Here is a 143,827-nt window from a genome sequence, read left to right as displayed (position 1 = left end):
AGTATTTTCTCTTCTGGCTGGTGAGTTGGTTTATTTTAATCTTGTGCACTATCAATTATTTCCAAAAGCTTCAAGTGGAAAATGCAGATGTAAACAGAATTTTGGTACTCCACAGAGCACAGCTTGAAGAGGATTTTCAGGAAAAAAAAAGTAGTTTCAGGAATTAAACTCAGGTGACTTTCTTTTTAATTGCACTTAAAAGTTGTGGGGAGAAGGGGGGTGCACAGGCAGATGAGGCAGCTTCAAAGTATTTGTGGGGAGGTCACTGTGCAGCAGCATCATTTTCCATAAGTTCACCAGCACAAGGCCTGGCTGGTCCAGGAGTCCTCTTGGAGCAAGAGCACCTTGTCTGGGTCTCTCTTGCCCATGTCAATGAGGAGCATCACACGTGTCATGGTCTGATACAGCTCAAATCTATTAATTCATTTTGCAGAGGGGAGAACGAGAGTTTGTCATGATGCTTAGTCACTACTGACTTGTAACATAATTAAAATAATACAAAAACTTCTATATACTGTGCCCTGAGGGTTGCCATGAGGCTCCCATGCAATGCAGGCAGCTGACAGCTTTGTTTAGCTTTTCAAAAATCTGGTGACTTTCTGAATGCCTTCAGAGCCTCTTCTCCCAGCACTTTCAGTTTGCGTTCCAGTTCCAACAACAGCTGCTCTTTTTCGGCTGTATGACTTGTGTGGCCCAGTTGCAGAAGCAGATGTGCCCTCCACACTCATGGAGAGAAGGCTGGACAGGATTGCTCTGCTAGGGTTGAGAAGTTGGTTCAGGGATAGGAATTGTATTTTTAAGCTGACATTTGCCAGAGTTGGTGCTAGAAGATATACTGTTGCCTCCCTCGCCTGCTCATTCCTACCCTCTCCCTTGAGTTTGCACAAGCCTGGTCTGAACAACAGAGGAATTAATCCAGCTGAAGTCTCAGGCAATGGGAACAAAAACACAAGCTGTAATCTGGCTCGGGTTTGTGACGTGGTTTTCCATCCAGCCACGTGGACATGTGTGCCCACAGGAGGCAGAGCTGGAGGAGAGGGAGAGAACTGTCTTTCAGGGGACATGGGAAGAGGATGCAGGGTGGTCTTTGGGAGCTTGTGCTTCCTTGCAAGGTGAGGTCACATGGGATGGCTGAGCCTGGGGGTAGCTGCTAACCTGGGGACAATGACACCTATCTCCAGCAGAGCTCTGTGAGCCTTCATGAAATTTCTGTGATCCTTACTTCCCTGTGCTAGGATGGTGCACACATGAGCACCAAGCCCCACACCACAGCATGCCACAAGCAGGATGGCAGTGCTGGAGCAACAAGCATGAGCAGGAGCCCTCAGACAGCATTCCCCAGGCAGCCACAAAAACTGTGGAGATGGGCATGCTGCAACCTAGGATGAGTATGTGAAATGGTGTGTAGGAGATGCTGGGAAGTCCCCAAGCCCAGCTGTCCTAGAATTTCATTCACAAGGTAGGTCATGAGCATTTATTGTACAACTTGTGTTCAGGGTGGCTTTTCACAATGAAGCTGCATAAAATTGACTTTTTGTGTGTTGAGAAACCAAGTCAGAGTTGTGGGGCACCTTTGCATCTACACACAAGCCCGTAGTAGGGATTTTGCAGGCTAGCTCCAGGGTTGGAGAAACAGAGGCATGTGGAAACTCGGGCTGTCCTCAAAAGAGGGCATTGCAAGGAAAGGTTTCAAGGTCCTTTACTAGTTAATGGTTGTTTTCTCTGTTTTGCAATACAGAACAACTAAATATTCTCATCTTGTTGGAACCAATATATCTTGTGTGACTTCTCTTTCATCTTCTTTCTTTCATCACCTTCTTTATCTCTGACTAGAAAAGTATACATTAATTCCTAGAAAAGCTTACAAAAACCAAAAAGGTGAGTGAACTAATTTCACTGTGGTAGAACAGGGCAACTTGTTGGTACTTGCTGTTAGTGTGCATTGATTTTATCTGGTGGGAAGATGGTGGTGACACCAGCATCGAGGTGCCTTGCTCTAACAACTCACGCATGTACAGGGGCTGTTGAGAGCTCAAAAAAGTGGTAGGAAGTGTAGCATCTTCCTTTGTGAAAATATGCACAAATATATTTTTGTTTTCTTACTCTTCCTATTGGGAAGATTTTTTTGATTTTTCAGCCTAGCATTCAGATGAAGGAAGACTCAGTGATCACAGTGTCCATCCATCTGTCCTACTCTAAAAACTTTTAAACAAACCACCACTCTTTAACATCATGAAGTGACACAGAGCTCAAAAGAATTAGAGTAGGATTCATTTCACCTAAGTTTACACTTCTGTAGTACCAATGGTTCCATCTGAGATGATCTCTTTGGTTGTCCTTACAGTTAGTGGAGACCAGCTGGCATGTTTAACCATGATTCCAGTGACCTGATTTAGATGTCTATTGTGAGACGGGATGAATCATGGACTGAAAGTGCCTTCTCTCTTTTCTGCTTAGTTAGGATGACCACCTGAGATGAAGAATAGTGGGATTTTCAACATGACTCCTGAAGACCATCTCTACATAAGAAAGGAAGTTTAATGAGGCAAAGGTGAAGTGTGTGCTCAGCAGCAACAGTTGGGCCACTCACCCTGGATATCAGGCTGCTGGACAGAACATGCCCCTTGTTAGGGAGCCCTTCACCTAGGTGGTATTTAGAGGTCATGAGAAGAAACATGCTGAAGAAGTACAGCGGAAGTGAGGAGAAAGTCATAAAGAGCTTTAGGGTCAGGAGAAGTTATTGTGTTGGGCGAGTAAGAAAATAAAACATGAGTTCAAAATAAACAAGGCTTCACCAGGCTTACTGCTCATGGAATTAAATGATTGTTCCCAGAGACTCACTACAACTTTGTGTGCTGTGACTGCTCAGATAAAACAACTTCTAAAATAACCCTTTCAGTATTTAGAGGTCAAGCCCTACCTCTGATCAGCTTATGCTGCAACTTAGTAATTTTCCATTTCCCTTTCCATTTTCAAGCATGCGCTTTTGATGCTTTTTCCAAGAAGCACTCTCTCTTCTCTGAGAAAGTCATTATAAACACCTCATAGCCACCTAATTATTTTCTCTGAAAGTCCTCAGGCCTGCTAAACTCTTGATGATGGTTGAGTGGTTGGTGTACTAAAACTGCTGCCTCAGATTGATTGTTTCTGTTTCCTGTTACTTTCTACCTCATGGCTCCCATTCCAAGAGCTTCTGTTCAGAGCATTTCTTTGTTGAGCACAATAGATGTCTTTAGTCAACACACCTGTGTCTATAAAATTTATGGTAATGCAAGTAAATAAATGTGAATACATTACTGTACTAGTTCTGTCCTGAATGTGTGAATGTTAGTGGTGTTCCTTCTAAACTGAAGGGTCTGGAAGTTGTTATGACAATGTCTCTAAAACACGCTCACCACTGCAAAGTTTCCTGGTTAAGCTCGGCACCCAGTTGTTTGTGGAAGGAGATTGAAAAACAGGATTGAGCTGCACCTGGAAGGTGGCAACAATTTGTGCTTTGTCACGGTGACTCTCAACCTTTTTTAAGTCAGGGTGTTATTCAAGACTGGCCTCAGTGAAAATGCAGTTGCTCCCACAAGCATATTCTTGTCTTAGGATCACTTCTTAATGCATATTTATTTAGTAATCTACCTCCTGGGAACAATTCCATTCATGTTCACTTTTTCATTATCAGCAAAGTGTAACTCATTACCCTGTTTTTCAGAAGGCACAAATGAGATAGTGAGCTAGTTGCTAGCTTAAAGCCATTGAGTGGGTCAGTGAGTCATCAGCAGAGTAGTTTGAATGGCAGGCAGGTTTTGTTTTGTGTTTCATTCCAGCAAAAACAAAAGAATGCAGGCTGGGAGAAAAACTTCAAAGCAAGTGAACTGGAACAATCACTCCCAAGCTGATCTTGACCAGAATTTGGTCCAGAGTCTGACGCTGAATGATGATGTGAATGCCAGATCCTCATTTCATCCTCAAAAGCTTCCTTCTCCATAAAACTCGGGCAAGGTTGCTGTCTGTTGTCCATGATACCTCTTTTGGGGTATCCTCATCTTCCTCATGGGACAGCAGAAGGAAGCATGGCCCATGTGGCATCCTTGTTGCCATCCTCTTGCAGAGGGAGCAGAGGCCTTCTGGTCATGGTATAAATTAACAACTCATCCCTCAGCATTTTCCAGTCTGACTGCTTCCATTCATGTCCTTGGTTATTAATACTGACCATTCCTTTGCCTTCATTTTACTGTTTTTTTCTGATGTTCTTAAACACGTTCATTCCTGTGTCACCCATAACTACCCATAACTACAATTTTTGTGCCTGTATGCTGAGGGAGGGCCATAGGGCTGCCTTCCAGTGATTTTCTTGCAAAACACAAGTGAGCCACAGTTAGGAAAGTTTGAATGCAGTCTCTAAACACTGAGCTACCTGTGTGCACATGTATTTGTTCTGCAATAGCCTGTTACGGCTTAAGAATGTGAGCTGTTGGACATATTTCAGGTGAGTGAAACAAAGCATGAGAGCTTCTAAAATTGAAGACACAACAGGCTCAAAATGAAACTTCAAGCCAACAAAATTTTCAAGGGCAGAGAAAAACAGGTAATATCTGGAGTGGAATTAGTTCAAGATGGAGGCTCTTAAATTAACATGCCTACATGTAGGTAAAGTTAAAAATATGCTTGCTGCTTATGTTTGGCTATGGAGATCAATGGATCAGTGGAGACCAGTGGTTTGATTCAGTTGCCTAAATGTTAGTGCCTTTGGAAGAATTTCAGAAGTCTGAGATGTACCTGGCACTTAAAACATAAGGGAAACCTATGTCCTTTTGGGATGGCGGGATTCCAGACAGGACACCCTCCCAGCACACAAGCAGTGCTGGACATTTATGTGTGAGTCTTGTCTCTAGCCAGTACAGTCAGTAAAGCCTGAGGAGCAACTCAGGTTACCCTACAGTAGGACTTGGGGGTGACCGAATAAATAATTTGTGTGCCTGCATTGGCTGATAGTGTACCTTTGACTGCACTGCCTGTAACTGAAGGTTTAATATCTAGTGCATATATAGATGCCTAAATTTATGCTTCCTGACCTCGGGTTGTCCTCAGTGTTTCAAAGGAGCAGTGGCAGATATGAAAGCATTTAGCTTACACAGCAGCTAACGCCTGCAACTCCTCCAGATGCATGACTGATCTGGCCTTTTTAAAGCACTCTGCCCTTCCAAAGAGATATGATCATATGGGAATTCTTTGAACACTTGCTTCTCATATGAACAGATCCCACTTCTGGTAGTGACCCAAACTGACATCCTCCTGCTCTGCTTCTACTGCATGAACAAGCCTCTTTGCTGTGATTTCCTGCAACCATTTCAGTCCAGGAGACAGGTGTATCTATTGTTTCAAAGGATGCTGTGTGATAGAGAAGAATTCAAGCTGCTGCTAACAGCTTAGGGTGTTATGACTCACATAACACCCTAAGAGAGCTGTGCATTGAGTTTTAATACATGATTTATTATTACCACAGGCCTGGGCCCTAGGGTATATCACTGTGTCCCACAGCCATAGGGAGGAGGAGGAGAGAAAAACCAGCAGGCAGGAATTGTGCAGCAAGATTGATCTATTTAATTATTTTACAAACTCTTTTATAGACTTTTTTCTTCATAGTCTAATTGGACAAAGGATCAGCCACCCCTTGGGGTGATTGGCTAAAATCCTAAAACATCCATTGTCAAAATATTTTTCTACTGTACTATAAACAAGACTTTTCAAGGCCGCAGGTGTTTGGTTGTTTACATAACTCTGCTACCTCTTCTGTGAGAGAGAAAAGTCTCTCACGGGCTTAGAAAATAGCAAGAAAATCCTTGCTAGCAGCATTTTTGTATCCACAATTTACGATCTTCACTTTCTTTTTTTCAGCTTTGTTAAGATTCCTTTGCAGTCTAAGTGCTTTGCAGTTCACTGTGCTGGTCTGCCACATCTGTTCCTCCTTCAGAAGAGTTGATCTGTTACTTCTGACAATGTGGCCAAGGTGTCCTTTTGCCAGAACTTGTTTGACACCAGCAATGAAGCAAAGGGACTCTGAAATGTCACTGACAGCCATTTTGGCTGCTTCAGTGCATTTGCTGTTGTTCCACTGAGTGTGATCTAGTGGAAAGCAAAATATTCTTATTATAGCAAACCATAATTCACTGGCTGAACTCTCAAGTGTATGCAGTGACCAGCATTACAGCTTTAGAGCAGCAGCTGGGCCAGGAATCTGTTGGCTGCACCGTTCTCCCAGCAACATAGGAAATAACTGTTTTTCCCATCTGCTAAATGTCAGTAATTTAAAAAATGTGTTCATACTGCACTGAGAAGAGAGCAAAATATGTTCTTGCAAGAACTGGTCCTGAGCTGAGCTACCAGCATTTAGCAGACTGGCTTGGGAAGCTGAAACGAAATGTATTCCCTACCCTGCAAGGGTGGTAAATATTAAGTTATATATTCAAACTGGAACAGCTCTGACAGAGGAGACTGAAAAACTTTCAGATAGGTTGGTGGTGAGATCACGTAGCTGCAACATAAAAACCAAGTCCCTGGTGTGAGCAAAAACATTACAGATGTATGTCCTCCCCAGTCAAGACTATGTCCTTTTCCCTGTGAAAGCAGGGATGGTACTCTCTTGTGGTGACCAGAAATTCATCCTGGATCCAAGAAACGTTTCCCTGATACTAATGCTGTCAAACCTCATGCACCATTGCGCCCTTTGATTTTAGCAAATGGGAATTTTTTCAGTTCATCCTTGTTGAATTGCACTCTGCTGTTTTAGGATCACGGCACCAGCCTGTTGTGATCATCCAGAGGTACGAATCTTTTCTCCCAGGATGTTTATGGGCAATAGATGGACATGAGGGAAGAGAAAGTGGGCAGACCACTGCTGAAATACACATTTGCACATGATGTAACTCTTGCCTTGTATGTTTTTCCCCTCTTTCTCCCTCTTCCCCGGAGCCGCCAGCACTGCTGCCGGAAACAAGCACTTGATGGCTTTCCCTCTGCCTTTCCCCCGGTACTGCCGTCAGCTTCCCACTGGGACACCCGTGTCCCCGCGGCCGCAGTACGGCCGCATGCCCAGAGGCAGGGACGCGTCAGCTCCGGCTCTGCCGCAGGGCCCGTCCCCGGCTGTCCCTGCTTGTCGCCCGCGGGGAGTCTGACGCCATCTCCGGCCTCTGGTGCCCTCCAGTGTCTTCTTCCCGGAACAATTCAGGAGAGCAAAACTCTTCAGAGATCCCGCGTAGAGTGATGCTCCTTCGGGATGCGTGAGCATCAGGTGCCGAATTGAAGATTGAAACTAAATTAACTGGGCAAGCCTTGTGTCCTTGACTAAAGGCAGGAAATAGAAGCGCCCAGCTGACATTAAGTCAGGCTAAGAAAGACAAGCGTTGCTGCGTTCAGTAAAGCAACACAGCATTCCTGGTTATCTGAGTAACAATTCAGAGAGCAGCCTTATCAAAGATATTCCCTGCATAACCATTTGCACCGTAGTTAAAAGGCGGCATTACCCAACATAGAATGAGAAGCTGTGATTTGTTCTGCAGCTGCTTTCACTGAAAAGAACACAAGTTGCAGACTGAAAGACCTTTAATCTGAATTTATTCTCTTCCTTTAGGGAAATAACTTCAACAAATTTACTGTTTGGCTCAGGATAATCTCATACACAAATTTAACACAAAACAAAAGCAGTCTGTTCGATTTGGCTGTTTCTAATTAAATTCAGTAGAATTCTGACCCTACTCAGTTATTCTCACATCACTACAGAATCACAGAGTCACAGGATGGGTCCGGTTGGAAGGGACCACAGAGGGTCACCTTGTCCAGCCTCCTGCCTAAGCAGGATCATCCTAGAGTACGTGGTACAGTATTGTGTCCAGATGATTCTTGAGTATCTTGAGTGAGGGATACTCTACAGCTTCTCTGGGTAACCTGTTCTAGTGCACAGTCACCTGCACGGTAAAGTTCTTCCTCATATTCAGGTGGAATTTCCTGTGCTACACAGGCATTTTACTTATAGAATACATGGTGTCCTTCAAATGAAAAAAGAGTACATAATCTTGGGTAACATTTATCCTATAAGCATTCCATGAAAAGAAGCAGGGTACCAATTTATAGGCCTCTACATACTGGGTTTAAGTTGCTATACTGAACACCATAAATCTATGCAAGACCTAGAGTTAAACTATGGATAATTTACAGAAAACCAGCTGTCTCTAACTAAATATTTCACTCGTATTATTTAGCTGTTTTTGGAGGAAAATGATGACATAATAAGCTCTGAAATATAGCTGCAATACAGAAAAATAAGTTTTCCCAAACCCTTAATAAACAAGGCAAATATTATAAGAAAGAAAGGATCCAGATAGTTTCTACTTTAATCCATGTTTACCTTAGTAGTGCTGGCAAATAATGCATTTTTCAAGACTTGCTTACAATATTTTCACATAGTTTAATTGTAATTGCTGTCTTTCTAGCAGTTTTTACAATACAGTCTGGCTTGGCTCCCCAAAACCATCCCTGAATTTTGAAGCAAAATCGTCCCTTTTGTTGTCACATAATCATCATCACTACCCAAGGCAGCCAGGACTAGTGGACATACCAGCACACACACAGGTCAGCCATTCACTTCTGGACTGCAGTGTGGAGACTAGAGGGGCAAATAGATCCCCTTCTCCAGGCTTGACTTAGTGGCCATAGCTGGACACCCAGTGCCATTTGAAATGCTCTTCAGCACCAGGGCCATCTGCACAAGGGACATTTAGGCAACTGAGTCCTGATCCCCAGACTTGATGTGCAGGTAAGCACACCCACAGGCATGCAGTGGCTTTTCAGGTGCCCTAAGGAGTCCAGCTGCTGCTCCAGATGAGCATGGGTCCTGGTTCAGAGCCAGCAGGCTCACCTGGCTGCCTTGGCTTACCCAGCTGTGAGCAACCTGGTTAGAAGAGGGAAATTGCTGTACAGAAGAAATTATTGGTTGAAAATCATGAGAGACAGAGGTCTGCCAGCCTGGGACTGCGAGGCTGAAGACTAGGCCTGGGAGCCACAAGCATTCTTGAAAAGTGCAGCCGGGGACCTAGAAACCAGAGACATCCCAAGGAACCAGAATAAGCGCAAACCCAAGAGACTGTAATGACAGTTTACTGTCTGAGAAAATGGAAAACAACATGGGGATATAAAATTGCTGTAAAAAATCAGAAAACAGAATAATCTATTGCCTGTTAGAGGTGAAAAATAGAAATTAACATCATCTATTAACTGCTCAAAGTAGAATCTCCTACACACACATCTCTCTGTTATAAAATGGACTAAAATTGTCTCCCTCTGAGGACTTCCCAGCTGAATCCCACGTGAACTGTCCACTCTCTTGGACTCAGTGGGAATGCTGGTTGACTCAAGACTCTGTGTCAGGGATCTGTTTTGAAGGGAAACTGTCTGTTTTCTTACTGCTTAGGTCTTTCTTTCTTCCCTTCTTTTGGGGATGGTTGGGTGTCCCCTCCAGGATCAGTTTGTTCCTCCCTTTTGGGATGGTTTGTCTTCTTTAAAAATCTGGCTAATTTGCTGACTGTAAATATTACATATATTAAGCATATTTGCTGTAATATTATTGTTGGTCAGTTTGTTTCACTGGTAAGCTGCAGTAATTTTAATAGTCCATGCCTACTTGGTGGTTGCTGTCATCGGGTGTACTACCATACTGTTTGATGCTAGTATTGATTGACACCATACTATTGACTGATACTGTATTATTGATTGCTGATAATAATTGTAATAGATTGACATATATTAATTCATACTCACTTTATTAATCTTCATATTAGCTGTAATAACTATCGGTATACTTGCTAGCAGCAATTTTTGTGGTAATCTGTAATAAAGTAGAACATTTTAGAGAATAAAGCCTCTGTGTCCTTGTGTATTATGGAATCTTAGGAACCCAGTCATGATCTCTGCACAGCTACAGGCCAGGTAACCCTTCAGGTTGTGACCTATAGAATCACACTTTGAACCAAGTCCTTGGTGTCAAAACACAGGGAGCAATTTTTGGTATCTCAAACCCTCTCATCTGTGGCACAAATTAATTTCTCTTCAGAATATGGAATAAATTTTTTCTTGAAATTTAGATGTTTTTATTTTTGGTACTGTTACCCATACAGTCCAAATGAAAACATGTTCAGTTGCTAATCAGACATCTGATTTATCATCACTTCTTGTTACGAATTTTGATCACAACAAAAGACTGAAATTCATGGTTAAAAAGCAAGTTGTTGCCCTTCTAATAAAATGGAAAAGAGAAAAGTGGCTCCAGTGTCACATTGTGCAGCTTCTTGTGAAAGTGGTTTGACAGCCTGGGTGTAACAAACATTCCAGTTGGCTGATATGAAAGCAAGGATCAGCCTGGGGCTCAGAAAACAAAGCATATTTCAACTGCAACAAGGTGTTCATCAGAAAGACAGTCTCGCAGTTTCCAACTCATTTTAAAACAAGAATAATTTGTCTGTGCCATGTGTCAACAGTTTTATTTAAAGCACACAATGAAAAATACCAACATGCTGTTTTCCTCTTAATGACAACTTGCTGCACTACAAATTTCAATTTTTAAGTAGTAACATTCTCACATTACACTTACAGATTTTTTTCTGTTGTAATATGTTCCCTTGTGTTATCACAGTCCATCTTTAAAGTGTACACTTAGAAAACCCTTCTGTATGACCAATCTAACACCTATAAGCCAGGAAAATGCTTTATACAAATAATTTATATTTTTAACTTTTCTTGTCAATAAAGAAACTGCTAAGACTGCAACTAGAGTAACATCATCTTCCTTTCACAGTTCATCTAAATGTGTGTGTTCCCATTCTTACTAACAGAAATTGGCTATTCCTCATAAGTTTGTTAATTGCTTATATTGTTATTGAAAATTTTCATTAAGACAAGTATGTCTTTTGCATGGCAAAACTTATCTGATATTAACCAAATCTCACACGAGCTGTATAGAATTGCATGTGTTTTCCTTTATTCTTTAGGGAACTTCTGGGAAGAGAGCTCTGAGCAGGGTCACACTTGCAAATGAGCACCAGCAACTCATTTATTAACAAGGTTGTGGGTTTGATCCCCATACAGGCCATTCACTTAAAAGCTGGACTCTGTGATCCTTGAGGATCCCTTCCAATTCAGAATATTCTGTGATTCTGTGATGTTTCACTCTTTTTTATCCAGCAGGCATTTCAGAATGTGTCCTTTTATTTATTGTGGCCACCAGCAATGAGATTTTTACAGATTCACAGTTGAGCTTTTATGTACTGTTCACATCTGTGCACCTTCTTTGGTGCTCTGATAGTCACTTAGTTATGGATAAGAAAAGAGGAACTAAAAGAGACAAGAGACCTTCCTCTCAAGGAGAAGTCAAAGTATAAATCTGTGCATTACAATGTTTTTGATTAATTATACAAAGCAGATCTTTGACAAAAAAGATGAGAAGATTCACTGTAAAAAGGTCAAGAACCTATAGTAGGACTATTTGCTTCAATTGCATTCTCTGAGCAGCTGAATTTGGACTTTGTTTACCCAGCTTGGGTGAACAGGTTAAAGTGGACTGAAAATTCAGTTCAACTGAGAATTGAAGTTACAGACAGTTGAAAATTGAGTTTTGCTTTTCATCAGAAAGGTGATGAAAATCTCAGTTATGGAACATAAGGAAAGCTGCTTATGGAAAGGTATGTGTTGAAGTAGGTGCTTCTTTCCAGGACATTTTTCTCAAACACTCTTGAGGACTGGGAACAAAATCTTAAGTTTGCTGATGGTTCTAGGTGTCTCCATTTTGGCCTTTCCATAGCCTGGAGCACCTCCCATCCTTTGGAGTATATATAGGATTTCATTGAGCAGCCATTCCAAGGAAATACTGTCCTTACGGAGTAATTGAGTCTCAAAAAATTGCCCTGTGCTGGTACGGTAAGCGAATGATGATGCTGAGGATCAGTCTAATACCTTCATGTTGGCTATAATTAGACATTGATGTTTTCTACTCATGGATTTTGTTCTTATATTTTATTTTTCCAAACATAACTCCTTGTAAATAACTTCTGCAGCAGAAGTCCCACTGAGTTCAAGAAGGTATGCAAGCTTGTACAAGCATGCATGTGACTGCTGGGTTTGCAACTAGAATTACCAAGCCCAGCTGCTACTAAGGAAAAACTGCTCCTAAACCCAGTATGGTTTGGTAAGAGCTAAAGCTGTAAGATAAATTAATCTAGGTTTCAGGATAATACAAATGTTCTTACTCAGTCATTTCATTCATTGCATCCTTTTTCCTGCAAGAACTGCCATTTAAAAATTTCAACACAAAGCACTTTTCAACACCTCATTGGGCTTGGTTGGTGCTAATTTTGCTTGCTTCCCTCTTTGAGGGATTCAAGTTTACTGGAGTCTTGACTGATCCACAGATGATCTTGCAGGTTAACTTCAAGAAGAGATTAAATGATCATGATCTCATCTTGATTAAGGACTAAACACCACATCTTCCTTTCAGCACAACTTTCCAAGAGTAAGTTCCTGCCTCACAATCTCTAACACACTCTTCCATGCGCCTAAACAGTCAGGAATAAACAAGAAAACAAACCCTAGCAAATTGCTTCACTCACAGACTGAAGAAAGCTTATTTTTCAGATCTGAATTTGAAGCACAGGTATTGACTATAAAATGCATAGGCATTTTATACAAAATTTGTTTTGGTTGGTTGGTTTTTTTCCTACTACTAGTATAGCATTAAAGAAGATCCCTGTAGTGCTTTAACAATCTGCATCTCATACAGATGGAAGCCCTCTGCTCTACTTAATATTACTGTATACAGTACTTCCTTGTACTTTAAAACTTCTTTTTGGTATATACAATAGTTCAAGTTCAACTGAGATGTCGTTATTAAACATCTAGAGATTGATAATACGGTACCAGACAATGAAAGGACACCACCCCATAAAACAGAACATACAAATAATTTTCACAGTTCTAACAAAAGAAGGTCATACAGAAAAATGTCACAAATAGGTCAGTACATAGTATGATTCAACATAATATTAAGTCCAGCTAATAGTGTCACATATTAAGGGCCAAATCCTGGCTCAATGTGCAGTTGGAGCCTAAACAGATGCTTAGAGAAAAAAATGTAAAGCCAGCCTGAAATGTTACATTGTTAACAATACCATTTGTTAATCTACCTAAAATTTTTGGCCTGAAGTATGTACCTAACTTGTGCTACAGAAGGAACGCATGGCCAGCAGTATTTGGCTCCTGTCCTAGGACATGTCCTCATGGATTTGCCGTGGCCAAGGGCACTGGAGGCAGAGGAGCAGTCTTCCTTCTGGGTACGACAGTTTTATCTACTGTTCTGCCAGAATTTGGCCAAGAGTTCAAAATCCTGTACATCTTATTCAGTAGTCCCACTGAAGTCAATGGAACCTTTTTTTTTGTGAGTAAGATGAAAAGGATTTGGCCCCCAAAGTTTTTAACCCTTTAAGTAGTAAGAAGTTTCATTGCACTTAGCCCATCATTCATAAATAATTTCCTACCCAAAACCAAGATAGTTGTTGATGTATATGAAGTGCTGGCTCAAAACCAGGAAAGCATGCAGCAATGTCTGAGTATTCATAGCATTTTGGAACTGAATTCCTAAAGGGAAAAAGAGACACTTGCATAAGACAATTCCATCCAGTGTCTGTTTGAGGCCATAATAGTTGTTTTTTCAATTCGTAAATACAACATTATGGATACCTTATAAAAACTAAATAACTACACCATGTATACTGCTGTAATTGCATGTGTACAGGTGTCTTAATTGGACTGGATGGATTAAAAAAAATTTACAAAAAAATATTGGAACAGATGGTTATTTCTAAAGAGCTTCCGAAATGCATTCATGTGGAACACATGGTCATGACTTGGGGAAAGAGAAATTTTTCTCTCCTTCAGGAAAAGCTTTTGGTGACTGGAATGGGCAAGAACAGAATTTTCATACTTAAAGTAATCTTACTCTGTTACTCTGTTCCACATTTGTTATTAATTTGAATTACATGGGGTAGAGGACAACTATATGCCAATTAAATGAATCAAAATATATATGACAGTGCTACTCTGACCACAAGTCATTGCAAGACAGTATATTCTAATAACACACAGCACTCAAAAACACAATTTGAAATTTAAAATTGTGCAGACAGGATACAAACATGAGCCCTAAGTTAGAACTGGAAAACAGGACTGAGTACCATGGAGTTTAATCCCAACCAACAGAGTGAATTACTTCATCTCTAATACCATGTCACGCTCATCCTGATCCTCAATATACAGCTTTAACAAAGCTACAGACAGCTTGGGTCTTGAAAATGCTTGCCTCAACAACATCTGCACTGACAGACAATTTTATAGTGTTCCCTTTCTGCAAATGAGATAAAAATTTGTCTGCCTCATAAACATTGCTAAGAGCATGGCTTCTCATTGGCACTGAAGCCTGGAGGTGCCAATGATAGTCAATGATAGTCTGAGGAAATTGAATGTGAAGCCTCTATGAATTGGTTGAGTGAGCTTCTGCCCTTTTGGTTATATTAAATCATTTAAATTCCTTGTATTCCCTCCTTTCTTCCCAAAAGAAGGATGTAGACGTTTTGTGTTGAAAGCAGTCCTTTGGTATCAAATCCTCAGGGGACATGATGGGCTGCATATCCCTTTGGCTATGGGAATAGGATTAGGTTTCATGCTTAATTCCCCCACTTCATGCTGAAATCAGGAAGAAAAGTTCTTGGAAGGTAAACTAAGTTGGGTGAAGACTCCACTCTATTCACTGGGAAAACTTCGACAAAAAGAGCATTAGTCTAGCCTTTGGAATAATGTGAATGAAATCTCCATAAAAAGGGCTGTAATGAAGGCTTCAGAAGATGCATAATGGTATGCCCAGGAGAAGGTTACTTTGGGTGGTGTTGTGCCTACACCTGGGAAGAAAGGTGTTATCTCTTTGTTTCTACTAAGGGAGTTTTCCCATGATTCCTTGTTTTCCACACAAATTCTAAAGGGCAGATCCTGAAGTCTTTATTCCATCTGTGTTCCTCACTCCACTGGTTACTTGCTGGAGTAAGGCAAGGGAGTTTGCTCTGTGCATCTTCCCCAGGTTCAGATGCCATTAGTCCTTGGTGTCTCCTGGCATGAACTCAGCTTCCAGGATTTTCCACCTGGCGTGAGAGGGGTGTCTCCCTGGCATGAGGAGGAGGATGAGGTGATGCTCCTTGGTGTACATGGAGGTCAGGAGAGCCATCCAGCACCCAAGGTAGCCCTTGGGGCTGGCCCATAGTGCTTACAGGAGCTAAAGTATTTTGTGGATTCAGATCTTGAAAGCCATGTCGCAGCATTTGATATAGGAATTAACAGGTTTCATTGTGGAGGGCTGTGAGCCCTCGGCACTCCCTTGGAGGAGAGAGGCCAGAGCCCAAAAAGACTGTCCCCAGAGATAAGCAACCTTCCTCTGGGTCATGGTGACAAAGTGAACCACCCCCAGCATGCCTTGTTTCTATACGGTAATAGCCTGTACCCACTTTGCTAATTGGTTTCTACCCCACCCCCTGCCTTTCCCATAAAAAGACCCCTGTTTCTGCCCTGAGCAGGGTGTTGCTGGCCTTCCTTGTACAGGGGCTGCTGGACAATAAAGGCTTCCTCTATGGAACTCCCAAACAGGGCTCCTGTCTCTCTGTCCCCGAGTTTGTCTTGGGTGATTTTCCCAAGAGCTGGAATCACTTGCAGCAGAGAAGTTGCTACACTTGCTGAAATCCCCTGCTGCCCAGGGAGGCCTGCCACCGCCCCTGGAAGAGTTGTTCCTTGCAGGATTCTCTCTCTAGGAAGGTCGTGGCATACTGGTGCTGACCAGCATCAGACCCCCTGTGATATTTCAGGCAGAAGATGAAGATCTTTTTCTACCTTCTGAAGGAGAAAATGCTTTGAGATTTTTTGTGAATACCCCTGCCCCAAAAGGAAAGTATGCACATGCTATATGCAATATTTTTGGTCTGCCTTTTTTTTTCCCCCTTCTGTTTGTGAAAATAGAAAATGCTTAGAAAAGAACAAAACTGATCAATTTTATGATGACATGGAACATTTCTGATCTATATTGAGATTTATTACTAGTCATATTTGACTTTCATGTGGGGTTCTGAAAGTGTTTAAAACTTAGTATTAAAAAGCCTCATAACAATCTTCTGAAGCAAGTTTATCTCAATTTTACAGGTAAGGAAACCAAGGCATAAAGAAATGAAATGATTTGCCACAGATGGTCAGGAAAAAGCGGCAAAGTCAGGAAGAGAATGAAATTCTGTGATTATGGGTTAACTCTCTGTTCCTGCTAAGAAAACTGATCTTATCCCTAATGTGCTCTTTCATGCCACCTGTACTAAAGTTCATGAAAACTGGCCAGTTTGCACTGTTAAAACATTTGCAAAGCCAATGATTTTTTTTTCCACATAAGCACAAAAATTCTACTTAAAGGGTTAATTATGCTGCTGTGCTGGTAAACAGTTTTACTTATTGCTGGTTAGACCTGTCTAGATACTGACTGGGACAGAAGAGACTGAGCTGGCCCTGGACTCCCTTGTCTTAGTGTTGGGCATAGATATAGTACAGCAGGATACGCCCACAGTGGCCTCAGGCAGCTCATCTTCCTCTGTCCATTCATTGAGATCTGGGTTATAGCACTGAATGCATTTCTTGTACTTTTTCTCTATTTCATTCCAGCCACCCACTAAGTAAATTTTCCCATTAAGGGTGGAGGCGCCAGCCGTGCTAACTCCGGTTTGAAGTGGCGCCACGTAATTCCATTGCCCCATGTATGGGCTGTAACACTCCACAGGGAGAACATCGACCCTTTCAGCTCGTCCCCCCAGCTGAGACCCACCCATGACGTAGACCCTCTCCAGGAGGGACACTGCGCAGTGCCAGCCCCTTGGGGTGCTGAGGCTGGCCTTATCCTGCCAGCTATCTTTGCTGGGGTCGTACATGCACACCGAGCGAGAGTAAGCGTTATTGATGTAACCTCCTGTGACCAGGATCTGGCCATCCACCACTGCGCTGGCGTGGCAGCACCGGGGCACCTCCAGCGGGGCCTTCATCTGCCACTGGTTAGTTGCAGGCACGTAGCACTCGACAGAGGAGAGGCAGCCCTCGGAGTTGCGGCCACCCACTGCGAAGAGGAGGCCATTGAACACATTCAGGCTGAAGTGGGTACGTCGCTGATTCATGTTTGCCAAGTGAATCCAGCTGTTGAAACGAGGGTCATATCTGAAAGGTTAAAAAAAGAAGGTCTTATATACTGTTCTGCTAAATTATACAGGACTCCTCTGCCATGGCTGCAAGAGCAAAGTTGCTAAAACTTTAGTTAGTTATTCAGCCTATCAAAAGTCAGCATAATGAAACTGGTATTCCTGATTAAATATCCAGTAAATTTAGGTTTTGATTGGAGAAAAAACATGTTTGTATCATTCAAACCCGGTATTATTTTAATGAAGTAAATCTGATTCTTCTGTAATTTGATTTTGTACAATAATCTCCTTAGAGTACTAGGAAGAGATACTTTCAAGATACAGTAGAAATTTTAGAAGTTTCTTTGCAATTTACACCCACAGCAAAGATGTCTAAATTTACTCATAGAGTTTTTAAAAACTTTTGGTGGTGATTTATACTTGCATCCTCTTAGTGCTTTCTAAATGGTGAATATGCTTTCCCTGCCACTCACATGGAGTAAGTTTTATGTAGAAAGAGCATCTGTGCTTTCTAACACCATTCCTATCTGAAATAACATTCATTGTCCTTGACATTTAAATGAGCAACTCTGAAATAGGAAATGTCAAATTATGACTCCTGAAGATGCTGAGTGAGGTACATTAGTAGATGCACACACTTCTGTTGGATGCTAAGGGGACCAGAGAATCACATGAGAAAAAGACTATGGGAATGTAAATACTAATTGTTATATGTCATTCAGCATTGTCATCTGCAAGTCCACAGACATACTGATGTGACTTGACATGCTCACAGTTAAGGGCACAACGAGGATTCGCCCACCTCCTCCCTGCTACCAAGGTGTGCAATGAGCACACAGCTCCTTGTGACAATGTGAGGCATAGCTTAAAGGCAGAAGGTCAAGAGAGCATAACCTCTTTTATGTGTTATATTTTTCTGACGAAGTAGTTTACACAATAAAATTGATCTAGAGAATGTTCTTCATTCATGAACTTCATGTACTGGTTGAGGTCCTCAGGAGAAGCTGACTGTTCCTTCTGGGAGCAGAAAAGGAAGCACTGGTAGAACTGTGGCTGTGTAATGCCATTGCACGTCCATAGTCTTAGTAGATAAAAGTTTTCTCACCCCCAGCCCTTGCTTCAAGCTACTGTGCACTGCCAGCTTTCAGGCTGAACTATTTAAAAACTAGTACCACCCATGTGGCATTGCATGTTAGTGTATGCATTCTTCTGGCCATGTTATCACCAGTGCAGTCTCGGATGACCATAGATAGGAACTGCAGTATTTCAGAAGTGAGGTATTATTCGGGGTACACTGTAAAAGACAGTCTTCAAGCAATGGTACCATTGTTTCTAAACTCTAGATAATAATAATTAAAAAATAAAGGATATGAAATGCAATATAAAAGCTGTTGAAAATATGATGAATAGTGCATAGAAAGTGAAGCCTATAATACCTAAAAGGTGTTTTTCTGAACTTTCTGTGAGGTATCAAAAGCTTTCAAAAATTTGAGAAGTCTCCTTAGAACATCCCATGACTTCCTATTTATGTTCCTATCTATTTCCTCCACTTGGAATAAGTTTTCTCAGTTTTTCCTCACTTCTCAGTGTGCATATGTAACCATGGTGAAGTTTTTTGGAGAACTCCAGTTGCATATTTCTGCTCATTCAAAGTGTAATATAGAATACCATCTGTACCTCCCCCACATTGTCCCCTTTCTCTTTATCCAAGTGGTCCATGTTGCATCACAAACCAGCTTAGTCTATCTACCTGCCTTCTGTGGAATACATACCTCTAACTTTTTTAAAGAAAGAGCCAGTTACCTGCAGAAATTGCTGACTGCATGCTTGGCTTGGTTCCTGGCATCATTCTGGTCTTCCCCACCAGCCACATAGAGAAATCCATCCATCACTGTGACACACTGATTAAAACTTTTAGCAGGCATTTCACTTAGCTTCTTCCATCCGTTTTCAGGATCTCTGTATAAGATGTCTCTGCTAAGAGACTTTTCTGTTAAAGCAGGGCGTCCCCCAACAGTAACTAAGACTCTGAAACCTCCACGGATCCTTGTTCTTCTGGACTGAAGTGTATTCTGGTGATAGGGAAGCAAGTGATAGTTCATGGCATCCACTAGGAGCTTATGGCAGTCTGCATCTTGCATCATTCGTGGCACAGTCTGAACGTAATTGACGAGGTCTTGAGCTGAGATGGTACCAAAACGGATGTTACTTAAGAGATTGGCAGCAAACTTTACTCTTTTTTGGTCAAATTCCAGCCATTTTATTGCAATCTGGAATGCAACAATTTCAGAAGGCAACTGCAAGTCATCATCTGCAAGAAGTTCATTAATCTGATCAAAAGTAAGTTTTAGGAACTGATCAGTTTCTGAAAATTCAATGAAGTTGTCTTTAATAAATTTGTGTGCTGCTTCCTTGGTTGTTTTTAGTCCATATGTTTCTGCAATATTGGCAATGTACATACAGTTCTCAACACTGATTTCTTGGACTAGAAAATCACAGCACATCTTTGTAAGGGTGTGAATCTGTAGATAAATTGCTGTGGAAATGATACTACCTATTGTATAAAGTGAGAGAGTAAGTTTTCCAGTGTAAGCATAGGTGATAACAGTAGCTAGACCCAATGGGGACACATCATTGAGGTCCACCCTTTGAGTAGATGGATCTTTCTTTAAGATGTTGTGAAAGTATTCACTGCTTGAAGCCATCACTACCTTATGAACACTGAAGGATTTGGTTTTGGTACTGATAGTCAAGTCACAAAGGAAATTTTCTTGTCTCATTTTGCTTAGACCTTCCAAGAGGTTTGGGCAGTATGATGGGTCAGAAACCTCAGATGAGATGCAGCTGAAACCATTTCCTCCTTCCAAGAGTCCATTCAAGCCATTTAGTTTACTGAGGGGGCCATCTTCCACAATGATAGTTGTTTCATTGATATCTGCTTTGTTCTTTTTCACATTCTTCTTCTTAGGGGCCATGACTGCAATGAAATATTACAGCCAAGCACTTGCTAAAAATAAAATTAAACACCACAGTTGTGAAATTTAATAGCTATGTGATGATGCAACAAATCTAACCTTTGTCAATACATATAATGCCACAAAATCAAACACACAGGATAATCTGTCTTCCTAAATTCTAGGTTGTAGCATGGCTGCTTATTAATAACAATCAATACTCCAGTTGTGAAGAATACACCCACAAGTAATTCAGTAATTCCTTTTTGTTTTAAATAACAAGGTCATAAGTTAACATTCACCTATTATCACCACATTCAGAAAGTTAAATTCTCTAAATGGGTTTGCCAGAGTGTAAAATTTTGTATATATTTGTTTAAAACAGACAGGTTCTAGACCTGAATTCATTAGCCTGAAATATAGGAAAAATATGGGCCCTCAACTTTCCAATATAGGAAAAAATATGGGCCCTAACCTGTCTGTAAGGGTACAGACTTACAGGTGAGTTCAGAACTTGACCAGGAAATACTAAGACTGGGAAAAATTCTTAAAGAAACAAAAGTGAGATGAGACATAAAGAGAAAGAGGATTTTAATACGATGTCATATTGATTTTAGATTTAGGTTCTACTCCAAACTGCTTCCAGGTTTTTGTAACTTTTGATTTTATAGACTGATAGTGTTCTATTTCCCATGTCAGATGTGCAAATATTTTCTGCTCATAGCATACTTTGATTGCTTTTCAGTATCAGTAATTTGAAATCTATAATCTACTTTTAGGATTTTGTGGAGATTTAGGGAGAAGAGGTCTAACTTCTATTTGACAAAATGTCATGCAAACTATCAGGATGTGTTATTTTAAACAAGTTCTGCATATGTGAAGGTAAGAATCAGTCCCATACAGTTATGTTAGAACACATATTTAAATTATATGTAACAGCTCTAGGCAAGCTCTCAATGAAATGAAGAGCCAAATTTTGTCAAATGCAATGTGAGTAACAACTCCTAGTAACAAGGGAGTTACTTAAAACAAAAATATGTATGTGCAAATATACTTGAAGGAAAGCACTGATCTTCAATAACACAATTTAAACAGAATTGTGAAGATCAGCATTCAGTATATATTTTAAAACAATTTACACATGCTAATTTTCTTTGTGATCCTTGCAGTCATAAAAACCTGAACATGAAAAAATGCTAATTAATGATAAATCAAATGACTGGTTTATTGTAGATAACTTAATAAAAAGACTTCAGTAATATTTCAATCTAGAATCTCAGCACATCATTTATTCCTTAAGCACACAGCATGTAATAAATGGTAATATAATTATAGAAAGGAATGGTTGGTGCCTGTGAGCACCAGCAGTATTTGCTGCTGCTGCTGGGTGATGACCATGTGCAGAGCAGGCGAGGGAGAGGCCATGTGTGCCCCAAGTGTCAGTGTCAGCCTGTGCTGACGTGAGCTGTGATCCCTGATATGCCAGTGTGCCAGCGCAGGGGTCAGCTGCTGCCCGGCTCCCCAGCTCCGGCTGCATTCCAGGAGCTGCATCTGTTGAGACCTATCAGAGTCACCTCCCAGAATAGCAACCTCCCAGCAGCTTGCCATTTTAAGACAGGTTCACTGAAGGCAGAGCTGGTGTTTTAGTATACTTGGCTGTTTAATGCAACTTTTGTTGCAAAAAACCTATGATGTTGCAAGTGTTGCATATATTTGTTGGCATGGGAAAAAAGTGAAACAAAACTTTTGGATATCTCTGTCTGTTATACACATATAGCTTTGCATATGAATAGTCACAATTTTAAAGTTGGCGAGTGCATATTCTTTGGCAGCCGTATCTGTTGTTCTAAGTATTTTTAGAGATTGTAACTTAAAATTTCTAATATATGTAGCACTTAATGTTTATTGCCTCATTGCAGAGCTCATTTAAATGTGACACTTTAAGCTCACTGTTCAAAAATTCTCACTATCCAAAGCTTTTTCCTGAGAAACACCTTTTCATCAGCAGAAATTTCACAAGCTAGCTTAATGTACAAGCACTGTAAGTGACGGGACATGTAAACCCAGTGAAACAAATCAAACAATCCTATAATAAAACCAAGTTACTGAACTTTGAAAATCCTGGGTGATTTGGTCTTCTATAATTGTTTGCTTTCACCTAATTTATTTTAGCTTAAGTACCAGTCATGCCAAAGGACATTTGGGGTCCCCAAACAATGCATTCAACCAACCAGCCTCCCCCCCACTTTAAAATGCCACCTTCTAAAAACTATCAAAGTGAGGAGTTAAAAACCTCTTACCCTCCTCAGAAAGATACAGTCCCAGAGCTGTCCGTGAAAATGCCTCTTCCTTGGAAAATGCGAACACAAAAAAAAGAGGAAGTGTGGGGAAAAAGAGTGAGAAAGATCAGAGGCCACTTGGTAAGTGTCAGCTCACTGGTTTTCAGTGAGGCACTTTGCCGTCACAGTGAGCAAGAGACCGGAGCCTGTGCTCTGGTGCTCTTTAAAATGACCCCTCCTCTCCATGCCTTGCTCCCTGCCTCTGCCCAGCCACGGGAGCTCAGCTTCCCTGGGCTGCCTGGCCACTGGAAATCAGGAGGACAAGGCTGGATCCTGCAAATGCACAGGTACAGGGGAGGAAAGAGAGGGTAAGGTGAAGATAATTACAGCAGGTAATAATTGTCCCAGGTGTAGGGTGTATGGTGAACCAAGGGGTTCCCCAGCGCCCAGCTGGGAGCCTGGGAGAAAGCCATGAGGCTAGGGAGGGGCACAGGTTTAGACTGGACATAAGGAAGACAGTTTTTATGATGAGGGTGTGAAGCACTGGAACAGGATGCATAGAGAAGCTCTGGATGCCCCATCCCTGGAAGTGTTCAAGGCCAGGAACTTCAACAACAGTTCACGGATGTTTAACAGTGTTCAAGGATGGAACTTTAAACAACTTTGTCTAGCAGAAGATGTCCCATGGCAGGGGGGTTGGAACTAGATAGTTTTTGAAGGTCCCATCAAAACCCATTTTAGGATTATATTGTTCTGTGACCTAAAATAACCCACAGAAAACACCACGCAAAAGCTGGCACTTTACACTTTCTTAGATTTTCCATGCCTAAATGCAGGCAGAGGAAAGGAGACCAGCTGACAGGGATTCAGTCATGTCCTGTTTTGTGGAGTTAGGTCACTGCTTTCATAAAGACTTGCCTCAGCTTTCAAGGATAATGGCTCACATCCTGATACAGAGATGTGAACTTTGATCTTCTGTCTCTCAAGTGTGTATCCTAACTTGGTGGTCATAGTGTACACTGGAATAGCTTACCTCCACATCCTTGCTAGGCAACCTCAGGAATCATATAAAGTCAAACCTCTACATCCCAGGAGAATTTCATCCCCTGGGAGAAAGAAAAAAGTGCAAGTGTCTGCAGGGGAAGGGAAGGGTATTGGGAGAAGTGGAAGAATAAGAACAGGAAGATTTTCTCTTGGCTGTGCTTTGTAGAATGCTTAATCAGACAGATTTGTTGGGTTGCGTTCAGGCTTGGATGGGCTTTTACACCAACCACTGCAAAGTAACACTTGTCCTTTTGAACAAAAGGGCATCGCTGTGCCGGTGGAGCTACAGAACATCACAAGGTAAGAATGAAAAAACAGAATTGGAATGTCAAATGTGTGAAATGAGAGCAAAGGAGAGGGACATAGGGCTCAGCCCTCCCAAAAGCAACAAGGTGACCAGGTTTCCTTTTGAAAAATAGGGCCACAGCTATGAAAAATCAAGGATAAAGCCTTATTTTCATAGCATCATGGAATACCAGGTTGGAAGGAATATCAAGGATCATCTGGTCCCACCTTTCTTGGCAAAAGCATTGCCTTGACAAGAAGGCCCAGCACTCCCTTCAGGTAAATCTTTAAAAGTGTCCAGCTTTGGGGAATCCACCACTTACTTCCCTGGGGAAATTATTTAAATGGTTGATTGTTCTCATTTTTTCCTCTTGTGTCAAGACATAATCTCCCCAGGAGTAACTTGTACCCATCCCATCTCATCTTTTCCTTGTGATTCCCTGTAAAAAGGGAGTCTCCATCTAATACTTTCTTTTTTTCCCCTCACATGTAGATTCCTACTGCCTGAAAAATACAACTAACTATAGCATTAATTTAATATGCTGGATGACATATATCATCATCTTTAAACATCTCAATATATTTTAATTTGGCAGTTCAATCTAATTATAAAATTACTTATATCAACACCTATCTTTAAGACTTTGAAGCTTTGCACTAATAGGATCAGTTATAATGATTTTTATACAAAGAATTTATTTTGCACTATGCCCATGAGTTTTAAGAACTTGGAAAATATTAGGTCTTGTAGGTAGTACAAGCACATTTTTAAAACAGTACTACCAAACACATCATATCAGTGAATCACAGTTACTGAGTGTTCCCTTCTCTAACAGCTCATGCTCAGACTTCTATCAATTTTCATAATTTTAAGATGCCCTAAAAGGGCAACATTTTTCAGAGAAAGATTATTTTTTTCTTTTGTTATATTTCAGCTAGTTGGGTTTTCTTTATAAAGGGAACACTTGCCCTATGAACAAACACACATCATGATATGTAGAAAATAAAATATTATTCTAATTTTCCTATCTTTAAAATTTACTAGTACATTGTAAAATAAATTTAATTCTTATTCAGTCTCTACGAATGTGTTCCCAACATCCTTATATGATTCACTGTTGAAAATCAACAGAAACAACAATGGAGAAGCATCCTCTGAAAAGACAAAAGTAATTTCTAATTTCCAGAAAAATACTGAACATGCTTTGAGCTAGGCAGTGTAGAGATAACCATCTTGTGGGGATTGAGTCAACATCTCAATGTACTAAAACTGACAAAGTCAAACATCTCACATAGTTCTGAAACTTTGGTTCTGTGTTAGGACAAAACCTTTAGTTACTTGGTCTTCGAGATTAGAGGATGACTGATAGCATACTTGGATATTGTGTGGCACACAAGCTGGCCTTGGAAGCAGTCATTCTCATTTTCCATTAATTAGCACACAATAAAGTCTTTTAAAAATAACTGATTCAGGATCAAAAATAATATATTTGCATAATGCAGATCATATAGCTATATAATTTACATAATACAAATCATACAGTTTTAAAAATCAAACTTTGATCTAATATGCTTTTTAATTTTCAGGTATTCTTAACATTGTTTCCCTTATATCTTGAAAATAGCATGTTCTTTCTGCTTATTTACTTTCTAATGACATAGAAATTAATTGCTATAAAACATTTTTATATTGACTGAAGTCCTTGCAAAGATCATTGTCTTCTCACTTAAAAGAGAGAGTAGTACATTTTTTAAAAATATCTTGAGCCTCTCAAGATGTATCCTTTTAGGTATGAGTGAATCTTGGGAAAAAAAAAAAATTAATTTTCTTCATAATCAATTGGTCTGTATGAGTGACTAAGGACAATACTACCAGTCCATGCAGCAGTAGCAGGTCATGAAGTAATGTTTTAACATTTTTGGAGTAAAACGTGGAAATACTTCAAGAGAGTTGTTCTCAGCCTAATGAACAAAACCAATTGTTATTATTTGCTCCATGTGCATGATTCAGAATCAACAATAGGGAAAGTTCTTTTGTCAGCAAAGACAGTCCTTTAGGCAATTATAACCATCTTTTCTAATCCATGCACAACCATTACTGCACTCTTTCTGAAAATATAAAGCCTTTTGTTTGAAGTCAACATGCTCTGATTTGTTGGTGGAACTCAAGTGTCACAGCCATGGCCATGTGGAGATATAAACTATGATCAACTAAAGATGTTAACAAAACTCAGGCTCAGCTCTAGATCATGACTGTTTTGTTTGCTCAGATCACTTTGTGTATGCTCAGCCAAGTACCACACACCCTCAAGCCCAAATTTAGTTCTCTATGATAAATAGTTATGAAAAATATCTTTAAATGCACTAATCTGAATGTATTGAGTAATCACACCAGCAATGCCTCTAGGAAGGGTGAAACTCCTTATGCAGACTGCAAATAACTGTGAAAGCATACTGAACTTCAGTGGGAACGGCAGTGTTTTCAAAAAAGAGATGGAAAAGCAATGTGGTTTTTTTAACCTGCTGAATAAATGTAAAACCAAAACCATTGTTAGGAACAAATGCACAGGGCTTGATTTCACTTAGATAGCTCTGAAGAAGTGTTCAGCAAGACACCCAGCCCCAGTGGGTCACTCAGACCTGCCCTGGTACTCCATCATTTGGTCCCACTTCCTTGCCTAGTTGTGCCCAGCCAAGCCTCTCACATCGACCCATCCCCTGAAGTTCTCACTAGGCTCGTCTCCTGAGCTCAAAGCAAGCCTGTTCCTCTACACAGTTTCAATCTTTTCTTGGAAACTCACTAAGCACTGCCAGTAGGGTATATAGAGGTCCTTAAGGGTGAGAGAGTTTGCAAGCCTTGGAGCAGAGCTGATGACACATCTCTTGAGCATGTAGTGCCAGCGCAATTTTTGGAGCTATATTTGTGTGTATGTCAAGCCCACTTCTTCCTAAGAGGAGTCACACATCAATGCCAAACAAACAAATCCTTGTAATAATCAGCATTGGCTGCAGTTTTAAAGGACTGAGTAAATTGGAATTCTTTCCTCTTGACAGTTATGACAAGCAATACAAAAAGTGTTTCAGTTAGATCTGGGCTAAAAATATTTTTCTTGTTCTAGGAAAACTTTTGAAATTTTAAGTGTTTTCTTCACTGTCATGAAATCATGATCTTTCAGTATAATTGGGCAGCAAGAACATCTTCCTCATCCCAGGAAATCCAGAAGCTTGATGATTAGGCTTTCAAACAACATATTGGAATTCTAGCTTCAATCACATAATCTGTATGACAATCTGACCCTCATCTTCTCTACTCAATAATGACTTTTAATCATAATGCTGATGTGAGCTGAATTTCTCTGAAGATTTCTTCTCCATAAATGCCACTTTGTATAAACAATGTTACACTATTTGGCCCAGAAAACTAAAGAGTAACTAGTTGTGGACCTAGTCTAAGGAAGGGTTGATGAAGTCTCTATAGACTGTGAAGATGAGTTAATTATTTCTGTAAAATAAAAATTTGAGTACAGGAACTGGAGAACCAGTCTGCATCAGGGACCTGGATTTATTTTTTCCATTTCCAACCTGAGTGTTCTACCTACTGTATTGGCCTATCAGCTATTTTGGTTTCTCTACTGATGAATTTGCTATACAGTGTGCCAAGCTGTAATAAGACCTATTTTGCAAGAGCAGCAACCCTAACGTGCAAATACCAGACTTGTGCCTACTTAAAATTCCGCTGTAGTTCATACTAGATGCACTTTTTTTTTAACACTTCCCCGAAACACCACTTTAAAGAGTGAAAGGTGTTCCGTGTACCTATTTTCATTATATCTACAGTAACTTTCCAGGAAATTCTGCAAACACACAGATTTTTCTAGGAAGGACTCGTTCATCTTGGGAGTCTTTCAAGCCCACGCTCAGCCCCGGCAAGCTCTGTGGCAGAGATCCCGTTTCAGACGTGCAGTTCACACAGCAGCAAAGACTGATTCCCTGCCATAAGCTTTTTAGGTAACCCGTGGGAGAGTCCTGCTGGAAGTCGCAGGGCCCAAGAAAAAAAACAAAACAAAACAAAACAAAAAGCATTAGGCATGAGGCTGTAAGTAAGGCAGGACCTAAAGAAAAGGTGTCCTCTTCAGCCCGAGCAGGACTGCAGTGGGCTGCCTGCGGGCGCCAGTCCCGGCTTCACGGCTCGGCCTCGCCACCCCAGCACAAGGCACACTTCCACAGGGCAGCCTCGCAGAGACACCAGGGATGCCACGGCCCTCGAGGTGACTGCAGCTAAGAGATCAGGCGTGCACCAGCAAGTGACACTCTCCGTGTCCCACCTGGCGCCCGCGGCACAGGGACCGCTCGGGGCTGCTCCCGGGGCTGGCACGGCCGCCCTGACGGGCCCGCCCTGGCAGGGGCACAGTGGGCGCCACGGCTTTCCCTGGGCAGGCCGCTCCCTGACTCATCTCCACGGGCCCACCCCGACTACGCCGTGCTTGCTCAGCACCGCACTGTGCGTTCAAACGGAGTCCCGCGGGGCAGAGAAAAGCACACAGTCCGCGCTGTTATTGCTGGTAGCTGGGCAGCGAACAACCAGCCCGCCTGCTGCTCTCAGCAATCAGCCCGGCCGGGAGGCACGGCCAATGGCGGAGCCGGCGCGGCTACAAGAAGGGCGGGCGGTGGCGGACTGACCCCCGTGGCGGCGCCAGGGTGGAGGCGGAGAAGGGGCGGAGCGGCCCCGGCGGCGGGGCCACGGCGGAGAAGGGGCGGAGCGGCCCCGGCGGCGGGGCCGTGGCGGAGAAGGGGCGGAGCGGCCCCGGCGGCGGGGCCGTGGCGGAGAAGGGGCGGAGCGCTGCGCGGAGCGTGCTGGGGCTGCAGGAGCGGCTGCGCTGTGCGCAGGAGCCCGCCGAGGTACGCGGCCAGGAGCGCAAAGGCGGCAGCTGCTGCGCTGTAATTTCTGTGTTCATAAGCGCTCTTCTACGTGAAATAGGTGCTTCTGCTTGGTTTTAACGGCGCACATCAGGATGAGCGGGGGTTGTCACGCCCTGCCTTGCTGTTCTTCCTGGTCCAAGAAGGACTAAGATGTTAATTCTGAAACGACCCCTGCAGGGTGGCCAGGTTGCTCAGTGCGCCCGAGGAGTGGCTAAGGAACACCTGAAGCAGGCAGAGATGGGTGGGGAGCGCGGTCAGAGCAGGTGCTGAAGCTGCGCCGGGCGCTGGAGGGGCCGAGGGGACCAGGGCACCCCCCGCTCTCTGAGCAGCAGCCGGCGCTCCCAAGGAAATGGAAGCAAAGTAGCACGTGCCAAATCTGCCTCAGTGTTTCAGTGAAGTAATAAATCACATTTGACTGAAGAAGGTGTATCCAAAAGAGTGATGTCATTTTTGCTTTGAGGGGCTTTTTAAAAAAATTTTTTTCGGAGGGTCAGATCTGCTTTGAAAACACAGAACGCTTTTACCTTGATGGGTTTCAAAGGCATTAAAAATTGATACAAGTTTGTGGTCAGAGGCAGAGGGCAGCAGTAAAAACGGCATTGTATTTGGTAGTTGATGAAAAGCTTAGCTATTAATCATGTTTAGAGCCTGTTTTTAAAGTGTGTGTGTATGCATATAGAGGAAATACTGATTTTCCTAGCCAGTAATGGTTTATCTTATTGAATGCCTGTGATGTAGACAATATCTGTCTAAAAGGCAAATATCTGTGCAGGTGGTTCTTCAGAAGTTTTAATTTGCAGTTCAATAAACCTAAGATCTCTTCCTGTGCTACAGAAATGATCAGATATTATAGTGTCTGAATTTGTACTTGGGATTAGTGTTGCTATGCTATTTTGAAGGGGTACCAAAGGAAAAGAAAGAAACAATTCTAGAGGTAATTAATTTTTAAGTGATCCCAAACCAGTAAGTTTCAAAGCATCCAACTAAAGTGAAAAATGAGAACAACTCTGTTTATGATTCATTAAGGGAGGAGATACACTGTTATGCAGCATAGCTGCAAGTAGGTGCTGCATAAAATGGAGCACCTAATGGTGGTGCTGCAGCACTTCTGTCCCTGCTAAAACTGTCTACTGAAATAGAAGTGTTTATGGGTAACAGGGCCTAAGGAGTGGCAGGGAAAGTGAGAAACTGATAGCTGTAAATTGGCAGTCATGAAAGGTACTCCTAACAGAAGTTGAATCTAGTAAGAGAAATTATGTGGTTAGCATCTTTAAAGGCAAAGAGGATGTGTGGAAAGAATTACAAATCAATATTACAGATGTGTATGTAGGTAAGCATTGTTGTCAAATACTTGTGTTCCATACTGAGAACGATATTTGTCTTTGGACTTTTTAATAAGTGCTAAAAGTTTTTGATAACCATGCAGAACATCAGTTGTCCATTTCAAAAGCTTCTTAATGTGTGAAGTTTGATAGCTACCCACTGAGTTTTCAGAGAATTGACCAAAGAAAGAACAGGTATTGAATGATGCTTATGGTTCTAGGGAAGGTACAGGAAAAAAGTAACTGTACTATTGGTGATAAAGGTCAGTGAAATGGTCTTCATTGACATTGATCATAAAGGAACATGTTGAGCAGCTGCATGATGTTAAGATGTAACTGATGCAGAATTAAAGAGTGGTGCCATGATCCATACCACTCAGTGAGATGTTATGTAGATACTTTCTGCCAAATTTATCTCAAATTGTATTTGGCTGACACTAATTATAATAAATATATGCAAGCTTCAAGGCATTTGACTTGCTTCTGTCCGATCCTGATTTGAGTAGTGGTGTCACGGGCCTGATATAATACATAAAACTGACTTCAGTTCCACTCGCCAAAAATAAGTGCCAGATCGCATCAGGAAACAATATTGGTTTGTGGGTTTGTGGTGTTTTTTTGGGGGGGTAGGAGGGTGATTATGCATCTCTTTGTGATTTGATGCTACTGAAATCTTTCTTAGTTTAAAAGACAGCAAGCATTGTAGGGAAATGCTACACATACTGAAGTAATTTGTGTCAAATGAAGAGAGTCTCTTCTAGAAACCAAATGTGATCATGTGGTAGGCTACATTCATTTGAGCAACACATGTTTTACCATGGCTCAGTGGAAAGTCACAGCTAGGAGCTATGAATGTAGGTCACTCAGGATAGGAGACTGTATTTTGGAAAGCATTGACTCAGAAAATGATTTGGAGCTCTGATGTATTACCAGTTGAGCATGAAATTGCAATAGAGTGCAGTGGCTTATGGGGTAAATGCTATCTTTGGGTAGCTTAGCAGGGTTATGTTATTATTGCTATATAGACGGACAATTACAGGAATATTATGTCCTGTTCTGAGGACTGTTTTTAAAAACAACACTGGCCAAGCTGGAAAGATAATAAGACAGCCAGAGAATGGCTGTAGCTCTGGCTGGCATAACTTAATGAAACTAAAGAACCAAGGTAAAGTGTGTGATTAGTAATTACATTTATTTCTATGTTGTGTAAGATGATTGGAGGAAAGCTCCTTTTGTATAATTAACAGATTTAGTAGCTGGAAACAATACTAGGCAATTGTTTTAGGCAAACTGTTGGTTTTGTTTGGTTTGGTTTTTTGTTTGCTTTTATTTTGTTTTGTTTGTGTGTGTGGGGGGGTGTTTTGTTTTGGTTTGGGGTTTTTTGTTTGGGTGGGGGTTTTTTTGTTTTGGGTTTTTGTTAGCTGAGGGCATAGGGATTATTTGCTTGGGAGAGTTGGGTTTTTCTAAGGTGTTTTCCTCAAAGTCCTGGTGCTCTTTCAAATGAGTTATCTAGCTCAGCCAGAAGTTATTGACTTGATGGAATTTCACAGGCTTTTTTATAGAAGAGAATGAGCTAAAGAATCATAGGGATCTCTTTTCGAAAGAGATGCGGCTATTGAGTGAGGAAGGAGAGAAAACAGGAGTTACTGTAGAGAAATGTTGTCAGTCCCCTAAGGACAGATGGTCTGGGAACCTGTTAATGGGTCCCGGCTCAGATAGGGAAATAAGAGGAGACCGTACAACACTTGTAGAAAGGATGATGGAGCAACACTGGTGTCGTGGGAAGAGACCAAACCCAGTGCACCTGGCAGCTGTTGTTACTACTTTGCTTTCAGTTTTGACTCTGGAAAATTTTGTTTGCTCACATGCTTCTTTCCCATTGCTGATTACCATTGATCTCTGCTTTCCAAATTCCAGCCTGCGTTCCCTTCTTCCCTGCATCCTTGCTGGCTTTTGTTCCTACTGTCCTCTTTGCTTTTGTCTCATACCACTATGTGTATGCCAGCTCTCAGTTTGTCCATAAGGCTTTGCCTGTTTATATTGCATGAAGATCTAGGTCTTGGGTTTTCTTGGAATGTCTTTTATGGAAAAAAACCCCCAGTCCTAAAGGGTTTTGATAATTCTTTTTAAATCAGCATTTAGGAATTATGTAGACTAGTCTAGGAATTGTATATGAAGATAACTTTTCTTCAAAATTTTTCTGTGAAGTTTACAGTCTCTTTTAAAGTTGATAGATTTTTCCACGAGGATATAGCTGATAGTGGTTTGTGAGGTAAAACAGTCTGAAAGCCAGTGGAGGGTTACATATGTATTGTTTGTATATGGAAAGTCTTCCATAAAGAAATTACCAGATCCAGTCCAGTGAGATAAGAGCCAGATAGGCCACAAATGCTATGGTAGAAGAAATGGTTAGAGAAACATGCCTCAATAGTCAGTCTTCAATTTGCTTTTGAAGGCCTACTCAGAACAGACTTTACAATTTTGCCTTATTTTATGCAATAATTATAATGGTATACTATATATAGGTATCATGACAACAAAGCTTGTGTTTCTAGCAAGCTCTGGTTTTGGTGAAAGACTTTACTGTGTCCTGTGCTTCACCATAGACCTTTCTCTGGCCTTCACCAAAGCCTGATAGATACTGGAGCTTGGTATTTGTGCTTTGTCTTTGGCAGAGAAATCAGACGTCTCTAGCAAATAGGATAAATACAAAGTTTCTCTGCTGCTACAGATGCTTGCCACAAATTACATTTTACTTCTGATTGTGTCTGTAAGTTTGGTTCTAAATCCCAAGAACTTGGAGATGTGTGATTCCTACTGGCTGGATGCTACCATTTGCTTTGTCCAGTTACAGAACGGAATCTTACACTTGTCCTGTACATGCAGAGCTGCTGATTCCCCTGCAGCCTGAGCTGTTCTCTGCTTTCAGGTGGTTGGTATAACTTCTAAAAACCTTGTCAGTGTGTCTCATCAATTTTTTCTGCCTTTTTTTTTTTTTTTTTAATGAAACAGTGTTATTTGTCTTAATTTTCCAAATGTGATATATATTTCAAGTAACCAAAATGAGCAGTGTGGTCTTTAGTTTAGAAAACTTGGAAAGTTTTGTTTTTCCTTAAAATGTGTTGACTGCTTTTGAACATGCTTGTTGTGTAGGTGCTTTTGTAATTTAGCCTGTTGGTTTGAAGTTGTATGAATCGTGATTGCCTGCTTCCTGAATTTTTTCTTCAGAAATAAACTTGGCTTTATGAGTTAACTTAGTCCAAAGTCCATCAAGAGGAACTATTCAAAACCCCTATTCACTGTATCTTGATGAAAACATCCCTTACTGTTCTTCCACAAATAGGTTTGTCTCTGGTCTATGGGATTTATTCCCAGTGGTTTGCACTGCTTGATTATCTAGTCATGTTTTATATCCAATATAATGTGTCAGCAGTGGGTTACTTCCTTTTTTCATTGCAAAATAAATTAAATCAATGAGGATATATATTCTTTTCATTAAATAAAAGTGAACTAACTTGACACTGATCATCTCAAGCATTAGAAACTATGTTACCATCGTGAGCAATTACTATTTTTCTCAGGGAGTGCCTTATCTTAAAAATAAGCAGAACTTCATATGGTTTTTGTGCTGGTTCTGAAATCTTGGTCAGGAAGGTTGGTTTTTGGTTTTTTTTGTTTTTTTTTTTGGTAGGTATCCTGTCATTTTATAGGTAGCTGAACTTCTGGGAGAGATTTGATTTGTTAGCTCTGGTCCAGGGTGTATGTCTTACCTTTGCAACTTGCCTCACATTTTCCCAGACTGTGAAGTATTTCTCCTGTGCTTGTCTAGACTCAGAAGCACTGTTGTGGGGTGGATGTTTTACAGAACTGCATGCCAGGCGTGTAGATAGAGCCCACTGAACACGATGAAAATTAGTGTCAAGTGTGGGATTCCACTACTCTAATGCATTGGAACAATGAAACTTGGAGCAACGGTAGAGCAATATATCCCTGGAGTGCAATTTGTAAATTGTTTCTTCGAGCTTGCTACTCATTTTTTAGTACCACTTCCACCTCCTGCAATGCCGTTTAAGAAGCAGTATCTAATATAACAAATGACAGTTCATCAGTTATTTAAATTAATATAGCTGTTTTTATTGTCAGAAGATTTCTGGGGTTGTGTGTTTTGTGTTCCTGCTGTTACATTGAGAAGTGTTAATGATCTGAAACACTTGACTAGTATTTCAGGCTTTGTGAAAGCCCTATGAAATGCTGCTATTTCAGTTGTACATTAATTCTGTCATCTCCATAACATAGTTCCATGTGTGTGGTTGTGAATGTTTCAGTGGGAACACTAAACTGGGGGATGCCATTCTTAAACCACAACAGGAAAATAAGACATATGCTTAGCTGCAAGACTCTGGGATGCTATATACCCATTGCCAAAGAAATTGTATCATATTGCTGTTGAAATTTATACTCTGCTTATAAATGAGACTTCTTTGTTATTACAACATTTCTCATAGGAAGATCTGCATTTTGTATGTGAAAAAATCTTTCTTGCTTTTATGGAAGTCTTGAGTTTTCTAACAGGTGTAAGCTTTGACAGTGCAAAAGAAAACAGTTGTTCTAGCTTGCGCTTGTTTTGTTAAAATACAAATTGCAGTTATGTTTTCAAAACCTTATTTTGTGCAATCTGGGCTTGGACCAGCTCTGTTGTCCTTTCTTGGCCTGGACTGACGCAGTACTGCTGCTGACTGTGAGACTTGCTGGTTTTTGCATGGTGGCTTTGCATAATGCGGCTTTCTATTGGCTCTGTGGCAAGTTAGGGCCACTACTACATGACAAGGAGGCATATATATGTAGCCTGTACTACTGTGATATTTATTTTTACTGTAATCTTTGTAGCAGTTAATTCAAACTATCTACTGGATTTTCTGATGCTACTGAAATTGAGGGGTTGGCAGGACCATACTGGTTCACAGCACAGACTGCAAACATGGCCCTGATGTGCTGTAAAGGAGTGCTTACATTTTCCAGGAGTTACTGGATGTTCCTTTTGACACTATTGTGTGTTTTTGGATTAAATATGTGAATGAGGATGAGAAGAACAGAATAGGATTTCCAAGTATTTGTTTAAAACAATAAATCTAATGTTTCCTTCCAGATTATTAAAACACTTGAGGTACTACAAGGTTTGGATTTATCGCTGGATATTCTAGTGGTAAGTGATCAGTAGTAATACATTAAACTCTTTAGTGAATTACTATGTAAATGTCAGGAGTGTGCATTTGTAGAAGTAGTGAACATATTGCATTTTATAATTTTGACTTTATATCCTATTTGGTTAGAGTCATTTTCCAAAAGCTGGTCATCCAACCTGATAAATCCAGTATTACATCAACAGTGATAGTACTGAGGAGGGAACGGAGCACACAGAGGACACTTTGCTTCACTGTAAAACTGCCTTCAATCAATGCTTAAAACAAAGCAAATATGGGTGAACCATTCTTTAGGTCAGTTGTCTAACTCTTCCATCTTTTACTAGCAGCTCAAAGTTAGTTTCTTGCATTTAAAGAGCAGGCATCTCAAATAATGATTCCTGTGGCTTTTATCCTCATCCAAGCTGCATCATATCAAATTCTATATTACATATTGTCACAGTGGTCTGTGAAGCTTCTAGCTATCGTAAGCAATGTGTCTGTGTTTTGAGAAGAAGAAAAATGTGGGTTTTGTGAGAGAATTCTTTGAAGAGTAAGTGGAAAAATATAGTTGCCAAGATATTTGGGTGGCCTATTCAGGCAAAAGTGTTTGCCTGCCTAGACACAGGCAGACTTCTGCTTGAATGAAGCAGTATGTATTTTGTTTTCTAATAAAAATATATAATCTCATATTGCAAGTCGTTGTTTAAAATGACAAAGGGTTTCTGCAGATGATTCATGTTCCCAGCAACGTTGAGTGTTTTATAACAGGACAAACTTTGACGGAAGCCTTCAAGTCAAATAGAGGAAAGTGATGTCTTACAGCTGAGGGCTCCACATATTTTTAATGCATTTGAAGAACATCAATAGCTTTATGAAATAGTCCCACCAGAATTCTTCCATCTGTTTGCAATAACTGACTTAACCAAATCAGGTTGCTCAAAGCTAAATATACTTGAAGTGAATTTAGGGAAGCCCTTTCTAGGGGCTGAGCTGATTATGTGGGAGTAATGTGTATAGCTCAGACTTCACAGGAGTGTAATTTCACTAGTTAGCAAGAGCATTAACAGGTTGCAGTGAACCTACTGAATTCCATATTTTGTGTGCATCTTAAAGATGAGAGTTTGTGAATCAGAGGTGCTTACTGATAATACAGAATTAACATCACCTGTGATTCTGCAAACAAAGTCTGCAAGATATTTTTGCTTAAACAAAACACACTAGTGTGAGACTTGAAGACACAGTGATACTGTGAAAATAATTGCTCCTCTGACCCTTCAGTGCTGTACTACTAGTTGAGATGTATTTTACATTACACCATGCCCAACATATATGCTCTCTAATATGCTGAAATGTGCTTAATAAGCCTAAGGGAAATTTGAATTGATGCATTTTGTGGGCTTAAGCATTTGAGAGAAGTGAAATTCCTGAAATATTGTACATTTAATGGAGGAAAATTACTTATCTTAATTTTATGAATTAAGGCTGCATCTTGTTCCCCATATGTGGTTATAAATAACTACTTCAGTTCTGTTTGCAGTATAAAGAGTGCATTTATTCTTTGGCTGCCATAGGACTGCCCTGAATACTAGGCTAATACTATTTGTAGCAGTTTTAGAGGAGGTGTTATTTGGGATGAGAGTTGTGATTTATTCTGCCTATCTTTCTTGCATATCTTCCACAGGAAACTGGCATAGACAAAACAGTTGACAGTTTTAGGAAACATGCCACTGCTGGGAATGTAGCTAAAAGTCTGTTAAAACAATGGGAGAAGCTTATTTCTCCAGAAAGTAAAAGGTAGGTGAACTTTTTTTCCTAAAAGTTAGTTATACTGTAGTGTAATTTTAAAATACAGATTGGAAACTTAGGAAGGTGTTTAGAATGACAAATGCACATTGAATTGGAATGTGAATTGAATGGAAGAAATGAGAATGCAGTTATAAAATATGAGAAGAATAATCAGACCATTATTGGTCAACTGGCCAGTCGGCACTTTGACTTCAGCTGCTTTTTTCGACTGGCACAAGTTCTTAGGTCCCAGCTAGTACAAACGGGACTAAACCATGATGGGCACTGCTCTGCACTTCAGGAAATTGGGAAACTTGCTCTTTCTTCCTGGAGGTGGTGATTAAATGAGGCAGCTCTCCAGTGATTTGGTTGTATTTCTTGTAATGTTCTTGTGGACTGAGAGGGCCTTCCAACACTGGAGGAGTCACAGTGAAGCGATGCAGTTTCTTCTGAAACTGAAGCAGCCACCACTGCCATGGCCAGGCCCACTCTGCTTTAGATGTTTTGCAGAGTTCCAACACTTCCAGGCAGTTGAGCTGGGAAAGCCAAGGGAATAGTTTGACTAAATAGTGCATTTTAAATCTGAAGTTGTTCAAACAACAGGAAAGTAAAATACCAGAATCTGTGATAAGCAAATCATAAAGGCTGACCTGTTAATCTGTTATCACCTACAGAGCATGATATAAATTCTCTGTCTCCTGATTATTTCAAGCACCATGTCTTTGTTATAAAGCACGCAGGGAAACTTTGTGAAAAAGTGGTATCCAGCATGTTATGAGCAGATAGTACTGCCAGGTGTGTTTTCCTACGCAGGGTTATGTCCCTATTCCCCACTCATTTTGCTATCAATTCTTGTTGCAATATTTAGCAGTGCTGGACCCAAGAGCTGTGTGATTCTGTGCTGATAATGGAAGAGTAAGAACACAGCACAGAACAAAGTTCTAGGTTTTGTGAAACTGTGACACATGGTGTGATTTTATCCTTTTAGTTTTACCAACATAGGGAAAAACAGATTGTTTAAGAATTTAACGTCATCTGTAGAATGGGATGTAATTTTTTTTTTTTTATTGTTGCAGTGGTCACAGGAGAAGAAAAAATAATGAGAAAGAAAAACGTGAGATGAAATCTTCTGTTTCCAAGGAGATTAAGCCTTCAGAGAAGCCCAAAACATCTGTTCTGGCCTTTAGAAGTTCCAATAGTGCTCCCATTTCTGCAAAGTTGAATAAGGAGCATATTTGTAGTGAAAAGACCCATCAAAGCACAAATTCTGTATCTCCAAAAGAATGGGATCATGAAGAATGTAGCACCAGTGGTTCTAAGCACGCTTCCCAGGGTACCAATTCTCAGGCTAAAGAAAGTGAGTTCAAAGAGAGCAAGAAAGTTTCAGAAAAGCAGCATTCCTCTGCAGCAAATGAAGGCTTATTACCCCTGGAGGAAAAGCCCAGTAAGGATGCTTCCAAACAGAGAAATCCTAAGTGTGTGAAGAAACGAAAACAAAATCTTGTCATGAAAGACCGAGCCAAATCCTCTAGTGATGAGGAATTTGAACCCCCTACTATGTCTTTTGAAGCTTATCTTACTTATGATGTGACCAACAAAAGAAAGAGAAAGGCTTGTTCTACAGGTGCACGGCCAAAAAAGTGCAGTGAACAGAAGAACAGCTCATTACCACAAAAGACTTCAAAACTTCCTCAGGCAAAAGTGGGAGTTGAAGATGTAAAAAAAAGTGAGAGTGAGCAATCAGAAACTCCCAGTAAAAAGGTAAACCACTACAGGGTTGAGATAATAGCAGATAAACTGCAGACAAACAAGTGCTTTGGACTTTTATTTTCAGTGAAATTTATCTGTATTTGAAGGAACAGATTGCATGACTCTGATGTATCAGCTGCACTGCAATTGCCAAGAATTACAATAACTGGGGGGAAAAAAAGATACAGTTTGCAATTGAATTACTTGTATTTTTAGTATTATTTCCAATATTACAGTAGTGTTTGATCCATATCAACTAATCTGCATTTGACTTGAAAAATGCAAAGGCAGTTACCTTTGGAAAGATGTCCACCTTTTTCCTTTCTTGACCATTCTGGTTTGTGACTGCTGCAGCTCTTTGTGTATAGAACAGTCCTTTTGTCAGATGCTGTGGTTCTTTAACAGTGAATATTAAGGTTTGCAGTGGAACTCAGCCTTCTTTAAGTGCATTGAAGTAAACCACAGTATTGCATATAAAACTAGATTACACATTTTCTTAATCTGGGCTGTCCTAGTCCCTTGAAATGCAAAAAGTTTAAGTAGCTCCTCTGAGAAAATGTGTATGTAAAAATGTGTATTAATTAGACCTTTTAAATGAAGAGCTTTTGTGCACTGAAAATTAGAGTTATCTTCAGATTTATATCTTCACTGTGATGTGAAAGCTTTAGGCTTTTTTTTTTATTGTGGAAGATCTGCAATCTGAGTGTGGTATCTTCTGTCCCAAATGGGGAAATATTAATGTAGAGGCTTATGTGTGATACTCTAACATAAACTGTTTGAGGAAAAACCTCAGATATTCAAGCAGTTGAGAAAAGTTACTATAGATACTAAAATAGTATCTATACTGCTGTAAGTGCAGGGAGTGCAATGCTGTTAAGTGCCTGACTTGAGATTGGAGGACACCTAAGACCCAATTTAGATGTTGCACATCATCCATTTGTAGGGACCTATACTGAACAGGCTGCTGCATCTTTCAATCCCTTTTCAGGGGATTAGCGGTGAACATTTTAGGCTAAATGGCTTACTGAACATGATCTAGCAGGCTCGGTAGGACCAGGTATAAAGCTGTTTCTTGTCTTTTAGAATTATGCTTTTGTCATCTTGCAGTTTTGCCTCATTCAGTGCATGCCTCAGTCGTGATTTATCTGAAAGCCCCTTAGCTCTACATATCTGCTCTGTTCTTTAATCTTTTTATGTGCTGATTGCAGATGTCCCACTAAGTTCCTTTTGTGGTATAGTGTTGGTAAGTGGAATATGAAAGGATACACTGAACAGTAATCCTGTGAGTAAATTTTAGTGTAGAAAGACAAGAATTCTAGTTATCCTAGTTCATTTTGGGATTTGCATAAAGGTTTGGGGGTTTGTTGTAGCTTATTTTAAGCCTCGTTAACCCCAAATTTATAATGTTGAAGCAGTGTTTCCTTGACTGTGCACAGGCCAAGGTAGCATCCTTCCAAGAGCTTCTTAATACTCCACTACCTAAAATTCTGCCAGAGATCTCACAATCATCTCCCCCATATGCTGCAGACTTTACAGGTAAGTAATATACAAGGCTGATAAATATGAAATAGTGCAGGTTTTTACAGCTCTGTGTAGAAATGTTTTATCCCCTTTTCCAATAAGCTGTATTAGCTCATCAGTCCATGGCAAAGAAGGGCCTCACTTTCACTTTCTCACCTGTAGAAACCATGTTGAAGCTGAAGAGAGTTACGGGGCCTTCCTTCTTATGGCTTGCTGAGTCTGAGGAAGGTTCCCACAGGCATAGAGAAGGCATAAATCGAGTGGCAGTTCTACAGGCTCCATTTATCTTTACTCCTGTCTATATCTTAAAGCAGGCAAAGCCTTAGTAGAAATTAGCTTAGGTAAAACAAATACATGAAGCACAGATGCCTTAAGAGGCCTCCCAGAAACAGAGACTAGACAGGAGTAAGGGAAAAAAAGTAGGTATTTATTTGAAAGGCTTTCAAAGGTACACCCTGGGGACTCTGAAGCTATTCTCAAAATGGACCCCAAGATGGACCCCAGCTCACGAGTTCTTCACCCTTTTATAGGTTTGGTTCATTTGCATAGCAGGGTTAATCCTCCAATTAAAACTCCAGTTTCCCCCTCACCTTGCCCCCCCCTTAGTGGCTCTCTGGTTTATACTTTTGGCCTAGGACAGTCTTGGTGTCCTTGGAAAGCAGGGCCAGAGAGGCTTTGTTATGTCTACCTAGCATGAGAGAGCAGAAGTTAACAGGCTACAAGAAACTTCAGAGTCATGCACCAAGCAGTACAGAGTTTGAAAAATACAAAAGTTAAAACCTAAGGCATCACACTAGGTCTAGCTTTGGCATAGGAACCACTAGCATCTTTATGGGTAGGTGACAAAACGTGCCAGTGGTTCCCTTAGCAGCTCTTCTGATGTTTCAGTGGTTTCATACCACTGGGATCTTGAAACATTGCTACTATTGCAGCTTCTGGCTTCTCTGAGATAGCTCAGGAGGATTACTAAGGTGCATGTAGGTGGGTAACAGAGTAATCGAGGTGTGAACACAGCTCACATAGACTGGAGATAAATAATGCAAGACTGGTTTGAGTTGGTGCAGCTCACCTGCAGTGTACATGTTGTCTTGGTGTTAGATAATGGTAAATGGCCTTCTGCAATTTACAATATGTGCTAGGGCCCCAAACTGTAATACAATAACTTAGTATTTCAAGAAAAAGTAATACATGTTTATCTCAGAGATGAATGTTGGAAGCATTGTGAAACCTGCCTGGTGTTTTGCTTGCAGCTTCCACAGCAGCTGTTTTAGACGTGCCCCAGCAAGTTGATGAGATAGTTCAATTCACAGGACAGAGACTAAACTCTAAAATGCAGGTTTACTCTGGCTCTAAGGCAGTCTGCCTTTTGAAGATGCTGACGCTGTATGAACAGTGTGTCCGTGTGCTTCACAACAATATTGAGTGTGAGTATTTCAGGGGGTTTATAGCAGCCATGACTCAAAGGGTATGAGATTTTTTTTCTCTAGGCCAACAACTGGCCTACTAAAATATATTGTCTCTTCCTACAGAGGGTGATTTGAAGCAGGTTGAAAGGCACTTGCAGAAATGGATTGATTGATGGCTGTGCTAAAATGTACCTTTGTTTTGAAAGCTTACCATTTTTAAAGGTCCAAGTTTACTTAAAATAATGTCCTATAAATTATAAACCAAAAATTCTTCCCATCCCCATGTTTGTTGTGATCAAGAGATTCTTTTCTTCCTTGCATAGGCAGAGGAGGAAGAGATGCATATCAGTAAAGATGGGGCAATGACTACTCAGATGCTTTATCCATCCTCAAGTATAACTGCTAGTCAGTATGGAACTGCTGGTTTATAAATACTATGTCATAGCCGGACATAGGATATTCTGTTAGTGCTTGCTAAAATTAACTTGTGTTTTTATTTTTAAACTGAGTGGTGTTACCCATTGAGTAAAATAAGTGAGATACTGAAAGTACTGTCCTCTTTTGTAGTGCTACAGGAAGCAGGAGATGTGCCCTTTGAAATTCTTGAGCCTGTGCTAATACGTTGCACACCAGAGCAGTTGTTTCGAATAGAGAAATGTAATCTGGTAAATTCTGCCTTAAATTTGGGTAACCACAGAGTTCCACAACTCCATGGGTTGCACTGGTTTTCTGTCTTGCATACTAATTTCTTTGAATTCAGCTGTCATTATCAAGTCTCCCTTTCTCAAGTGTCAGGATTTAAAACATTCAGGAGAATTACTACTGATGACTAAGTGAAAGACAGTGTGTATAGATGAGTATTTCTGTTTCTAAAAATAAGAAAAAAGATGACCACTGTATTTACCACTGAAATAGCTGGGAAAGTCAGAACCAACTGTTTCTAAGTTACAAACTGTTAAGGCTGCAAAGCATATCAGTCAGGAAGTAGCTGGGGTGAGATTTCATGTGTGTGTTAGATTTCTTATCTATGCTGTTAGGACTTGAGTTCCATGATGCACTTGGACACTGATATTCTCAGTGTGTACTCCTTCGTAGGACAAGTTAACCTTTTCTTGTGTGCTTCGAGTTGAGAGCCAGAGTGGCCTGAGCCTCTGCTGTAATCACAAGTCTAGCCTGTAGGCATGGCTTACTGACTCCAGGTCTGCTGCTTGAAGCTGTGTGATTACCAGGCTGTAGTCAGTGTCCCTGCATGGTATTGCCATGGTGCGGGTACCTGTGTCAGCACGTGTGGTGGGATTTGTTCTGTGCCTTCTTCCACCAGAGGCTTGGGTTGTGTCTGTAGGCTCAGGTAACAGGTACTCTTGAAAATGTTATTTTGCAATCTCTGATTTAAAATATCTTGTGTTCAAATTAGACATTTATAAAAGAGACTGACCACTTGTGGAAGAAGCACTGCCAAAGAGACTTTAAAAATGAGAGCCTTCGGGAACATGAGTCTTGGCGTGAAATGTACTTGAGACTGTTTAATCAGAGAGAAGAAAAACTGAAGATCCTTACAAAAAATATTCTTTCAGCTCAGTCTGAGAAACCAAAAGGTAAAATCTCTGTTTAGCTCTTCCACTTACAAAACCCACTCTTCTGCTGTTCTTGACAATATGTTTGGTTTAGTGACTTGTTTGCAGTGAGTACTAATGCTGTACTTCTAGGAGAAATCATCAGGAACAAACACTGTTCCTCTTAAATTTAAATTTGCTTAAAAATAAATACATGCACTAATACAATACATTGGTGTATCCTGCAAATACTATGCATTAGACAAATCTTACCTTACTGGTTAGACTGAAGATTCTAAGCAACAATGCAAAGAGTTTTGGACATAAAGGACATGTATCTGCTACTCCTTGCTTCTGTATTAGGCAGGCAAGTAAAAATGGCTTATATGACTGGTGCAGCAAAACCACCCAGGAACATTCGCCGACAGCAAGAAATCCATGGGACAGCAGGACCTGTCATCCAGCTTCATCCCACAGAAAAGTGCAAGTAAGTGCTATGTACTATGCTTTTAATTTGTCTTTGTCAGTTCAAAATTGTGCTTGCAAAATAATTTTAAAGTTCTAAATAACTCTATTTACTTTCCTTTTTTTATGTGGCTAGTAGCTAGAAACAAACTTGCCTTTTAAGTCTTGTGTGTTCCTCAGCTGCGTGTGCATTGTCATTGCACATTTCTCGAAAATGCCAGTGAATTTACCCTCCCAGCTGGAGTGTAAGTGGACGCTGTTTTTTTTTCTCCAGATTGCACCAAAGCTGCTTGGGATCCTAGGGCGATTCCATTGTTGATAGTTTGGGTCTGTAAACCTGCCTAGTAGCCTCATGTGTTCTCCTGCTTTGATAAAATCCCAGTCAGCAGCCTGGTGTGATACAGCTGACGAGAATGAACCTCAGGAACTTTTAATATTTCTTCTTTCCTGTGAATTTCAGAAGCTTACTCGAACAGCCTTGCTGCTCAAGGTGGTTGTAGTATGGGTCAGGAAGGGCAGCCTGGATGTAAGAATTTTCTTAAAGTCAGCTTTTACACCAGATAAATTTTCATAACTGTGCCTTTAGCTAGTGAGATTCAGAAGGTTCTTTCCATACTGTTGCTATTTTCAGTGAAAAGATAGTTCCCCACCAAGACAGTAGCTTAAGGCACTTTGAACTGTGCTTTTGCTTTCAGTTGCTTTGTGGGAGATTGTTGCTTTGTGGGAGACCAGCCTTTCCAGTTTAGGTGCTTCAAGTACAGTAGCATACAATTACATATGTCCTTTGTGCTCTAGTAATCTCTGGACCAGGAACTGAATGATGTAGATAGACCAAGCCTTGCATGATTTTTTTTTTTCTCAGACATGATAAATTAGGAAGAACTGGTGTTGTGTGAAGGAAGCTGTGAAGAAGGTCGTTGCTTTGCCTTCTTGAGAAACAAGGGTTTGTTTAGGCATGATGAATTTAACTTACTGCTTTGACCTATTGCTTTTTTAAGCTGCAGAATTTGTACAGCTGAAATTGTCACTTAAGAAGCTGGTCTTGCAGGAGCTAAAAATCCTGTGGCAGACATGCAGATCCTTAGCAGGCCACCGTTCTCACTCTGTGCAGTGGTGCTGAGCCCTGGCAGAATCCTCAGTGACTGGCTCTGAGGAGCACAGGGCTGGTCACACTGGTGACATTGTGCTGACACTTCAGTGCTGCATTGGGTTAATGGTCTTCAGCAGGAGGCATCAGCTCTGTATATGCATCTGCCTCAGTCCTTGTCTTGTTGACTGAGGATTCCAACATCATGTTTAGTTAGTTATTGAGCCTTTTGCTAGTTACTCGTAGTTACAGAGGTATTGTTTTTAAATACTCTTATTTACCCTCATTTTACCCTCGTTTTCTGTCAATGAGCTAGTTAGCAGTTCAGCTGTATTCAAAGAGGAAAATAAACATAAGGTGCAAACTAGAGCACAGCATTATGAATCACAGTGTTATTGCTGACGAATTTTGATCTGTCACAAACTCTGATAATTTAAAGACTAATAAGAGACATGGAATCTTATAAATGTAATATTTGTTCAAGAATTAAAATGGACAAAATGATCATCTGTGATCCCTTCTAACCTGAATTATCCTATGATTTTGAACTGTATAAAGTCTCTTAAATGTGTCCAATTAGGCTGTTGTTTTTGTTTTGTTTTGTTTTTTTTTTTTCAAAATGAGTCAGGGCAAATAGTAGCTTGATATCAAATGCTAACTTTTTTGTTATTTGCTTGTTTTAAAAGAATAGGGATTCCAGAAATGAGAGACAGAAACAACACATTATCAAACCTGATTCCTGCTGGCAACAGTAGTTCTAGCTCAGATGTCATGATTCAAGATGGAAAGAAGCCTACCAAAAGTAAGTGGCATTTCCTAAGATGATAAATTTAATTGTTTTAACCTGCTGCCTACTATTATATGCTTAATATTATACTAGTAGCATTTAAAGTTGCTCATAGCTGTAATCCTGATGGGTCTCTTTGTTTTGTTGTTGTTGTTGAAGAAATTGCACCAATAATGAAGAAAACTTTGAAAGCACTGAGGAGTAGAGTTGGACAACGGTAAAATGAGGCTGTGTATTTGAAGCTTATTTGATGTGACTGTTTGTATATTATGCTACAGTGAATGAAAGTAATGTTCATGTAAGCACTGTTAATTTGTCTTAGTTGAAATAGGTCTGAAAAATTGCAGGGGTGAATAACTAGCAATAAATACTGAAACCTCCAAGTCGTTTCATACTGCTGCCTTCTTACTTGAATTGAAATAAGGTCAGTACACACACTAATGACAAATCAGTTTATATGAAGTTTTATAGATGATGTATTTATCAGTTTAAGTTGATGAAGGGTCTGGGGCACAAGTGTTGTGAGGAATGGCTGAGGGAATGGGGGTGGTTTAGTCTGGAGAAAAGGAGGCTGAGGGGAAGACCTTATTGCTCTCTACAGGTACCTGAAAGGAGATTGTACACGGATGGGGGTTGATCTCTCTTCCCAAGTTACAGGACAAGAGAAAATGGCCTCAAGTTGCACCAGTGGTTTAGATTGGATATTAGGAAAAATTTCTTCACTGGAAGGGTTTTCATCACTGGAACAGGCTACCCAGAGAAGTGGCTGTGTTACCATCCCTAGAGATATTTTAAAGATGTGTAGATGTGACATTTGAGGATCAGAGTGCTGGATTAACAGCTGGACATTGATGATGATCAGGGTCTTTTCCAACCCAAACAATTCTGTGATTCTATGATTCTACTAAGTGTGGAGATGAAAGAAAACTTGGACTATACTCTGATCTGCTGCTCTCAGCCTGTCATGAAGAGGCCTAGCTCACAACCTTACAGCCATTTGTCTTAAAGTCAAGAAGCTATTTGGTCTTGGATAGCTGTCCTTTCAAGAGTTAGGGACTACTGCAATTTGGGATTGGTCTGTGAATGGGTTTACTCTTAGAAATGAGATAAGTCTTTGTAATTTCCTCTAAACCAGTTCACTTGCATGAATTGTAAGCCTGACTTTGCTTCGAAGGCATGGCTTAGAAATGGAGGAACTCTATTGTACTCAGTAGTTGCAAGTAGGTATTATTTCTTTCTTTGTACTTCCAGGATTTGGCATCTTAGAACTCCTCATGAAGGACAGAGTAAGGTTGTCATGAAACCTTTGAATTGATGTCTCTTACTCAAAACACCTTATGTGTCAATTTCCTCACTATCCTATACGTTAGGTATTACAGGTGGATTACAAAAATACTGCTACTAAAAATGGCTTTTAAAGCCATTAATGTAGTCACCCATCCATTACAGCTTGTGCAAATGCCCTGTTTATACAGGGATTTGAAGCCAGCAGGTGTGCTGCTGTGTTGTGTTTTTTCTCCATGCATTATAGTTGCACTAAAAAGAATGAAGGTTGAAAACAGGTGTGTTGAACTGGAAATGCTGGGGGAGCTTTCTCTGTTTCTGAAATCAGAACAAACATTAACTAGTAGGAGAGGTAATGCAGCATCTGTCATACATACCTGAAGAGTTCATCCCAGAAGCATTCTTCACAAGACCTGAATCTGGCTGAATGGCCAATGTACCACTCTTTGTTGCTAATCAGTTGGTGGCAGATGCTCAATTCAGCTGGAAGTTTCTATCAAGTGTGGTGTCTTTTTGTGTGAGAAAAGCCAAAGTCATTGGTTGGGCTCTGGCATTTGAGAACACAGCTGCAGCCATCTAGAACAGATACAGATGATGGGAATGTCCCCTTGGGAGTCTGAAGGATAAATAGTTGTTTTAACAAATAGGCTTACGTTGTTGATTGGCGATAACTTTCCCTATCCGTGACAGTAGCAGCAGAGTTATGTAGAGGGCAAATGTGACTTCAAGATTAGGTGGCTTTCATTTCCTCTTCTCACTTTCTCTCACTTCAAAGGCTCTAGATATAGCTCTGGTAAGAGGGTACTCATGGGATCAGATTGTCATCCTGACATTTCTAATTTAGAAAACACAGTAGACAAGCAAATCTCTTTATTGTAAAGTAGTTGGTGCTACACACACTTTAGGCTAGGGTTTTTCTTTTGCTTGTGCTGTGGTCTGTTACTATGGACTAATGCCCACCTGAGGCTGCAGTACATTGGGGTACTCTGGGAATGCATCTTTGTGAGGAATCTTGTTTTTGTGGTTTGACAGTGCTTGATGACGCAATACAAATCATATGTGGAGGCAAATTCAAAGCCTGCTTCCAAAGCATACCCTTTTAATCTAGAACACTAATGTAGGTGCTTCTGCAGTCTCCTGCCTTCCATCCCTATATACAGTTACTCCAGTATAGAGGAATTATTGCTGGGTATGTGTTCCTGGCATCTGACATACCAAACAGTACACATGGTATTGGACTATATTGGCCTGAGGGAGATGACTTTCCTTCTGGTGGATGGGTGAAAGATGTTTGCTTGGTTTTGTTGCATATTCCCCAGGCCGGCTGCCACATCTCATCAGAGAAGACCTCTGATCCTTCTTGGATAAGGGACTATTTTCACAGAAAGGCTGAATGTTACAAGTGCATGATGGCCTCCTCTTCCTTAAAAACACATTGCAGCTCCTAGTCCTCCTGCAGTATCTCTGGAGCCTTTTATCCCAGCAGCATAATGCTTTTCCCTCCAGGTGATATGCAAGTTCCATATTAATTTCTGGCAAGTTAAATAAGTAATGGGAGAAAAATATGGGCACAAAAGGAAAGTCCTGCTGTTGTGGAAAAGACCACAAATGCATATTTCTTTTCTTCTTGAGCTTTTTTCTTCTTTCAAGCATAGAAACCACTTTCCACTTCCTGACAGTGTTTGTTTCATAGCATTCAGGAACATTTTCTATCCTGTTAGTGGCTGGGCCCAAGAAGGAAGCTTGGCCTGATTGCTATACCACTTAAAAAAGGAGGATGCATGATGTTGCCATCTAAACAGTCCCTGTGGTAGGAGAAGGAAAACAGTTTTGAGGTGAAGTGTTCAATGTTATGAGACCCTGCTCAGAAGGCATATGAATTCTGGGAACTAAACTCTTCTTGGGGACCATGTAGGCATTTAAATGTTAGCTTAAATCCTGGGCCAGGGCCAGAAGGGGGTGAAGGGTTTGGCATGATCCTTCTGGAAGAATTTGTAGATGTCAGTGTAGTGCCCCATGCATGCTGTTGTCAGTTGATGCTGTTTAGGGATCAGTATCTGGGCTGCTGCTAAAGCAAGGTACAGCTGGGATCCCTGTGAGCAGGGAGGTTGTGACAGCTCTGAGCATGATATAGTTGGCTGTGTGGTACCTGGGGATGTCTGAGGATTTCTGGTGGTCATAGGAGATAACCTCAGCAGAGGGAAAAGAAATCCCCTCACGCAGTGCAGATCTCAGACTTGCCATCTGAAAGTTTGGCAAAACATCTGTGCCAGGGTTTAGTGTGGTGAAAAATGCTGATGCACTGATGGGTAAGAAGACCATCCTCTATATACTGCTTTTGGGGAAAAAAAACCAACCAGACAAAACACGACTCCACAAAAACCCACATCAACCAGTCAGAATTGCTTTGTTCTTCATCTCCCTGCCCTTCTGTAAAGACAGGAGAGGTTTTTCAGTGGCTGACTGAAGGCCTTGGTTAGACAGCTTACTGTCTCCCCCTTCAGCCACCCCCCCCCCATTGAAGAGGGGGGAAATTTATCAAGATTGTTTTCCTGCAGTTGTAACTAGTTACTGCCACTGGAGGAACAAGTGTCTCCTGGGTCACCACTGTAGCAGAAATGGTCTTGGGTTTGCCTATTTATAGGAATAATGTATAGTAATTTCCCCCCCCCCCCCCTAATTTCCATATGAGCAATTCTTCCCTCCAGCTTCCAAAGCATTTCCTTTCTGATCTGCTGAATCAGCTGGAGGGGAAAAAGAATGGTGTTGCATTCCTATGATCAATCATATTTGATCCAGTGTAAGGGCTGGGTTCAGCCTTTCTTGGTGTTATCATTTGCTTTGGTTTTCAATCATCTCTGCTTTCATTGTTTAGCAGTGAAACCTTTCAGGACAGCTATGGAATCTCTCTGCAGTTGTGCTGCTTAGCATGAGAATGGAAACAGGATATTCTTCTTCCTGCTTAATGGAAGTGATGTGCAATGTATTTGCCTCCTCTCTTACAGATTCTAGTAAGCATTTTTTAATGTGCTTTTTCCAATTTTCTGTTTTGCACATGTGTGAGTTGCATCCTTGCACAACTATTGCATCTTCTCACTCTCCAAACTTCTTCACAGAGCTGAATTATATTTTATTCTGTGGTACAGAATTCCTTTGGTTACATGTCTTGGGTTGTTTTTAAAACTTCTACCCTAATCATTGGCAAAAAAGGGGCTCTGTGACGACACGCATTATAGAGATAGAATTGCAGGCTTTTCAGAAGATAAATATAATTTGTAGAGAGTTTGGATCTAAAACAACAAAAAAGCAGATTAAAAACAGGCATTCCCAAATGTGTAAAGGACTGTACTAATCCCAGAAGACTTGAGAAGATTGTTTCCACAGATGGACATACCAAGTCCAAGTCTCTGATGGCCTGGAGATGGAACATCCTGGAATCTGAGGTCTAACCGTCCTGTGCATTTAACCCTACTCAACTTCCTCACCAATGTGCCCTAGGCAAAAATTATACTAAAAATGGAGCTTGGAAGTGCTATATATATTCTAGAAGAAAGCATATGATGAGACTGTCACAGTTTTTCAGAAATGAAGCATCAAAAACTCAGAAAACTGCCAACTGTGTAAAGGCGTTGAAATCTAGTTTCAGAATCCAAGTGTTTCTCCTAATTTCAGAAGATGAAGCTAATTCAGGTCAGAATAGTGCAGGAGGTTGCAGTTTTGTTATTTTTTCCCCCCTCAAATTGCAGAACTTTAAAATTCCTGCTTTAAATGTGAAACTACGAAGTCATGAATGTAATCTTTGTAGTTTAAGCCCTAAATGGTGTGCTTGCTGTGGGAAGTGCTGGAGGAAGCCTTCAGCAGCATATGTTATGTGAACTCTGTTTACAGAGAAGTCACCTCTTTTTATCTCTGGTGACAGACCTAAAAATGGCACTTGCTGAGGGACAGGGCTGAACAGCTCTGGAAAATCTTCTGTAGCTGTCCTCCTACAGAACTGTAAATAGGTATCCAAGCAGTAGACAAAGCTCTTTACGACATCTCCAGGCCCTATCCCTTTGTGTTTATGGAATTGCTGAGGCTGCAGAAAGAGATGCTGTTTCAGGAGCAGGAAAATTAACTGCTCAGGCAGAAATAAAGAGGAGCAAACTGCTGCTGGCCTCTGGAAGAAGGAAGGGGTCTAACCTGCAAGAGGGGGAAAAAGCTGCTGAGACCAGACTGGGAAGCAATATTCCCTCTTTTCAAGTTGCTGACCTCTCTGAGGGGCAAACATTGAAGCACTCTTCCTTATGCTATCTAGCTCTGTGTATTACATAAGTTTCTTTCACCAGACAAGGCACTTCTGCTGCTTACAGCTCTTCACAGTGCTCAGGGTTCTCAGCTTTTCTCTCCCACGGATGTGCCATAGCCAGCTCTCTGCAAAACACACTTTCCCACAGTTACCTGGGTTGATGTGCTTTTTAATACTTTCAGACTTTTCACTCTGAAAGTTAGATGATTAGTCTGTCTCGAATTTTAGATAAACACTAAAGTGGTGTATTAAAGTGTGACTTTTCAGAGCATTAGTATCATGCTTGAGCAGTGCTGACAGCTGAGTTCTGGGCTTAGGTATTCAGAAAAGCATGGAGAGACTAAAATGTTGTAAAGAACTCCCAAAGGCTTATGCACAAAGTAGCTTCTCCAGGCTTCCAGAAAGCCTGAGACCTGAGTTTGCTTCTGCAGCCAAGCGATGAAGATCACAGGCCCTGAGCAGAGGTAGCAATCCTTGTATAGGAAAGGAGAAAAATATTCTATGTGGCTCTGAAAAGGCAAAATCAATATACTGGGCACCTCATTATAACAAGGAGGACTCTGTGCCACAAGGTTTTGTTGTGACCTGGACGTTGATCACCAGCTGATTAATTAGCTGGCATAATTTCAAATTCCTTTATTTGATAAGGTGCAAGATTCATCACTTTTCCTTGTTAAACTCCTATGGTTGGTGATTGCCCAGCTGTCTAATTTTTCTGTGTTTCTCTGCAGGGCCTCTCTGCCCTCAAGGGAGTCAACAGCTCCCCTCAATTTAGTGTCATCTGCAAACTTCTTCGGTATCCCTTTCAGTTCCGCATCCAAGTCATTTATGAAGATGTGGAAGAGCACAGGGCCCAAGATGGAGCCCTGTGGAACTCCACTGGTGACAGGTCACCAGATTGGTGTCACTGCAGTCACTGTAACCCTTTGTGCCAGACCCATGAACCAGTTCCTCACCCATCCCATGATGTGTTTATCCACCTCTGTGCTGGACATTTTGTCCAGAAGGATCTGGTGAGAGACAGTATCAAAAGCTTTGCTAAAATCCAAGATTACATCAACTGGCTTTCCTTGATCAACTAGGTGGGTTTACCTTGTTGTAAAAGAAAATTAGGTTTGATAAGCAGGACTTTCCCCTCATGAAGCTGTGCTGGTTGCGAGTGATGACTGTGTCATCCTTCAGGTGTTTTTCAATAAGTTTCAGAATAATATTCTTCATAATTTTGCCAGTTATCGAAGAGACACTGACAGGCCTGTTTTTCCTGTAGTTTCCAAGTTCATCCTTGCACTTATTGAAAATAGGACCAATGTTTGCCAGCTGTCAGCTGGGACCTCTCCAGATTCCTATGACCGTTAAAAAGTCATTGAGTGAGACCTTGTGATGACATCAGCCAGCTCTTCAAGTATTCTTGGATGAGTTCTGTCAGGCCCCATAGGCTTAGAGGGATTCAGCTAGAACAGCAGATCCTGTGTACATTCAGGGATGACTGGGATCATAAAAGGTTTTAGTGGTCTTAAAAAGTTAAAATTTAACATTCTCAGCAAGGTATGGGTCCCTAAGAAGGGAAATGTCCGTGGTCTGTATTGAATGCCTTTCCAGAAGTTTCCTGATCTGGAGAGCTGTAGTAAGGTGTACCAGTGTTTCCTCTGCTGTTTGGTACAGCAACATGTTCTTCATTGCTGAGAGCTTGAATCTCTTTGGCTTGCCTAACAAGAGAAGAGTAGGAAAGAAAGAAAACCTTAGTTTGATTTACTATGAAGTTATTTAATCATTCAGTGTTATCAAAACTTTCAACACCCAGTGTATCTTGTTTCTCTATAATCTCTATCAAGAGCTTTGTGGAAGAACTCATGCATAATGTATGAAGTGTTTTTCTAGATTGTTTAAATAAGACTGAGCTATATTTTGCATATAAGCCAGTGTTAAACATTGAAAACATGGTGTAATTTTCTCAAAATTATGGCACTTATAGCAGAGAAAGGATTTTTCTGAAGATTTAAGGGAAAAACCAAGGATGTGACAGACCATGTTTTTGGTGCTGCTGTGATGAGCAGCAGCTGTTTACATCCTTCTTAGTTCTTGGTAGTTAAAACCCTCTGAGATCTTTGAGCTAGTCAGTGACAAGACAGCCATTCTTTCTCACCAGTATTTTTCTCATTGCTCTGCAACAGGAAGCTTCATCTTTTATCCATTGTTCATAATAATCTGTTGAATTATTTTGAGAATAATGCTTTTCTTCTAGGAGTGAATTACTATAATTCTCAAAAAATGACCATTTCCTATGGTACAACTGTTTCCATTGGAGAGAAGACACTGCTGACTCTCTTCCGGGATGCTTATCCATTATTCACTGCCTTCTCTTTCAGCATTCTGCTGCTGGGGAAGTTAGGGCTCTTACCTGTGGGGAGAGAGCAAAGAGCTGCCTTTTCCTTACTATGCTCTGAGATACATCCTGCTTACCTAAGTTTATTCAGTATTCCTAAAGTAATTATCAGGCAACAGAATCTGGTAAGAATTTTGACAGCAGAAGGCTAACAGTGTCACCACAAGACCACAGTCCTGACGGTGGTAAGGAGTTGGGTGGGTCCTGTGCATCCCACATCCTGTGTCCTTCTTGGAGCATGGCTCCTGTCCCTAATTGTCCGTCCTTCCTGGTGGCTGCTCCATGGCCCAGCAAGGATTGTTACAGAGGGTTTCAAGTGTGGCAAAGAAGCTGCGAGAACCAGGTCCTTGTTTCCTCCTGAAGCTGGGTACAGTTGGACTCTGTAACTCCTCTGGGCAATTATGAAAATTATTGTTTGGGTAATTTCCGCCTCAACAGCCCCTTTCTGGGAATGTTGGTGTGCAGCTTAGAGGGTTTATTTCCTCAAGACAGATGCCAAGCCACAAGCATGGAAAATCTTAAAATCGGAGAAACCTCTGAGAGGTCAAGAATACTGTAAGTTTTTTCAGTCTGTCATCTAAAATGCTAGTGTAGCTCTGTGCCTTGACAGCTCTCCCAGTAACATTGAGTAAGGCGAGTTTTGGTTCTATCTCTTTTTTACCCAAAGCCGGCTGTGTCCTTACCTGCCCTCCCACCCCCAACCTCCTCTGTTCACCCAGATCCTGCAGTCTGTCTATCTGCCTCCTCTTTTTATCAGAACCCTTCCTCCTCCAGCTCCTGATGCCATATAGCAATGCTGCACGAAGAAATGTCTCTGTGAGAAGCCCTAGTGTATATACTCTATAGTGCCTTCTTTTGTGTTGCACATGCATGCTTTTTTTTCCCCTTGTTTTTAGGGGTGTCACCATAGTTCCAACATCAAAACCATTCCCTGTTCCTCATCACAGATAATTCCATAAATGTATTTCCAGTGGCACTTTTTATTTTTCATAGCACTCCAACAGGAAATTAAAGCTTCCTAGTTTCAGAGATGCAGCTGTTCCTTGCTAATGTATCCCAAAATAATCCCAAAATTGAGGATGTGTTTGCTGTCTTCAAGTGTTCATACTTTTCAATCTGCTAAATTTGTTTTCTCTGCACTTTGACTTGCTGATTTGTAATTAAGTGTGAAATAGGTGCTTGTGTTCCTTTGAAGCAGGTGCTTCAAATTCAGGTTTAGAAAGTCCAATTTCAGTTCCTGTGCTTGAAAATGGGATGTTTCAAAAAAAAAGGGAGCTTTCTCCTTGCCCAAAACCTGCCTTGCTCTCAGGTATTGCTTGTCTGCAGCTCTGCTTACAGCCTCACATGATGAGTGGGCTGTGTCTGTTCAGAAGTAAGCAGATAAACATGCTGTCCTCTGCTCACCTAACGCTGGCTCCCATGCCTTTTGGCAGTTTTAAAAAATAGACTGTTTACTTTGTTTTCTTGTTTTCACAGAGGAAAAACACTGTGCTATTTTATCTAGCGGAGACAAGATACCTCAAAGCAGTAGTAACTGTGTTGGTCTCCATGCAGGACCACACATGGCTCTGGTGGCCTCAGCACAGCAGTCTACAAAGACCAGAGAGCAGTGTCTGTGCTTGCATTTTTAATCAGGCGTCACTTGTCCCCGTTAAATAAGAGAAGACTTGCTAGAGGGAAGGCTTCCTCAAATGCCTTGCAAGAGCTCGATCATTTTCCATCTGGGCTACGTAAAATACGTCCTCTAGTCACACCATTCCCTGTGGTACAGCCTGGTGACTGGCAGCATGGCTGGGGCAGGCAGCAAACCTCCAGGTTGCACTCAGAAGGAGCCAGCAATTCACTTGAGTGTGCTGCTAATGGCCTGCCACTTCCCACTACAGAAAATTAAGCACGAAAGGTTGAAGGAGAGTAACATTAGTTTCAAGATATGCTACAACGTATTTGTGTACAGACTGTGAGGCTCACGCTTCTCTTCATGGGGAGCTACATTGGTCCTTTATACTCTTCTTCTTTTTACCTGCTCTAAAGAGAGCAGGTTGTTAGGTCATCTAAAAATATCTTGCTTGCATGAGGTAGCGCTGACATCAAAATGGGTGTTTCAGAAAGTTAGAGAAACCCAGTGCTGCCAGGACAGAGAGGTAGCAATGTTTACTTTAGGGGAATGTTAATAGGAGTCATCCACTGAAGTCCTTCTGACTTTGATTGGACAGTAAATCTGAGTGGAAATGTTGACTCTAAACACTGCAGTGGATGGGCAGGGGAGGGCATGTGGATTGAACTCAGAAAAACTAATTTTCCATTGCTTGGATAATCCCTTCAGAATCTGTTTTATGAGCAACAGGGAAAGATCCTATCTCTTTATTCATGCCTCTGTAGTGCCTGTGTTGGAGTGGAATGGGTGTCAGCAGACGAGTAGCTGTGCAAAGGCTGTTTCTGTAACTGGTCAGCAGCTGATAGCTGTGAAGCTGAACCATTTAAATCTGTGCTAATACGCAGCACTTGGGATTTGTTCTAGAAAATTTATGCTGGAACTTATGAAACACCAGAATGGCAATATGCACTCAAACAGTCAGACGAATTGCAATATTCACAGTCCATTAAAGTCCAATAAAAAAATTCACTATCATTAAACTGGAAAAACAAAGGTCTGTGATAGATATCTGTTATTTTTCAATATAGTAAGCACAGCCTGCATCCAGTAGGACTTCAAAATTGTAAACTAATCTGGTGAACATATAGATGAATCTCTTCAAAACACAGTATATGTTGCCTCACCATTTTCAAACCTCAGCAGGATACAGCCAACAATTCTCCGTCTTATATTTTATGGGTTCTTTTACAGACAACTGGGTTAGATCCAGATTACTGGCTCAGGCTGATACAAAATGATGATGTTGTAGCATCTAGTTTGTATTACAGGAGAATATGGATTTATTTATATTTTTACTCTGTAGAGGGTTGGCCATAGGCACTACATAACTTTCTGAATGTTTTCAGCTGAAAAGAACAGTTTTCATACCATACAGAGTGGAAGGTGGGGTGGGGGGAGTATTCAGTCACCTCCACAGACATCTGAAGTTGATTCTTTTATCAATAATGGCTCTATAAACTTTGTTCTATTGGAAAAATCAAATTACATATTTGCTGTTGGTTTTTTACTTACAGTATTTACACCTTTTTTTTTCTCTCTGAAGTAGAAAGGATGAGAATATTTTGCCTTTATGCCTCTCAGATGAAAACTGGCATTTCAAAAGCAAATTAGACACATGAGCAGGAACTAATGTGGTTGTTTTGTCATTTTCAGCCTGCTTACAGTGAGGTTTCTGTCTGATGGGCTGGTGAAAGGAATGCAAGGATGAATTGCTTGTCACCGTGTAATCTGTCAGTATAATTTGTCAACATATAATCTAAAGCAGCCTCTGGAGAAATAAGTACATGCTTTGTGGTTGCATTCATAATGAATTCAATGAAATGCAGATACTTTGTATAAAGCCATGACAATCTAGCCGTAAGACTATGCTAATTGAAAAGATCTTTCTAATTTCAGGATGAAGTTTTTGTGAGCTAGTAGGGCTCTATGTAAAAAACATATTACAGTGCTGAATTAAGGAAGAAAAGTACCTAGAAGCTTCCAGTATTGGTATTCAGTTGTTTTGCCCGTTCTCTTGCGTTTCAGCACAGGTTGCACCACCTCTCAGAGTTCCAAGCCACTTTTTCCCCACCTGTCCCTGCCTGCTGCCTGTAATTTAGGGTGCGCCTCATGAGCTCCTCTGTGAAGTTTATGTAATTAAAATAACCTTTGCGGAGGAACAAAGAGCCATTCAGTTTGGGAACTTTGACTTGACTTTGCTTTTAGTGCACTGGTTTCCTCAATACAATGTAGAATCAAATAAGTAGCTGAGTGTGACAATAATGGTCCAGAAAATATATAAGATACTAGAGACATAGAGTACACTAAGAGTAATGGGGAGAAAAGTAACCTGAATTTCTCACTCATGCTCTTTGCTTCCACATTATAATGTGTGAAAGACAGCAGGAGCTTATATGCTGTTAGCCAGCAGGCATGGCCACCCCAAATACTGCCTATCACACTGGAACTTTTTAATACAGGGTCCAGAAATACATGGTGGGATTCTCATGCTGCTCTTCATAAGCCCCAAGCCAGAGAAGAAAAATGTGTTATAATTCTATAAGAGTCAGTCTGTGAACACTACAGTTCTCCTTCAAAGAAAGTAAATTCCTGGTACTACCTAGCATGCTTTTTGCTCACCATTTTATTTTTGTGAGCTCTAAATATAGTTCCCAAATGAAAAAGCTGTAATATTTTCAACTGTAAGATAGAACAATGTGAGCTGATCAAAACTGGCATTGATACAGTCTCCCTCCCCTCTCTTGCTGTATGTTCCTGGCACCTTCTCTGCACCAGGCTGAGTGTTTTTCTGACTAAGCCGTGAGCCAAATTGGTAAAAATACACTCCCAAACTGCTGACCAAACATTTCCACCTCCTTTTGTCAATCGGATCTAGTGCTCATGTACTACATGCTGTGTTGATTCAGCCTTCAAAACCAATGAAATAAAAAACTCGTCTGTTTCTTTGTATTTGTCATACTAGCTTGGTTTCCCACAGGATCAGCAAGCTTGATCTTACCCCACTGCTGTGACCAATGCACAGGAGAGCTTGGGGAAGGGGAGGCAAAGGAGAATAGCATTTTTTTTTTTTTTTTTTTTTTTTTTTTAGCAGAAACCTCTAACTAGAGAGGTTTAGGCTGAAGAGTGGTTCAGGATGGTCAAAATTGGTCTGAAGCCCTCTGAGAAACGGTCCAGCCTGTGCTTGGCTGCAAGAGTGCTGGCAAAGTGTGAGAGAATTGTCGTGCTGGGGAATTTCAGGGCTAAACCTTCTCTTGCTGATCACAAGGGCACTGGGTTCAGTTTCTGAGACAGTGGTATAAGCCTAAAGTAACTCACTGTCCAAGTGGTTTAAGCTTACACTGAAAGTGTAGCCTCAGAGTCTAAAAACATGCAACTGATGAAAAGTGTACTGAATTGATACTTGTCCCATGGAATTGGGAACTGAAGTAGTTCAGAGAGCAGGTTCAGCTACTAATGATGGCTGGACTGGATTCCAGTTGAATTGGCTGGCATGAACTGGCTAGAATGTGCCTGCATGAACATTAGTGCTGGCTAGCACAGGAGAGAGAGCAGGGGAGAGGAGGACAAGGGTGTAGTACCATAGGCTTAAATTGCAATGACATTTTGTACTGGAGTGAGCCAAGAAGCAGATTACATCTGTCCAAATGGGGAGACTTAATCAGTGCAACTACAATCAGCCTAGACTGGAAAAAACAGTGGGAGCAGAAGGTGGAGACTGCACCACGCGCTCCATGTTGAAATGGATTGGTGGCGAATAGGAGGAGGGTCTGGGGTGCTCTTTTCCCTTCTGTTTTAAGTAGTTGGCTTTGCTGGTTCAGAGGTATGAATTGTATGAAGCACTACCTGAAAAGTCTTCAAGGGATTACTCTGGGGCATGTAGATACAGTCCAGAGTGACATTTGTTCAAATCAGCTTTTGAGGAAGGTAAGGGATTTTCTTTTTGCTGGCCTTACCCAGCCCAGCTCATCCTGGAAACTCAGCACAGTTTCACAATTCTCAGCTGCCACATTGAGTGCCAAATGAAATTCAGTGCCTAATGTTGGGTGAGATGTTTCTTATAGCAGACAGTGATACTATACGCAGTATACAGGCCATTCCCCAGGGGAATTCATGGCCTGTAAATGTGAAAAAGCTTCGTTTTCTTTAGATGTTACTTTACTTTTTTCATATTTTCATTCTGTTTCTCCTATGTTCTGTACAAGGCACAATATTCTTGTGATATTGTTGAGTCATGCGTTACTGCAGTTTCATGGCAGGAAAGCATGAATTTGATCTATTATTATTTTAGTTCTTCTCCTACATTGTGTATTTAGAATTTAGATTAATTACTGCAACTGGTCTTTAAATATTATTGTAATACAGGAACTAGGTGTAAATATTCAAATTGGTTCATCTAAAACTAAATTACTAAAAGCATGGCGTGCGACACTTGCTTTACTGATTAGTTCCAAAGGGACTGGCTAGGTGCTAAGGGTTTCTAAAACTCACAGCCGTGTTTACTCTCTGTAACTAAATAAGAGACCTAGAGACCAAACTAGAAACATGATGGGATTTGGAAGCTTGCATTTTTTTAAAATTTTTTTTTTACCTTTGTTTTTAATATAAATATCAGCATAAGCCTATGATCACAGGGAAGCAGAGAAACGAAAGTGAAGCAATATTCTAGGTATTACTGAGTGATTGGAGCTTGCCTCAGTTTGTTACAACCATGAGCCCTGTAATTAAGTAGAATTCACACCAGCACAGAGGATTTCTGTAAAAGCCTTTGCTCCACACACGACCTACTTCAGGTCTCTGTGGAGGGCAGAAATTTGGCATAACTGGTGAGGTTCTGCCCCAGACATAAATCCTTGATGAAAATCCCAGTTATAACATTCAGCCACTGGATGTCCTCATTTTCAAAGGCCTGCAAAGGTTCATCAGCTGGAAAGCCACATGTTGTTGACAGTTTGCATTGCATAAAAATATTCTTGCATAAAAATATTCTGTGTGTAGTGGGTGTTGCTAAACTCCAAGCTTACCACCCATGTAGCAATGGAATCAGTTTCACTTAGCAAGGTAATTGAACTACTACTAGATGCATAACATGTATTCTCAATTATCTTCTTTTCTCTTCTTTTCTTTTATTTTATCTTATTTTCTCGAATTTTTCTCGAGTTTTTTGGGTTTTTTTTAATGACTTAGGTGTAATTTATGTAACACCTTGCTTTGCAGGACTTGCATTCCTAAACACTGAGAAGTTCACTACATTTCTTCCTTTTTCCAGTGCTACCTTTGCTGGAATTTACTGCAGTTTTTAGTGTGGTTTTGGACTGCAGCTTGGTTTTTTAAAGTTCTTGTGAATTCTCAAGGGTACATCCCTCTGCTTGCAGGAGTCCTGATTGTCTGATCCCACAAAGACTTTGTCAGGGTTAGGTAATCACATCATGTGTGCAGCGACACCTGCCCAGAGAGCTTAACTTTGCTTCCTCTCAGAATCATAGAATGGTTTGGGTTGGAAGAGACATCAAAGATCATCTAGTTCCAATCCACCGACATGGCCAGGGACACCTTTCACTAGACCAGGTTGCTCAGAGCCCCATCCAACCTGGCCTGCTTTCTCCTGCAGCTCATGAGCCATCATCACCCACCTTTCCTTTGCTGCAGGCTCGCCTGCCTGCACCATCACGGAGGGCGTTCCTCAGCCCAAGCTTCCCCTGCAGCTAAAGCTCTCATCCAGTCTCCTCATTCTTGCAGCTCTAATGGCATCATCCTTATTGCCAAAACATTCCTGTCTTCTGATAATGATTTGACATTGCTTGTCAGACACCCTCCAACAACTTATAAAAATCTGAGCTGGCAGAAAGATTGACAATGGGCTGTCTGCAGTGCATGTGGGTTTCATGTTTGATCATGAAATGTGATACATTCACGAAAATCTGTACTGATGATTTTTTTCAGTTGGAAATTTCAAAGAAAAAGTCTACTTTTCTTAGCTTTCTGCCTTTTATTTCTTTAATTTAAGCTGCTCTTAAACCACATTGTCTTTCCATCAAGGCAGCAGCTTGTGCTCCCTAAACACTTGTTTGAAATTGTGAAAGCAGGTTTTACTGTGAGTAGAAGACAAACTCAGGAGAAAAAATTAAAGCTAGGCTTCTTTCCTTCATTAGGGAAACCCACCTTCTGGTCACACTTACACTAGATACCTACCCTTCATGTACTAGGATGGTAGTTTTGTTCTTACCAGGCTGGTGCATGAGGCACATCTCCAGCACGAGTCAGCCCCTGTAGCTGCTGAAGTCTCCCAAGATGACTGATGCCAGATATGCTTTTATTTATCTCCCCACTCAGTGGTTCCGCATCAGGTGAGTGCTTCAGAAAAAGAGATGAACATGTCATATTTCCACACACAGCTCTGCAGGACTGGTAGATCCTCATGGAAAGTTGCTCACCCCCTGTGCATTCTTTCATGCCCACTGTGGAAAGGGAGGTGTGCCCAGAGTTGCTCAGGTGGGCAGAAACAGCTCCTGATAGGACTCTCAGTCCTAGGATTTGCTCCAGCTCAGTTACTGTGCTGATTTCTGGACTCTGGAACAAGCCTAACGTTAATGTGAAAGATTCAGAAGATGGAAGACAGAGAGAAAACCACCATGGGCAGATCTGGATGATACAATTCCTGTCACAATGCTGTTACCTCAGTCCCAAGTATGTGCTGATATTTCCATAACAGGGAGAAGAACCAAGTGTGATAGGAGCAGACCGCTCTGCAGACACGGTGAGGAGCAAAGAGCAGCTTCTGAATAGGATGTGTGTTGCAGGACTTCTCCAGAGCTGCCAGCAGCTGAGGAGCCAGGAAATGGTTGACTGGAAATGAGCTCTCTCCACTCCTGGAGACTAACTTGGCTGTAGGAGTGAATCAAAAAAGTCATATCCCTGCCCTAGAAACTGTGATACTAGTCTGAAATTTGCTCACCTTAGGCTAAATGATCGTCTCTCAGAAAACACAGCTTCTAAACTGCTTAGGAACTGGTGACAGCCTGCAGACTGCTCAGCCTTCACCCTCTAGGAGAAGACTTACTGATCCCTTTCTATCATTCTGAAGGTCATTGTGGGCCATGCGAACAGTGGTGGCAAATACAGACGAAGAAGAAATGGAATTGGAGTCCCACATCTATGTACTGAGGCTGGATACTTCCACTTTTCCCTCCGGCACTCATGGCCATCCTTGGAGAGCTGAAGCCTGCTGTGATTTTGCAGGGATCTACCTACTCTTTTCTCTTGTGGCTTTTGAAGAGCTCTTTGGAAAATGTCAGGTGCTGCTTTTAGAGATTGTAAAACTGGAGATTTAACTTGGAGTGATGAAAAGAGATTAAAGGTTTTGCAAGCGGCAAACCCTAGATTTATAGCAAACACAGAGGATTTTGCTTCTTCAGTACAAAAGCCCAGATGCAGCTCAAAATCAATAATTGATCTATGTGCATTTACAGATACATCTACATTCATTCAGGCTAGGAAACCTTATTCCTGGGTGCTTATTTTCCTTTTAAGCAGCTTGTACTCAGGCTGCCTCCAAATGTATCTGTTCATCAAGTGGGCAACACTTAGTCCTTCTAGAAATAAGCCAGGGACATTTTTTTCTACAGGGAGCCACGAGTAGGACTGGAAAGACAGATGGAAGCTGCTGAACTGTTACACAGCTTGTTAGGGAAGCGCAGAGCCTTTTAAAGCTGAGGCTGCAGCCAGGATTTACCTCTTGAGAAATGGCAGCAATCCCTAAAGTAAGTAGCTTGCATGGGCTACAAATCTGCCTCAAAATAAGGAAATAAGTAGCATGGATGCAGCCTTTCTATTTCAGCTGAGATACTATAATATGGGATGAAGCTGAGCAAACATATTGTGACTTTCCCGTTTGGTGCTCTGTGTCCCAGATCACTGACTGTGCAGCCACACCAAGCTGTGCGTCACACATCTGTATTCCTTATATAGCTAAAAATTCCAGCTATGTTAACAACAGATCTGTGAGGAATTTCGTTTTTGTTTCAGCTGGTTAATGAACCAGTGTCTTGCTCTGGCTGGATGCTTGATGCAGCACCTGGACAGCCTGGGCAGCATGATGCAGTCCATGGAGGATTTGGGGGATTTTTAGCTGCTACATACTAGGCTTATTAGATGCACATGCTTCTGGGCCTTTGTGAACTGATTTTTAAGTTTTTTTTTTTTAAAGGAATCTTGGACAAATTTCATGGTTGTGGCAGCAAAAGGCCCACTGGTGGCAGGAGGCTGAGCTTGCTGCTTTCTGGTAAAAAGGCTCTTTTTCTTCCAAACCAAACAGTCATAGCAACAAAACTATGTGCATCTTTTCAATCTTTACATCTGGTAAATGTATTCTTAGAAGCAAATGATCATTTTAGCTAAAATTTTCTTAAGAATACCTGGGTCTGAGCCAGACATGTAAGGCAGAAGACATTATCCTGACAGCTGGAGTTTAGGGAGGTTGCAAGCAAGTAGAAACTAGATCTTATGAAAAGAAGTACTGGCCAGCTAAGGATGGAGATTATCATCTCTTCCCATTGCTTCTGATGACAGAAAGACAAAAGGTGCCCTTCTGCTTCCTAGGGATGTTTCCAAACTGAAGAAAGGGTCTTTGTTTTTGGTGAGGGGGATTTTGGCTGAGGAAAGTTAGCAGGGAAGCAGAGATCTGAAGCCTACAGCAGCTTGGCATTGTGTGTGAGGTGGAAGTTGCCCATTTGGTGCTAAGTGTGCCTCCAGAAGCTAGAAAAGGCAAGATGCTTTTGGTTTTGGCTTTATTTATAGCTGTTGTGTACTCTCAACTTCCTGTTTTCAGCTTGCAGTCCTGAGATTAATTAAGCTTAATAAATTAGAGCTTCCCACCTTCCAGAAAATAAATTATGTGATCTCATGGTGGTCCTGTAGGAGATGCACAGGGATGAAATGGGAGACAAAAGAATCAAGGAAAAACTGCATCACACAGCTGTGTCTGTATTAGGCCCAACATCTGTATCCTGGAATCAGATTTCTGCTGAGATTTTGCTTGAGGGCAGCTTGTCCTTCCTTCCTGCTGTACATCTTGTGGGTGAGCCACAAGATGACCATGGCTGTGTTGGGAAAGTTGGAGGAAAAGCGACATACAGGAAAAGGGGCCCTGGGTGGGCTCTGTTTCTTTGGGGTAGCCCATGTCCCAGCAGGACTTCTACCTGGGGCCAATGCCATCTGTACAGCTCCTGAACCTGAAAGCACTGATGTATCTGAAAAGCCTAAACAAAGCAAGCCCATGGCAAGGAGTGGAAGATGAGAAGTCAAGCCTCTGCCACAAGCCAGGAGCCTGGCGCCATGCACAGTAGAGTGGTATGGACAGCTAGGCTGCAAAATTACAGCCAAAATTACAAGCTGCTGCTTGCCAACTGTGTGGCTGGAAGGAGCATGCCAGAGCAGACTGGGTTTCCCTCTCACCCTTGTCTGGCCTCCTGTCAGTCTATGCCTCTGCAAAGTGTCTGGACAATGTGCTAAAAACTGGAAATAGAAATACAGAATTAAAAACTTGAATAAAATGTTCAGGTTCAAGGTCTGTGTTTCTCTGATGGTTGAAAAATTAGTGGGCATTTCACAGTTAAAGCTGAGCAGTATCCACAGTGGGTGATGGTGTTTCCATGCCATCATTCCCACCAATGGGCATGACAAGGTGTATATTGCACCTCTGGGTTGGCTGGAAGAAGCCTATTTTTGAAGCACCAGGTCCTTTTCCGGTCCACGCATTTTCAGGTCATCTCATTTCACATTTGCAGTCATCTCACATCTTCCCATAATCAAGTTAATTTCAATACTTGCTTCTAACACAAAAAAGTCTTAACTGAACACATGGTACCCTGGAAAACCTCTCACGGACGCCGTCGGAGCATGCCCTCGGCAGATGTTGCCGCAATGTGGCTGCTGGTAAACGGTTTGGTGCTGGCTCCTCGTAGGAGGGAGCACATCCCAACCTGTTAGATGGATGAGCTGGCACTGCCCGGGGCCAGAGAAGGAGAGAGGGGTCTTTGTGTGGGTTCCACGAGCCTTTCTTCCTCTGAAGGGTCCCCAGAGAAAAACCACAAAAATGGAAGGGTCCAGGGTTCTTATAGTAAGGGAATAGGGGTGGGGAAAAGGGAAATAACCAATGGGGTACAACAAGAGGGGTGGAATCTTTTAAACAACAACCAATGGGAATAACATGGAGGCGGGAGTTAGGTCAGGGAGCCAATGGGGGTGTCAAACTTGCCAGAACCTTCTAGAAAGGGGTGGTGGCCTCAGACCTCAGATCTGCCCATGGATCCACCCCCACATCCCTCCTCGGGTCTGTCCTCATCCTGCCATTGGAGGGCTAGAGTCTTGTGGGCATTTGATTGCCACAGCCCATTGATGGGCTGGGCCACTGCAGCATCTCATCAAATGGCCAAGGATGGGATAGTTCAGTGTGAAGGGACCTACAGTGATCATCTAGCTGAGCTGCTGGGCTGGTGGATGTTCCTTGCAGTTAGGAGTTTGCTGAAGGGTCACATTTGCTTTCCATTCACTCCTTCTGTTTGCCTGCAGAGCTTCAGAGGTGCCTGCATGGACTTCTAGTTCTGTTTGCCAAGTGTTTACTTGACCTAAATTCTTTTGAAAACCATCATTTGTGACAACTTAGCACAGGCTTTACAGAACTGGGTAGCTGATTAATAAGCACTGTGACCTGGACTCACAAGCTCTGACATTTCACCAACAGTACAGGCAGGTTTTTTTCAATTTTATTTATTTTTAAATGTTACTGGTTTCTTAAACTGTATTTTTTTCTAACTGTATGATTGAACTGTTGTATATATGTCCTAAATTGCTACTTCATCTTTCAGTCCTCAGCATAACATCTCTCCAGAAAGGTATTTAATTCTGAAGACAGTCATGATTCTCACAGAGTAGCTACATCATACCAGGTAACTCACTGGATTCAGATGTCTGCTTTTAATGCCAGTTGTTATTGTGACATGATTAAAAGCAGAAAAAATATTTTAGCTGGTGCAGCTACTTACTACAATTTTTGTTTTTGGGATTCCAAATAATTTCTGGTTATATTTTATTTATCCTTGGTCTGATTCCTTAAATAAGCAACTTTCAGAGTTTATTTCCTCTTGCTCTAAGGAGAAATGTCAGAAATTTCTTCATTCTTTTTACTGAAGACCAGTAATACTTTTATAACATAGTATTTTATAATTTGAATTTAAAAAAATCTTCTGTAGTAAAATTCATTGAAGTACAGCTGTCCATTTAACATGCATTTATATGAGGTAATAGAGGAAATTAGTGAAGGGCAGACTCAACATTAAACTTGCATTTATGAATGCCAAATGTGGCATTGTGTGTGTGCAGTTGTGGATAACACCCCATTTGACTATTGTAAGGGCATTAAATTCCCTTTCAGCTGAGAGGAAGAAAAAAATAAGAAACCACTTACCAAAAAAAAAAGTGTAAAACAATTATGAATCAGTCAAAATACATTTAATTGTTGTAAAATTTACATTAGCCCTGGTGCTATCTGCTTCTACCTCCTCTCTGTAAAACGTGCTCCAGGTCCATCAATCAGTCCATGAAATGATGGGCTGTAAGAATACTCCTGATACGGGTTCTTGATGTGCCAAGTGGTGTTCCTTATTGCTACCCTTGCACTGGTGGGAACCGCCAGCTCAGCCTCCCCAACAGAGATGGGACCTCCTGACCCTCGCAGTGCTGAAAGCCCACTGGCAGCTGGGGATCTCTCATCACTCAGCCAAAAGAGATCATGAAATGAAGGTGAGGCTTAATGCCTACCCAAATCCTCAGGCTGGGCTGATAGGCAGGGTGACCTACCTTGTGCTTGTAACTGCCTTTTTACTTCATGCTAAATCCAGCAGCGTGGTTGTTTCTGCTGGCCATAGGAAATGAGCACCAAACTATATCCTGTCAAGGATTAGTTCCATCATGACGTTGATTTGAAAAAATAAACATAGACCTGAATTCATGTCTCTACTTGTTCTCTTCACGGTATTTGGAGAAGGAAAATTTGCTGTGAGAGGTTGTACTGAACCAGCTGAAAACAGCAAAAACCTGGAAGAATGGTTGGGACCCAGAATCTATCCATCAGCTGTGACAGCCAGCCCAGCAATTGGGAGACGAAAAAAAGAAGGAAGGAAAAAGCTCATCCTGGCTGCCAGAATATGTCTTTTCCTTATTTGCGAGAACACATCAATTTGTTCTTCTGGCCAAAGAAGATGAGGGGTGTCAGCCCTTGAAAGATGGTGTGAAATATGAAACTATTGGATACAATGCAACCACATATGACTGGCCACTCCTTACAAACCAAACTGAAGCAAGTAGGATTAAATCAAAGTAATACCTCATGTGATTACAGCTCATTGTGTTCAAATAAAAGCTGACGTTAACATGAATGATTTGTTTGGTGGTGGGGGTGGAGAGGATAGGAGATGCTACAGCTTCTGCTCTCAGTGATTGCTATTTATAACACTGTAAAACCACAGTGAACGTGTTAAGTGCGCTGCCACGAGCGTGTGCCACTTCAGCTTGGTATTATGGCTAAAATAATTGATTGCAGCTCTTAGATGTTATTGTACTAGTAATACATCATGTGATTCTCTATCAGTAATTCTAGGTATACACAAACCTTGTAGATGTGGTGGTGCCTGTGACGATTAAACTGTAATTTGTAACTGTAGCTGTGTAATCAGTATGGGAACACTTTATAGTCACATCTACCTGCTGTATTTACAGCCCTCCTCTAAACAATTTACATAGAAATGAAGAGCAAATGAGACCAGAATCCTCAGCCAGAAAAACTGAGCAAAGAGAAGTATGTCAGTGCTAATTACCTCCAGCACCCTGCCGGGGCTGGCTCTCAGCAGCTCTGCAGGCTGTAATACAGTTACTGTGGGTTCAGTAGTATTCCTGTCTAATTTGCTCAGAGGTGCTGGGTAACTAATCTTCCAGCAGAAATACAGTGCTACTTAAATTATTTTCCCCAAAACTAGTCGTACTTGGGTCTTTCTGTCTTCATACTCTTCTTGTTTTGCCCTGGATTCTCTGTGCTATATAACTGTATCTCTTTATAGCAAGGCTTAGAAATCTGGGGGAAGGAAGAAGTCCTGAATGCAGAAGGAGGCTTCAGGAAATTGGCCTGCTTTATTTTTATCTGCTTTTAAAAAAAAAATATTATTATTATTCATTGTACTTTTCCGAGTGTTAATTTACGTGGATTTTGAACTATGAGCTTTATGAACTACTTAAACCATGCTGATGCAAAATCTATTTCTATCCATTCTGTATGTTTTCTCTCTATCCCACAATGTGCTTTACTATTAAATTCTGATTATTCTGAATATTACTGCTTTCCTTGTAGCAGCACTAACCTCCTCTGCACTCACTCAAGCCCATGGATATCCTTGCTCTAGGCCTATTTATAAGAGTCTCAACTTGAAACTTGGCATTGTTTGCTTGAATTGCCTTTTGACAAGCCAGAAAGCAATTCTGTCTGAGCCATGCTGAAGAGGGAGAGCTGCAGCATGACCTTGCTCTTGCTTCTTTCAAACCATAACTTTCAGGAACACTCCTAAGATCAGTCCAGCCTTATCTGTATTTTACTTTTCATTGTCTGAATTCTTTATAAGTCACATAGAGCTAATTTTTTGTTCAGGATCACACAGGATGATGGTATCTAGCAAGAGAAATTGAGATTTTCAGCACTGAAGCTCTTGGCTATGTTCCCAGACCAGGCTGGTAGTGACTGAAAGATAGCTCTTTGTTTGATGGACTGTAAGACATTAATTTTTTGGTCATGGCCAGTCTCCCAAGTTTCAACTAAGAAGTGACTGTCTGTATAACTGGTACCCCTGGTGTCATTCCCAACAGAGAGCCCTGGAAGCACTGAACTGTTCAGCAGGGGGATCTCTTGCACTCAACACAACTCGGCTGGCAATGCCATGCAGGAGAGTTTGCCCACCTCCTGCTGTGTATGTCCTGCAAATAACTGGGGCTGCAACCTTTGTTTATGAGCACTTTAACACTATTTAACGGGGGCAACAGTGACTGTCACAAACCCTGATGTGGGTTGCCTGATCACAGCGCGAATAGCAGGAAGATATGTGAACTGTGGTATCACAGAGAGCAGATTTAATCTATTCCCCTCCGAATCAGAGCTGGTAGAAGTCTGACCTTATCTGCACAAGGCTGAAGAAAGCAGTCGGCTGGGAAAGAAGCACAAAGCTGCTCCCCACACTCATTTACTCCTCCTGCAGAAGAGGTAGTGCCTTTACCTCTCATCAAATGGCAGCTGGAGCTAAGTAATCCCCCTGCAGGACTGCGAGAGCAGCACACCTTAATTCCTTCTGCACCTGAGCCACACCTTAGCTTGCTATGGAAATGTGTAATGCAGCAGGACTGGTGCTATCAGAGAGGGCAATACTGCTTTGACCCCTGGGGGACACAGTTGCCCCAAGTAATAAGGTTGTCAGATATGTGTTAGTATGAATTCTAGCAACTTGCTGTCCTCCTTTCTCACAACTTGCATGCCTGGCTATAGCTTCTAGTTACTGTATTGTATCACAATTCTCTTTTCTCACTCTTTTTTCAAGACCTCTCCCACCAAAACTTGTCCCAAAGGAGGTCTCTTCTTCATTTAAGGAAGGTTTTGTTATTGCTGCTATTTCTTAGTGCAGAGGAACCCCAGAGACCAAAACTTATTACACTGACCAAAGCTGAACAGGTTTACTTTCTCGGGAAGTTGCTTTCTGCTGTGAGAATACTGTTTCCTCAAGAATGGCACTGGCTTGCCTTTTGACTTCTTCGATGCCTATTTCCATACCATAGCTTCATGCTATATCTTCACCTGTGCAGTGGGCCAGGGGCACTAGCACTGATTTAACATCCTAAGCTTCCAAGGATTTTATCAAAGATCCTATGACAGTAACTGTCCACCTTAGAGAAGTGAAAAATCTTTATATTGAGGGTCAGCTGGCGAAGGCAGATCTCATAAATAAGTATTAAGCTCTCTTGCCATCACTCTGTCCCCTGGACTCCCTGACACTCATGAGAAGCATGCAAATACGTTGACTCATACTTCATTGAAGTACACAGACTCACCCGACTGATAGTCACCCTCCTGTTACTGCCTAGACTTGTCACAGTGAGGCGCAGTCATGAGACACATGACAGCATCTGCAGAAATGACATCTCATGTCAGACTTTGTGTCCATGTCATGCACGGAAGGCTCAAGCTGTTTACAAGCATCTGAGACAGATCAGTGTAAGTCCTCTTTGTCTGGAGGGCATGCTGGGCATTTCTCCCAAATGGCACAGAGGACGGTGGGACAGAGAGCAGCATAAGCTGGCAAGAGAACCTTTCCACTGAGGGCACTGCTAGAGTTCTCGTCTGTTGTCAGACTCAGCTGTGGGACAATGTGGATGCTTCCAGAAAACAGAAGATGGACATGACGTCCTGAGGTGCCATTGACCAGTCTGTTTTTAGAGCTGAAGTTCAGGAGTCAATGCGTTCATCCTTCTGTTTGGCAATTAAGCAAGTCACATTGTTCTCCAGCTTCACATGCTTTGACTTATCTCGTCCCCATGATGTAGTCCTTTGTAGTGCTACATGTCCTAGGTAAGCTGGGGACAGTCAGCTGCAGCCCTCCTTTGTTCATGTGCCCTGGTGCATGGCTCCTCTGTAGTCTCACTTCTTCAGAGGGTTCCCTAGGAACAGAGGCACTGAGGTCACTGAATTTAGGCAAAGCAATCTTGGCAGCAAATCTCAGTTGGTCACAGAGGCTTGTGAACACTTTGAGCCTTAAATCTGCCTCAGTATTTGTTCAGTTGGTCTCTGCTGAGCCTCCACGTTCCCTGCATCTGGTTCAATACCTCCAGTGTCAGATATTGGGTTGGAACTGCCATGAGAAGATTGATTTTCTGAACCTGGCTCCTCTGCCTGGCATCTGGGAGGACAAGTCTCACCAACAGCTGCAAGAAGTGCATCTGAAGCACCTGGCTGGTCACTGGTTGGGACTCACAAACTGTGATGGAGATGGTCCTCCTCATCTCCACCTCTAAAATCTGCTGGGCAGCTTCCTGCATCCCTGTCTTTGCCAAGCTCTGCCAACGCGCAACAAGTTCATTTGATTTTCTCCTGTCAAAGTTATCTAATGTCCTGCTGCGGGGCTGGGAAGGCTTGGGAGTGCTGGTGTGTGCCTGTCCTGTTTCTGAGCACATGTGAACGCATTTTTGAATGCTCTTCTGTAATTACTGAATACATTGATGGAAGTAAGAATCTATTGGTTCTGACGGCTATTTTTAAAAGGTATTTATAAGAAGAAGTTAACATTTTTAAGGTTTCTTGTTTTGTAGGTCTGCAAAGAGTAACAGCACACAAGCACCTAAAATGTCCTTTTAAAAACCAAAAAATAGGCAGATCACTCCAATTCCCACAGAAATTTAACAAGCTAAGCTTGCAAGATTTATCAGCTAATTTAAGAAGAACCTAACAATAAATACATTGCGACTTTGTAAGATTAAGTATTGTCAGTGCTATGCAGGGATTGAAGAACAGAGACTATTACAATAAACTCCCCCTCTCCCCTATTCCTATACCTGCACCCAATTATAATTATGCAAGAAATTAGAAATATCTCAAGAGCAGCTCTGATGTTAACTGCCTGTTTTCGAAAAGTATTTTGTGTTGCTGTGTAGATTACAAAATTGCTATTATGCAACCAGAAAGACGAGATCCTTTGAGACTGTTTTGCTATCGGAGCTCAGGAGCACATCGCCCCACTCACAGGGGTGTGGAGTGGGACTGCCGGAGCCCAGAGCCGGTGGACAGGGGCAGAGGACTGCTGGGGTATTTGTGTTTGCTAACCCTTGTGACCTTACAATTGCCCATTGGAAAGTGGATTAAAAAAAAACAAAACGTGTTTCAGACAGTCTTGAGGATTTTTTTTTTTTTAATGTTAGACCAATGCAATTTGAGAGGGAAAACATTACCCACGGCCACGTACCTAGAGTGCGTTCCGTACATTTTATTGTGTTACTTTCCAGACAGTGTTCTAACAACTGGAAAGAAGCTGTGAGCGTGGTCTGCGCACGCTCCCGCTCGGTATTCCCGAGCGCCTCAGGTAGGGATCGCACGTCCCAGAGTCGGTAAAATGAGCGTCCCAAGCCGCTCCCCGGCACTCCCGGTCACCACAGCAGCTCCCGCACACCGCGGGGCGATGGCAGAGCCCGCCCGAGGCGGCTGCCGGCCCGGCCGCTGCTGGGGAAGCCGCGCCCCGCCAGTCCCCCGGGCAGAGGGGAGCAGTGCGAGCCCCCGCTTCCCGACCAGCACTTTACGCTTCCAGCCGGGGAAAGCTCCGTGCCGGCGCCGTTTTTTTTTTTTTCCTTGGCAGAAAGTTCTGCGGGCGCCCGCCCCCGGCTGCCCGGGGCGAGGCGGCGCCGGGGCGGGCGCGGGGCGGTGTGCGAGCGGCGGGCCGGGTCCGGGCCCGGGCCCGGGGCGGGGCAGGGCGGCAGGGCCCGGCCCCGCTGATGTCAGCCGGGACGGGGGAGGAGGGGAGGGGGAGCGGGAGCGGCTGCCCGTGTTCCGGGTCAGGCGCGGGAATGCGCGGCGGCCGCCGGCAGCGCTGCGCTCGGCGCCCCGCGATGCCCCTGCGGGGAGGGCAGCGGCCCGCCGAGAGGCACTAGGGGACCGCCCCCGGTTCCGCCCCGCTCCGGCTCCCGCCCATTGTTCTCCCGGGGCCGCCGCGCTCGCCCGGGGCTGCTTCCCGCCGGCGGCGGCGGCGCGCTGGATGCGGGTTGCGGCCGCTGGCTCGCCGGGACCCGCGCTGCGCGGCGGCGGAGCGGGCAGCAGCTCCCGCGGCCGGCGGCGAGGAGGGGGCGGCGGTGAGCGGCGGCGCCCGCCCCGCGGCCCCCGGCGGCGGGGCGATGTTCCACTGCATCCCCCTGTGGCGGTGCAACCGCCATGTGGAGTCCATCGACAAGCGGCACTGCTCGCTGGCCGCCGTGCCCGAGGAGATCTACCGCTACAGCCGCAGCCTGGAGGAGCTCCTGCTGGACGCCAACCAGCTCCGCGAGCTGCCCAAGGTGAGCGGGAATGGAGCGGGGTCCAGGTGAGCTGCCCCGGCAGGTGCCCGCCGAGCTCCCCGGTCCAGCGCCCGCACCGAGGCTGCGGTGAGCGGATCCCGGGGCCGTCGGTCTGTGGTAGCCGCCCTGGGAGTTAAAGGAAGAGCCGGAGTTTCGGGTTGGCGTTTCCCCGGAGTTAGGTGGTAAATGAGCTTTCACGAGCAAAACCTGGAGGTCCGCGTCTTGCGGGAGGGTAGATCCTGTTGGAGGGCAGGGGGGTTGGTGCCGGAGTCGCAGGACATGAGTGTATATTGTGATTAACAGTCACGTCATCGGAATTACGAGACCTTGGAGGGTATTCAACCCTCCCCTTTTTTCCCCTTTCGGTAGATACTATCTGCTCCGTACATGGGAAAACCAAAACCCTCCAGCAGATAACCGCGTTCCCGTTTCTGCATTCTACTCCTGGAAACTTCGCTGTGTGAAACACGAGCCTTTTCTGTGTCTCAGTCTTAGTCCCGCACAGTTGTCAGTGTTTTTCTTCTTACTTGAAGCATGTAGTCAGAGTTTTATGCATACTTTATTTTTGGTAGTATTGTCAACGGTGAATTCACTTTAAATTCAACATGGTTTTGAGACCTTGAGGTGGTACCTGCCAGTGTGCCTCTTCAGGTGGCATTTGCAGGTTTTGCTAGACGAACTCTATCAGAGTGATTCCAGCGAGGCACTGTTGGGCTCCACAGATGCAGAATGAGTGGGAGGTATGCTCGACCTCTGACTTGAGGACCCACGAGCTTTTTCCCCGTGTTTACCCTTTAAACTTTGGACAACTCAGAAGCCTTTGTGAGCTGTGGTTGGTGGAGTTTGACACGGGAAGTGCATCTTACCTGGAAGCTGCATCTTAAAAGTGTGTGGACTCTTTACTAACTTGGAATCCAAGAAACTGAACTCACTAGCCAGAAAATTTTTGAAAAGCACCTTTGTTTGCACCTGAATCAAAGTTGCTCTGTTCCTACTGAGACTTCAACAGCCTTACTTTTTCCTTTTTGAAATTCAGTGCACTCACATATACTCTCTTTTTTCAGTCTACATAGTAAGAGTAATCGTGGTGGCTAGGTTTTCCTTCAGACAGTAGTAAAGATATGCAGTTGAACTGACATATTAAATTTGGCTTTTTCTTTTGAAAAACCTGGGCACAAGTTTGCGTCTTGTTGTGACTGAACTCTCTATCCTTCTGAAGTAGAGCAAAACTGGTTTACATAGCCTGTGTGTGGGTGCTATTTTTACTTCCAGCAGTTTTTTCTGGCTTTGTGTGCAGACCAGACTCAGGAGTCCCTTTGTACTAGACCTTTCTTCTTCGTATTGGCTTTCAGGCTTGTACACATCATATTATGGGGGTATTTAATGTGTGTGTGACTGAAATCCCATTGAAACCCATGAAGCTCTCTGATTTAAAAAAAAAAAATCCACCGCCAACTGGTTGCTGTGTACAAATGTAAAGGTTGACATCTGTTCATGGTGTTATATGGTATTAATTTCTGTAAATAGAGTGCAACTATTTATTGTTTCTCCTCTCTTCCTTGAACTGTAATATATGAAATAGCCTTTTTTTGCCCTGTGGTACTTAAAAAGACCACTTCTTCCCATTCCTTACATTTGACTATGCATTACATCCCATATGTGTAGAAATAGCTGAGGGGGTTAAAAAACACCAAAAACCAACCAAGGCTCCTTGGCATTGCGGTAGAATCAAGCAAAAGTTGAAGTTAGAAAGAAGTTTTTTTTGTCTCTCTTTTTTTTTTTAAATGTACATGGATCATGTTACAGGAGTCCCTAAATATACTGTAGGAATATGTTTGTGGGTTTTTAGCTGGCCTAGGAGGAATCTGATGAAATACAACCATGGAAACATACTTGTTGTATCTGTCCTAAGTACTTTGTGCCTTGTCAGCAATGCAGGGAGGCATTTTTATTGGGACTTCCTGCACGAACCTATGAACTTTCCTTGTCAGTTCCTTATTAATGATTTCTCATAAATGGAATATAGAGCTATCATCTCATGTAAATGTTGACTCTGCAGAATTCTGAGGTACAAAAATAGAGCTGCAGTCCTGAATGTGAGACTAATCTATTGAAGGTGAAACTGATGTTTAGCTGTTCTACCAGCAGATAGTTCTAAAAGTTCTCCTATAGGAATCTGGTTCAGGAGAATCACGGAAGATCTCTCAGTGGAAGGTAGTTACAGCATACATTGCTCATTCCTGTTGTATTAGAAGGGTAGTGTCAATAAAAAGTACAGATACAGAATTGGAAATAAGTGCAAAAAGCTGCGGTAGACTATACCTGTGGTAGAGAAAACACAGGGGAAACCATCAGAGTGTGTAGTTAATAAACTGTTAGGTCAGCACAGATAAAAGTGGTCGTTACATCCTTAATTTAATGTAATTCATTATATTAGTCTGACCTTACATCCATTAAGTTTCTTCTCTACATACATAAAGGCAGTTACACAGAATCAAGCTAGGTTTGGGCTCAGTTGAGGCCTAAACAAGTCAGGAGAATTGTGTAACTCTCTGTGCTGGTTAGTTAGGTGTTTTTCAGTGCTTGATAAAGTCCTGAAGTTCAGTGATCTGTGCCAATTCCTGCTGAATCACCTGTGGGCTGTGCTGATGCCGTAATATAATCCATTAACACTGATAATCTGTTTGTGTCTCTGAGATGGTTGTGATGCCCCTTAGGAAATTGCTGCTGTAAAGCCTTGCCTTGGCACAGTGAAGAAGAATCGCCCTGTGAACTCCGTCACTTGCAGCAGAAGTTGCTGTGGATGGAGGAGGAAACCCCAACTCTGCTGCGCAGCTCTTCATTGTGCACACAGGCAGTTCAGGCTCATTTAACCAGTGTGGGCAGTTGTGGTCTGAAAGGTCTATTACAGCTGGCAGGAGGTCTTGTAATGCTTCTCTGAAATCGAGTAGATATTGGTGAGTTCTTTTACCAGCTTTGCCATGGCTACAAGTCAGACAGTGATGATGGCTTTATTTCTAGACATCCACTTCCCATCCACTTGCATATTTTTTTTCATCCCTTCAAATGTAAAGCTTTCTGAGGGAGATAAGTATCAGCAAATGGCATAATGAAATATGTGGACCTGCTGCATTTCTCTCAAGCTGATGAGGCAATTTGTGTTGGATGCACACACTTCTCCCCTCCCCCCGGTTCTCTCTGCTGCCATTTCTATCAAGTAGCAATAAAAGGTGTTCTTTGGTTGGTTTGATTCAATACCCCAGTAAAAGAATACACTCTGATTCATCCTAAAATCTCCCTTTTGAGATAAAGAAGTAGTCCTAGGCTTTGTTTAATTTGCAGTCTTTCGTAGCATACTTAAAACCTCTCTTATTCTAGAATAAGTCAGAAGAGCATGGCATATATCAGGGTGTTACTGAAAAAACCCAACAGAGCAAACACACATAAAAATCCCTTCAAAATACAGAAGACAACTTAGAGAACTGCTGTAGCATCTTGAAGGGAAATGACTAGCAGAAGGTCCCAGCACTGTTGCTGAATTGTATGTTATGAGAGTCATGTGAAGTATCCTCAGGAGAAACAAGAAATACACTTGAATTATTTTGAAGGAATTACTTTTCTAGTTTTATTTTTGTTCTGTTGGCTGACCAAAATGTATGGTAGAGTTCTTCACCTTTTTCTAAGGGGAGAGGCCCCCATTGTTTCTGCTCTTCCCTGTGTTTTCTTCCTTGTGCATTAAGGTATATGTGGACCTGAGAAAGAACTGTTCCTCTGACCCCCTTTTCCCTTCAAGTATCTTTATTTCACTAAGCTGTATCTGTCAGCATTTCAAGAATACAAGGCTATAATTTTAGTTTGTAGAGTACTTTAAAGGTTTTTTAATACCATTTTGCTGCTGCACATTTGGTTTCCCATGTCAGTAAATGATTCTTTCACAAGGTTTCCCTAGCTGCTCTGCTGGATCCCTGGGTCCCACTCTTCGCTCCACTCCCGTTACGTGATGCAGAACTTGTGCTCATGTTGACAGCGACCTTTTTCTGTTGTTACCACTGGTGTGTCAGACTCCTCACCCTGCATGTTCATACTTTCCCGTCCTCCCTTGTCCGTAATGTTCCAGGGTGTTGCTTATTTCCTCCAACCTAAACAGCTCTGTCTGCCGTCTGTTTCTGATGCTTTGCTTCCTCTCCTGTCCTTTCTGTGCTGGGTTCTTCACTGCCCTTGCAAACATCTCTTTTCTTTGTACTCTGCTCTTTCCCCTTCCTTTCTGCTGCCTCCCAGGTTCCCTCCTCTGCTCTTGCCCTTCTTGCAGGATAAGCCAGCCTGGTGGGATGTGCTGGAGGAGCAGGCTGTATACCATTAAGCTGCTGGTGGTTTTCCACAATAATGAAGTCTCTCTGAAGCCTTTCTCGGCAGATGTGGCTGTTTTCCCACAGAACAGCAATTTCTAGCTGTCAGCATGCTTCTCGCCACTTCTGCTTTACAAGACAAATTAAAGAGCTGCACCCTTTGGTCTGAAAAGGATGGGCTATGTATAGAGTTGGTGGTAAAGTGTAGCTCTTAACTTGCTTAAATAATTCCTTCCCTTGTGTTGGATCCTAAGTGCCTTCTGTTGATTATTTTGTGTATCTGATTTTATTGGAAAAAAAAAAAGGTCGCCAGTGTGCATAGAGTGACTTAAAATTGTAGTTTTTGTGTTTTTTTCTAAACCTGTAGCATTTTTATTTTCCTTGGGAGTGAAAACTTGAAGGATTTTTCAACTCAAGCTGTAATGTGTAGTATATCATTTGCTACACGTCAAAAATTATTCTTCACTGAAGAGTAGGCTTTCTGGCAAATTGCTTTGATAGAAGAAAATAACACATTCTGCATGATGGGTTTCAATAGCTTCTCTAATGAAAAGCATCAGATAAAAATAAAATGCTTTCAATTCTATAGATCAGTCTGTAGTTGATGAAATGTTTTCTACGCCCCTACATTAGAATTTAAGGGCAAATACATCCTGTCAGCTTAATTTCTCTGTGCCTCCAATTTGCAATACAAATCCAAATCTCTGCATATTTCTTTTTCCAGTGATTAAAAAAAAAAAATACCGTAGGAACCCTTGAATGCAGTATTATATTTTGGCCTTGGTATTAAATCACAGCATTCTTTGCATTGGTGGGTGGTGGAAATAGCTTATAACTCTTGTTTTGCTGCTGTTTTGCCTTGCTGCTGCTCAGTTCTTTAACTCAAAGAATAAAGACCACTTTCCCATGAGACTTCTAGCAGATGTTGTTTATGGAAAAACTCCAGTGGCCAAAAAAAAAAAATCCAAAATTTTTTCGATGTACTTACTTTAGCCTAAGAGTCTGAGGAACTCTTTTTTTTCTTTCTTTTTTTTTTTTTTTTTTTTTTTTTTTCCTTTGGGGAATGATTTTTATGTCGTATTTGTAAACCTAACATAGTGCAGCTCTGAATTGTTTCACATTTCTGAGCTTACAAATTATCTCTGTCATCTGTAATTTTTCTTCTTGGTCTTATATACTAAAGCTTCTCTGTAGAGTTACTAGATAGATGGGAGACCTTTTTCCTGAGAGACCTGGTTAAACCCTGGCCTCCTCCTGTGCCCCAGTTTCTTTGTTAGAGATGCTGCTGGTCTGCTGCTGCTTGGCATTTGGCACTGTCGGTATCTTTGTTATGTGCAGTGTTGAAATCCAGGGGGCTGTTATCTTACCAAAATCATGTGAAAGCTCCTTAAGAGTAAGCCCCTCTGTTCTTCCCATACCACACCTTTGTCTCAGGGAAAAACCTGTTCCAAGCTGAATTTCACTGTTTTATCATTGTTTCTATCATTATGCAACCAATAAGCCTGAACAACACTTGTTTGGTCAGTGGCCAGTAATCTGTGGAAAGACACGATTATCATACTGTCCCTCTCTTTAAATTTGGGTTTACGGCTGCTTATGTTGTACATATATAGAAGCTTTATTTCCTTTTTTCCAAAGCATAGATCTCCTTGGGTTTGGAGAGATGTGGTGAGATATCTCACATGGCTGGAGTGCTGCAGTGGATGAACACAGGCTCTTTAAGAAGGATGGGTCAGAAAGGCAAGAATGGAGAGTTGCCCTTTGAATGAGAGAGCAGCAGGGATATGTGAAGTTTTGCCTTGGGATGGGTGATGGGCCACCTGAGAGCAGGTTGGGATTAGTGGATGACATTGTTTTGGGTGTCTGCTGTAGACTGCGTGATCAGGCTGAAGTAGTAGATGATGCCTTCTTCAGATAACTGGAAGAAGTCTCATGTTTGCAGGCTCAGGTCCTCACGTGGGTCTTGAACCACATGACAGCTGGAAGGACAACACAGCGGGATATAAGCAATCCATGAGTTTTCATTCTTAAGACAGGTCGAGATGTGAAGATCAGGGTTGCAGTAGCTGTAGTGACCATGAGGTGGTGGAGTTCAGGATCCTGAGAGGAAGGAATAGGACAATAAACAGCATCTTGAGAAAACAAACTTTGGCGTGTTTAGGATTCTGCTTGGAAGAGGTTGGTAAAAAAGATGTTTATGCTGCCATTCAGAAGGACAGGGAGAGGCTGGAGAAACAGGCAGAGAGGAATCTCATGAAGTTCAGTAAAGAGAAATACACCTGCACCTGGAGAGAAATAACCATTCAGAATTCTCCAGTACAGGTTGGGGGCCAACCATCTGGAAAACACCTTTCCAGTAGAAGGCCATGGGTGACCTGGTGGACAAGTTGACCGTAAGCTAGCTGTGCTCCTTCATGACAAAGAGAGCAAACAGTATCCTGGCCTGCGTTACACAAAGTATTGCCAGCAGGTGATTCTTGTCCTCTGGCTAGCTTTGGGGAAACAGACCTGGAGTGCTTTGTCTAGTGCTGGGCATCCCAAAAGAATGGACATACTGGACATATACTGCAGGGCCACAAAGACTGTTACGGGCTTGGAGCATCTCTCAGGATGGGAGGCTAAAAGAGCCAGAATGGTTCAGCCTTGAGAAGTAAAAGGCACATGGTTGTGTATAAATACGTGTAAATCAGCGTGCAGCCTTGCTTGGGGTGCCCTATGACCTTACAAGAGGCAGTGGGCAAAGGCTGAAACACAGGGAATTGTCTGAAATACGAAAATACTTTTTTTACTGTGAGGCTGGTCAAACACTGGCATGGGTTGTCCAGAGAGGTTGTGTAATATCTGTTTATGGAGATGCTGTAAACCTGACTGGACATGGTCCTGGGTGACCTTCTCTAGGTGACCCATGCTTTGAGCAGGGGGTGGTACACTAGGTGATTTCTAGAGCCCCTTCCAACCTCAACTGTTTTATGATTCTACAGAGGGCATATCAAAGATTTTGCCATCTTTAACTTGGGTGTTTTTAATGATACAGATAGAATTGTCGTGGTTTTCCCTGTTTATTCACCCTCAAAAGTTTAATTGTTTTACTTTCTACATTGATAGTGTCACAGTGTTTTTGCACATCTTGCTGTAAATCCTTAAAGAAACATGACTGTATGATTTGAACAAGCATGTATTTACAGTTAGTGTCAGAGAGAGAACTGTGCCACTGGGTGAAGCTGAAGCAGACTGCTACTCACAGAGTAAAAGTAGTTTTATTGAAAGTTTAAGATTTTTTTCAGTATGACAAATGCTACTTAAAATACTTGCTAAGAATACGTGTAACTTTACAACATCAGTATCTTGAGAATATGTTACCTTTTGTAAAAACCTGTTGTGAGTATAGTCAATTAGGACTAGCATGCAGTATGTGCTTGAATTACTAAAATCCATAATGGTTTGTAGAGAAGCAACATTGGATCCTTATATTGACATACTTCTAAACACAGAGCTCTGTGTTGAAGGCTACAGATAAGTTTATTGCCAGATAAATATCTCTAGGTTCTCTCCTTCAAGTTTCCAGATTTTTCTGTTGTATTGCTTCGGACTTGAAGAAATACTTTACCTTTTGACATCAAATATGAAAGACCACAGTCTGATTGGCGCAGAGGAAGAACTTAGTCTGCTGTTTCCTAAACAAAGGAAAGTCATAATCTTCCCTGTGATTGTTCAAAAGATTTTTGAAGTCTGCTTGGTTTGAAATATTTTCTGATGGCAGTTTTTTGTAGTAACAGCTCAGCTCTACTGATTTTTGACCTCAGTTGAAAGAAAGTAGGTAATTATGTTTCAATACCTTTAACTTTTTTTTTTTTGGTAAGGTGTGTACTGTTGTAGTAAACTGGTAGCATTCCCTTCTATTTGTGATGTACATAGGTGAAACAAGGTTTGTGGGCGGAGATTGTACATCTGTACCTCTAAAATAAGTTTTATGATTATAGATAGAGTTATTTTTCTGATTATATCAGTTGGTCTAAAAAAAAAGACATTACCTCCTGCCAACAGTCTTGTATACTGGAAAAATGCATGCTAGAAATTCATTAGAGAGATTACTGTGGGCTTTGGACGTGTTTTTTTTTCTCCAAATGGCAAATGCATTTAACTGCAATGAATCCATATTTCATTGCAGCAGATGTTTTCTGGCCTCTCTTAAAGGCAGAGGCAGTCCTTCTCACCACTGTGCTCTTAACAAACAGCTCTAGCATGGAGTGCTCTTTAGCCTTTGTTGCTTCTGCTTAATTGACATAAAAGAGAAAGCAAATCCTTGCCTGCCAGGAGCAGTATGAGACAACCTGGTCAATGCATTGCTTGGTAGCACGGCCATTTGGATTCAGTGCTGCAGTGTATTGGTTTTTCAGAGTGGATAATCCCCTATTTGTTTTTCAAAAGGGATGTAATGACTGAGACTAGGACCTGCAATTGGCCCATCCTTGTCAATGGTTCAGAAAATGGCAGATGCTTTGAAAATAGGGCGTCAGAAGCATAGCAGGTTGATGCTGAGTACCAGCTTCAGTGAGGCATTGGTATCAGTTTTGCTGTCTTCTGTAGGCCTTCCCCCACAGCCCTTCTTGCCTGGCTGATCTTTCTGTCGGGCTTTCAAGTATCCATTGGAGGGGGAGACAGCAGTTGCAGCATCTGGGTCTGTTTAGGATATGGGCCCATGAACTGTGATCTTTAATTAATACTTTTCTCTTGTTGTGAAATCTAGTAATTTTATTAATGTTTTGTATGGACTCCTGCTTGAATGTCTGCCTCCATGATGTCTTTCATTAGTATTCATGATGACAAAGTTGGTAGTAGAATGCTGTGAGACCAAAGTACAGCTTGAATATATTCTGCATACATGGTTAGGTGTGTGAAACAATCTTTCATCATGCCAAATATGCTCATGGCATATGTGAAGACAGAATTGGAGACCTCAGCTGCATGGTGTAGTTGTTCGTTTGCCAGCTTGCTACAGAACAGGCTGGCAGAAGTCTGTGTACTGCTGTCCATCACCAGCTGCTGCTGTATCTTCTCATGGCTCCAGAGGAATTCCATTAGCTGCTTCTTTGATGCAGAGTCATCAATTGCAAGATGACTCTGCTGTGCTACACCGTTGAGTTAGTCCCTTCCCTCAGAAATTGTTTAATTATCTCAGGGAGTATTTTATTTGAAAGTTAAAGTTTATTGTGCCCAAAGGATCACATGGGATCTGCATTTGTGAAACCCTGTTGCCCTTGCCAGCTGTCTTTGGTCGCAGGTGAAAGCAGGCAGAGTGACTTGAGGGATCGTGATGTTGCTAGCAGCCCTTGTGGGAGATGCCAAGCTGATAATACCCATGCTAGGCTTTACTGGAGTCTGCTGAGATCTCTTTTCACACTTCATGAATCCAGAGTAGGATTCAGCTTCCTCAGCATTTTATCATGCAACTGGTTTGGATGTGCTTCTAGGGGAAAGGTGTCTGTTTTCTGTGCTCTTGCTGGTTTTCCTCAGTGCTCCCACCTGTGCTATTGGCAGAAGTCTCTGGGTTGGATGTTAAGACAGTGATGTACAGGATTACATCCTAGAAGGAGTTTTTTGCTCCCGAGTTAGTTGTGGATTTCGACTGAGGGTGGATGTCTTGAGGCTTGAGTGGAGTGCATGGTTCATTACAACTTGCTGAGAGCTCCAGACTGGTATGTCCACCGGCTGACTGGAGTAGAAGTGATGTTTGGAGTCCCACCAGCTGGTTACTGTAGGGTATTGAATGTCCTATCTTCTTGGAATTCTTAGCACTGGGTGACCCCTACTGATCGTCTTTCAAAGGCCGTTCTGTTGATGACTTCTTCAGAAGTGGGTTGGGGAGGAATGAGGAGAAGCTCAGCCTTCCCTCTTTGCCTTTGCTCTTCAGACAGATGGGGAATGTGCACGTATGGTTGTGCCAGTGCCTGGTTATTAAAACCATCCCAAGGAAGCAGAGTGCTTGAATTCAGTAGTGCTGCTTCATTATGGTATTTAATCTTTGTTTTCCTCATAGTGTCCTGACCACCATGCAGTGTGTTCACCTAAAGTGAGCTGGGCTTCCTCTGCTCCCACTGGAGCCATGCAACAACGCAGACAAAATGATAACTTCTAGGGGCCAAAAGCAAGGGACTGGGGACCTTGTTGGGGAGCAGCTGTGTTGCGAGGTTATTTCATGGATTTGATGCCTTATCTCTTCTTTACTGCCTTGCTTACCAAAATTACCTTTTCTACTTGTGTTTGCCTGAAGAAAGACCTCAGAAAAAATTCTTTCTGAGGCAGTATAAAAAGTGTGGGGAAGGATTGACTGTGATTTCCCTTATCCCGTGACTGAAGGAGGACACACAGCTGGTGATTGGAAGTAAACAAATGAAATGATGTCCCCATTGACTTTTGTTTACAATGTAAGAGAAGAAAATGGAGCCTGATGTAAGATTTGAAACAAGAATGCATCTAGGAGTTAAACTGTGTTTAAATTACTATGTGCCACTTCTTAATTCTAAAGCACAGATAGCCTTTGGTTGCTCATTTGTAAGTTTGGAAAATGGGTGAAATAAATACAGATTGTACTTAAGAAACAGAACCTAGTAACATTCTCTTCTTATAGCTTACTTAATTAATTTTAATATAATAATGTAATGGCCCGAAGAAGCCTTAAAAGCTGAGGCAGCATGTGTATGTGGAAAATCCATACTGGTGTCTAAGGGATATTTGACATAAGAGCAAACGCTTACAAATTCTTAATCTTGTCAGCAACAGCTAAAGTGCTTGCAAAAAACCCCAAAAATGGAAGCAAAAAATCAACAAACCCTCATCCTATCTGATGTGTATGTAACCGTGAAACAAGTTAATTTGCAGTTTTCTTTCTCCTTTACATCTCATTCTAATTTCTACTGCTTCTGCTGGCCCATTGTGAGAATTAGGCAGTGGATTCATAAAGGTTCTAATTTTAATTCTCTTTGCTGCTAGTAGTAGCCTTTTTATGGAAATGTTTTGCTTAACACAGTAACATTTAGTTATGCTACCTGTGCCAGATGGGTTTGGAGTGTGACATGTCTCTAGCACTGCAAAGGCTCTAGCAGCTCAGATGTTGCTGAAATGTTGCTCCTCCCCTTAAACAGCATTAGCCGCAAATGCGTCTTTGTTCCCTCCTATTTCAATTATTTCAATTGTCTGTTGTTCCCATGGATCTCCATTTATGGTTTTTTTATTCCCATCAGCTAAGGTGCTGAATTTTCAGGGAAAATTGTCAGATATGCATGTTCTTTGTTTCAGGAGTGAATTGTTTCAGGAGCTATTGAAAGAAACCCAGAGATATGTTGTCTTGGCCACTTGCAAGGGAGAAAATATCCTACTAGTTTGGCTTAATTCTCTTAACTTTTTTTTTTTCCCTAGAATTGAATGCCAGTTGGAGTGGTATTCTTAAAAAAAAAAGTTATAAAAAATGAGAACTGTGGGATCACACTGTCTGTTTATACTTTTCAGTGAGTCATGCACTTACCTGTTACTTTTTTTCTTCCGTTGGTTGACATCGACCCAATTTTGTCAGAATGAAGTTTTTTTTAAAATGTGTGTCTGGGTGAGAGAGACTTGGTTAGTTTTCCAGTGAGAGGAGGGATCTGTTCAAGATGTATGTTCTTAGAAAATCCATATAATAGAAGCCTCTATAAATTCTTTGATAGGAGGAAAAGCTTCGATTGAGGATTGGGAATTGTTACTAAATAGCAAGTTATAGGCTACTTCAGTGCTTTATGCTCATGACATTATTTTTCTCATTGAGGCACTATTAATTAGGCTGGCTAAACTAAGCAGCATTAAAAGTGTTGCCAAGATACTTACAGAGACGTTGGGTCGGCAATCAAAACCTGCTATTAGAGCCTGCTGGGTGGATATGCTGCTCTGGCCAACAACCCCATTGCACTTTGGATCGTGTTAGAGCTTATCAAATAGATGCAGAATTGTTGTTAGATACATCAAATTAGGAACATGTTTCTTGTTGGCATGGACTTAAGAAATCACTGATATTTATACACACGCATATATGTATCTGTTTACATTTGTTCAACTCTATTGAGAAAGCTTTTAATTCTCTTTGTTCCCTGTGGCCTTTTTGAAAGGTAGAACATACACGGCCAAAAGGAATTGCTTGACTCTCCAGCAGTGCTTCAGAGCGCTAATGATGTGCCTTAGATAAAGGAAGAACACTTACTGAAATGGGAGTAGGATGCACTAAACATACAAGAGTGATTGAGTCGTGTAGTTTAAAGGAAAAAAAAAAACAAATGAGAAGTTCAAAGAAATGCCATTAATGTAACTCCAGTTTGATTTTATTTAGGAAATGGTGTTATTCATTAAAAAATTGTTATGCAAACAGAAAATAAAGCTTCCAATTAATTTGTCTTTTAAGTAGTAGTCAGTTAAAGAAACAGGAATGTATTTAAATATTGTGTAATATTGCTTGTTGCAGATGTGCTCTGCACATTTAATAAATATATACTGCATTGGGACACGGTAATGTGAGGGTCCTTTAGCCGTCCTGGGGATATCCAGCTCTTAACAGGCTTTTGATGACTATTCTGTCTTTTAGCCATGTTCCTTCTGTCTTTGCTCACTTGCCATTGAATATCTGTCAGGGGCAACTGTTGCTTAGGATAAGATTTGTAGTAGAACATCAATATTTGTAACTGTCATATAGTTTAGCAGCTACACGCTGCCTTGAGGAACACATTTTGGCAAGTATTTATTTTGGAGTGTTAGGACAGATTGGGATTTCTTCTGTGGAGTGTACTCCTGCTATGTTTTCACAAAAGTGTCTTTAAGTGCTTTTCTAAGCTTCTGATGGATTCTTAGTTTAGTCATATTAATAAATATTTAGAAAAAGGGCTACATTTGTTTTAAGATAAGAATGGTAACGATATGAAAATGCAGTTATGGATCTTTTGAGGACAATGAAGGATTAAAAAGCATTTGTGGCTATTTTAATTGGAATTTATGTTTTCAGGGAGCTAGAAATATGGAAGTATAGGGTTTTTTTAACCTTCATCTTAAAATTTCAACTCTGTTATAAAACACTTTTAATATGGGTGGAGGAGTGCCATTCTGACTCAAAAATGCCTTTGAGATTTCACATTCAGGTCTGGTGCATCTTTTACTGCTGAGTGTTTATCAACTTTTTAAAGCTCTATCCTTTTTATTCCCTAAAAGGAACCCATGTTTTTGAGGGAAAACACATTAGTTTCAGTTGTGTTTTATTTTTCTGTGACGAAGTGTATATTGAAAAGATTGATGCAGAAATGCAAAACTTTGCACTTAAAAACCTGATTTATGATATTGAACAGAAGACACTCAAAATAAGATTGAAAACCTGTACTGTAATACAGATTCATGAGACTGCTTTTATCTTGTGTCCTAGTAAGATGCCTTACTCCTCCTTTTTGTGTCAATCTAAGTCATATCTGAGTGACATTTAGAGCACATACTCCAGCACCTAAATAAAACAAAAACTAAAAAAGAGGTGCTAATTTCCTAGAAGGGATTGCAGGTGATTAAATGTCAGCAGGTGTCCCAAATTTACAAGTATCTTCCAGTTACCCTACGGGGGGGCAAACCCATGGGGTGCAGGCACGCACACATGCTGCGAGTGGGTGAGATGGAGATGCACGTTCTGACTGCTGGGTGAAACTCCCCCTGCACTCTGGGAGCACCAAACTCGCTCAGAATTTGAGGAGTCCGTTCAGTTTTGATCAAGATGACTTGTATGTAAAGTCATTTCATTCTGCACAAATCCTCACCCCTTGCAGTCACTCTCCTTCAAAGGCCTGCCTGGGAGAGTGGAAAGTTGCGATAAGAGCTCCACAACTTTCTTAGGAATGCCTACATCTCATTAGGTTTTAAATGATCATTTTTCTCTTTCAGTCACCAGCTGCTCCCAGTGCCTGGGGTTGACCTGGCTTTCAGCTTGGCCTGTTTAATTGCTGTTTTGTCTTGCTGCCAGACCCCCTGAGCCCATAGCTGGGGGTCAGGGAAAGTTGCCATCCTGTCTGCGTTGTGTGCCTGTGTCCTCACTGTGGACAGGGCTGGCTTAGGTTTTTCCTCAAACAAAGAAGACCTGAAATTGTGTGTATCCTGCCCAACTTTCATTAGTCTTTCTGAAACTGGGCCACAGAACAGAGGGTGTTTGAGGCTGGAAAGAAAGCCTTCCTGAGGGAGGCTGGTTCTGTAACCTAGTTGGTTTTGGTGTTCACCGGTGAAGAAGACCTTGTCAGCACCTCTTTGTCAGTTTTCTGGATCTCGTTCTTTAGCAGTGTCCCTCTGCATTAACTTCCTAATGAGCCCTGGTGTGTAATTAGGATGCTTTTAATTACTCTGCCTGGTAGTCTCACCCCATTAATGACTTGAAGCTGGCACTCTGGATTTTGCTAGTGTCTGTCTGTAATGATCTTTAACAGCAAGGTTTACGGATTTTTTTTTTTTTTTACATAAATTTTCATTTTAGGTAAAACACGGGTTATAGTTTGTTTTAATTTTTACATGTAAACAAAATGTTCATTCTGATACAGGTCTGAAAGAGATTTACGTAACTAATGCCTTGCAATAGCCTTAATTAGCTCACATTTTGAAAGTGATTCCTGTTATTCCTCATTGTTTATCATGCCTATATGTGAGTTATGTGAATATTTTCTGACATGTAATTTTTTCTTTCTTTCAGCCTTTCTTCCAGCTTGTGAAGTTACGGAAACTTGGACTTAGTGATAATGAAATCCAGCGGCTCCCTCCAGAAATAGCAAATTTCATGCAGCTGGTGGAACTTGATTTGTCTCGAAATGGTAAGCTCCAAAGTTAATTTGTTTGATTTTATACAGTCCTATGACATGGTCTAGAAAACCGGGTTAGTAGGGTTTTTCTGTCTCAGAAATTGTTATCTGTATCCTGCAGAACACTTTTCGGTGTAATTCATGGATTTGCCTGTAGTTCTAGAGGGGAAGGAGGGAAAGAGAAGAGAGGAGCATGTGGTAGAAATACAGCAATAAAATAATCCTTGACTGTAGTTCTGCGTTTCTAAGACCCTGCTTTATTTTCCAGTTTAAAAAATGCTTTATGTGGTAGTTTTATATGTGTTTCTGTCACTATGTTGACTTCTTTTCCCATGCTTTCTGAAATGTCTGGCATTTAGAGATGGAAAAAAACAGGAAAAAGAAAAAAAAGTTGAAAAAAAATAAGGCTGCTTTCTGTGCTCAAAAAAGGACTGCCTGTGGGTTAGAAGTCCAGTTCTTTATCTCTGCTCTGCTCTTTACCTGGGATTAGCAAGAGGCAGAGTGCTGGTATTTCTAGTTGTACTTCTGGAAGAAGAATCAGTCTGTTTGTCATCTGCGGTGATAAATTCAGAAAAGAATGCTGGGACAAAGTATCTTCTAAAATGTGTTGGTGGAAACAACATGGGTTTATCGTTTGCTTGCAATGCTTGTTGCATGTATTGTCCTGCATTGTGACGGAGTGAAAACTTTTTTTTTTTTCTGTGGCCTGGTGAACTTACCAGTTCTACAAGAAGTTAAGGGGCTGGTGGGTCACCTTTAAGCAGCCTTATGACCCAGTGGTCTAGAAACAGTGAATCTGTGTTACCAAATTAGAGCAACTGTCAGCTATTTTTGCCTCCTTACATGCAGTGCATGTGCACAAAAATGCTCTCTTGAGCTGTGATGGAAGGGGTGGGAGCGATCAAGGTTGTGTAACCTTTTAAATAAATGCGGGTTGTACTTGAATATTCAAGAAAATAAATAGTGTAATGGAGAATCTTTTTTGCTTTATGGTTTAACTTCACATCGACTCTTTGTGACTGAGGAATATTCTGTTGCTACTTCACCTTTCTGTAGCATATTTCCTTTATTTATTTGGTGCTTTAAATTCTGTCCTTATCTGATAATATAACTGATGAAGCATAATGAGTCTCCAGGCAATTGCTGAAAAATGTTTGTGAACCATATAATTTTATGCACATTTGGAAAACATTTTAAGAGAAGAAAACTGGGAAAAAAAACAAGAGACAGAAGAGACAGATTAGTTAAAACATTCTAGAAATACATGAACATTAGTTGATGTGGTATTTGGCTACTGAGTTTGGCTGAGTTGGGTGCTGTCAGTGACAGACCTTATACAAAAAGAAACCCTCTGTTGGCTTAGTAATTCTCTTTGCAAATGAATAACTAGTTGGAAAAGAGCTGGTGGATCAGAGCCATGTGAACTCTTGTCAGCCTGACTTGGAAGTTGGCTTGAGAACTCAACTGTAACAAGAGCAGATGGTGTGAATGTTTATGGCTGGGTAGATGCATGTGTCATTAGAAGTTACTGCACAGGGAAGTATTTTCTCCAGTAATGGGTTGAACTAATGCAGGTGGCAGGGAGCAGTTGCTTTTCTACATCCAAGGTTCGGTGTTAAAATACCCATTTTATTGCATTGCTTTCTTTTCTTTGTGCTTCATTGCAGAAGGTGACTGATAAGGCTTCACTCTACTTAATTATGTCCCAGTTACTGCATGACTTGACCCTTCAAATGAAAAATGCACCATGCAATGTGGTGCAGGGTGGCTGTGGCAGAAGATAACTAGTATTACTTTCCGCTGTTTGGTTGTTTCATGGTTGTCTCATGGTTCTCCAAATCAAAAGGCAAAACACACACCATCTGGGATGTGGCAGGGGGAATTCTTGCAAAGGTTTTTGGGATTACAGTATTTTGTTAGCTTTGTATTTCGAACCCACCTTTCAGTATGTCTCATTCTAAACCTGCCACAGGTATGTCCTGTTCAGTGGTTTGCACTCCAAAAGGTTTTGTTTTTCTAACTGTCCAAAACTACTTAGGGAAAAAAAAGTGAACTCTTCGTATTCCTTTCAGGCAGAGAAAAAGAGCCCTGCTTTTCAAAATGCAGTATGCTGCATGAATAGGAAAGTGTGATGGTGACATCTGAGCTTGGGAAATAAGAGATCATTGTTCTGTGTTTTTTGTTGTTCTAGTTGTCTGGTTTGGTGCACTAATTTCCTTCAGTTCTGGCCATTCTGTTTCCTCAAGAGCTTAAAAACGCAGATATAAATTCATTTAATATTGTCTCCACAGGAATAGCTTTCTCTTTTTTAACCTCTCATCACAGAAGGAGAAAAGGATTTTCAATAAACAGAGTATTTCCACTTCTGCCATAATAAAATGGTAACATACCTTCCTTTCTCCTGCTTTACAACCCTTTGATCAGCATATGATCTTTGAAGCCACGTGAGATGGTGGCTATATCATACGGGTGGACTTGGGTGCCTCTTCCTGGCTGCAGGGGCCAGCTGTACTTGGAGCAGCAGTGAGGTGTTGAATCTGGAGGAGGGATCAGTCCCTCCAGGCACAATCCCTCCTGATCTTTGGAGGTAGCTCTGGATACCCGTGCCATGCAGTGTTATGTGCTGTGTAATAGCCCTGCTTCATAGGCACTTGGAAAAGGTCCATAAGGAAGCTCTTAAATGTGTCTCTCTCAAATTCTCAAGTGTTTTAAAATGCCCAAGACATGCTAGTGTATGTTAAAAATGTGCTACAATAATTAATTCTTCAAGCAGTTTCTTGGTCAATGAGTGAATATCAAACTACAAAAATCTCTCCAAGAAATAAAACTAAAAAAATCTTCAGCAGATGTAAATTTGATGCTCCCTGTGTATGTGAGAGAAGTCTGGGGAGGGTAAGGATAGCCTCAGTGGTGCAGAAGGAAAAGGATTTGGGAAGGTAAGCAGCCATATATTCTTAAACTTTTCCTGGATTGTTTGCATGTTGATGTTTCTTATTCCCTGCAAGGCCATGTGTTCATGCAGATTTTCCTAGGAAGCATCCCCACTGTGCTTTTCTAGTCTGGCTGAGGCTGTTATTTGCGCAAAGGTTGAATGGATGAATCAAGGACTGGAATATAAGAGGGCAGAGAAGCTGTGCTAAGAAAACAGCATAGTGGTGGTGAACGCTTTGAAGGTTATTTGGCAATCCTGTTTATCTCTGCCTCTTAGTATCAGGTTGTTCAAAAAGCTGATGTACTTGTTGCAAGGCTAAAGGAAACAGACTTGTAGGATTTCAACAGTGATGCCTGAGCTTTTGACTTGCTGGCAAAGCATGTCTGAAACTCAGAGTATTCCCTGAGATAGTCACCTGCTGTGTGTCTGAAAATACTTCTGGTTTTGTCAGACTCCCCAAGCTTGGTTAAATCTTTTCCTGGATTCTCATATCATGGGTGAATTCTGTGAAGACACTGGGTCACTGAAACATTCTTGCTTGGTGACCCTAAAGTTTGGGTACTCTCCAGTTCTTTGCATTGAGCTCCAGTGCAAGTTTTTGCTCTGCATGACAGAGGGAGAGCTTCTGCTCTAAGCATAATCAGAAGTGTCTGTGTGCTGTTTTTATTCCCATAGCACTTGGACATTCCCTCAGGCAATTCCTGAAAGACCCCGTGATTCATAAAGTGCAATCTCCCAAGGTAGAAAGACGTGCTTGAATTTCTACAGTTCTTTCCTGGTGCCTGGACTGGCACTTCATTAAGCTTCCCTTTCTTCCGAAGGCATGCCGTGTGTTTCAGATCCCTGTGAGTTGTAGCAGGTTGCTACCCATGCTGTTCACCCCCCAGAGATTTTCTTCAGTGACTCCATCCCCCCTTTTCTTGTTGCACAGCCCCTGGAGGCCAAATTCTTAAAGCTTAGGGCCCTGCCATCCCAAGTTCATTAAAATGTTAATGGCTTTTCTTGTTCTGTAGCTTTTTCTAAACAGGAGGGGCAATGCATAAAGTGTCTTTAGTTAATTTAATGCATGTTGATATTTGCGATTATGTATACTATGTATGTATGCTGTGTTCTTCCAGAGGTGATGCAATCCTTTTTAGTATCCCTTTTCTCCCAGAAGAGGGTTTTTGTTTGCCTCTGACAAAAATATTCAATCCTCCAAACTCCACTGATGTGTTTTTGTCATGATATTGCATGTTCCTTAAAATGCCCCGAAGGTGTTAATTTAACTGTTGCATTCTTATTTGAAAGAAATTTCTATCCTGCACACACTTTCTCTTAACAGGTGTGCTGTGGAAGCCAGGTTTTGTTCCTAATGTCATACACCTTTCACAGCCATTGACACATTGTCAGCAGCTTGTTTAATTCAGCTCTTCTAGCATCAAAAGAAAATTATTGTGAGCTGGGATGTTAGACATGAGGCACTGGAGTGGCTTTCCTACCCTTCCCAGCTTCAGGAGTGCCATTTGAACCGTCCTGCTGTCCACCCCTTTCTCTGATGCAGGCTAACCCCGTTGCTTTTGTAGGAGAGGAGCTTCTTGCACTGCTGTGTCTACCTCTGAGATGCTGTCTCTTTGTGATCAAAGCCTGGCAGGCTTTTCTGCTGCTTCTCTTGCTTCCATTGAATGTGTGTACTGAGGACTTGGTCATGCAAGCCTGTAGCATTGGTAGTTGCTCTGTGCTGGCAGTTTTGCACTGACTGACTGTAGTGACTTTCCAGCTGGCAGCAGGTAAAGGGACTCAAATGGTGTGTTCTTCTCTGGAAGTGGTCTGTGACCTTGCAGTTCGGTGTTATGTCCAAGCCCCAAGTCTCAAAACTGTGGAAAAGATGCAAGTGTGAGTGCAGTGGGAGAATTAAATGGATTTTTATATTACTGGTAGATAGATTATTCTGGTTCTGTTTGCTGACTCAGCTCTCAGTGGAGCTGAGATCCATTACCTTGTGAGCTGAGGAGTGATGGGTTTGGCTGTGGCATCTATTGAGGAAATCTCTGTGTGGGTGCATCTTGTTAAGCTATATTTGGCTCTGCATGATGCTTGATGCCAAAATCTCAACATGGTTCTTTACTATGATATCCAATAAGAATAATACTGTTTGTTTAATGTGTACAGTTCATATTTCATAGCCACCTCAGAGAAGAATTCTGGCTGCATGATAGTTGCTACCCATTTTTGTAGTTTCTGGCTAAACTGATCTTATGATTGTATTGATAGTGGGGTTGTTCTGGACACAAGTCTTGTGACATCAGGATAGTCTCATTCCAAAATCCTCTCTGCACACAGTTGCCATATGCTGTCATTTATATGAAAATTATTACAGATTTGACCAAAGATAAATCTGCTACTTTAGGATTACCATAACAGTAGAGATGGTTCCTCACAAGCATCTCAATAGTCACTACACTGTGTAAGGAAAGACTACACTGCTGCTGTGCAAGGCCTGGGCAGGGTCCAAGACTTTGGAAGTCAGTCTATAGAAGATCCAAGTGCTCCATGAGCCTTATTCTTATGCTTTCCTTGCTTCCAAGATGGATCACAGTTGCAAATTTAGAAACTTGTATTTTGTTCTGTCTTCAGTTCTCAGGGTACTTGGAGAACTCTACAACAATGGTATTTTTCTGTTCCACTTTCAGCTGCAGGTGATTTGATATTTCTGCTTTTTATTTGAAATGTTTATTCTTTCTAGCCACTTTACAACCTGACAGTCTCTTTAGAGATCTTGGTCATCCTCAGGACACCACATGCATTGTGTGATAGGTAAATTTCATTCAACAAGTCATTGGAGGGCCAGGTGAGCAGGCAGCATCTTTCCTGCAGAGCATCCATCAGTCTGTCCTGCTGAAGAGCAGTGTAGAATCTCTGCTTTTCTCTCTGAGACTCAACTGACTTGTTTGTATCAGTGCCTGCGCATCAGTGCTTTCCCTTTTTAATTCAGCCATCTGCTCTCAAAGGTATACCTGTCATCTGTACTGTAGGATTACTTCCCTTATGCTCACAGAGCAAGTGTTCTCCTTTTCCTCTCCCCCACTGAAAGCAGGATAACCAGTATTTTTTCAAACTAGAAATTCTGAGGGAGGAAAGGCTTGAACACTTGTTTCAGTTCAGCCTGGCCTGCTGATCCAGCTATTCTACAGTGAAGAGATAAGCTAAGTAGGGAGAAGCACTTTGAGTCTTCTGATCCTGTCCCACAGCCTCACATGGACTCTGCTCTTGTCTGGCCGCTGCTGCTGTTACTTTGTGCTTTTGCATGGAGTCTGGCTGTCACCTCTGCTGCACTTCCACAGCATCTGAGCGGAGACTTCCTCCATGAAATCCTCTTCTCTGCCTGCCACCAGCTGCCTTGATGTGAATGTACTGATAACAGGTCTGGTAGCAAATAGCAAAACCTGGAATGCTGAGAGATAAATGGGAATTGATGCTTGCTTGCTCAGTGGACAAAGAAAAACCTCAAGCCAGCTACCTGTGTCAGAAGGCAGTATAGTTGACAAGTGCATCTATTTTGTTAACATATGCACCTGCTGGATGTTGCTTGTTTGTCTTCTGGTTTGTGTCCAGGGGAGTGCTTATGGACAAACAGGAATTGCTTTCCTACTCGGACATGTCTTATCTGATACAAGAAAGCATCCTGTGAATGCAGTTGCTGCAACCCTGGGATGGAACATCCTACCTATGTGGGACCATTGTGTTTTGTATGGTGTTAAAATATCTTAAGCTTCAGTCTGAATCTGAACAGTGACTGGTTTTTGGTTTTGTGGGGATTTTTTTTGTGCTAATGAAAGTGAAGCAGACTTGGAGATCAGAGAATTTTTTGCTCTTTTAGATGGTTGCTTGCTAACAGTTGTGTTGCATGTTTGGGTTTTTATGTTTGGGTTGCCTTTTTTTTTTTTTTTTTTCAATTCTAATTCCTTGTGACATACCTTTCTTTGTATTATCTCCCATCTCTCCCTTGATGTTAGTTTAAAATTTGTACTTAAAACCATCATGACTTTAATGTCTTACACGTGTAGTTTAGTGATCGATGTACAAAGGAGCATATTAGGGAAGAAAGAAACACCTACTGCAAATTCCTTTTGGACTCTGGAGCTCTGCATAGTCCCTCAGATGTGTAGAAATTCTTGCTCACTTTGAAGAAGTGATGTAAAAGTGAATCTGATTTGTGAATCTGTGTCACTAAAATTAATTTTATGTCAGTAGGTTGGAGGAAGAGGAGAGCTTTACATGCAGCAGGAGAAGTAAGGTACGGAGAGAAATTACTGGACCTTGTCCTTGAGCAGGGCTTCTCATCAAGGAGAAGAAAGAAGCAGCAAGTGCTGATTGTGATTGAGAAAGTGAAGATAAATGAAATCTCATGATAAAATAATTTAATTGGAGAAGTCTGGAAGAGGTTATTTTAAAATTGATTACAGAAAAGTGGATTTTTCCATCATGGCATATTCTGCCAGATTTAACTGTTCTTTCTGATGAGGCTTTGCTAATGTACTTGTGTGTGCATCTAGCAATAGTGCCTTCATGCAAATTCAAGGGAAATCTATGGAAGGGAGCAGGCCAAGTTGGACACAGAAACCTTAGGCCTGCCTGAAGTATCAGTTAGAGTGTTAAACATCAGGCAATACATGTAGGAGTGACATAAAATAAAGACTTAATTTTCTGGATAATCTAGATTAGAGATCATAAAATGGTTATCTGCAGACAGGCGTTCTTAGTTTTTGTATTCACAGGTTTGCATGGGTTTTGGTTTCTATTTTATTGAGAAGGTAAGATGACGTGACAATGAAGTTACTGAAGAATTAATCCAGTAAATCTGGAACTTTGCTGTTAAAACGGTTCAAACACTTTCTGTCATCTACAGCTTTGTAGGTAGAATATTAGTTTTCACATTTTTCTCCGTCTTACCTCTCAGACTAAAAGTATTTAATTCCTGTTGTCCTTGAGGTCCAAGGTAGAAATTCGTATAAAAACATCTCCATTAACTCTTCTGTTTAACTCTTGACTGGCATATATATGTGAAAAGGTAGAAGACATAAATTTGTTGTCAAACTTGGGCTCTTCCACTTAATTCACCTGTAACTATTGTTTCCTTGCAATCTGGTCTTCAAGCTCTCCCCTCTCTCTCCCCCCTTCTTTTTTCCTCCAGTTTCGAATTTACAGCTCCTGATCTCTCTTATTGCTGCTTGCTGCAGCTGAGAAGGATAGTATGTTGAATCACTGCGTGCTATCTGTTCAAAAACCCAGCTTGTTCTTATGTCCCTGCATAAGTTTTCTTTCAAGTAACATGTCTAATATATATGTATGCATGAAATGTTGTTTTGTGAGGACTCTTTTCCCCGGTGCTCTTGTTTGGAAAAGGGATGTATCCACAAGCGAGGGAAATGAGACGTCTCTTCAGTTTCTTGTTAATTATTCAGTGAGGGATTTTCTTGAGAAAGTGCAACCTGAACCTGTTGGTAAATTTTCCTTAAAGCTTTAACGTCAGGTCTTAAAAGAGCTTTATGTCTTCTATGTTGTATATCCTCATCCTCAGAGGCTGAAGAGGAAAATGTTGCAACCTGTTCAAGAACCATTTAATCTCAACAGACTTTGCTAGAACCACATTACTCCTGTCACATTGTGCCCCCAAAATTGGAGCACTTTACCTAAAGAGGTTTATTACTTCTGTCTTCAGGGCTAGTAGCAAAGCCTCCTGGTTTTAAAAAAAGGGAAACCTGTCTGATTATTGTGTATGTCATGATCTCGGTGTAGAAGTGGAGGGAGAATATGAGTAACCTTCCTCCATCCCTTCCCCTTGCAGGATCAGACCCTTTGGGAGCTGCATTTGGCTGCTTTTGGGAGGATAGAGAGATGTGGTGGGGACATCTGTGACACTGCAGCCTGCTCAGCTGGGCTTTCTAGCTGGAGAGCCCTTCAAAAAGACAAACAAATGCTTGCAGAGCAAATTACCACTTGAAAGGTATTTGACAAAATGGGCAGTTTCCTTCCATGTTTAGCAGCAGGAGGAGGTGGACAGCAGGGCTGGAAAACAGCTTTTCCAAGGGCAGGCTTCTCAGAGATCCCTCTGAGAGGGTGGGTGGCACAGAAAAACCTCCCTGGAAGTGACAAAAGAACCTTGAGGTTCCTAAATCACTTGAGTATTCCAGTGTTTAATGCTTCAATGGGGGGGTGTGTGTGTGTGTGTGTATAAATACTGTAGTTGATAATGCATATTATGTACACGGAGGGTGAAAAATAGTCTGTATTGAACTGGATGGATGAGACCTGGTTTGCTGCTGGTTATCTCTCCTGAGGGATAATGCTGCATGGATTCACAGTCTTTGAGTCTAGAATGGGCTTCCCTGGGTATAAATTTGGTGTAAAGTAATCAACTGCTTAATTACATTTCTGAATTACTACTAAGCAGTTAAAGGTGTTTTGTCTTATGGAAAAGTGCTGTATATACTGTATACATCTTGGTGGATTTTCTACCAGGTAAATCAGCTGACTTTTTGCTGGGGTGTATGCAGTGTGCCAGCTCCAGTGCTCCTAACACACGGTGCTCTGCGTTGCCTTCGCAACTGGAAAATATGACTGCATCCAGTAGTTGCTCCCTGAAAGACTCTCGAGCGTGGTAAACTCTTCCTCAGGAATGTGGTGTATCTCTCATGTCTGAGACTTCGGCAAAGTTCTTGTAAAAATACTTTTTCCTTTGATCAGATCAAGAATCATTGTTTGAGTAGCTCTGGTCTGGCAGCCCTGTCACAGCCTAGGATTTTCCTGGTCATTGCTGTTGTCTTATTGATTAGGTATTGGAAATTATGTTCAATATTGCAGGATGTATAAAGGATGCTGGCTATACTGTAGCCTTTGGGTAGATGAAATTTTATCAGTTCTTGAAATGTAATATAAAATGCTCGAAAAATGTGCTATACAAAAATTTTATCTGTTTAAAAATTACCCTCCCAGCCATTAGAGGAAGAAAAGTGGGGGAATGTGGATTGAGTGATGTAACTGTTGTAAAAATCTTAAAAAAAAAAAAGAAAAGGGAAGAAAGGATTATCATCAAACAAAAGGATTTTTAGAAGTTATTTCCTCATCCAGACAGTACAGAATTCCCTAGAGGCAATTTTACTTCTAAAGTTACTTGTACAGGGCTTGCTAAATTGTTAGCAAATTCTTGTACAGACTATAACAATAAGCATCTGAAGAGGTGTTTTGAATGGAGAAGGGGACACATACCCTCTTGTATACATGACTGCTGAGCTTGATTTTGATCCACTTCTGCAGCCACAACTTCTTTTTTGCTGTCAGTGTATTTGTACTGTCACACGTCACAGGGCTTATGTTTGGTTTATGGCTTTATTATTAGCAGTGCTGCACAATCTGTATGCCAGAACATCTGGGGCATCGTGTAAATGCAGAGCATTCGCTGCAGTGTAGCATTAGAAGAAACCTAGATATTTAAGTAGGATTTGAGCTGGTTATCCAGCAGTGGCAAGAAAAGTATTCAACCTTACTGTTGCTGATATTGGCAGGTACATACATGTTAATGTCTGTAACAAAATTGAGTAGTCAACACTAATGGTGAAAGGTTCTTAATACATCAAGACTTCAAGGACTTCTTTATATATTTTAATATCCTCTGCTGCATTCCAGTTGATCATATCAATGCTTTTATTATGTACCATTATCTTCTCTGCTACAATTATCACTCCATTTTTTTGTCATGTACTAAAATGCTCCTCTCCTTTTCTCTTCTGAATTCATTTATTCAATGCAATGTTACGCTAGTCTTCACACGTAGTGATAAAGTATCTTCTCATAACTTGGGTTTTGCTTGAGAAATCTTTTTAAGATGCCTGGCAATGAAAGTGAATTACATTTCAGCCTTTTTGAATTCAGTTAATGTATAATGATCCTCACTTCAGGGGGCTGTGCTGAATTTTTGTCCAGCCTTTATCCAGATAGGCAGAGGATAAAAATGAATAGTGAAAGTATCAAGCAAGGGGGAGGAAAATGCACTTTACAGAATCAGAGAGTGGGTAATATTGGAAAGGATCACAGTGGGTCATTGATCCACCTTCCCTGCTCAAGTGGGATTGTCCTAGACAACATTGCACCAGGATTATGTCCACCTGGTTCTTGAATACCTCCTGTGAGAATGCTCCACGACCTCTCTGGGCAATCTGTTTCAGTGCTTGGTCACCTGCACAGTAAAGACATTTTTCCTTATGGTCAGGTGGAACTTCCTGTGCATCAGTTTCTGCCTGTTGCCTTTTGTCCTACTGCTTGCCTGGAAACATCCTCTGACACCATCTCTTCATATATTGATAGACATTGATGAGTTCCCCTCTCAGTTGTCTCTTCTGGAGGTGAACAGGCCTAGCTCTCTCAGCCTTTCCTTGTAGGAGAGGTGCTCCAATCCCTAAATCGTCTTTGTTGTGCTCTGTTGGACCTGTTTCAGGAGCTCCCTGTATTTCTTGTACTGGGGAGCCCAGAATGGGACACAGCACTCCAGGTGTGGACTCACAGCTCAGCGAGTTCTCTGTCCACCTCACTGTCCATTCATTCAGTCCTCACTTCCTGAGTTTGTCTATGAGGTTATTGTGGAAGACAGTGTCAAAAGCCTTGCTAAAGTCCAGGGAGATGATATCCATTGCTCTCCCCTCATCCATCCAGATAGTTGTTTCATCATAGAAGGCAATTAATTCGGTCAAGTGTGAATCCATGCTGACTACTCCTGACCTTTCAAAGATGATCATGAGTGGCCTGGCTGTGGTGTCCACCAGCTCTGGCCGCACTCGTGAGTGTGTACCGACAGGGCCCATCCACTTGTGGAAGTCAAGTTTGCCTAGGTGTTCTCTACACCAATCCCTCTTGACCATGGAAAAGTCTTCTTCCAGCATTCCTATACCCCAGTCTCCTGGGTCAGAGATTATGTGCAAAAAAACCCAGAAAAATGAAATTTCCCTTGTTTTCCTTATGTCTGTTTACATTTCCTGTTGAAGAAACGTAATTGCTCATGTAGTGCTTTCATACTCTGGGAGAGCAAATTTTATTTCTAAAACAGATTTAGTAATTTGCAAATGCATCCAAACTATAAGCAGTGCCTATACTGTCTTATTGTAAATAGTATCTTATATTGGAGTAACTTTTTCTTAGCTTGGATACTTGTTGGCTTTTACAGATAATATCCAAGACTTTTTTAACAGAAAAAGCTTATCAAAATATTTTGGCTGAGAAGGTGTATTTTCTGGGTTTTGTAGTACATAGTACACAAGTAGAAGAGAAACTATTTGCAGTATGGTGAAACAATACTTTGGTGGAGGAAATCAGTAGCATGATTAGTTTTAGAAACTTTTGCATTGAGGATTTATCTTCTGCTCTATATGTTGCATTTTTGTGTGTATATTTTTTTTCCCCCAAACAAACCAGGATAGTTATTTTTACTTCAGCTTTACTTTTGTGGTTTGTTTGTTGTTTTGTTTTTAATCTGTGAGAATGATAGTCATGCGAAAGTCTGTATCTCTGTGTGAAAGGGTTGTGTGTGTACATAAAAGCATTTTAAAATTCGTGGACACTGGGTTGGTCGCAAAGAAATAAGTAATTTTGAGTCCTCAGAAGCTCTGAAATAGAGATGTCCCTTTCAGAATGTTTCCAGCTAGTTTCCAGGGAAGAACAGCATGAAGACTAGATAGTGGATGGCATGTTTTTTACTTGCTGTTGGTTAGCCAAGCTCAGTGCCAGTATTTGTTGTTGCTGTAATGCAAGATAAAAGTTGCAGTGTCTATTTGACTGGATTTAGATGAGATTTTAGGAAGAAATTAATCACTGTGAGGGTGGTGAGGCACTGGAACAGGTTGCCGGGAGAAGCTGTGGACGCCCCATTCCTGGAAGTGTTCAAGGCTGCGCTGGATGGGGCTTTGAGTAACCTGGTCTAGTAGAAGGTGTCCCTGCCTGTGGCAGGGGGGTGGGACTAGGTGATCCCTTCCAACTCAAACCATTCTGTGATTTTGTTCTGAGCAAAACAGATGCTTCTGCTGAGATTACCTGGCAAGGAATGAACCTAGTGAGCAAGTACTTTCTTCCTTTCTACCCTTCTTTCTCTATCACACCTCTTTTGGGGAGAAAATCTGAAGTTACTCAGCTGGGTAGGAAAAGAACTACTTCCCACATTTTTTTTTCAATGTATTTAGATCATACAGGGCTGCTAAGGTCAGCAAAAATAGCAGTAAACTTTGAAACAGAAATCTGACTTTTACTTTAAAATTTGCTTTTTAAAAAAAATTACTTTTAAAATCAATCATAAAGATTCATTTTGAGATTCAAGGAAACCAAAAGTATGTTTCATTTTTGCTGGATCTCAGTCACAGTGAACAAGTACTTAACCAGAAGACTCACAGCCTATTTGTGGTGATTCAGTTTGCAGTAAGAGGGCGAGAAGACAGTTATATTTCTAAGATGTACCTGACTTGAGTAGATAAGCGTGTTGTATTTAAGTTCCTTGAAAAAAACCTCACCTGTTTTCTGTACAAATACCTCTGTTTTCTTCCTGTCAATCTGAAATAGTGTAGTAGCACTTACTTGCAACCTGTCATTTTGAATAATATTTTCAAATTACTTGGCTATGCTATAAGGGAGGATGTTTCTGCTCCGTGAATGTATGTTACAGGTGGAGAGACTTGCATATTCTCTTCTTCCTTCCATTGTTTTCCATTCCCATGTACTTTCTTCCACTACAGAATGTGGGCATGTGTTGATCAAATCACAAGAGGTTCAGATTACAATTGGCTCTTTAGGACAGCCCTAGCACATCAGTTGTCTGATTCTTTTGATGGGCAGAGTCTGATAAAGATCAGTCCAAGGACAGGTGAGTAGTAGGAAGATGAATGTGGAGCAGGAGGGGAAAATGGGATGTGAAAAACCACAAAATGGCTCTGCTTCTATAGTTCTGTACTTGGACAGGGAGCAGTCTTGCATGTTGAAATGTCTTGAAAGATACCAAGATAACTCCTTGCAGTAGCAAGTTACTTACTGTCATTAGGCAATAATTTTGGTGCAGATGCAGTACAGTTGCTGACAATTTTTTCCTTTTTTTTTTTTCTTCTGCAGATATTCCTGAAATACCAGAAAGCATCTCATTCTGCAGAGCACTACAGGTAGCAGATTTCAGTGGCAATCCACTGACTAGGTAACTTCACCTTCTTCTTAGTACATGACACACCAGAATTGCAATCTTGCTGTAACAATTACAATTTTAAATAAGCCCTTAAAAATTGTGACCTAGGCTCTCTGTGTAATATTGCCAACCGTGTTTGTCTCTGGCAGGCACTGCAGCAAAAGTTCAGATTAAAAATGTGATGTGCATCTTTCCTTGGGAGGGGATGAAATTTGTTAGCCAACCAGAAAAATCTGATTGGGTAAATCTGATTGTCTATAAAATGATTTTCATTCCTTTCCTTAAATGCATAGCAAAACCATGTTAAGGCTCGGGAAAGATAAAACAATGGCTAGAACAAATACATTGGCACAAACCCAGGTGCCTGATGATTTGGAATAGACTTTAGATCAGCTGCTGCAGATAATGGCTTTTACTAATGATTAAAGAATGGACTAGCATTTCATCACCCTCCCATCAATTGGGACACAGTGACATGCAGTAACATGAGGCAGAAATGCACTGTGTATGTCGGTGACTGCTCTGTCTGCTGCCAGCCTTCGTTCTGATGAGCTGATGTTTGGAGCCTATGCACACTTTTAGTGTGGAAGAGGAGTTTTGTTTACATTTCTCTGTTCAATTTGCTGAAGAACTTGGAATTTTTCTCTTAAAGTGGGGGTGGAGGTGGCAAGGAAGAGGTGGTCTCCTGCTTAAAGCCTTTGAATACTATTGAGAGAACTATTTCTTGAACCAGCCATTGCCACAGAGCTCCTTTGTGATGCCGAGCAAGTCACATAAGCCAGAGTGCTTGCAGTGGGTGCTCACTGACCTGCTTTGCTTTGTACTGAGATGGTCAGATACTTGCAGGGTTAGCTGGCTGGCTGGGCTGCTGCAGTGCTAACAAACAGGAGTCTGTAATAGCTTAAGCTGCTCCAGTGGTTTTGCAAGGCTGCTTCTCCCACATGTGCAGCTCAGATTCTTCAGAAGTGTGCTTTGAATATTGCCCATAGTGCCTCCTAAGTTCTCTGAAAGTCACATCGCTGAGTGTTAAAGGGACACTTGTGATCTTAATCCCTGTGGCTCTGTAGCCTATTTATATAGTGAGGATAATAATACCACAAAAATCTGGCAAAGCAAACTGGGCTGAACTGATGTTTAGATACACAAGTGGTGAGGGTCACTGAGCAGCTTTTTTCCAGGCATCAGTTGCAGTGTATAAAGCTCAGAGCTGTGTCTCGTGGTATTGAAATCAAAATTGTCAGCAGTAGTGTTCTAGTTATCTTTCTTCATTCTGTGTGCTCAGTAAGGCCTGAGGCCTGAGTAATGTGTTTCCTTAAACAATAGTAATGCACAGCTACAGCTTCGTGGAATTCACAAGAGTTTTTCAGTGGTGTTGAAATAGATCTCGTAACTCTTTGTTGGCAATTTAAGGGAATTCTAAAACTTCTTGATAAAGTGGCTCCAAAGCGTATGCATGTCCTGGAAAACATCAGTCCAAGCAGTTTCGTAAGTTAGAAAGCACACATTCCAGAAACTGTTTACGTATGGTTGTCAGGTCTTTCTGTGATGAGATCCAGAATTTCAGTTTTACCTATATAATAGCATGTCAGTTTTGGCACTGATTTGCTCAGGCAAAAAAAAAAAAAAAAAAAAAAAAAGTGGGAAAGTCAAATAGTTATTTTTGTGTAATATTCTGGAGCTTTATTTTAGCCATTGATTCTTGTCCTTATTTCTCTAAGCTTAAAAGCCAGTCGGAAAGCTTTGCAATGTCCTACCACTAATACAGTATGTTACCTCAGTGTCAAATCACTGATGAAACTGGAGCATTAAACGTGGATGGCAGACCATTTTTCCAGTTGTTTTCAAATTATTTCAGGTTTATTATTTATATCAGTAAAAAGCTGATGCATTTATTTATAGGTATTTATTTATAGATATTTATACATATATATAGATTTATTATAGATACGGAAGTCCACTGCATGCTATAGATAGAATAGTTCTAGTTGGAAGGGACCTACAATAATCATTGAGTCCAGCTACCTGTTAACATCAGGGGTGAGCAAAAGACAACCAAACCATTTAACTCGACTCCTAAACTTATTAGAGTCTAAATAATAATGAATGGTTCCAGTGGAGCTCACCTTTTGAAGATAATGAGCATCTTCTGTTGATAAGGTCCAGAATGTGAAGCAGTGCAGTACAGAATTGGTCACATGAAAATTCCCTCCTGCCCCACATTGTAATTCGCCTTTTTCCTTCTCCCCATCCCCACTCTGCAGAGTTGTATTTGCCTGTAGGTGTGACTCCATTTGGCAAGTTGCCTGCAGGTCTTACCGTGTGCCTTGAGCTGGGTGATGGGGAGAGCAGGAACCAAACCAAATGCTACAGCTTCATCTTTGGTTATATGCCCTGGGGGTCTAGCAGAAGTTGAGTGGCTGGGCCAGGGGCTTCTGCTCCTTTACCTCGTTGGCCCCTTTACCTCATCCTGTCTCTTGTGCAACTGCAAACTGAGCTTCTTGGTAGAGACAGTGAGCAGCAAGTGGCACAGGAACCCCTTAGTGTGAGGGAACAGGGAGCCACGCTTTGCAGAAGACCAACTGGGTGATGGACCTAAAGGCTTTGGGAATTCTGGAAGTGTTTTGCATATGATTGCATTTTATAGTGTGAGAAGGGGGGATTAACATGCTGTTGTGTTGTGAACCAGTAAATGTGAAATGCTGTAACAGCAGAACATTGTCTTCGTAGTGAACAGAATGTTTCTTCAAAAAAGCAGCAGTTGAAGAGCAGCCTAGCAGCTAATACAAAATGGCCATGCTATAAGCATGTATGTAACTGGAGCCTGAATAAAAATAAAATTTAATCATTTTACCATTTGATTATACAGAAAAATAACAGTAAAAAAAATTTGGCTGCCTTTTTTTTTAATGTGTTTGATTTTATTTTTCAGTGTTGTAAAAACGCTTAAAATGTTCTCAAGCCATATAGCTTTTTGAAGTTGCAAATTGGGTGCAGGGCAGAGAGTGGTGTATCACCTCTTCTTTGACACAGAATAAATTTTAACGCCTCTAAACCATGGGGATTTTTTTAATGATCCTTAGAATTTTCTGAGACTCATGCTGGAATCTGGGTATTCCTCCCTCTGTGTGTACTTGCTAAATAAAGTGTTATTCACATGAATGTGAATACTTCTGGAAGTCCTTGATTTGAATTAATATCTCCATAGGTTGCCTGAAAGCTTTCCTGAATTGCAGAATCTAACGTGTCTTTCAGTAAATGACATCTCTCTGCAAGCACTACCTGAAAACATTGGGAAGTAAGTCCTTTACACTTTGTTATTTTAAATTTATTTTTTCTTTATTATTGCATTTATTGTATGAATGACTTGCATAATTGTATTTAATACACCTATAAAATTATTTACAGGTCTATCTTTATTTTTTCCATTCTTTCAAGTTGGAGGGATCGGTTTAAAAAAACCTTAAAACATGGCATTTTCACTTGGCATTCTCAGGCTAATGCAGAATCTAAAGTGTGTATGTGTATGGTTCAACTCTGTTCTCTAGGATTTAAAATAACTTGTAATTTTAGATGCAAAATTAATTTGGTGTTTTGTCATGCCGACCTGACCTTTTGCTTTTCTAAGTAGACCATTGATCCATTATTGTGAACATGTCAGATGGCTTGCAGCTTAGCTCAAAACCAGGCAATTGCTGGCACAGGAACAGATGGGTAAAAGCTGGCTGTGATCAGGATGGAAATTAGAAGGTTCCTAACGAGCTATGGGAGCAGTCTGGTTTTGAAAAAAACTCCAGTGGGAGCTGTGGAAATGAGAAGTCATAGAACAGCTCTTAAGATGAAATTTTATAAGCTTTTAAGATGTTTGTTCACTCTGGAAAGTAGAGTAGTGTTGAAAGGACAGACTTTCAAAGTGGGAACACATGGAAAGTGAACAATGTTTATTTGTCTCTTTTTGACTGAAATAATATCCACACTTGCAGAAGGGAAATCTCTTTCCCCTTAGCTGAGAGAAGGGTATCTCTTCCAATTTGAAGGAGTACTAGTAATTCCATGTCTCCTCACTTAAATATATGAGAATGACTGACTGTGCTGATTCAGCTTAAAGGCTCATCTAGCCCACCTTCCTTCTGCAGTTGCAGTAAGTAGATGCCTAGTGAGGATTCAGAAGAAAAGTGTGTGTTTGATGATTCTTCTTTCCATCCCCTGTTTCTGGTTCATAGGATTTCCTGAGCTTTGGGTTTTGGTTTGTCTAATTGATAGACCATAATGAATCTCTTTCATGTACTTGTCCAGTTTCTCCTTAGGCATGCGTAGACATCTTTAGTATCCTCCCCTGGCAAATAGCTGCACATATCTATTACCCATTGCAATGGTTTGATACTAGTTCAGTAAAATCCAGATGTTTCTAAACAGAGGAGTCCTGCAGAAAGTATCTTAATAATACGAGCTCCTGCAATGTAGTCAAGTTCAGACTAGCATTACTTTAGCCACTTCCCATGGATATGAAAGCTGTCAGCTGGCACCATGCCAGCTGCAACAGAAGTGGAAAATGTCTTTTGAAACCTCCCACAAGCACTAACTGGTACAGATAATGTATGCCCAGTGACTAGGGCAGAGTCTTATCTAAAAATTGCATGGACCAGGACTTCTGTGACATTCTTCCTTCACTATAAAAGTTCACAAAACTTTTTGTGCAGCTTTTTCAGCAGTGGCAGCTAAGAAAAGGCCTGTTCAGGCTTTGCATTTACTGAAAATCAAGGCAAAAAATTTGGGATCCTGTCTGATTCTGAAAATAAATACAAGAAACATGACGAGCACGATTCCCAAAAGCATGGTGTGGACTGCTGCTCTGCAGACAGTAGCTACAGGAAGATTGTTGGCTTCCTTGAGAGCTCACTGGCTGTGGTGGCTCTGGCATATTGCTTGTCCTGCCTCTCATTTGGTAGTGTGAGTGGTGATAGCCTCTGTTTTGGAGCAGATGACTGGAAACAAGTATGGTTAAAATGGGGATACCAGAATTTGTAGAGCTATTTATAGAGATCATGTGTGGAGCTGTGCAAGAAAGAAAAGTAAAAATTTGCCTCATACTGATCCTAAGCAGTTCATGGAAGTGTTGTGATACTATTTCAGCGTGAGCTCTTGCAGAACAGAGCAATGCAACCCATCCTTCCTCAAAGTCAGGATCTGATCCTCAATATTGAAGTCAAAAATCTGGGGTCCTCCCTTGTGTTGGGAAGAGCCACAAGCTTGTCTTGGTGAATTCTCCTGGAGAGACATACTTTTATTCAAGTCTGACAGGCGTGCTTTGATCTGGGAAGTGTTCCCACGTTAGTTGTTTGGAATGTGAATATTGTATTTTTACAAAAACACTTTAATCTCATTAGTAGAAATTTTTATTATCAGGTTTATATTTAAAGAAGCAGAGACAAATATGTGGGGCCGTTGTTTTTGCATCATCAGGTATTCAAAATAGGTGGGAACATGTTGGGAAGTCAACAGGAAGTTTGGACTGAACATGCGTAGTTTCCAACTAAGAAAAACGATAATGTTGCAAGAGGGAAACTCATGGGGTGTCCACCCAAAATGTAACTGTTCCTGAAGTCTGTTGAGGAATGTCCAACAGAGAGATTCTGTCTGATTCCAACTGGAAGTTATTGAGAGGTCTTATTTGTAGTGAACTGGAGCTGCAACCTGAGGTCCTTACAGATCACTTCTGAGAGTGACTTTTACTGATTTTTTAGCATTAGATCTATAAGTGAGAGTTTTATTTTTTTTCAGTCTGGCTACCAACAAATGCAACTTTCCTGTTTTAGTTGGCAAAATTTTCATCATTTATTGCAAATGAATTTGATGGTGCTGCCAGTCACCTTGTATTTGGTAAAAGTAGTGAAATGCTCTGTGGCTTCTCCAAAGGTAAAAACCACAAACTGGTACTCGTTGTTCCCCTCCTTTGTTCTTTTTCATCTGCTGGGACCCCAAAAGGTGTTTGGATATGTTTGCAAGTGCCTTATTGGAGCTTCAGTCTGCTTTGAGTAATAATGCATGTTGTTATTTGATTGAATAGGCTGCACCTATGTGCTCTATATGACATCTATCAAATAGTGAGCAAACAAATATATATACTAGTGTTTTATTCTACTATGGTTAGGCTTGTTTGGGGAAAAATTTGAAGTCCCTGTACTTGCTGCAGGTCTTCTGACCACTAGAGTATGTGGAACCTTGGGGAAGTGCTTTCTTACGGTCTTATAGTGCTGTCTAGGAAACTGCCTAGTACAGCCAGTGAAATCTCTAACTCATCTTCATGTAGTACAGTGATCAGAATGTACTTAGTGTCTTTTTTTTTTTTTTTTTTAGCGACCTACTTACAATCTTGTTGCAATGCAAATTTGCCTTACTGTCTTGAATGGGGAAAGCAGCAAAAGCAATGGCAAATCTTTTACAAACGGCAGTACTTTAATGTTAGTAAGAAAGTTCTTACTAATGGCAGATAATAGACTTGAATTGCCTTGCGGTGAACCCTTAGAGGAAGTGTGTCTTCCTTGTGAATTCAGGTATCCAGTCTGTTTTTCCCATGGTCTGATGTATGAGTGCCAGTGTTCAGCTTCACTGTCCCAGGCCAGTGTTTGAACTTGCTCAAACTACTCATATGTAGAGTTCTGTCAGTACTTTTACTGTGCTGTTAAGAATTCTTCTGTGCAGACCTTCTATATTTTTATTTTCTTTTGTGTTGCCAAAAGGAGTATTTTTAAGGGTCACGACTGGATGTTTGAAGAACATAGGCAAGGCCTTCCTTGAACCTTTTGTCTTTCTTCTTGCTTATGAATAGCCACGCTCCGAGTATATAAACTTTTCTTACTCTGTGTGACCACTTCAGTCGGCTTTTCTGGCTGACTGTTTTTTTCTTGCTGGATTAAACCTACTTCTTTTAGGCTCATGTGTTGTTTCAGGGCTTTCTAGAAAGATTTGTGACAGACTGCCTTAGGACTGGATAACAGACTAGATACCCTGATATTATCAGCACTGCTTTTTGTGTTTTTCTGTGATTTGTGTTCTCTTAACTCGTGGTTCGGTTGCTATCCGGAGTAAAACAGTGAATGCCAATGCATGGGAGATACTTAACCTAATAATTAGGTGGGTGCAGCTTGGAGCAGGACTTGTCCTGTTGGCTAGTTGAACCATTTGGAGAAACAAGTTACACCATTTAAGCTGTGAGTAGGAGTGTCTTTTGCAGCCTTTCTCCATCTTAATGAGAGCAGGTCTAATTTCCTTGCCTATTCTGCAGGGCCGTCTGTGTCTAGAGCTGCCCAACAAGCAGGCATAACCTGTTCCTCCCAGCATGGGTAACATTTAGGAATTTCCCCTTGCTTCTAGGATTATTTTCTTCAATACTTCCCTATTCATGTAGCACTCAAAACACAGGGGATGACTTTTTCCTGAAATTGAAAAATCAGAGTATTTGTACGTAAAGGGATTTGAAAAAATTGGGATGTGAGGCTTCCTAGGGCATGTCTTACAGTAATAGCATGAATATTCTGATGCCCAGCACCTTTCTTATACATATGTGTTCATTCTGTAGTGCTGGCTTCAGCCCACTGTAATATTGGCTTTTTTACCAGTAAAGATTGATGATTTTAGAGATCTGCATAGTGCTCTTACAGCTTAATGTCTGGAAAGAGAAGAGAGATTGTGTCAGCTTTGTATGTTTATGATTTATTTGTGGTTCTTAGGCTTGAATGAGATCCAAGTACCTTCTTTGGAAAGCTTTTTATGTATCTCTAATGTTTAATCTAGTGTTGGACTCTCAGAACAGTGCATCATGAGGAATTGGCCTTAGCTGGAAAAACAGTCCTGTCAGCATGAAATACATACTTGAAAAAGACAGTTATCTGTCACATTCTGTAGGGGTAGCAAAATCACCTAATTTCTTCAATGGCTGAAGCAATGGGCAGAACTTTACTAGTGTGCTTTAAATTATGATTTAAGACCTGCTGCCCACTGGCACACCAGACATCTAACTCCTACCCAGTTTTTAGCTTTCACCATTTTTTAGCAGTCTTGTCTGTGCCTGGGAAAGATAAAGATTGCCAGATTACTTTTTTTATTTTTGATATTAAGCTTTAAAGTAAGAGATTATTCATGACTTGCAGGTAGGGTATTTTGAAAGTTCCCTACATGGCAGATGAAAAAGGATTTCCTCCACCATACGCAATCTTTATTATTCCCCTGAAAATGTACAGATGTTCTCCTACTTGGACATGATCTCAAAATCCTGAAGATTCAACAAAAGATCACAGAAATGTAATGATTTGTAGTATCCCCATCATTCACAGTCTCCCTCTCCCCGCCCTTCCTTTTTTTTTTTAAGACAGCTGCACAGTCTGTGATGCAAGAAACTAGGATAGCTTTATTTTAGCTTCAGAAACTTCTGATGTGGGGAGGGGTGAATTTCTTTAGATGTGAAGGGTATTCTGATGCTGCTGACTGATGAGTCTGGTTTACCCCCAAGCTGCAAGCAGGCTGAATGGATCTGTGGACCCTTACTACTGAAAGGGAATTACCAGGTAAGCAGAGATATTTTTCCTCTTAACATTTGCAGCTAGCAGGTAGAATGCTGAAATAGGCATTTCATTATGAAAGTGAACATAATGAAAAGAATAGAACAAATGTGCCTGCGCTTAGGAGCATTGTTTTGCAGAAGGATTTGTTACAGGCATGCTTTTAAACAGTTGTGGAACCACAAATACCCAGAGATTTCATGTTAGTCACTGAGGGTGGTGGTTTTACATATATATGTTTAATTCTAGAGGTTTTGAAGTTTTCAGCAGTTTCTGAACCAGAATTTCTAATATTGATCATAGAAGAAGTAGCTGGAGAATAAAAGGCAAGGGTGAATCTTCAAAGGCAAGGGTGACCTGCTTAATACAGATGGTGCAGAAGCCGATCAGAATGGCAATCCTTAGAATGGATTTCTGGGCCAGTCCATGACTGTGTTTTTCTTAGTGTATGCCTGGATGTCTCAAGTGTAGATTATGCATCTGGGAGCATCACACAGAATGGAAAATGTTCTTAAAATTGTGTGGAACAAGACAATGTAATTGTCTTTTCAGGTTTAGCATAATAATATCTGATTAACATAAAGTCTTACATGATACAACAGAAGTGATGGGGAGGCTTATCTCACAAATACGTAGAAGGAGGACTATGTGTAGGTGGTCTGGCTAGGCTGATATAAATAGTATTAAAAACTCCTACTGTGGCTTAACTGAATTTAGCATGGCAAGAAATATTTACAGAGTTTGAGTAGGTAGAGAATTCAGTGTTAATCACAGCTGGTTGGTAAATGACAAAACTGAATGTTAAGAACGCGGAAGTTTATTTCAGGAACACTAGCAATGTCGTAGTGAATGCAGTGCCAGCTGGCCTTTAAATAAGAGATGTTGCATCCTGTATGTTACACAAGAAAAAATATTTAACATATATTTAACAATATTTTTTAAAAGTGAAATAATTCCATTTTTATTGAAGTTGTTGAAGATTGATGTTGCATGAGTGGAAGATATTTTAAAAATGAAATTTTGTGGTAATAGTGAATTTGTTTAGCCTTCCCAATCCATTTCAATAATCTTGATAAGCAAATAAGAGGGTGTTTGGTTAAAACATTCAAAAGTGAACAGGATGAGCTGTAATTACAAATCTCTCTTTTCTTCTTAATGATGCCTTTGAAATTCATAGGAAGTTCAGTGTTCCTGTCCATTTTTTGGTCTTGTTGCCATGCATGAGGGACTGAGTAAAACTGATCTCAGCAACTTGAAAGCCAAGCTTAAGTAGAAAACTAATCTTAATTAGCAACTTAGACTATCTTTGTAACATATTTAGGGACTTCCTTGGCCATAAACTGTAGAATTTTATTTTTAAAATTTGAATGTGACTTGTACTACTGGCCATGTATCGAGGCTTTCCCTCAGTTAGTGGCTGGTAAGATATTTATACTTTTTTATCCTGTTTTCACTTTTGGAAGACATGTAGCTTTTTACGAACCAATTAACGGTATTGACAATTCAATCCAAGTAACTCACTATGCAAATGCACTTTTCTCTGACTCTCAATGTCTGTGCTAAGTCTAGGAGGACAAAATTATCAACTTTACTTTTTTGGTCCCTATTTAAAATCAGTCTTCAGAAGGAGTATTTCCCCACCCTAATTTGTGTCCTGTTCTCCCAGGTCTGTAGAAAATGACAAGTGTTAAGAACGTAATCCTTAATTTCAGATTTTGTTACAAGAATTATTACTAGAATGCTGTTCTGCTTATCAAGCTCTAGAAGTAGACTGCTAAGGAAAGCCTCATGCCTTTCCCCTGAATGTTATACACTTAAATTTGAGAGGAAAGAATAATGTTTAATTTAGATACAAGTTACATGAAGTTACTTTGCTTCCAAAGAGAAGGAGGAGGAGGAAAGCTTTCAAAGATATTTCTGGATGGTCTTTAACAGTACTGGCGAGACATAATAACAGTTTCATCAAAACCAAATCTAGTTACTTTGCTTTCTAGTTGCTTTTCCAGCTTCCCTTATATTCCAAGGTAGAACCGCAGGACTTCATGTGTGTGAAGATCAGTTTGTTTTGAAATAAGGAAGTGCTCTCAATTAGGAAATTAATACTTCCTGTAATTTCCAGCTCATGTAAGAATTTCTGGCATTCAGTACCTAAGAATCTGCATAAATCGCTCTTCCCTGTGGTATGGTGTGGGCAGAAGGTCTCTTTTTCAATTCTGTCAGATTAGTTTTGCAAAAGTTCATCAGTGCTCTTTTTTGTCATTCACAATGTAAAACAAGTTTCTATGAGCAAAGGGTAACAAAGGCAGGACTGTTGTACTATTTGTAGGTTACCATATAATGGATATGAATTCCAAGGTTCTTTCATGGTAACTTTGTCTAATTATTTGCCAGCATTATGCAGTAGTCGGAAGCAAAATAAGCATGTAGTGTTGAACCTTTTAAGAAGGTGAGAAAAATGCATGCCTGGAGCATATAGACCACAAACTACATGGTTATGTGTCAAGAGACCCTTAGTAATTTCTGGAAGCATAATCCTTCCCTATATGGCAAATACTGCTTTAAATTACACCAAAAATCCACATGGAGCTGGTTGCTGGTTGTTAGACACGGGGAAGATGCGTTGCTGGCAGGTATAGTAACTGTGGGTGAAATAAGGCAGATTCAGGGAAGAACTGAGGTGGTAGTTAACTCTGGAAAGGGGTACATGCTACAGGAGCTCTTGAAACAATCCAACTTCAGGCATCTAATTTGATAGAATGGGTTGGATTGGTTGGATGGGACCTTCAGAAATCATCTAATCCAGCCCGTCTTTTGTGGGCAGAAACATCTTGCATTAGATCTGGTTGCTCAAAGCCCTGTACTGTCTGACCTTGGTTTCTAGGGAGGAGGCATCTGCAACTTGTCTGGGTGTCCTGTTAGTGTCTCACTGCCCTCATTGTAAAAAAATTCTTCTCCAGACTGAACAATGCCAACTCTCTGAGTCTGTCCTCACAGGAGAGGTGCTTCAGTCCTCTCACCATTTTTGTGCCCTCCTCGAGACCTGCTCCAGCGGGACTGTGTCTTTCCAGTGCAGGGGCCCTTGGAGCTGGATGCAGTGCTCCAGGTGGGGTCTCACCAGTGCAGAGTCGAGTCACTTCCCTCGACCTGCTGGCCACACTTTTTTTATGCAGACCAGGATGATATGGTTGATGTAGGCTTGGGAGTTTGGAGATTCGGTCTTTACAGGGTCTGTGTGCAGTTGAGGAAACAGTCAAGAAAGAAGAGAAACAGGCTTCGTTTGGGTGTGACTTGGAACAGGAGCCTACCCTGTTCCAAGTCCAAAGGTATATGCTGCACCTTCAAATACTTATAGTCTGAGTAAGTGGTATTTTGAGAGCTGGCTAGTTATTGATTAACCCTGTCATTTTCGTGGGGAATAAAAGCTGCTAAGCATCGGGTTCTCAGTGCATTGTTGATCTGCAGCTAGAAGCCTTGTGGGATGGGAGTAGCTTACTAGGATTCTGTCAGATGAGTGACTTGTCATCTGACTGGTGTGTCCTGGGGCAGGGTCATACATGTTACTGGTAGTTTTATTTGGCTGTGGGGATGGGCTGTAATATGTTTAAATAAGGCTAATTTCATGCATTGTTCTGCCATTGTCAGAGTACTACAGTTACCTTATCTCTTGGAAGACCCTTGAAGGGACAGAAAACCCATGTTCCTTTTCTGCACAAAAAAAAGACAGTAAATTGCCTAGTTTAGACTTCTTTCCTTCCCAGTTTAGAGTCATGACAAATGTTTTAAGGTGTATGTGCTGTATATCCAGGCAGGGTGTCTAAGTACCAGTAATCTTCAGATGCTGGCTCAGTGGAGTCCTTTGGAACTGGTGCACTCGCCAAAATGTGGACTTAATCTCTGATTTCTGTATGCTGCATCCTTGAGCTGTGTTTTGAAGTGATTGCTGCTGCTGCATAAAAAGTGTAATACCAGACCATAGTCGGAATCTATACTGTGTTCTCTCCTTACGTATCCTTATTGTGCAGAACTTTCTATTGTTCTGTATAAATTTGGGGACTGTTCCCATTGTCCTGTGTTTCATTTTGCAGTTTCACAAATGTAAGGAAAAATTACATTTGGGATTTTTTTTATTCCCCTAACCAGCTTGAAACATGCTGGAAAGGGTGCAGGTCAGGCCATGGATTTCTGCAGGTGCTTTAGATCTTCATCTCTTCCAGCTTTGCTTCCTTATTTCCCAAAGCCTGTATTCTTGTCTTGCTGGCTCAGCTGTGTGCCACTTTTAACATAAGGTCCGAAAGTGTAGTTTTTATTACTCAAGAGAAGGGTGTTGTTCAGTTTTTATTGACAGAGCATCTTTAGCTTTTATGTCGGTTCCTTTTGTCATCTATCTTCATTTTCTCCTAGCTTTTCCTACATTTCTCTTTCCACTTTTGTAATTTTAACTTTTTCCTTTTTCCAACAAGGAAATAGTGTATGTCTTACCATGCTTCCCAGTGCTTCTCTCAGAAACCTTTGCTAGTCTCTGCCAAGGGCTTGGATCCTCCTAGTCTTTTTGCAGGGACTGGGATAGAAATGGGGTGTAGGGTGTTGCTCTTAAGGCTGACTTTCTGTCCTCATGGATAGAGGAATATGCTGCAACTGTTCCCCAAGATTAAAGTGCTAGGATAAACTCATAGCACTTCTGTATTTTATAACTTTACAAAAGATACTACATTTAATGTATGCTATACACTGAAAACGTAGTTTCATCCAGAGTAACTATGGAATGTCTCTCTTTTTTTTTTTTTTGCTTTGGTTTTGTTTTGGTTTTTCTTGTGTGGGTTTTTTTTTTTGTTTTTTGTTTTTGTTTTTATTTTTTGGTGTTTTTTGTTTTTGTTTTTTTGGTTTTTTTTGTTTTTTAAGTTCAGTGATGTTGTTGTACCTATTGCAATGAATCTCTGTTGTTTAGAGAGTCATCTGTCTGTGAAAAAGTTCTTTTGTAGAACATGGTGGTGCTGATAATCTCGTTGTAATCAATCCAAACTGGCTTGCTTTGGAAGAAAAAGAACAACAGGCTTTGTTTCTGGTTTTAGTGGATGATTCTAGTCTAACCCTTGTTTTGGAGTAGACTGCTGCAGTTGATAAAGGAGTATTTGTGGTATTCCCTATCTGTAGATTGTGTTGGATTGCACATTTCTCTCTCAAATCCTGACAGGAATGCTCAGGAAAGACACTTCCAGCATTTATGTCTACTTTGTTGCTATTAGTTTTGTTCTCAGTGATTGATTTCACATTCTCTTCATTCTTCTAGCTCACACAATGAGTACCAATATCTACAGTTACTGTTGGTAGAGTGCTGAACAAGTATATCTGGTTTATACTGAACCTGACATTTTTAGCCATTGTACCTTTAAATTCAACTTGGTTCCACCCTTACACCAGAAATCATCTGGAATGCTGGGATGGAAAACGTGTAATTATTTTAGTTAGCTTCATCCTCTGCGTGGTTTGTCTGTTTCCTTGTGCTCAGTAATTTCACACACATGCTCAGTGTTCAAGGTGCGTGTGGTAGCTTTTGTAGTGAGAGTTATTACAACATTAATGCTTTTTACAAAAAAAAAGTCAGTATCTTCTGTCAGTATCTTCTGACGGTGGTGTTTTTTTGTTTGTTTGTTGTTGTGTTTTTTTTAATCTTGTTGCTGTTTTGTTTTTCCTTCCCCTTTAGACTATAAATTACATTTGCTTGTGCATTTTCTGTTGGTTTTTTTTTTTTTTTTTTGGAGCAAGGAGTGTTTGTTGGAAAGCAGCCTGCAATGCTCTGTGGTGCATTTGCATTTCTAAATGCAGTTGGTGAACAGCTGCTGATGGAACTGTCTTTAGTGTGAGTAAATTAGACTGCTGTTGCCTTTGTGTTTTATGGTAACTTCCCATGATTGATTTTCTCTACAAGATGAAGATTAGAATTAGGGAAAGAAATCGATAAGGTATGGCTTGCTTTACTTCTTTTCAGGGACTTTAGAAATACTGGACTGACAGTGCACCTGTAAAATTAAGGGCATAGGGAAAAAAGAAATTATTTCATTTAGTATATTGTGAAAAATAGCTATTTGTGGCTGAGAAGAAGAAGGATTACACTTTCTGGAGAGAGTGTTACTAAGTCAGAAAACATACTTGAAAAATAAGTTATGTAAAATTTTTCCTGCAAAAGACTTAAAATTGTGTTTCTTAACAAAACTTAAAAAAAAAAAAATTTAGTACACATACAATGTGGTAAGAACCTGTTGGTAAATGTAAGGATGAGCTATACTTCTGCTTTTTAATGTATTGGAGATTAGTGCTTCAGTACATCAGCATGTCTTTTATATGATACTATTTTATATGATAGCTGTCACATTTTAGATTGCAGCACATAGATTTGCTGGGAGCCATTTCTGTAATTAGTCAAAATGCAAGAATAATAAGTCACTGATTTCCTTCCATTTTCTGACCTCTCTATCAAATAGATCCATCTTAAACATAGTATTTCACTCTAATGATGCAGCTTTGCTGGTTTAAACTTCATAGACTTAGGTCTCTGTGTTGGTGGGATGCCTAATTTTGCTTATTGGGGTCTGCTTACATTGGGTTTGTACTCAAGACCTTGGAAGAATTAAAAAGGATAAAGGAGTGTGGGGCAGTATCTTTTCTTTTGTTCCAGGGTAGAGTTAGGGTTGTGAGCATGCTGTGGGTGCGAGTAGCTGTAGAATGAATAAAGCACTTCTCCCTCAGAAAGCTGTGTCATTAGAGATGAAAACGTAGTCTGGCAGGTGGCCGACTCCCAAAAGAAGACAACCTGGGCTGAGACTGTGGTGGGCCACAGTCCCTCCACAAAGTGTGGTTGGATGCTCGCAAGGTACCCACAAGGGCACAGCTGCCAGTGAGTGCTCACAGTGCTGCAGCACAGCTGCCTTCCTTGCACCTTCTTGGCAGCTGTACTAGCCCAGGGGTTTAAGGGGATTTATTCTGTGTTGGTTTGGGGATCTGTGTTACTCTCCTTGCTGGGTTATTTTTAAGCAGGATCAATTTCCTGAGCTGATTCACTGGCCTGCCCCAGTCTAATGATATGATGAGGCTGGTTAAGATGGTGGTTCCAAAGTTCTTACTGTTGAACATGCTTTTCTGACAAAGATTTCTGTTCAGCCACAGTCAAAGTGGTGTCTGAGGTAAGAGAAGAAATTAAGAGATTGCACCATTTTACTCATCAACACTTCAGCATGATGGGGAGGGAGATAAGTAGATGTGGGGTGATGTGTAAACACAAGATTGCAAGGCAACTTGGAGGTGTGCACATCCTTTTTGTATTCTCTTGATAAAAATGAATCATGGACCTCACCTAATACAAGCTTGAAGAGAAAGTGGAAAATTCAAAGGAAGGCTGAAGTAAGTTTCTAGAAAACCTGTAAATGCAAACATAATGGCAGTCTGTGGGCAGCAGTGCGGGTAAGATCAGACCTACACACCTTTTGCAGAGAAAATGGTTCTCCATCACCCCTTTCCTCTCCCCCTCCACTTGTTTGGTTTTCATGAGGGTGTTGGATACCATGTCCCACCTTGACTTGTGTTTTATAGTTTTAAAATTTTTATGTGTGAATTTTCTCTTGTGTTGTTGGAATGATGGCTTGCTTATTTCTGTCAATGATTTTGAGTGGCAGTAGCAGAGTTATTCTCACTTATCTTTTAATTGAATTTGTAATAGACTTCTTCTAAAGTATCTTTGCCTATGTGATATATTTTAAGTATACTTCTGGAGGAATACAGAACATGTTGGGTAAAATGTGCTTATTTTATAAGCTGGAAAGGGCTGCAGAGACCATAATCAAAGGTCCTGTGAGATTTCATTCATTGTTTTTTGAATGCAGTATGAAATAGGCGCATGAGATAAGGATTTATTTTTCAGGCACCATCAAAAGTCAATCCATGAAAAATCTTCTTTCCCGTTTAGTCATTACATCAATTCTGTTGCTTTCCCCTGCTTTGATAACTGTATTGAAGTTGCAATGTGAAGATTTTTCTCTTTTTTTTGAGGCTTAAGTTTTATTGAGGTTATCAGCTGCTTTTTTTTACTGGAGCTTAACTAATTATTCTGTAATTTGGTAAGCTGGTATTGTTTGAGATGAGAAAATATTTCAATTTTATGTAGTCTGAATGCATGGAATTGTTTTTGTGTTCTTTTTTTTTTTCCATAAGGTGTACAAATTTAGAATTAACATCTGTTTCAAATTTAGTGGAATTCTTGTTTTTCGTCTAGATTTTATTCCCTGCATACCAGGGCAAAACATAATTCTGTTGTAGAAAACTCCTTATTTGCAGTCACCATATCTGATTTTCATTTTTCCCTGGGATGGTGGAGGATTAGAGCAGATTATAGTGTTGGGATAATGTCTGACTCCTTGTGTTCCATTTAGTCATAAATAACCCCCTGAGAAATCTGAATGTTGCCATGGTGATGTTAGTAAAAGCCTCGGATATGGGGTGAGCGAGCCGCTTAGAAGCAGAATGTCACTTAGAGTAATGAGCACACCGTCATTAGGACAGTGATGGGTTTACCTGGTGCTCTGTAACTTTGGGAGCCCATGCCAGATTCTGAAGGCGAGTAACTAAAAGCAATTCAGATGTAATATACTCTGTTTAGTAACTTGCAGCTACAAACCTTTTAACAAATGGAAATTTGTGTTTTATGTGTTTACTTTCTAGCTTTAAGTATCACAGAGAAGCAAGCAACACCTTAGTCTTTCTATTCTGCCTTTCACATGGTGGTCTGGTTGAATTAAAACAAGAAGAATCAGTTTATAGCAACTTGTTTTAAACTGTGTAAATGCACACTTCTCTTCTTAAAATGTGGAATATAAAAAGATGGTATTAAAATGTGGGATTTTTTTGGTTTTTTCCAGTCTTTATAACCTGGCTTCACTGGAACTGAGAGAAAATTTACTGACATATTTACCTGAGTAAGTCACATCGCATGTGTTTCATTATATTAACATAAAATGTTTTTATTCTTAAAATCTGCTCACATAATGAAACTGAATGACAGCTAGAAAAAATATTCCAAACCAGGTAACAACATGAGATACACCCTTCTTTTAGCAGCATCTACTTCCATCCATTACTTCTAGTTGTACTTGATTAGTAGTAGCAGGAGCCTGCAGTCTGCATGGATTGGCTTTGTTCTATAAAAAAGTATTCTGTATGAAATACAGCAGCACCAAACATGTCCTGCATGCATTGAACAAGCCCATCTGCAGTGGGAGTGCTGGTTTGGGTTGTTCTCATGATGAGATTTTGCAACTCTGAAAGTAGGGCAGTAAGATCTCTGAGATTTTCACTCTAGACCTTTATAGCATTTAAATAAGTGTTTGTATTCAGGGCTGAGTAGCCAAAAGCTTCTAAACCTGGAGGTGAATCCGTTGGTAGCAAACTAGGCCTTCTGATGTCTGACTTCAACCACCGTGACTTCTGGAGAAAAAAGTTATCTGTGCTGTCTGTATTGTGGCAGAGGAATTGGTGGTCTTCTGTTAGACTAATTTGGTATCTTATACTTTGGGGATCCTTTTTGTCTGCCTAGAAGCAGCCTCTTCTTTAGTGAAGGAGTTTCCTTCCTTCATTATCTGTCTGCTTCTTGCAAGAGTTTTGTTGATTCCTTGTGCTTGTTTAGATAATCTTAATAGGTACTGTAAAAGATTTAACCTATTTTAATCAGAATGTCTTCCCCAGTTGCTTTGGGGTCATTTTTTCCTGTCAGTCTACTCAGTGCCTTGGTTGTGGCTGTTGATGGCAGTGAGCCACAAGACACTTCAATGTCAGTGGTCAGAAGATAGGAATTGCTAGCTAAGTTTGGCCATCCAGTGTCAGAATGAAGCTATCACAAATGCTGACAGTTTTATTGCTCCTGGAAAATTCTGACTGTCAGTAATGTAGCTGACAATTCTTTCTGGTTTTTGTGCTGCTGCAGCTTTGGGGAAAGTAAGCAAGAGCTCTACGACAGCCGGATTTTGAAGGGTGGCCCTCTGTTGTCTGTCTGTTTGAACTTCTTTTACATCCTTTTGTGCTTCCCTGTGTTTGCAGTCTCAAAAACTGAAGTATTTCAGAAATTGATGGATCATGTTGAGAAGATAAATGATGGATATTGAGTCTTGAGTCACACAGTTATGTGATCACGGTGGGGAATTTTTATGCAATTGCATAACTGCAAATTTCCCCTAAAAGTAAATCTAACTAACTGTACTAAAGTATGTGGCATTTGCTACCCCAGGGGACTTACTGTTAAATTAAAAAAAAAGTAATGATTTGGTTGCTTACTAAGTTTTAAGTTTCAAGGGCATACAGTTACACTGACAAACCAAATTATTTTTTCAGTAAGATATTGCTGCAAACAGTCTGTGCCTGGTAAAATAACTGTCTGCTTACACTGCATTGTAATTTGAAATTCAAGTTTCAGTAAAATGAGCTTATTCAAATACATGGGGTTTCTGTTGCTTTAGTCTAATGTGGTTTTGTTTTGACTTATCTCACAGATCACTTGCCCAGCTGCAGCGACTAGAAGAACTTGATTTAGGAAACAATGAACTTTATCATTTGGTAAGAGAGCATGCCACTGAAACTGCACATTGGTCTTGTTTTATGCATCATTTAGGTTAAATAAGTTATAGGATGTCCAAAATGGAAGAAAGAAAAATATATGGAGGGAGAGTCTTTTTATAGGTGCAGATGAATTTTCACAGTGAGCTGGTGCTTTCATATCTGCTTAGTCTTGCTCAGTACAATGTCACTTTACTCGAGAAACTGCAGCTGATCTCTAGAAAATGGCCCAGCTTTTTTTATGGAAATAAAAAGGAGTGGAAGGACACAAACTCTTGTCTGTGCTTGCAGTTATAATTGCCATATGGACTTGTGTCAGGGGATGGTTGGGCTAAGGGGTTGAAAGTTCCTACATTGTCACAGATAAATCTACCAAAAATGTATCTGTCATCTCCCTTAAGGTGGCTCAGGTGAATGTTGGATGGATTCTCAGTAGATCAAGGCTGTGCAGGCAATTTGTTAGTGCATGCCAGGTAAAGAATGGTAGCTTATTAAGCTGTAGCAATTAATTTGTATGATGGAGTTTCCAAATGCTTATAGTCACTACTTCTAACCAAGGTACTTCTTAAATAGTGCTCTCAGTAAGAATTGGGTTACTTAGACTGTAATTGTTGGGTAGCTGTTTGTTTTTTACTTGAAGCTCCTATGCTACTTAACTTCACTGCTTTTTATGTTATAGCCAGAAACAATTGGTGCACTTTTCAATCTTAAAGACCTTTGGTTGGATGGAAACCAATTAGCTGAAATACCTCAGGTAAAAATGAGCTCTACTGATACTGTTTTGAAGATGCTTTTAAAAGAAAACCTTTTCATTCATTCCTAAAGGGAAGTGCTTTAAAATGGAGTATTTTTTCAGTCTGGGTCTTTGCCTGGGTTTGGTTTTGGGTGTGTAAGGGTTTTCTCTTAATGAGTTCCTCTGTAAGGGATTGGCCATGATGCTGTATGTTGTCAGAAATTTTCTTTTAAGCATTTTGACAAAGGAATTGTTTCCTAATACGCACATTGTTCAGTTTGTAGGATGACACATCATCTGTTTATAGTTCTTGCCCTAAGATCAGGGAGCCATTAGTTGTTTGAGCTAACCCTCGCCTTGTGTATCTATCTGAATTGCAGTTTTAAAAGTTTTGAGTATGAATCCTTTTTTTTTTTTTTTTTTTTTGTAGTCATCTTCATCCATTTAAGCATGATATTTGGAAGAAGTACAATAATGGAACTGTTACCATAAACAGAAATTTTGGTTTATTCAGGCAAATCCCCCATCTGACATCAGTCACGGGATGACGGAACTTAGCATTTAAAGCTTACAGCACTCTAAATTCCCTTTCTTAAGAACTTTTATAATATGTGGGATGGTTCCTTTTCCCTCTTTTTCCTTTACAGCCAAGTCAAAACCTGTTTTTCTCTGTTCCTCCTGCAGTTTGCTGTTACTTGCTGCATGGATCTCATTGTCAACTGTGTGTCTTGGAAATCAGTTACAGTTCAGTGGGTTTAGTTGACTTTGTTTTTGTTGGTTGGCCTAGTAATTTTTTAAGTAGAGGTGATAGTTCATAAAAGGTCAAGTGTGACTTCAGCAGCCGTTTTTGTTAAAATTGACCATTATTGTGGTCAGTGTCCAAAGGGTGAACTTGTAATATAAAGGGTATGTGTTTAATGAAAGATCCTCTTGAGAGGTAGGCATTTCAAAAGTAAAAGAACCGATCTTGTAACTTAGGATCAAGGCCATTGCTGTATGAAAATTTCATATATGTAAAAGTAAAAGGCACTTCTTCCTCATCCATTCTGTTCTCTGAAAGGTGATTTGGATGACTAAAATGAGATCTGTTCTCAAGTGTGTATAGGGATGTCTGTGTGCATGGGGAAAGGGGGGATGCTCTGATAGCTAATAAAGTCAAAGGTATTTCTCTGTCTAATGGTTGGGTTGCCGTGGTAAAAAAATTAAGTAGTCATTAATAATAGTAGATGATGGCAGTATAACTTGGCAGTTCAGATACGCTTGCCAGAGCAACACCCTCAATTCCTATTTCTACATTTGTTGTAGCTGGGAGATGTGAGGATATGAAATCCCTAGATGTCATGGCATGTTGCTGTAGCAGCCAGGAGAGACTAATCCTAATTTGCCTAGGGTTAATTGGGAGGGGTAGACTTTAATTATGTAGTGGTTGATAATCTGCCATTCTGAAAAAAACAACTTTGCAGTCTTTACTTGAGGAAAACTCCAGGTTTGGCTGGTGCTTGTCTGGGTGTGCTTGGCATAGCTTGCCTGACTACTGAAGCCAGTTTAATAGTTAAAACAAGAAACCGTGACTGAATCACTTGGTTGGTTTATCATATGTAAAGTGTAATTATTTACTTTTTTCTGCTTTTAGAGGTCGTACAAAGAATGGCCAATTAAGAGGTCATACAGATAATTGTTTTTCTTTGTGGAACTTCGTTTTTCAAAATGCTTTCTTACGTGTTTGGGCATGACTTAAATTTTTTGTCTTGTATCGCAGGAAGTAGGAAACCTGAAAAACCTGCTTTGTCTGGATGTTTCTGAAAATAAATTGGAATGCCTTCCTGAAGAAATTAGTGGTCTGACTTCTTTAACAGACTTGCTTGTTTCTCAAAATTTACTTCAGGTCTTACCTGATGGCATTGGTAAGTACAAGATGAATGCTATCACACAGAACCATTTAATCCACCATAACTGGAAGTCATTTGCGTTTTTTAAGTCTTTTTGTGCAAGAGATGAGTTTATCTCAAGTTGTTTTTTTTTTTTTTTATTTTTGCTTAGTATGAAATGCATAGCTTTATTAATGCTGCATTTTAATTGCCTGCATAATGACTCCCTCATAATCCTCTTTCAGTGTTCACTTGATACATCCAAAACAATGTAAAAGTTAGTATGTCCCTTCAGTTCCCATTGTATCCATGTCACCATCAGAACTCTTTAACAATGTAAAATTGTAGCTTGCAACATGCTGTGGGTCACTTGATAAGACTGGCTGAAAGTATCACTGTATCAAAATACAGTATTTTGAATGGCAGTGTGTGTTTATCTTCGTTTGGACAATGTGATTAATCCTCTACTGAACCTAGTGGAAGGCTGTTTGCCTCGCAGCCCATTAATCCTTGCCTTGAGGATTCCAGCTACAACCTTTCTGTGTCTGACCCCTTAGACTGGGTTCAGTAACTGAAGAATGTTTCCTGAAGCATTACCAGTGCCTTTTTTAAGGTGTATGTTTTTACCTGTGCAGTAGTTGTGACAAGTAGTCGAACAAGCATTTTTTTCTCTACTCATCAGCTGTTTTTCTGGAAATTTCCATTTGTAGGAGTACACCCTCTCCTTTAGAGGATTCCCTCCCATCTCCCCCCCCCCAAAAAATAGTAAAGGTGTAGGGGAAGGAGGACTTGTGAATGTGGTTTAACCACATTTAACATTTGGAAGAGAGTGGTCAGACCTTCCCCCTTCGTATATATTCTATATAAGGCTAAGAAAAGTTTCTCTAGGAGTTAGACTTGGGGAGTGGGGTGGCAGTTGTGGGTCCTACAGCTGCCTACTGTTTGTTTGACAGAGAGTTGTAGCAGCCCTCTCTGATGACCTGTGCTGGCCAGTACAGTTTTTGTACATCAGAAATGGAGCTGTAGCTTCTGAAAGTCGGCAGCCCATGCACCTGGCTAGACAGAGCTTGTTGGCAGAAGTGAACCTTGCTGGTCTCTGTGGAAGCTCCTGGGAGTTGCCCAGCTGATCACTGAATTCTTGGTGGGATTGGTGGATCTGTAGAGCTCTTGAAACAGGGCTCTCACCAGTGCCAGTGGGTCAGGTCAGCTGTGGCCGTGTCTCACCCAGTCTCCAAAGCTCTGATGGAGCTCCAGCACCCCCAGGCAGCCTGTGCCAGTGCTGCACCACCTCCCACTGAGGAAGCTGCTTCTGATGAGCAGCTGGGATCTCGCACGCTGCAGTTTGCAGCCATTGCTGCCTCACCTGCCACTGCAGAGAGGAGTTTGGCTCTGTCATGTCTGTAACTGCCCTGCCAGTGGTCCTGGGCAGTTTCTGGATGCCTCCTTGTCTGTCTCTTGGTGGGAGTCAACAAAGTCAGCTCCTTCAGCCTCAGCTCATATGTGCCCTGGCCATCTTGGTAGCTTCCTACTGGACCCCCATCACTTGAACAGGGGAGTTGAGGGGGAAGACAGGACATCACATGAAACTGAGAATGATTTTGAAGGTGTGGTTTCACTAATTGCGCATAGATAGGATATAGCAACTTCTGTTGATCTGCTGGCTGTAGTTCTCCTAATGTAGTCTAGTTGGTGTTTGTTTCTGATGAGAGCTCACTGCTCTTTAGTATTCAGCCGGGTGCTCAGCATGGTATCCATGTCCTTTTCAGCAGGGCTGTTTTATAGCTGTCGCTTCCCAGCCTGTGCTGGTGCACAGGTTTACTCTGTCTGGGTGCAGAGCTCTGCACCTCTCCGTGCTAAACCTCAGGTTTCTGTTTAGGTTGCTGTCTTTTTGTGTGTCTGACATCTCTTCATGATTTAGCATCATCAGTGAATTTGATACTCCAGAGTATTACAGCTGTTTTGGAAAACACAGGGGTGGCAGGGAGGTGTCAGCACCTAGTGTTGTCTCCTGAATTCTTTATCTTGGGCTCTGCCTGAGTCAGCTTTTGCACCAAAGACCATTCGGATACAAAGGAGTAGAACAAAGAGAGTTTTCTGCACTGAAATAGTGTTTTGTTCTTCCTGAGAAGGTCACCTTCAAAGAAGTTTGATTTCTCATCTAAAGAATAAACTTGGGTTTCATGTCTGACTAACTAGGTTCTCTGTTAGGACAAAGAGACCTTGATCCTGTTTGGGTTTGGGCTATCACTTCAGTGCAGGATGTTCTCACTGTGTCTGATTAGGTGTAGGTGATCTTCTGAAGACTTCTTTATTAATAAACATTGTATAATTGAGGACCAAACAGGTAATTTTTTCCCTTGTTTATAGGCGTTTGGGTAGACACATCCTTGATATTTACATGGGATATCATTCAGATTGTGACTTTATTTCAATTTAATATGCTTAAAGGTTGGATATGAATATTGAATATTAATTCAGTCATATTAAAACTTGCAAAAATAGTGCAAGCACTAAGTAAAGCAGTGCTTGAGTTCTTTTATTTCACCTAAAAAATTTTTTCATTGTTTTAGAGGATTTCTAGGTGTTTTGCAGCAGTAAAAATTAATGGAATTAAAGGTATTGGAGGATACTAGACTAAAAATCCATGTTGTTCTTTCTGTCCAGGAAAATTGCGGAGGCTCTCCATTTTGAAGGTTGATCAGAACAAACTGATTCAACTAACTGATTCAATTGGAGACTGTGAAAGCCTTACTGAACTAGTTCTCACAGAAAACCAGCTGCAGGTAAGCATGGTCATGGCTGCTCAAATGGCAGGTGGTAATAAGACCTGCTGTTAAGTGCTGAATCACTTAGCTCATTAGGTTACTCACCCTTGCTACTGCTAAGTAGTGCATTTTCTTTAAATGCATCTTATTTCTTACCTGTTAAATGAATGCTGGAGATCAAGCTGTGTGTAGTAGCAATCCGCCCTTCAAATGCTTAAGCAGTTATATATTCACTTCTGAGTCTTTCATGACCAGTGAGAGAATTGGAGCTCGTGGAGTGCAGGTATCGCTTACTTTGTTGCGTTTTTTTATGCAGGGGTTTGTGTTGTATTGCATTATTGCAAGTTTTTTGCTGTGCATTATCTGGATCAGTCTTGCTGGGACTGAATAGAAGGCCTGAGCTCTGAAGAGCTCGAACTACTTGCTCTGCTGATCTGCTCTAGCCAGGTGTTAAATATGTTAAATGAAAATAAAATCTCAGAACTCCTTCTGTTAGGTGTTTTCTTCCATTATTTTGAAACTTCATGTGATGCTGACACTTGGAGAGTAGCTGTCTTTAAATAAACTAGGTTTGAGCATTTCTTGTGCTTGGTTGAGTTAGAAGCTTAAGACTGTTGAAAAGATGCCTCTCTGACAGTCAGTTTATAGCACCTCAGTTAGGAGATAGCTGACCAAGAAGCAATTTTAGGAGTGTAAAGTTAGATAATACGCATATCCTACATACATGCATTCTGTACACAGCTGTTGTGTGTCTATTGTCATGGTGCAGAGATAATTAATGAGTGAATTTGTGTTAGAAACTGACATTCCTGGACACTTGTTCTGAAATATAAACCTTTGGACCTTCTTTGGAAGGTGTGGCAGTAATGAGGATTAACTACATTTCAATTTTGAAAGTGGATCAGACTATTAATTAATTATACAAGCGAGTTAAGTGGTTTACCCTGACTCTGTGTATTTACAAATTCTGTTTGTGTATTGTTTTGTTTTTGTTGGCACAGTCATTGCCGAAGAGCATTGGAAAACTAAAGAAGCTGAACAATTTGAATGCTGATAGAAACAAATTAACATCTTTGCCCAAAGAGGTAAGTTCTGTACAGATGAGATTGTAGAAACAGAAAACTCTTGATTTCAGATGCCTACAAGAAGTAGCAGGCAACTTTGGTCCCATGGGTATTCTTTCCAAACTGATCAAAACCAGAAACTTGTCTACTAGGTCTGAACTGTGGTGATTTGGTGGCTTGGAAGTACAAAATGTCTTTGTAGTTGAACAAAAAGGCTTGGATCTAATTAGCGTGTAACTAACTGGGATCTAATTAGTTTTCAACTGTTAATTCCCAGTGTAGATGTCAGGTCCTGCACTATTTGAAGACTTGGGAGTTCTGGTAGGGTGCATGCAACACCAATATGTCTCTTCTGCATGTAGTATGAAACTACTGCCACACACTTCCTCACCTCACTGCTATGACCAATATCTAAGGGAAAGTTTCATACTCTGAAAAGTGGCTCAGTGACTGTCTTGACAGTCTTTTTGGTTTTGGAGATCTCTGGACTACTTTTGTCCTTAAATATAAGGACCTGACGTGACCAAGATACCTCAGATTTTGCAGCAATGAGCACTAGGACTTCTTGTCTATTGTAACAGTATGTAGAATGAAATGAGGCTAGAGTTTGTGTTGTGGAACTAAATCTTATTGAAGGCTTTACAAGTTTAGTTGAGGCGTAAATTGTGGAAAAAAAGTCGGGAAAGCAGCATCCTATGATTGTAGCATGGGACTATGAGTTGGTTCTGTTTGTACTACTTTTTCTCTGTGATACTTGTCCAAGTAATTCTCCCTCTTAATTTTCCTATCTAGTGTGTGACTCTGAGCTTGTAGCTATTGTTCTCCACTTTCAGTCACCTAAGGAGCAGGAGGGTTATGTACTTGGGTGACAGCCATTGGATGGAAATTGAGAGGAGTATCAGCTCTGACTTGCTTCCTTATGGAGCTTGGAGAGCTCAAGAAGGAGGTATGAGAAGAAAGCAAAGTGGCAAGGAGATGGGGAAACGCTGAAGAAGAGGGATCAAGCAGGGGCAGCTGCCGTGCTGTGGCACTGGCAGCATCAATCAGTGTCCTGGTCTGAGCTGCCACAGGCCAGTCACCTAATTGGGGGAAGGTGAGGGAGGAGATATGTTAGTACTGCAGCTTTTCTAGCAGAACAGTGTCTTCTCTGCAGTGGTGCTTCTGGTTCTGAACAGAGAATTGTTACAGGTCTTACCCAGACAGGTTGCATGATTGCTAGCAAGAGGCAAGACCCTGGGAAAACTATCTGCGTTGGTATGGGATGGCAGTTTTCATCTTACAATATGCTGAGTTGGAGGAAACCCATCAAGATCATGAAGTTCAACTCCTGGCCCTGCACAGGACAGCCCGAAGAGTCACACCATATGCCTTGAGAGCATTGTCCAAACACTTCCGGTACTCTGTCAGGCTTGGTGCTGTGACCACTCCCTGGGGACCCTGTTCCAGTGCCCAGCCACCCTCTGGGTGAAGAACCTTTTTCTGATATCCAACCTAAACCTCCCCTGACACAGCTTCAGGCCCTTCCCTCAGGTCTTGTCACTGGTCACCACAGAGAAGAGATCAGTGTCTGCCCCTGTGCTTCCCCTCACAGGGAAGCTGTAACTGCAATGGGGTCTCCCCTCAGTCTCCTCCAGGCTGAACAGACCAAGTGACCTCAGCCGCTCCTCATACAGCTTCCCCTCAAGGCCCTTCACCATCTTTGTTGCCCTCTTTTGGATGCTCTCTAATGGTTTAATGTCTTTCTCATCTTGTGCTCATACAGCAGAAGACTTTCCATGTCTTTACAAAGGCCTTTAAGTTAATACATAACACAGGTATGGTAAAATGCCTGTACTTGAGATTTGTGCAGTTTTATGTCTACTGCACCTTTGAGCAGAATTGTTCTGAGTTTAGCATGGAAGGTTTTACTGGTACACTTTATTTCCAGGTTGGACATTAATATCTTGTGTAGTGTATAAGCGCTTTTCTCAGTTAATGGAATACATGGTATTGGAGGTGGTGCATAAGGGCAATCAGTGTGGCTTGGAAGAAGCAGGGACAGGAGCAGGTGAGAGGAGAAGGCTCAGCTGCAGAAGCAGGTAAAGCAGGGGGAATATGGACCATGTCTGTTTGGGGGTATAGTGGGGTAAGAGCTCAGTTGAAAACAATAGAGGGATTAATACTGAGCAAGATACTGAAGACTTGGAACCAGCGACGTTTTTCAGAGGTGGAATGTGTTGCTCAGTTGGTGACGGGGATATCCAAGGGTGAAGTGAAGAATGAGAGTGTGTCTAGAGAACTTCAGTGCACATGAGAGAGAGGGAGGGAGGGGGACACCTGCACAGAAGTGGAATGAAGACAGGGCTGAGCCTGTGTTTGGAGAAGGTGAATAATGAGAAAAAGGAAGGTAGTGTCTGGAATGAGGTGAGCTGGGGAGTTGTGGAAGTCCAGGAAATAAAAATGAGAGAGGGTGGTTCCCAAGGGAGCTTGGCAGGGAAACAGAGGAAGCAGAGCTCTTTGGCTCCCTATCAATGACTTTGAAATAGAATTTTTATTTTTCCTTTAAAGGTGTCCACGCCAACGTGTCTGTCTCATTAGAGCAAGTGCTTTGAAATTACATGTAATGTAAGATTTTATGTTTTGCTCTGTGGATATTTAATTTTTTATTATTTAATTTTAAAGGAAGCCAGCCCTTTTCTAACTGCAGGGTCATCTCACCTTTGATCAGTGCATTTGAATTCCAAGATAGTAATGTTACAAATAGAAAGCATAAACAACTGATGGCAGTGGTGTGCCTCAAAAATACTGTTAATATGCTTGTGTTGCAGAACCTACTTTCTAGCTAACAAGACTTTTCTGTTTCAGTTTTTCAAGTTTCAGTTTGAATTCCTTGAGCTACAGCTGTGAAGTAAAACATTTTTCCTTGAATGTTTTTAGAGTGCCTTCTTAGAGTGCTGAAATGGTAGTTTCAAAAACAAAGTAATCTGTTGCTCTCTGCTCATGTTCCATCTGTTCTTGGAGCTGGATTTTCTCGGTATAGTATTTTTCTTAACCAACAGCATTTTGCTTTAAACCAAACACGAAGATTCATAGTATACGTTTTCTGCTTAAAATTCAGAGGAATTAAGTGAAGAGTCACATTTCATGTCGCTAAAAGAAAAATGTTCCACATAATTGAGTGCATAGGTATAACAAGTACTGTTTGCTGTTATGGAAAGCATCAATGGGAGCAGCTTTAGGGGGCTGATAATGGCAAAGATTTCAATTCTGAGTTTCCCTTTGGATGGCAGGGAGGAACAATTTGGTGTCTTTGGTGAAATGTTCAATTTCCATTTTTGTTCTCATTGTTACTGACTTGGAAAAAAATACAAAATACACTGGTAGTGCACTTAGGGAAGACAGGAAAATGTGTCACCCTTTTACTGTCTGTTGGAAGGCTCTGCTTGACAGTGAGAAAGTATACTGTGTTTTCTGTTTATTTTCATCTTAAACTGACTAACTAAGATTTAAAGCCAGGCACAAGCTTCTGTCAGAAGTAATTTTCAACAACCCTGCCTGCTGTGTGTTGCTTAAGATGTCTCCTGAGAGAGTATGGCAAAGACTGGGGTCGTGGACATTTGCACATCAAAGTTGGTATTTGTACACTGGTTCCCCCCTCGCAGAAGCAGAAGTAGAGTATGCAGTGCAGATATTTTTCCTCAGTATGTTTCCCTCTTTTCCTTTACGTGTTTTTCTTACCTCTTCCATTCTTTCTCTGCCTTACAGAGTGCTAGAGCAGCTGTGCGCATGTGGTCTTCGGCCCTATAAAACATGGATATGAGACAGGCTGTTACTGGTTTCTGTTGGAGAGGGACAAAGACACGGTCTTGTGTGTAGAAAAAAAAGTGGAATTCAGCTAGAGAAAAGAGTACTTGTACCCAATACTGTACCTGCTTGGTGTTGCTGTCATTTCATCCAGAATTATTCCAGTAGCAAAGACCACTTTTATAGATAGGACGGTGGAAATTATGTGCCTGCTTTAATGTAGCCTGGTGAGATAATCTCTGAGTTCTAGCTTTTCTGTGGTAGTGTGTGTTTTTTGGGGAAGGGAGTAGAAGGATGTTGATTTGGTTGTGTTTTGTTAACAGTTTAAGAGAATTGGATTTTGAGTCACTGTGTTAAACTATTACGTTGCAAGATCTATTGTGAGGCACATTTGTAAAACCATTCCTTATCTTTTGGTGTAAAATTTCTTGACTTGGGATTATTAAGGAGTTTGTATGTAAATACACCTTCAAGGTTTCCTGGTTCAAAGGTTCTTCTTTATTGTGTGCTGATAAAGGTAAAATGTGGAAGAACTAAATGTATGACCAAGGCTTGAGTCACAGATTTCATCTTCAGTATCTCATTTTGCAGCTTAGTCTCTCTCTGACTGAAGTGGTGAAACAGACTTCAGCAAGAACTGAGAATGTCTAAACCTGTTCATAGTTACAAATGTTTTTCCCCTTAAACTTGAAAGACCTGCCTGGTGACTCTTTGGTGTTGAAATCCCACCCTGGCACAGGAACGCTGATGAAACTGGTGTGTTGATTTTGGCACTTGCATAAATAACCTCCTTGGAATGTTTTCCAGTTTATGTGCTTTTGTTAATGAGTCTTTACAATCTGCAGAGATCTGGTAATGTGTCCTTCCTGGCTCTGAGATACATTGTGAGAATTATTACTCCATTAGGTAAAACTATAGGGTTGGTTTGTTTTTGTTTTTTTTTTTTGCAATAACTATGGTTTTTAAATTTAAATTTTTTAAAACAAGTTGGGACCACTTTGTTTTTTCTGATTTTAACTTTTGATATCCTGTCCCTTCCCTCATTTGTGTAGAAGTATGTGTGTCTCAAAGGAAAAAAAAGAAAGACACTGAGAAAAAGTGCAGGAACACTTGAGTCAGAGGGCTAAGAAGCTGTCTTGGTGAGTCCCTCTCCTACTGTTCACCAGTGGTGCAGGAGGTGTTGAAGTGAGTTTACTGAAGATTTTCCTAGCCAATTTAAAGTTAATAATAACAACAGAATAATAGTTAATGATAGTGAATTGGGCAGGTTTTTCTACCCCTAAATGTACCCTGTGCTTGCAGTTAAAGAATTAATATAGTTTATGTGGAGCCAAGGAAAATTCTGACTTTATTTTCTTTGAACCAAAACAAAATTTTGTATATAATGCTGGAAAAGATTTTACAACACAAGAGGAACTGTGTTTAAATTGCCACTATATTTATCAGACTTGTTTACATCTGTGAGAGTTTTTGATGCTGACAGCTCTTTTGAGAGTTGAATAAAAGAGATGCATCACTGGACTTCTAGCTAGTCACACGACAGCTGAAGACTAATCATTACAGTATTTGTCATAATGTAATTTTTTTGCATTGCTTATAGCTGTGTGAAAGGTGCTGACTGCTAAAGGAGAGAAGAATTGATTCATACCTTTGAGTAGTAAACAGGTGCTGATATCTACTTGAGAGTCATCAGAAACACCAGCAGAGAAGCAATGTATTAAGACTTGAGTTCTGGAGGACTGTTTAAGGTAGACTAGTAGTGGGTATATGAATGGCAAAAAAGCAGGAGAGTGAAATGCTAAATGCTGGTCATGATGACAACATAGGGGGGGAGTTTTAGCAACCAAGCTGATACCCTGTCTATGTGTGTCCCAGCCTTACTGCTTCTCCATAATGAGGAAGCTGTTAGGAAGATGAGCCTCAGACTGAGATAGAAGAAAAGAGCAGTAAGATCACCCATTAAAGGGTTTAAAGGGTTAAAGGTTTGTGATGCCTCTAGATGCCTCCTAGTGATGCTCATCCTCTCAATCAAGCCCATCTGAATGCAGTTTTGTTCTATCTTCGTAGTATCAATGATCTTAAGATTAGTGCTTCATAGAAATCACCATTTACTGCCTGACGAGATGTGAGTTTTGTTTTTGTGATTTTCCTTTTGGTTTTTACCTAGGCTTACTGTTCTTTGGAGTTGGTGTGATGTGACAAGTCAGTAACCCTTAAACTAAAGTTGCTAAAATGAACTAAGTCTCATGAGTATGACTTAGGCATGCACAACTCATGTGAGATCTTTTCCTGATGTCCTGCTCACTACAGAAGAACGTGAGGACTTCTTTAAGCCTCCAGTCCTTGGAACAGTTACTCACGTGCCTAGAACTAAGCACATGCTTGTCCCCATTAAGTGAAGTCTGTGCTGGAAATGAAGTGTGTGCTTAACTGGCGAATGGGCTTGTGGCCTCAGCTGTGTCCTTGCTGCGTATGCGGTGGTTTGGCACAGTTTGTTGTGAGCATGTGACCCTTGGAAAGCATGGCTCTTCCTCAGTTAACAACTCTGAGCCAAACCAGCGACGTTCTGATACCGTGTTACTTCATGGCAGCCACAACAGTGTTTTCCTTTCCGCATGCCATGTAGTGTGTGCACTTTGCCTCCGTGGTACTGCTTCTTGTTTAGGTTTTCAAGCATTGGACCTGATGTCTTTCTGTACTGCTGGATGGGTGCCATCTTTGTTTGAAATTACAAAGATTTTAATTGATTTTTAACTGTCAGCTTGTCCTTTTTTCCTGTGTGATATCTCACTCGATGCTGCTTGTTAAATGCTGTCTGCATTTTCTAAAAACAGTTTCATTAAAAAAATTCAGTGTCTCATTTTTAGTTACCCTACTACCCTACTAAAATAAAAGGTCTTCACTACCTTTGAATGAAACAACCTTTGAACAGCAGCCTGTTGACTGATAGAGAGCAAAGTTATATTAACTGAAGTTTAAATGATTTAGGAGTTACAACCCTCTTTGGCAGTAGAAGAATGTATGTTCTGTCTCCATTTGTTGGCATGCTCTTGTCCAGTATGGGTAAAGAAAAATAAATTGAACATCTCTTGTATTTTCTTAATTGTTAGCCGCTTGGAAAATTATGGGTCAGGTAAATTGATAACCCTGTAAGTATTCTTCAGTCCGTGGTTCTACTGTTACCTTTCATTAAACTGCTTTAAGTGCATGATGACTCAGGCTGTCCTGATTCCACTGCTGCATTTTTCCATTGTCAGAAGTGTAGAAGTTTTGGTCTCATCAGGGCTGCATGGCTTTACTTTGTTTGTTTGGCTAACCTGTTTGGATCTCCATGCTCCAAGACTGAGTAACGCAAACTTCATTCATGAAAAGGGAACACTTTGTGCACACTGAGGGCATCACTTGCCAGCTCATCAACATTCCCTAATTGTATTTCTTGCTTTTCAGAGCTACTCATGTTAGAAACACCAATTAGACACTTACTTTGTATATATATTTTTTTAATGTCACAGTGTGTTCTGTGAATGTGTGAAGGCACATTATTTAAGAATTTGTACACTCTTTAAAGTGAATAGCAGAGTTCTTGCACTAAGAAATGTTTGCTTACTATTTGAGTGCTGGTTTCTAAGGGCTTTGATTCACAAGCTAAAATGGCTTGCAAGGTTCATGCTTCTGTGGTACACACAGGGCTGGGAAAGCTGATAATCTTGTGAAATAGCTGTATCTTAGGAGTGCAGTGATTTAAGGGAAATGTCACGGATTCTCTTTTGTCAAGAATGTAGTGCGTTAACTTTGTGCTGTAAATAGCTTGTGAATCAGAAGCCTTGAGCAGCTGATTGCTGTTTTCTTCTGTTAAAAAGCATTTATCATACAAAGGAAGGTGAGTGGGATATAAATGCTCCATTTCTTTGTTTTATTTTGTAAGTCACAGTTGCTTCCTTTAAAAGTGGCTTTTTGCTTAGTAAATAGTATAGGCTAAATCAACACTATTTTTACTTTGACTAGTTAAAATATTTTGTGCTATTTGTCTATAATCTCAGTCTTGGGTTAGGTTTTGCAAAGGCACAACTGACAGTTGACAAGAATACAATAATTTCAGCTTAGTTTTGGGGACTTCTGGCCAAGGTATAGTTACATATTTGCTATAGTGTGAGGGGAGAACCTTCTTAGATGTATGTCACTATAGAAGTCCTCTGATTCTTGAACGGAGGTGTTCCACTGTTTTAGTTCGGAATCTAACTCTATAGTTAGATTCTAAGTCTACTTAACTTGAAAGCTTCAAATGGCATTGGGATATTTTGCCTCTAATACTTGGAGTAAGAGAAGAGAAATCTTTTTTCACCTTCTTACGGTGAGTTTTGGAACTGGCAAACAAACAACGGGGCTTTTTGAAACTCTGTATGATAAGCAAACAAAGATGAGTTTCCTTTGTTAATAGGAACAAAGAGTTACTTGAGGCAGCTTTTGAGTTCCTAGAACTGATTATCTTCCTGTTTAAAGTAGTTCCCTCTGGAACATAAAGTTGGAATGAGGGTTTTTTAATCAAATGTGGAGGGTTTATTTTTCTGAAAACAGCTACTTTTGGTGCAAAATGTAGATTTTTAAAGGTAAAACTGAAAAATCCCATCTTTTGCACCCAAAAAACGAATTAGCTTGAGAATGCAAGTGCTTATATTTGGGTAAATTGATAGAGACAGAGGATATTAGATTAAAATAGATTAAAGAAGGCCAGTTCATGTGGGAATCATGTTGAAATTGGATGCTTCTAATGAATTGGGGCATCAAAGATTTTACCAAGTCTTCTGCTTCTAGTGAACTTTTCATTAATCTTTGTGGACTCAATAAATTTTGGGAGTTGATAGGTGTATTTAGCATTTTGCCTTGCTTCAAGCCCCATTGCGCTTGCCCGGATATAAAGTTGCCATGAGGAAAGAAAGAATTAACATGTAAAACATAGAGCTAGAAAAAGTTGACTGTAGGGTGTTTTGTGAATGTTGGGCACAGAGTAGCTTCTGTGTGGTTACTGGTTTCTTCTGGGTGCGGAAGGCTCTGAAAGGTAGCTAGAGTGTGACCTATATGTAAAGATATCCATTATTTGCAGATACAGATGTTCCAGAGACTGCCCCAACAGACTTGCTTCAGGTCAGACTTCTTCTAAACTAACACTTGTTTGCAGTCTGTACCTCTGGGGGAAGTGTCTGGCAGGCATTGTAACTTGAATGTGCTGTGACACACTCTGTGACCCGTACTGCATGCTTTTGTTATGCTATGGTACTTCAACAAAACCAGACTTGCTTTTTTTTTTTCCCCCCCTCTTCTCAAATGTAGGTTGGGGGCTGCTGCAGTCTTAACGTCTTTTCTGTACGTGACAACAGATTATCTCGAATTCCCTCTGAAATTTCACAGGCCACTGAACTTCATGTCCTGGATGTTGCTGGAAACAGGCAAGAGATTTTCGTATTTTCATGTTCTTTTGCTGTATTTACTTAATTCTTTCTGATAGCAAAAGATAGTATGTCTAAGAACTGAGTAATAAAAAACCAGTTATGACATTCCTGTTAGTGTTACTGTTGAAATTGTTGAAGTAGTCATCCCCCTGGGCCAAAAGTAGCATGAATTGTGTGTTGTCATGAGTGTGATTTTTGGATTACTTTGACCCTGAAGAAGAGATTGGATTTAAAAAAACAACCCTCTGGATTTGTATATTTCTGAGAATATAGGCAGTGGATAGAGCTTCAGGTGAAGCTACCAAGCCATGTCAAGTGGCACTAATATTGAGTGTCTTATCTTCGTGATACAGTGTGAGTAACAAGGAAAGCCACTTTGACCTTGCAGCTTCTCATGAGTCTTAGTGCTTCAAACATCAACATGCAAAACGAGTGGATTAAAGCATAAACCAGCAAATTAGTTCAGTTAGTAGGAAGTTAAATGAAAAAAAAAAAAACCAAAATGGAGGAATAGCGAAGGGCATCTCATCTATGCAATATAATTGTCTCACAGGCACTTGCTTATTTCTGTTCTGGCCACTGTTTACATGTAAGGCTCCTGACAGGAAGCAGCTGTCCGCCTTCCAGGGCACTTTACTGCAGTAGAGGAAGCTCAGTGTAGTTTTACCTGTTGTTCACAGCTTCAGAGGATTATGGTATAAAGTTCAGCTGCAGATTTTTTTTTTTTAAAGAATGGAGTAGTTGAAATTGGTGACTACTGCAATGCCTTCTGTTAGAGGCATTAAATTCAATCCTGTTTGTTCCAACTCAGCGATGTATACTTGAGTTGCCTTCACGACCGTCTATTGAGTCTCCTAGAGAGTGTCCTGACATTTTTACTTTGCTTTTTTGAACTAGGCTGACGTATCTTCCCATTTCACTGACTACCTTAAAGCTGAAGGCTTTGTGGTTGTCTGATAACCAGTCCCAACCTCTGCTGACATTTCAGACTGACACAGACCCTGAAACAGGAGAAAAGATTTTAACATGTGTATTACTTCCTCAAATGCCTTCTGAGCCTGGTTGCCAAGGTAAGTGCCTAGAGTCAGCTTTTCGTTATGTATAGAAGTATTATTTCTTTGTTTACTGAGTTGTCCCATAAAGTTTTGTAAAGCATGCATAATCTCTAGTGAGCAAAGTAGCAAAGTTATGGTTGAATTTCTAACATTAAACTTAGATTTTTCTGTTATCCTACTAGTCTTCAGAAGACTTGAAAACTTGGCACTGAGTGTTACTGAAAATACAGTGACAGCAGCTACAATAAATAAAATACAGATCTGTAAGAAAAAGAGTTACTCATATCACTATTCTGAGGCTTGCCAGTGGGCTAAGTAGTGGTGTCCATATTTGTGTATGTTGATTATACATCTTAAAGATATATATATATATATATATGGTTAAATGGTGGCTTTCCAACTGCAGTCTTTTCACCAGCAAAATAAATTGCATAGCTAATAGTAAACAGTAGACTTTTTACTTTGTAGCAAACTAATTTTCTTTCAAGCAAAGGTGCTGTACAGTAACTTTATTATATTTATTAACAAGTGTAGAATTGCAGTATAAGTTGCTTTTCCCTTTCATGCTGAAACTTGCCTCTGGGTCAGGTGGAACCATAAACTCTTTTATTGGCTGTGTTGCTGCTCCAGTAAATTCTGAATATTTTTTGTCCTCGAGCTTTTAAAGCTGTGTGTGAGCATTCAAGGGGATTCATCTGAGCTAATATTTAAATCTCTGCTGTAATGACTGGAGAGTAATTTATCCCATCCAAGAATGGACTTTTAAAAGAAAATTGTGTGGATTCTTCTCCACTGAGTACAAAGGGGCCTGAAGAGAAAGTTCAGCTGTGGGTATTTGTATTGTAGGTACCCAGACTTAATTCCAGTGTTTCAATTGTATATGGCTGGAGCAAATAGAAACCATTAAAGCAGTAGGAGTTGTAGGAATGTCTCTGGAATGTCTCTTTTCAGCTTCTGGATTTTAAGAATAATTAAGAATTAAAATAAATAAATGAATTAACCCCTTTGCAATTCGAGAAGATAAGGCTAGTTCAAGAAGAGTGAGGTCGATTTGACTTCCTCTAAAGGCCGTACTACTAGAAATTAGATTTCCTCTCCAGATTAATCTCTTGGCTTCAAGGGTAGAAGGCTTGGAGTTCAGATTGTTGGATGTGTATGCCTAGCAATACTGAAAGGATGAGGTTAGTAAAAACAATGATCCTATGTTATGGAATGCCATTTAGGGAACTGGCTAATGTCAGCTAGCAGCCATATTCCACAAGAAAAGCAGGTATAGTGGCACGTCTATTAAATTATATAGTCAGTTCAAATACAGAAATACCTAATTTATACAGAACTATTGTGTATATACTTGATAAAAGAAAACTAATGCTAGTTCTGTTTTCTTCCAAAAACTACTGCTGAAGAAATCGCCACTTGTAAGTCTTGAATAAGTGATCGTTCAGTTATTGCAATTATGAACAGTATAGCATGTTGATTGTGTGACTTCACATGCATGTTGTTGTGAGTCTTGAGTTACGTTTTCCTGTTCTAACAGATAACCTACCACGATGTGGTGCATTGGAGAGTTTGGTAAATGAAATGTCAGATGAAACATGGAACGAGCGGGCAGTGAATAGAGTCAGTGCAATTCGCTTCTTAGAAGATGAAAAAGATGAAGAGGAAAATGAAATGGTATGTTTTCCAAGCCTTTGCATACCTCCAGACACTGTGACATTAATGCAAAAGTACAAAAAGTCTCTGAGCATTCTTGCTGTAAATGTTTCAGCTTGAACTGCATGCTTTGTGTGTACATTTGGAGAAGAAACTGTTCATGTTGGCTGCTGCAGCTTTTTATGTTGACTTTAAATGCCTTTGTTTTTTCTGCTTTGAATATAACTTTTATATTCTGATGCAGGGCAGTCTTCTGTTTTGCTTTGTTTTCCTCTGTCTGCTCAGGATGTTTTCTTTCCAGAAAGAAGATAGGATCTTTCTGTGCATCTGTAAAGTTTTACTGCCTGAAAGTATATAGGGTCTAATTTAGGATTCCAGCACTCTGGCATGTGTCTCCATTAAGCTTGCTATTGTTTGTCTTTCTAATTTCTGTTTCCAGTCTCTTTCTTGCTCTCTCTCATTCTTTTTTTTTTTTTTTTTTAACTCCACCATTTGCATTGAAACAACCATAGTGTCCATAAACAGCAGGAATGTTGCTCATTAGTTTCCCACTTAAACAGAGGATGTGGGAACATCTGTCACTGTACTTATAAGACCTCTCCATTAAGTTGGGCTCTGCATGTCCTGAAGATCAAAACACAACATGATCTGTAGTTCTACTAGCTTTTATTAACAATTAAAACTCTCTGTAAAGATTAAGACTGCTTCAGTCACATTTTTAATGTGCTTCTCTGATGCTCTAAAAAGTTGCTGGTGGTCCTCATTAGATTTCAGCTTGAGATACTTCAGGGCACTGTCTGGATTGTTTTAGTTTAAAAAGTGACTATAAAAACTCCTACTTTAGTATGGAAATGAAAAAATAAGGTAGTTGCTTACTCCAAAGCAGCAGAAACAAAATATCTCTTAACAGGCATGGTTCACAGACTGATAGGGAGTTCAGAATGATGCTGCTTAACAGCTGTGCCAACCTGAGAATGTCCATGCAGTAGTGAGGGCTCAGGTGTTGAAGATAACTGCTTTCAGTCCTGGTATTACAGCCTGATTTGAGGCAAGAACCTTTCTAGGGGAAAAAAGTTTATGATCTTTCTGAGGAGAGGGAAGGGCAGATTTCCGAAGCAGTCTTGACCAAAGCATCCACTTATGGGTCATCAGTTCTGCTGTACTCTGCACAGTTTACATGCATGCCACTAAAAAGTAAGTGCATGTATACCTGTATTACACATATATTGTATTTGTGGTGTTCTGTTGGTCTCCAGCCTGGATGCTAATTGGAGTAGTTGTAAATTTTTGTTTTCCTTGTAAAGGTTTCGGCACAATGATAGACATTCCTGTGTCTAAGGTGGGAGAGAAATACTCCCTCTTCCTCTCAAAATGCTTGTTCTCAACTGACTAGAGAACCAGACTATGTGGTGAGGCTGAAAGGCAAATGGAGCTTCACACAAACACCATCTAAAACTGTAAAGAGATCTTGTGAGAGTCGTTCAAAATCAGATGGATGTTTTATGTTTGAAGTGTGATCTTAAATCATTTGCATGCTTTTGGGGAGAAAAAAAATCCCCAAGTATAGTTACGAAAGAATCTTCACTTCATAACTTGTAATTGGAGTTCACTTGAGCGGCTTTCAGATTAGTAGTCCAAAAGAGGACAAAATTTGCTTTTAGAGACTTCTTAAAACCTCCTTCCCTGTCTTCATAAACAAGTAGCTTTTAAAGTGTTGTTCATCACAGAGCATCGTAGTTTGAAAAGGAAAAAGGGGGGGGAAAAAAAGGAAAAAAATTGATACTTAATATTTGGTATTTGAATGCTGAAGCCTTGAAAGTGTATGTTGTTTTTGCAGAGAGACAAAGGCAAAACCACTTATTGCGCTGTTTATTTTTAGAGAACACTTCTAAGGCGAGCCACTCCACACCCTGGAGAATTAAAGAACATGAAAAAGACAGTGGAGAATTTACGGAATGATATGAATGCTGCTAAAGGACTGGATTCAAACAAAAACGAGGTCAATAATGCCATTGACAGAGTGACCACTTCTGTGTAGAGTTTCATCTCCAGGTTTTACCTCCTGTGTCTTCCCCTGCTGTTTAAATGTTCCTGTCGTCTTCTGGGACCTCACTGAGCCCCTTTTTGTTTTTAACCAGAACCTGATTCATCGTCTCCATACACATGAAAAGTGCGGCCCGCTGGAAGAAAGTGCCTTATTTCATCCAGGCAGTGAACCAATAATTTCCAAATCAATTTTGTAATTTTAATAGTCCTAGGCTTTTTTAAGTTTAATACACTACTGTATGCAGAATACAATATTTTTGTCTTAAACACAGGGGAAATAATGCTTTTCTTTTCCAGAGTGCTGGGATACCTTCCTCCCAGTGGCTGGATGTGCTGGTGAGAAATATAGTTTTGTGGGAAATCGGTACATTTTTTTATTTTTTGGCAGCTCAGATGGTGTAAATTTTAAATTTTTGTATAGGACTTTCATAACAAGATGATGTATTTCATTTTTAAGAGAAAATTTATCTTGAGCGGTACATATTTTAGTATTTGTGGAAGAGAACAAGTTTCATGGACAACTGTATTCATTTGTTTGTACCACCCATTGTGCCTTATTGTGTCTGGTATGTCATATTAGTCTTAAATATAGAAATTCTCGAGGAAAGTGAGTAGATTTGGTCTCTTGCTTTAGATATGTTTTTCTTTCTGGACAGTAATTTGTTGGGAATTTTACAGCAGAGAATTTATGTTTGTATTATGGGATCTTAGGTTGTGAAGCACAAATGTTAGTTTTGTTGTAAACAGAATTAAGATTAAATGACCAAACTGCTAATGTTCATTACATAATGCACTCACACTTTAACTTAGTTGTAATGAAACATCTTGGTTTGGATGCCTTGTTGCATTGCAGTCACTAGAAATTCATGCTTCCATTGTTTTTTTCTTATATGTGCCATCTGTAAGATAACTTGGAAAACAGCATGATAAACTTTCAGAAGCACAGTATGAAATTAGTTTTATGTATTACACAAGAAAGCATGATTCTTTAAAGTGCTTTGGTGGTTTTATAAAAATTTATAAAACCATAATAAAAACATCTTTAAAAGCTTCAGTAGATGTGATGTATCATTAAACCAGCAATTAAAGTATCTATGAATTAATGCTGTCACTGTTACTGTGTTGCACTTCAGTTGTCCAATGCTGCTTTCAAGGTCTTATTAAATCTGTGGGTTCTGGTTTGTTTATAAAGGTAAGTATTAACTGAACTGAATTCAGTAAATAACAATTTTGCAAAAGCCTGATAAAGACTGATGTTGATGTCTCTGGGTTCTGTACGTGCCATGAGCTAACAAAGACCACTGACTGGTTCAGTGAGGGACTTGAGGTGCAGAGCAAAAATGTCATATATTTAGTGTTAGATAATGCAATGAACCCAAATTTCAACAAAATGAAAGACCTGAAGTTCTGTGTGGCTAATGATGCCCTTTCTTCTACTGAATGTTTTTTCCAGTAAATGTTGGTTGTATGAGGAGATCTAGGAGAAGGTGGGAAAGGAGGAGATCGGGGAAGTCATAATAACTTGTGTTCAAATTAATACCTGCAATATGTGATAATTTTTTAGTTTAACTCTTTGAATTTTCATTTGAAGCTTTTACAAAAGG

At 40.8% G+C, this 143,827-nt stretch overlaps 3 protein-coding genes across 4 annotated transcripts; 2 read left to right on the top strand and 1 right to left on the bottom strand.

The window, feature by feature from the left end:
- Window positions 1-10,496: 10,496 nt before the first annotated feature.
- KLHL31 (kelch like family member 31) lies at window positions 10,497-22,703 on the bottom strand. Its single transcript, XM_010406185.4, has 3 exons — window positions 22,549-22,703; window positions 19,098-20,301; window positions 10,497-17,313 (listed from the first exon to the last, which is right to left on the bottom strand). The coding sequence occupies exons 2-3, from the start codon at window positions 20,267-20,269 to the stop codon at window positions 16,581-16,583; spliced, it is 1,905 nt and encodes a 634-aa protein (XP_010404487.1). The 5' UTR covers window positions 20,270-20,301; window positions 22,549-22,703; the 3' UTR covers window positions 10,497-16,580.
- LOC104694444 (elongin-A3-like) lies at window positions 22,588-45,983 on the top strand. The gene is made up of 12 exons (XM_019286836.2): window positions 22,588-22,668; window positions 28,423-28,755; window positions 35,245-35,301; window positions 36,963-37,075; window positions 38,143-38,827; window positions 40,252-40,351; window positions 41,587-41,760; window positions 42,310-42,407; window positions 43,157-43,337; window positions 43,659-43,782; window positions 45,534-45,649; window positions 45,794-45,983. Exons 1-12 carry the CDS (start codon window positions 22,588-22,590, stop codon window positions 45,853-45,855), a joined length of 2,124 nt encoding a protein of 707 aa, XP_019142381.2. The 3' UTR covers window positions 45,856-45,983.
- Window positions 45,984-72,846: 26,863 nt separating this feature from the next.
- On the top strand, window positions 72,847-143,322 carry LRRC1 (leucine rich repeat containing 1). 2 transcript variants are annotated; one of them, XM_039569344.1, is made up of 14 exons: window positions 72,847-73,386; window positions 88,436-88,553; window positions 102,595-102,673; window positions 105,867-105,956; window positions 120,123-120,179; window positions 121,746-121,809; window positions 122,489-122,563; window positions 124,302-124,446; window positions 127,075-127,193; window positions 128,177-128,260; window positions 137,351-137,466; window positions 138,367-138,539; window positions 140,062-140,198; window positions 142,057-143,322. In XM_039569344.1, the coding sequence occupies exons 1-14, from the start codon at window positions 73,066-73,068 to the stop codon at window positions 142,213-142,215; spliced, it is 1,737 nt and encodes a 578-aa protein (XP_039425278.1). In that variant the 5' UTR covers window positions 72,847-73,065; the 3' UTR covers window positions 142,216-143,322. The 2 variants fall into 2 exon arrangements, with proteins under 2 accessions (XP_039425278.1, XP_039425279.1); XM_039569345.1 differs by having other exon boundaries at window positions 73,137-73,360.
- Window positions 143,323-143,827: the final 505 nt, after the last annotated feature.

Source organism: Corvus cornix, chromosome 3 (genome assembly GCF_000738735.6).
Source record: "Corvus cornix cornix isolate S_Up_H32 chromosome 3, ASM73873v5, whole genome shotgun sequence".
In the NCBI taxonomy this organism is placed as follows: Eukaryota; Metazoa; Chordata; class Aves; order Passeriformes; family Corvidae; genus Corvus; species Corvus cornix.
Note: the sequence above shows the minus strand (reverse complement) of the source record. Positions and strands in the feature narration are given on the sequence as shown.

Coding starts and splice junctions, on each gene's coding strand:
- LOC104694444 (XM_019286836.2), top strand. CDS start 22,588: ATGCCTCTTCCTTGGAAAATGCGAACACAAAAAAAAGAGGAAGTGTGG. Junction 28,756..35,244: donor GTGCGCAGGAGCCCGCCGAG/GTACGCGGCCAG, acceptor GTTTCCTTCCAG/ATTATTAAAACACTTGAGGT. Junction 35,302..36,962: donor TATCGCTGGATATTCTAGTG/GTAAGTGATCAG, acceptor TATCTTCCACAG/GAAACTGGCATAGACAAAAC.
- LRRC1 (XM_039569344.1), top strand. CDS start 73,066: ATGCGGGTTGCGGCCGCTGGCTCGCCGGGACCCGCGCTGCGCGGCGGC. Junction 138,540..140,061: donor TTCTGAGCCTGGTTGCCAAG/GTAAGTGCCTAG, acceptor CTGTTCTAACAG/ATAACCTACCACGATGTGGT. Junction 140,199..142,056: donor ATGAAGAGGAAAATGAAATG/GTATGTTTTCCA, acceptor GTTTATTTTTAG/AGAACACTTCTAAGGCGAGC.
- KLHL31 (XM_010406185.4), bottom strand. CDS start 20,269: ATGGCCCCTAAGAAGAAGAATGTGAAAAAGAACAAAGCAGATATCAAT. Junction 17,314..19,097: donor GCAGTCAGCAATTTCTGCAG/GTAACTGGCTCT, acceptor TTAACCTTTCAG/ATATGACCCTCGTTTCAACA.